This window comes from Sorex fumeus, unplaced genomic scaffold, assembly GCF_029834395.1.
Source record: "Sorex fumeus unplaced genomic scaffold, SorFum_2.1 ptg000047l, whole genome shotgun sequence".
Lineage (NCBI taxonomy): Eukaryota > Metazoa > Chordata > Mammalia > Eulipotyphla > Soricidae > Sorex > Sorex fumeus.
In genome coordinates, this window is record NW_026606104.1 from 2565258 (window position 1) to 2709436 (window position 144179).

General features: G+C 45.9%; 3 protein-coding genes across 4 annotated transcripts; 1 reads left to right on the plus strand and 2 right to left on the minus strand.

The window, feature by feature from the left end:
- The first annotated feature begins 3091 nt into the window (after nt 1-3091).
- PDZK1 (PDZ domain containing 1) lies at nt 3092-36753 on the plus strand. The gene is made up of 9 exons (XM_056123271.1): nt 3092-3292; nt 20851-21062; nt 21710-21962; nt 24080-24216; nt 24457-24652; nt 27193-27389; nt 33160-33384; nt 34345-34635; nt 35981-36753. The coding sequence occupies exons 2-9, from the start codon at nt 20853-20855 to the stop codon at nt 36032-36034; spliced, it is 1563 nt and encodes a 520-aa protein (XP_055979246.1). The 5' UTR covers nt 3092-3292; nt 20851-20852; the 3' UTR covers nt 36035-36753.
- A 648-nt stretch (nt 36754-37401) lies between these two features.
- On the minus strand, nt 37402-73398 carry GPR89A (G protein-coupled receptor 89A). Of its 2 annotated transcripts, XM_056123015.1 has the most exons (14): nt 73167-73398; nt 67693-67752; nt 66603-66706; nt 58860-58966; nt 58486-58587; nt 48441-48561; nt 47737-47817; nt 46726-46835; nt 44926-45014; nt 43430-43522; nt 40508-40603; nt 39295-39384; nt 38042-38107; nt 37402-37720 (listed from the first exon to the last, which is right to left on the minus strand). In XM_056123015.1, exons 1-14 carry the CDS (start codon nt 73206-73208, stop codon nt 37514-37516), a joined length of 1368 nt encoding a protein of 455 aa, XP_055978990.1. In that variant the 5' UTR covers nt 73209-73398; the 3' UTR covers nt 37402-37513. The 2 variants fall into 2 exon arrangements, with proteins under 2 accessions (XP_055978990.1, XP_055978991.1); XM_056123016.1 differs by lacking the exons at nt 66603-66706; nt 67693-67752; nt 73167-73398 and having other exon boundaries at nt 58879-58934.
- A 3985-nt stretch (nt 73399-77383) lies between these two features.
- GJA8 (gap junction protein alpha 8) lies at nt 77384-78541 on the minus strand. Its single transcript, XM_056122791.1, has one exon. It carries the CDS (start codon nt 78539-78541, stop codon nt 77384-77386), a length of 1158 nt encoding a protein of 385 aa, XP_055978766.1.
- Between the last annotated feature and the right edge of the window lie 65638 nt (nt 78542-144179).

Consider the following 144179-nt stretch of genomic DNA (forward strand, 5'->3'; position numbering starts at 1 on the left):
CCAGAGAGATGGTACAGCTGGGAAGGCGTTTGCCTTGCATGCAGCTCACCAGGGTTTGAACCTCTACATCCATATGGTTCCCTGAGGCCACCAGGATTAAGCCCTAAGCACCACTGGGTGTGGCCTCAAAACAAAGGGGAGGTGGAACCCCAAAAGAGCAGAAACAACCCCTCTGCCCAGGTTGGCAGAGTCCCACAGATAAAGCTCAGACATACCTGAGCTTACAATAAAAGATGTCGAAACCATTAGTAACAGATTGAGGATTGAATCAAGTGTCTGTTTGACGCCAACGCCCTTGCTCATAAGTCTCCACCTGCCCTTTCCACACGAATCTGCACCATAAACACTCCAGGGCAGGGTGGCCCAGGACTCAGGCTATTTTGGGTCAGAGAGTTGGAGGTGACTCAGGAAATCACACACTGCAATCTCCCCAGGCATGCCGGGCATCTCCCCAGAGGCAGAGGCAGGTGTTGGGTTCAAGACTCAAGGGTGTTCCTCAAGGGAACACAGACAACCACCCTAGAAAGAGACAGGCAGGTGCCCAGTGACACCCTCTGAGCCTGGCCATGCACCTGGCCTAGATGAACTCCAACTGTCTCACTCCAGCATGGGGCTGAGCGAGGGCTGGCAGTGATGGGCAAAGAGGCAGCCTTGGCGCATCGTCACTTTTCTTTCCCTTCTCAGTAAACACTAAGCTCTATATCAAGCCTGGAGAACCCGCTGCCCTACATGAATTTGTACAGACCCACCTAAGACCTGAAGCTTTTATCTGTTTGGGGCTTTCCCAGGGTTACACAGATGGGCCATGGGAAGCCAGGGACAGAGGTCAGGGTCCTGCACACTGGGGACATGTGGCTGCCCCTCTGACTGGTCTCTAGGCAAGAGATCCTTTTTTTTTTTTTTTTTGGGTTGGGGGTGTCGGTGCGGGTCTTAAGCAGTGCACAGGAGTCCCGGGAATTCTCAGGCAACTAAGTAGCAGGTAGGTGCTACTCAGGCCCTTGTAGTGATGGGTACATGGGTATATCTGACCCCCTCAGTTCCAGGGCTGTCCCCCGCAACGCCCTGGCTGCCTCTTTGCCCATCACTGCCAGCCCTCACTCAGTCCCATGGTGGTATACAGAAGACTGAAGGCATGTTGGATGATTCTAAGAGTCGCCCTCACTGCTGGGCTGTCTCCCAGCCCTGCTGTGAGAGTGTTTTAAATCCAAATGGGAGTGAGGAAGAATCTTGTTCCACTGGGAAAGTGTTTGGCCATTAAAAAAAAGGTGTGTGTGTGTGGGGGGGAGCGGTGAGAAGTTGCTTAGTACTATTTAATTTTGAGCTCACCCACCTTTGGGTGTCAAAGGCTTTAGGCTTTCCAGTGTGAAGGCTTGTGTTTATCTGTTTCATCTGTGTGGGGTCCAATTCTGTTGCTTGGGGACTAGGTGGTGTTTCCACTATGGGGGCTTTTCCTTTCTTTCCTGGTCTATTATGGCCTTTTATTTTCTTTCTTTTATGGCATCTCTGCCATAAAATGCTGTTATCCAAACATTTTAAAGTTTCAGGAACAAATGCTACTGCTGTAGGGCATTTAACAATGAAAGTTTTATTTATTTCTATATTTTTTAGCTTTGGAGCCACTCCTGGCAGTGCTCAGGGAACCATATGCAGGGCCAAGGATCAAACCTGTACGATGGCTCCAGCCCCAACAACAAGGGTTTGCTTTACATGCAGTGTAATTCACCCATTTTAGGTAGTTTGACAAATTGTGATCATTGTAGACAATTTCCTAGTCACTCCTAGAATAATTCCTTCACTGTTAGACTTGATTGTAGGCATAACATGGACCCATCAGGGCTCTAGGGACAGGCCTGGCCTGGGCATGAAGGGATAGCAGTGTCTCCCAGAGCGAGGGGGGCTGTCAGCTTTGACGTGTGGGTGTGAAGCACGAAGACCTCAGTATCTTCGGGAACCCTGGCGGTGCCTGGCCAGGTGAGCCATTCTGACTTACAGCACAAAGCACTGCAGCACTGTCCTCTCACTGTTCATGATTTGCTTGAGCGGGCGGGCACCAGTAACGTCTCTATTGTGAGACTTGTTACTGTTTTTGGCATATCAAATACTCCACAGGGAGCTTGCCAGGCTTTACTGTGCGGGTGGGATGCTCTCAGTAGCTTGCCAGGCTCTCTGAGAGGGACGGAGGAATCGAACCCGGAGCCGGGGGGGGGGGTCGGGGGGGCGGTCCCCTCATGCAAGGCAAATGCCCTACCTGCTGTGCTATCACTCCAGCCCTGCACAAATAAACGCCTGAAAATGAGAACATGGACTGACAGATGAGGGTGTAGGGTGAAGCTGATTCACCCAACACCTGAGTCTTGAACTGCCCAGTGGCTCTCCTCCACTTCCCAGGGCCCGTGAGGGGCTGCCAAGGTGGAGCATGAGCTATGCAGGTGTGAGACATCCCCCACCCCCCCCGCCCCCGCCCACCGGGCCTCACAGCCCAAAGGGCTGCATGCTCAGAGGTCTCCCACCACCCTGCCCCACTGCCTGCAGCGCCTCCCGTCAGGTTTTGCCCTGGGCTGCCCAGGTCAGTGTGTCCAGAGTTTCGTGGGATGGAGGGGGCAGGTGAGCAGTGGGGCTGGACAGCAGCCTGGCCCCAGGCTTCCCTCGTGCTAAACTATCTCTAAACAAGTCTTTGGGTTTACAGGATTGTGAATGTCAGTGTGCTCTGCTTGTGTGGGTATTGCAGACAGGGTGGCTGCCCGTGTCCAAGCTGCCCAGGGGCTGTGGCGGGGCTGCCACCCACCTGGACTCTCCTGAGAGGCTCTGCACAGGGGAGGGGATGGGGGTGGGTGGACCTCAGAGCCCAGAGACAGGGACCCTGGGAGAGATAAAAGTCCCTGAGGAGAGGCTCCCTGAGGGGTCCCCCCAGGTCCTCGGGGTGCTGTGGCCTGTTCTGGGAACCCCTCCAAGTGGAGGATGCTTGGCCACTGCCCCGGGCTGGGTCTCAGCCCTGCAGGAGCCCGAGCTGGGGCTGAGTGTGAGCAGGGGAGAGGCGGGGGCGGCCAGGCACCTCCCCCAGTGTCCTCCCGCCTTGCCCCGCAGCCCTGCGGGAGGCAGGTGGGCCGGAGTCTCTGTTCAGCCCCAGCCGCGGCGGCACGCAGGACAGAGGTCACTTGAACCCAGACCGCACATCCCTGGTAAATACATCAGCTTTTAAATCAATCTTGGTTCAAAGTCCAGCGAGTTCCGAGGCAAGAGCTCAGTGCAGAGCGAATTCCGCGACCCACAGCTGCTCCTGCTCCAGATCCAGGTAGGAACCAGCGGGGCCGTCCTGCTGGCGGAACCTGCTTCCCCCCCACCCCCTTTTTCCTTCTCCCCCCCCCCCCCCCAAGGAGCTGGGTCTTGGGAGTGGGGGTCAGGGGGTGCCTCTGTTCAGGCAGGAATCTCTCCCCCACCCACGGCTTTCCCCAGGGGGCTTTGATGAGAGTCAGGGGGTGATTTCAGGTCAAAAAGAGACTCCTGCGGCAGGCCACAGCGTCTGGCTTTAGGGACTGGCTCCTGGAAGCAGCCCGGGACAGTCCAGCTTCAGCAACTGTCCCCCCCGGGTCCGGCAGGATCTGGGCATTTCCAGGCTGGCTGCAGCAGAAAGCCCGATTCTCCAGATGCTGCCCTTAGGCGGGCTTTCCTGCTTTGGGTCAGAAAACCCTTTTCTTGTGTTTTTTATTCCTTCCAGCACTTTCCGCCAACGCTTTGGGTCTGTGCAGGTGGGCTTGGGAGGCTATGGCTTCTCCTAGCTGAGGAGCCCCCTGGGCTGTGGTGTGACTCTCACCAAGCACAGAGGTTTCCAGACACATTGGGCTACCGCCCCCTTTCCAGAGAAAAAACTTGCTCAGTGGCCTCCCTGGAAATCCATTTTATTTATGCAGACTTCACCAAAAGCTAACCACCCCACACCCCTCGCTGACTGTTCCGGGCGCTCACAGGGGAATCACCCACTTTGGGAAGCAGAGACCGTGGGTGCCGAGATCCTGGCCCCTGAAAACACTTTCCTCCCATTCCTGTCCCTGTAGCCCTTTCACCTGTGTCCAGAAGTCTGGAGGTGGGGGTGGGGCAATTGTCTGAGCCCCAGGACTCCTCTGTTCTTTCTTGCAGCAAATAACTCGGGGACTTCGAGTCTTTGTGTTAGGACTAAGGCAGTCATCCTTGTCTTTGGCTCTGTATGTTCTCTGCACCAGGAACAGGGAAATTGCTTGGGATGCTGCACCCTTGCCAGCCCAGTCCCATCCGGAGGCCGGGACACGGAGGACAGTAGCCCAGATGATCCAGGCTTTGGCCGTCTGTCAGTGACAGGCAGTCAGGAAGTCTGCAGTCAGACATGAGCTGGCTTTTACTTAATCGGCTAGTAGAGCTTCCTGCCTCTTCTTAAGGCTGTGCTGAAGAGGAGGTGTTGGAGAATAAGCCCAACTAGGACCACTTTTCAAAGGGGTGTGTCCAGAGTTTCGTGGGATGGAGGGGGCAGGTGAGCGGTGGGGCTGGACAGCAGCCTGGCCCCAGGCTTCCCTCGTGCTAAACTATCTCTAAACAAGTCTTTGGGTTTACAGGATTGTGAATGTCTTATTCAAGCTCTAAAAGCAGGACAGATCCCGGGGCTTGGAAACGGGATTTGTCCTTGAGACTGAGTTTAAATGTCCCCCAACCCCTGAAGGACATTAAAAGAGCTCCTCCCCCCCCCTTCCTTTGCCACTGTTGCACATCAGCTGTAGCCTTTATCTCCAGAAAGCATCTTGTTGGCTTCTATTTATCACCTGGCTCTTGTGTCACCTGCTGTAATCCCAGTTCTTAGCCTGGCTCAGAGGAAGGGCTGCACGGGAGCTGGCAGGGCGGCGAATGTGCTGCAGGAATGAACTGCAGCTTGTAAGCAGATCTTAAGATCATAAGGGCTGGAGAACTACCAGGCTGTCTCAGTCAGCTGAGGCTCTGGGTCCATCTCTCGGCTCATCTTGGTTGAAAGCTTTTTACACTGGTTGCCTAGGGACCTGCTGAGAGCAGCAAGCTGCAGCCACATGCTTGCCTTTCCTGGGTCCCTCACCAAGGCCTGCCTGTTGGTGCTGGTCTGTGTCGGCTGGGGATCGTGACTTAAGGGGGCTGGGACTGGAATCAGGAGCTCCAGAGCTGACAGCCTCACGTCGGAGCCCCTACTCCCTCAGAGACAAGTGCATGTAACAGGTCCTCGTGGTCAGGCTGTGGGATTGGATGGGGAAGGAGGCAGCATCCGAAGGGCAGGGCCTAGGGATGGAGGGACCCTCTCCCCCACAGTGACCAGAGGGTGCATCCAGCCTCTTGCAACAGAAACACAGAAGCATCTCTGAATGCACTGCTGCACTGGACGCCCAACACTCCGCCCTGCTCTCTGGGCTCCTCCTCCTCCTCCTCCTCCTCCTCCTTTCCCAACTTAGCAGAGATTCATTGGTTGGGAGATGGGGTAGGCTATAGGTGGAACCTAGACTCAACTAGAGCCAGTTGCTTATCAATTAGTGGTTGGAGGAAGGGGTAGGAGAAGTCAATTGTAAAATCATTTTCATTTTTTAAATTTTTGGGGCCACACACAATGATCCTCAGGGACTGCTCCCGGCTCTGTGCTCAGGGGTCACTTCTGGTGGTGCTCTGAGGAAAAACGGGATGGGGGCAGGGTGTTGCTCAGCTACATGCAAGGCAAGTGCCTTAACCCTTGTCCTGGAAGAAGTTTATTTGATAGTGACGGGGGCTAGGCCTCTGGTTTGGGGTACAATGCGGTATGACTGCATAGTGAGATGTGATGCTGTACTTCCAAAACTTATATGGTCTTTGTGACCCAGTAACATTGTATCATTGTATCAGGACAGAGAAGTAGAACAGGAGGGAAGTAGTTTGCCTTGGATGTGGCTGTGGTGGCCACAATCCTGATTCAATTCCTGGAATCACATGTGGTTCTCCGAGTACTGCCAAGTGTGGTCCACAAATGAACCAAACAAAAATGTATTAAAAAGTATTTTAGGGGCTGGAGTGATAGCACAGCGGGTAGGCATTTGCCTTGCACGCGGCCAACCCGGGTTCGATTCCCAGCATCCCATATGGTACCCTGAGCACTGCCAGGAGTGATTCCTGAGTGCAAAGCCAGGAGTAATCCCTGAGCATTGCCAGGTGTGACCCAAAAAGCCAAAAAAAAAATTTTTTTTTTAAATGGGGGGGGGGAATCCGAAATAAGCCAAATAGCTGTGAGAATCCAACTTAACTTTCTGGGCACCCTACCCCCCCCCCCCTTTGAAATTACAATTAACAGTAAATGAATGGGCCAGAGCAATAGACAGTGGATAGGGCACTTGCCTTACATGCAGCTGACTGTGGTTCAATCCCTGGCATCCTGTATGGTCCCCCAAGTCCACCAATAGTAATTCTGAGCACAGAGTTCGGAATAACTCCTGAGCATGGCTGGATGTGACCCCTCTCTACCACCAAAAAAGAAAATCCCAAACAGACAAACTAAAAGAGAAAACCAAAAGAGAAAGACAGGCTTCCTCCTCAAGTCCGTGTTCCCCCTCGTACACGTTTCTTGCTTGCTTATCTCTGTTTCTTTGCTCACCTATTTCCACTCTGGAGGAGACTGTTCTTTTGAACACATATTTCCTCATTTTCTCTCCTCTCACATATTTTTAAGCAAGTTTTGTTCCATAAAAACAAAACTTTTTACTTCACTAAAAAAGGGGAAAAAAAAGAGTAAATGAGAGCTGATAAAAGGTATTTAGACTGGTTCTTGGAACCTGGAAGGAGTTTGATCAGAATGTCTAATAAGATGAAATGTCAATGTTTCTCAAATATTCTAGCGCTGCTAAAGGTAGTTGAGTCTTTCCCCACTGTCCTGGCAGCAGCTTGGGGCAGGGCCCTGTCTGACTGGGGCTGAACTCTGGAATCTGCACACGGCAGCAGCCCTAGCAGGTTTGAATTATATAAAGCTGCTTGACACCCTTTGAGTGTGGTGGTCAAGGAAGGCTTTATACGTAACCTTACATTTGAACTGAGCCTTGAGAAAAGGTAGGTCTTGTAGTCATTCATTTGGAAAAGCTGTTTGCTCAGTACTTACTTGAATGAGTAATCAGGCTGAGCATGTGGCATGAGCAAAGGGCAGGCTGGTGTGTGTGTGTGTGTGTGTGTGTGTGTGTGTCCACGGATGAGCCAGCTGGGTCTTTCAGAGGAGTGGAAGGGAAAGTTATGCTGAGCCTCAAAGGCTAAGCCAGGAGTCTGGACTTCCAATTTTTTAAAGAATGCGTTGATTCAATTTGTTGTTTATTGCTGTTCAGGGAAAACGTTTGTAGTAGAGTTGGTTTCAGGGATTTTCTTCACCACCACCAAGGTGGCCAAGACCCCGGACCCCACTCCCCCATTTTGGTGGCCCCTCTGCTCTGCCTCCTCCCTGCTTGCATGGGAATCTTGATTTTGATTTCAAAGGCCAAGAGTTTGTCCTGTTTGGATACGGTCCATGGCCTTACTATGCTTCTCCCTTTACTATAGATAAGTGAGATCATTTGGGCTTCTTCCTTCTCCCTCTTAGTTCACTGGACCTGAGGTGCTCCAGTTCCATCCAAGTGCAGCAAATCTCATGATTTCATCCTTTTTTATGGCTGCTTGATATTCTAGGGTGTGTAGTCACCAGAACTGCTTTACCTGTTCACCATTGTGAACATTTGGGTTGTTTCTATATCCTGGATATTGTGCTCAGCACTGCAGTGAACTGGGGTGTGCATAGATCTGTTTGAGTAGTTGATGGTTTTGTGTTCTTGGGTAGATGCCAAGAAGTGGGACCTTGTGGGTTTTTTTTTTTCTAAAAAGAAAAAAAAATAACCTCCAGTGGAGTTCATGCCCAATTCAATCAGCTTAATCAATGACTGAATAGCAGTACTCCTACATTATTAAAAGAAAAAATATATATATATCCTCCTAACCTTTGTAATTAGTTCTTGTTCATTTATTTTTGGACCACATCTGGCTGTGCTCAGGGCTTTAGGGCTTTCTCATGGCTCTGTGCTTAGGAATCAATCCTGGCAGTGCTCTGGGTATCATATGGGAGGAATGCTGGGAATTGAAACCAGGTTGGCCATGTATAAAGCAAGTGCCTACCTGCTGTACTCTTGTTTTGTCCCATTCTTTGTTTTTAAAGATGTCTCTATACTCCTTTTTTTTCCTTTCCCTTTTTTTCTTTCCTCCCTTCTTTTTTCTTTTTTGCGTTTTGGGTCACACCTGGCGATGCTCAGGGGTTATTCCTGGCTCTGCTTTCAGGAATTACTCCTGGCAGTGCTCGGGGACCATATGGGATGCTGGGAATTGAACCTGTGTTGGCCGCGTGCAAGGCAAATGCCCTACCCACTGGGCTATCTCTCTAACCCTTCCTTCCTTCCTTCCTTCCTTCCTTCCTTCCTTTCTTTCTTTCTTTCTTTCTTTCTTTCTTTCTTTCTTTCTTTCCATTGAATCACAGTGAGATACACATTTACAAAGTTGATCATGATTGGGTTTCAGTCATATAATGTTCCAACACCCATCCCTTCACCAGTGTACTTTTCCCACCACCAATGTCTCCAGTTTCCCTCCTGCTCCCACCCCCCCCCCCCACTCTATGGAAGGCACCCCTCTCTCTCTCTCTCTCTCTCTCTCTCTCTCTCTCTCTGTCTTTTTCTTTCTCTCTCCATATTCTTTTCCACACAGGTTGAATATAAGTTTCTATGAGTGCTTTGTAGATTATTAAATCTTAGCCCTTTGTCTTATGTTCTGTGTGTAAACACATTTTCTCCCATTCAGTGGGGTGTCTGTTGGGTGTGTTTGTTCTGCCATGCAAAACTTTTCATTCTGATTCTTGGTGAATCAAGATGTAGACCTACATGAGAACAAGATAGAACAGTTTCTCTGGCAGTGACAGCAGGTGGTGGAGAACTGCGTTAAGTCCAGAGGAAACAAGAGGGTGGAGAGGCCATTCAGAGGGCCTTGTAGGACAAGACTTAGAAGACAAGGTCTTACAAAACTGCCTCAGGAAAATCTGTGTCCCACCGTCCCTCCTCCCTTCCCCTACTCCTCACACTTTGGGAATGCAGGAACTGTTTCCACAGGGCATCTACTCTTTCCATCTTCCAGTTTACAAAAATGTCAGATAAACAAGATTAGAAATCCTAGAACTTCAGTCCAGAGTCCTGCAGTATAGGTCAAAGTATCACTCCGGAGGACTGGGGTGAGGGTAGGGGGGACATTGAGTGTGTGGGAGGGGCAGATTGTATTTAGCACCAGTGAACTTGATAAGCAGATTTCTGTCCCTATCATCAGTGAGCAAGAAGAATTACTCACCAGATCCATGATCACATTCCTCTACTTCATATCTCTCTCTCCCTCCCTTTCTCTCTCCCTCCCTCTCTCTTTCCCCCTCTCTTCCTCTTCCCCTCTTTCCCTTTCCCCTCCTCTCCTTCTCTTTCTCTCTGAGTGCTTGAATTTTCACAGGTCTTGCTTTTTCAAAGGCAAATTCCAGGTGGCCTTAGATATATTATATGCAGCAAAGATACAAAATCTGGTGTCTTCCCCAATCAAAGCATTGAGAAAGGGTGACATTGAATGTCTTTATCTGTTCCATGCTTGAAACATCAGTCAGTACATGAGCAGATAAAATCAAATTTCTTTGTGCTGTTGGAAGCAGCTGGAGCTGGAGCAGGTTCTGAAAGAAGGCAAATGGGCTGCCACAGGGCAAGGAGCTGCGCCAGGCATCTGGCTGTGAGGGATGCTCAGCCTCTCTACAACTGCTGACTCAACATCACCAGGATCCACCAAATGAATTTTTCCACAGAAGCCTACATCATGTTTGCCTCCCTCACTGCACAGATGTGTGCACAGGTCAAGGGATTTCTCCAAAAGGCGCACTGGGAGGATATGCCTGCTGGGATTTCTGGAAACAGTGCTCTCTGCAGGCTGAAGTTTTCAGAGAGTGCCAAGGACCAGGGCAAAACAAGGAGCATTTATGGGCCAGAGTGATAGTATAGTGGGTGAGGCACTTGCCTTCCTTGCTTGAGGAGGACCTGGGTTTGATACCCGAATACCAATAGTCCCCCAAGCACCGCCAGAAGTAATTCCTGAGTGCAGAGACAGGAGTAACCCCTGAGTATCGCTGGGTGTGACCCACCAACCAACAAACAAACAAACAACAAACAAAAACGCAGGGAGCATTCAGGGTGAGCATTTCCAAGCGCCCCTTCTCTCACTTCCTTCTTGCTGCCTTGAAATGCATCATTTGCTCTGTGGTTCCATCCTGGGTTTACAGTCAAATATCCTTATTCTGCAGTTAGTAGGATTAAACATTATTTCTCCCGCTGCCCTGCAGAGCTTTTGCTGTTTTCAGCTTTCTTCAGGTTACATAAGGACCTGGTGGGGAGAGGTGATGTTCTCTTGAACTCAGACCCTGACTGTGTCTGTGGTTCCTAGTGTGAGATAAGATGGTGTTGGGTCCAGAGTACTCATAACTAATTGTAGGTCACAGTATTTATAGAACCAGCTTACAGAGTCCTGGACTTTGGGAGTCAGAAATCTGCCAGGAATCACCTGCAGATAACGGCCACTTCTGTTTCTCCACCTCCCAGTGGAATGTGGTTTATCTTACATTCTTTCCCTAATCTTTTGGGGATTCAATGATACTATCTGGGGTGGGAGCCTATTCATTTGTTCCTCCCCTGGTTGCCAGGAGCCATACTGAGGCCAGACAGTCCCGTCAAGCCCTTGTTTGCTTAAGGCATCCTCTCTGCCCTTGTCTTTCCCTTGGGTTCCTTGATTGCTCTGTATCCTGCTTACATGTATGAGAGAGATTCTCTGATTGCCATGTTGGCATTTTCTGGACAGCTTACAGTGGGACTGGGAACTTCTGGAAAAGATCCCTGGAATCTTAAACCTTCAGGCCTAAGATTAGACCCAATATACGGTTTTGGTTTCCTTTTGGGTAATTTTTTTTGCCTCTCCAAACTTTTGGGATAGCTGTTGATTTAGGAAAGTCTGTGTTCATCGTTAGAACTTTATTTCCTGGGGAACAAGTTCTCCAGCCTTCCGTGGTGGATGTTACTAACTGAGCAGCGGTGGTCTGGAGTGGGCAGGAAGAATTCCTGAGCCCAGAATCAAGGTGACTGCCTGGTCCTGGGGGCATCATCCAGCCCATTCTTATCTGTGGAAATACTCTTACAGAAAAGGGATTCCCAGGCTGATGCTGCCAGTCCTCTGTGTAAAAGCCTGAGGGGCACCCTGGCCCCCAGACCGAGCCGCATGGCCTCTGCAACTCCCTCCTGCTGGAATTCATCTCTGCTCCGACCAGACCCAGCATTTCCCCACAGAAACTCTTGGCATCCACAGTGGTCTCAGAAATAGTCTCTCCCAGAGAGATAGGACAGAGGGGAGGGCACTTGCCTTGCGTATGGCCAACCCTGTTTCGATGTCTGCCCAGCATCACTGATGGTCCCCATAGCCCTCCAGGAGTGATCCTTGAGCACAAAACCAGGAGTCATCCCTGAGCATGGCTGGGCGTGAGCCCCGAACAAAACGGTCCCATGTCTGTACCCACAGTCTGCTTTAATTTCTCCTATGTGGCACTTACATTCTGCCCCCCGGGCAGCACTTCTGTTCCCTTTTGACTCTCAGTGGTGCTTAGGAGCTGCTAGGTTGGCAGCCAGAGGCTCTGGGTGGCCCACGCCATGGTAGGGATGGAACTCAGGGTCTTTCCCATACTAGGCCTGTGCTCCATTCAGCGAGCCACCTCTGAGCCCAACAGCTAACTTTGTACTAACAATTTCCCCTCACCCCTGTTGAACAATGATGTCTCGTGAGAACGGCAGTGTTGCCTCACTTGATCCCATGGACCACTTAGCAGGAGTGGCTGATACACGTGAGGCAAACTTGTCAGAGTGGAAAATGAAATTCAACTTGGGCAAACGTCTTTTTGATGTTTGGTAGACAGTTGAAGACCTCTGCTCATGGTTCCTAAACAGTTTTCTCCAGCTCCACGTGCTCATTGAACTGGATTATTTGGGGGTGGTGGGGGAGAAGTAGGGAGGATCAAGAGGTGGTGAAGCAGAGCCCAGGCTTAGGCAGGGGCTCCCAGGACGAACAGTGGTTCCTGATGCCTGCAAGGGCCTCACCCAGAAGGGTTCTTTGGGTTCTACCCAAAGATGGGGAGGAAGAGGAATAGCCTTGGTCTCTATCTAAAGTGGTTAAATTTTGGCATGGAAATAACTCCTGAGACATAATTCATATGACAAAAACCCATGGGTGCTGTTAAAGGATGTTAGATTTGGGGGTGGAGTGGGGTTGGTCCACCCCAGTGAGCTCAGGGAATGAACCAGGATCAACCATGTGTAGGGCCTTTCCCCCTGCTCCATCTCTTTGGCCCGTTTTCTAAGTTTGCTTGACTCAGAACTAAAACCTTGTGAGGTTTTCACAGGCCCAGATGTTTGGTGGCCCCAGGCTCCTCCAGGGCTGGGAAGGCCCTGGGTGGGTGGAGCTGAGTCCTCAGCAAGGCTGCTCCAGGGCCTCTCCTGAACACGCTGCCACCTTGGTTTCTCAGGTCGGGTAAAGCTGAGCTGAGAGCAATTGTTAATAGTTCAGCCAACCTTGACATTCTTCTCTGACCTGGGAGGGCCTTATCCCAAGGCGCAGAGGGAGGAGAGGAGGAGCAAAGGGTGGTTTGAGCACAGACATCTGTCTCCTGTGTGGGCTGCCCGTCTTCAGACTCAGCCTTACAGTGCTTGTGAGAATTAAGGGCATCTGCATGCTATACCAGACAAGAGTGTGCAGACAGTGACGGGATTCACTGCAGGTTTCCCGGGCTGCTCCACTGACTCACAGTTTCTGCTCATTGTTCAAGTTCATTAAGATGAAACCAAGCGTGGCCTGCGTGCACGAGGGGGCGGCCCTGTGGCTGAGGAGATGAAGGGAGAACCTATCATTTTTGCCAGTTCCTTCCTTAGAGGAGTTATCATTTCTTCGCCTGCCTCAGAAGAAGCTCTCCATCCGCCTGCATATATTTTGTCTGATCTACAGGAACTTCAGAATTCCTTTTAAAAAAGGAATATTTGGGAAACTCCCTCCCATGGCTGCTTCTGAAGAGTGAATGTTGGAGAACCCCATGTTTACTTGTTTGTTGGGGGCCACACCCCATGGTGCTGAGGGCTCTTCCTGGCTCTGTGTTTGGGGGTCATTCCAGGAACATTTTGTTTTGGGAATTGCTTTATAGTCTTGTCAGTTTTCCAATAACTTTAAGACTCAAATACTTTTCAGGATGGTTTTTAGTGGCTTAAAGAGTCCTTGTCACTTAAGGGCTGGAAAGATAGTACAGTGGGTAGGGTTGCACACAGCTGACCCGGTTCGATCCCTAGCATTCTATATGCTCCCCCAACACTGCGAGGAGTAACTGAGTGCAGAGTCAGGAGTAATCTCTGAGCATTGTTGAGTGTGGCCCCAAAACCAAAGAAAGGGAAAAAAGATGTTTGCACTTCAAAGGTTTATGGTCCTTTATGCCCAGAACAATTTTTTTTTTCTTGGAGTGGGGAGGTTTGGCTCACACCTGGTAGTGTTGGTAGTGCTCAGAGCTAACTCCTGCCTCCAGACACAGGGATCACTCCTGGTGCGGCTTGGGGGACCCCATGTGGTGCTGAAGGTCGAACCCAGGTTGGCCACATGCAAGGCAAGCAAGTGCCTAAATCCCTGTGCTCTGTCTGACCCTGCCCGTGGCATCTCCCGACCAGATCTTTCCACATGAGCAACCCTTTTGATTGGCTGGGTGAGGTGCATACTCGCTTCAGAAAGCTGCTGACGGGACCACAGGAGTGGAGTCTCCTCAACTCTAGTCTTACTTAGGGAGGTCCTGCAGCTTCCACCCTGCTCAGTGGCTCACTCCGACATGTATAGCGGGAACCCTCAGCCCTCCCCACTGCTGGCACTCAGGCCTGGTGGGTGGCAGCCTGGGTTTGGAAGAGCCCCGGGTCCTCCTGGCTCTGCCCTGACTATGGAAGCCAGCCCAGAGTTTCAGCTCCTTCTGCTGTCCACATCCAGAGGCCCTGCTGACCCTTCATTGTTGCCAGGTCCTGAGCCCCACGCTTCTAAAAGGTGCCTACCCTGTGTATTTGTTCGCCATGGGCTTCTCATTCTCTTTTCCTGGTAGTGCTATGATTCTTTTCGAAGAATGTGTGGGGTGAAGGTATGATTAATAATTAAGGTTGATTAATACAAAACCTCTCCGGCTCCCACCCCGAGTTCTTCCTGACCTCCAGCCAGCACTTTGTTCTCTTTCCAACAAGCAACTTGGGTGCCAAGAATCGACTTTCCCATCCAGAGCCCAGGAGTGGTGACTGCTTTTTTTTTTCTTTTTTTTTTTTCATTTCCTGTATTTCACTTCAGCTATTTGAACCAGGGAATGAGGCCTGCTGGAGATTTAATGGGCTCATTGTGAACTACTGAACTACTGATACGGTATTAGTTGTATTCTGAAGGCATCTGACCTTTGCACTTTCTCAGGGAGCTGGGGTGAGGGCTGGGTGAGGCAGGAAGTGACTTTCTCTAATGCAGAGACCCCCACAGTAGTCCTCAGGTCCCAAAGCCCCAGTGGACCTGGCATGGTGCAGCATCAGAGGGACACGCCCTTCTTCATCCATCACTGTGTGGACGAGGCAGACCCAGGAACAGAGCTGGACCAGAGCCCAGCCTTGGGGACATTTGGTTAAATCATCTCAGCACGATGGTGAGGGAGACTGTTTCAGGGCCCCAAGTTAGTTTTCTTTATTGGGTGCAGAAGTTGGTGACTGTTGCCCTGCGTTGGCGTGGGCGTCTGCCTTGACCCATCCATGGGGAGCTGAGGGAGGACATGTGGGGTTCTCAGGGACAAACACCTTCTGCCAGCATTCATCCCCCTGGGGAGTGGCTGACTTGGTCAGCAGCAGATGTGCAGAGAAGCCCTGACTCAGTGCTGAGTGGGTCTAACCAGCCAACAGCACAAACCCAAACCTGCTTGAGATTTCACTCAGAAACAGTGTGTGTCTTTCTGAATAGGTTGATCTTTGGAGGCTCAATTGAAACATGGGAAAACTTGACCTCTTTTCTTCCCCAGAGACCTACTGTCTGGTTGTTTCCCTTTCAAACCTGGAGCTGCAGAAAAAGATTCATTATTCTGTGGCTGACACCACAGTGGGCAAAATTCCCTGAATTTGAGGAATGAATATCTTAGAAATGATTGGATAGGGGCCGGAGTGATAATGGAGTGGGTAGAGCATTTGTCTTGCATATGGCAGACCATGGTTTAATCTGTGGCATCCCATAGGGTCCCCTGAGCATTGCTGGGAGTGATCCCTGAGCACAGAGTCAAGAGTGATCTCTGAGCACAGTTGGATGTGACCCCAAAACAAACAAACAAAAAATGATAGGATAAGGAGGGAGAGATCGCACAGGGATTAAGGCATTTGTTTGTTTTGCACAGAGCCAACCCTGGTTTGAATTCCCCTGAATGTGCACATCAGGAGTAAAGAGCCCTGAGCAGAGCCAAGTGTGACCCCCAAACAAAAGGGAATAACAACAACAAACAAAAAAGAGAAACTATCAGCTGTTGCTCATGGGCCCAGGATACGCTCAAATGCTGGAGCACATGCCCTGTATGTGTGAGGCCCAGAATTCAATCCCCAGATGCACTGCATTTTAGGGTCCTAATGAGCCCATAGGCCTGCCCCATCAACTCCCTCAGCATCGTGGAGAGGTCCCCAGCAAAAGAGATACAGATCACAAACAGTTCCATCTCTGGATGGAAGTGTAGCATTGGATGGCCTTTATTTTTATTTTAAAGATGTTTCATGTTGTGTAGGATTTTGATGAAGTTTCTCTATAATTACTCCCAAATTTCATAGGGTGTTTCCCTACCCCTGCCATCCCAGGGACCTTCAGTCCTGAGCAATTGAGAACTGGTAGGGGTCTGGAGGGAATTTTGAACATAGATGTGCCTTCACCTGGGAACCTGGGGCTGGTACTTGCAGGCTAGACAGTCAGCATAGATGGAAGCTTAACTCAGACCGTAGAGCTGGCATCAGCAGAACATGAGCATTCGTTGGGGTTTGGGTTGAATGTATGACCAGAGTAAGGCCTTGAATCAGCTTGAGGGGGCGGCCAAAAAATGAAGATGGGTTAAGAGAACTAAAACTAGAGAAAACAAATGTGATCATTTTCATTCCCACTTAAAATACAGATAGATGAAAACTTGTAGTATGTGAATGAGGAGAAAGTTGGCTGGGCATTAGAATGGGGGCAGGCTTGGGAAAGAAAGGGGTGTTTGCTGGGGAGCAACTGGTTAGTGGGAAGATGCTGAGTTTGCCAGTGCTCATTAGTAATCACCCAGGAATGGCAGCGTGGCCTCACACTGTTCCTTTCCAGAGGGGGACATGACTGAACAAGCTTGATGCCAGATTCTGTATTTTTAATATATATATATATATACATATATATATATATACATATATATATAGGTAAAGGTAAAGGCCCTCCCGTTGTTCATCGATTTGCTCAAGCGGGCCCAGTAACGTCTCCATTGGAGACTTTGTTGTTACTGTGTTTGGCATACCGAATACGTCACGGGGAGCTTGCCAGGCTCTGCCGTGCGGGCGAGATACTCTCGGCAGCTTGCCGGGCTCTCCGAGAGGGGCAGAGAAATCGAACTCGGGTCGACCATGTTGGCTGTGTGCAAGGCAAACGCCCTACCGCTGTGCTATCGCTCCAGCGATGTATATATTCTGTGTTTATAAAGGTAAAAGGCCCTCCCGTTGATCGTCGATTTGCTCGAGCGGGCCCAGTAACGTCTCCATTGGAGACTTTGTTGTTACTGTGTTTGGCATATCGAATACTCTCGGTAGCTTGCCGGGCTCTCCGAGAGGGGCGGAGGAATCGAACTCGGGTCGGCCATGTTGGCCGCTTGCAAGGCGAACGCCCTACCCGCTGTGCTATCGCTCCAGCCCTGTTAATAATGATTTCCCATGCACATAATTCCGACACCATATCCATCACCAGTGTACCCACCTTCCTCCCCCAGAACCCCAATACCCCTCCCTTTTCACCCTCTCCAACTCAATTGTATGGATCAGTTCTGCTGTTGTGTTGCCTTTGATTCTTTGTTGCTGCCTTGCTATGTGTCTTTAAGCATATGAGGGAAATTGTTCTGTGTGTATCCCTTTCCTTCTAACTGACTTCACTCTGCATAATATCCTCTAGTTCTGCATGATTTGTTCTTTCTTAGAGCTTCATAGCATTTCATTGTGCATATATATCACAACATTTTGTTTTTTGGCTTTTTGGGTCACACCTGGTGATGATCAGGGGTTAGTCCTGGCCCTGTACTCAGGAATTACCCTTGGTGGTTCTCGAGGGAACATATGGGATGCTAGGGATCAAACCCGGGTCAGCCATGTGCAAGACAAATTCCCTACCTGCTGTACCATCACTTTGACCCCTTATACCACAACTTTTTGATTCATTCATCCATAGTTGAGCATTTGGGTTCTTTTCATATGTTGCCTATTGTACAAAGTACACAATAGACATAGATGTGCATATATTTTTTCAAATTAATATTTTTGTGTTTGGTGGATAGATGCCCCCCAAACCCACTGGTGTCACTGAGTTATCAGGGCATTCTATTCCTATTTCTTGGAGAGATCTCCATCTTGCTTTCCGTAGATGAAAATTCCACTGTTGCACCAGATGACCAACAGTGGATGAGGTTTCCTTTCTCACCAAAACCCTGCCAAAATGGCTGTTTTCAGACTTTCTGATATGTGCTAGTCTCACTGTCATGAGATGATATCTCAATGTTGTTTTGATTTGTATTTCCCTAATTATGAGTGGTGATGAGCACTGTTAAACATCTACTTGTTAAACATTTATATGTCTTCTTTGGGAAAGTTTAACTCCTGATTCTTTATGTGTGTGTGTGTGTGTGTGTGTGTGTGTGTGTGTGTGTGCATGCGCGCGCGGGAGGTGGGGGTGGGGGCTACACCCAGTGATGCTCAGGACTTACTCTTGGCTCTGTGCTCAGGGGTCACTATTAGCGGGCTTAGGGGACCATATGGGGTCCTGGGTATCGAACCTGGGTCATTCACATGCAAGACAAATACCCTACCGGCTATACTATCACTCAGACCCCTGACTCCTGATTCTTTTTTTTTTTCTTTTTGGGTCACACCCGGCATTGCACAGGGGTAATTCCTGATTCATGCATTCAGGAATTACTCCTGGAGGTGCTCAGGGGGACCATGTGGGATGCTGGGGATCGAACTCAGGTCGGCTGCATGCATGGCATGTGCTGTCGTTCCAGCCCCTGACTCCTGATTCTTAACAGCTTCTGGGTTCTATTTTTATTACATTGACGAAGACAATTATTTTCTCCCTTCCTTCCTTTTCTCCCCTCTCCCCTCCTCCCTCCCTCCCTCCCTCCCTCCCTTCCTTCCTTCCTTCCTTCCTTCCTTCCTTCCTTCCTTCCTCCCATTCTTCCTCTCCTCTTCCACTTTATCACCTCTTCCCTCCCTTTCCCTTTCACTCTTCCCCTTCCCTTCCTTTTTTTTTTCTTCTTTTTGGGTCACACCTGGTGATGCACAGGAGTTACTCCTGGCTCGTGCACTCAGGAATTACTCCTGGCAGTGCTCAGGGGACCATATGGGATGCTGGGAATCGAACCCAGGTTGGCCGTGTGCAAGGAAAATGCCTTACCCACTGTACTATTGCTCCAGCCCTCCTTCCCTTCCTTTTTCTCTTTTCTCTTTCCCTTTCTTTCCCTTTGTCCTCCCTCTCTCTGTTTAGGGGCCACACTCAGCTGTGAACCTACCTGGTTTGTTCTCTGGTCGTGGGTGAGCAGCTGTGGGTAAGGATCTGAGAGCTGGTGCCAGCCAGACAGTGTGGCCAGTGAATTTCAGCCTCCTGCACATGGGCCTGTGTTACCACCAGCTGCTGCTGCATTCTCCTGGGAAGGAAAAGGTCCTCGTGCCAAGAGGTGTGGGGACAGAGATATAATAATTTCTTGATGTGGCTCTCACACTGGTTCTGTTCTCTTCCTGTGTCCCCGACCTATTTCCTACAATGGCGCCACCATAGGCTGGGTGGACACAGGCGTCTCTCCAGGGCTGCCTAGAACCGCAGGGGTCCTGAAAACCATTTTTCTTGGTTTTTGTTTTGTTTTGTTTTTAAGGCCACTCCTGGCAGTGGCCTACTACGTAGGGCTTACTCCTGGCTCTGTGCTCAGAGGTCATTCCTGGCCAGGCTCAGGAACCAGATGTGGTGCCAGGGATCGACCCACTGCACAAGGCAAGTGCCTTAACCTCTGTACTATCTCCCCGGCCTTGAAAACCACTTTTTGTTGCACCTCCAAAGTAGCTGTGGCCAGCTCTGAGGTCTGTCTCCACTTAATTGTTTGTTTGTTCTGTTGACCACACCCAGTGGTGTTCAAGGGCTACTCCTGGCTTGGTGCTAGGGGATCATGTGGCGCTTGGAATCCCACTCTGGCTTCCTGTGTGCAAAGCCTGTTAGAAGCCCACTGAGCTTTCTCTCTTGCCCTTCACATTGTTTAGTCTTTCTTGTTCTGTGCACTTGCCCTCAGGAACAGTCTCAACGCTTCCCTCCACCTTCCTGTTCCCAAGACCCTTTGTAATTGTCTCCCCATTACTCTATTCTTCTTTCTCAGACCACTCACTACATGCTGCTGTTGGAGCAAAGCAGCGAGGCTCTCTCTCTCTCTCTTTCTCTCTCTCCCTCTCTCTCTCCTTCCTTCCTTCCTTCCTTCCTTCCTTCCTTCCTTCCTTCCTTTCTTTCTTTTTGCTGTTTGGGTCACACCTGGCGACGCACAGGGGTTACTCCTGGTTTTACACTCAGGAATTACTCCTAGAGGTGCTCGGGGGACCATATGGGATGTTGGGAATCGAACCCAGGGTGGCTGCATGCATGGAAAATGCCCTACCTGCTGTGCTATTGCTCCAGCCCCAGCAATGGGGCTTTCTTGTCCACATGTTTATCCCCAATGCCCAGACTTGTCCGGCTCTTCAAATATTTACGTAAAGCTTGTGTTTTCTTCATTTTCATAAAGTGTTAAATCATGTGTTTGGACCTAATTTCTTTAGGTCAGTGAATGAAGACAGATTTATTGATTTTTTGGGGGGGGTTTGTTTTGTTTTGGGGCCACACCCAGCAGTGTTCAGGGCTTACTCCTGGCTCTGTGCTCGTGAATTATTCCTGGTGGGCTTGGGAGACCACAGGTTGACCATGTGCAAGGCAAGTGCCCTATCCACTGTCCTAGTGCTCCAGCTCTGGATTTAGTTTTAGAGCTCTTGAGATCAAAGCATTGGTGCCCAGTGCTCAAGTTTGTCTTGGCACAGGGATGTGACTCAGCTGTAGAACACTTGCCGGCAGGTGTGAGGTGAGGGTTCAATCCCTGACACTGCTAAAATGATTTTTTCTTTTAAAACTTCATTCTGCATTACTGGAGGAATAGTATAGCATGTAAATCACTCACGTTGCACACAGAAGACCCAGCACCACAGACAATCCCCCAGGCCCCATCAGGAATGATCCCTGATTGCAGAGCTAGGAGTAAGCCCCAAGCATTGCTGGGTGTGGCCAAAATAAAAAATAAATAAAAATTCATCTTTGATAGATCTGGAAGTCACTAGCAAGTCCTGGCAGGGGGCCTCCTGTCCCCCATCCCACGCTACTCCCCACATAATCCTGGGTGAGGTTAGAAGGACAGAATCATAGAAGATGAAGCACCAATACTTTTTCTTTCCCACGCATTGATACAAGTGTTTTTCCTCACAGAAATGGCTTCCACTTTTAACCCCCGAGAATGCAAGCTGTCCAAAAAAGAAGGACAAAGCTATGGCTTCTTTCTGCGAATTGAGAAGGACATAGACGGCCACCTGGTCCGGCTGGTGGAGAAGGACAGCCCTGCAGAGAAGGCAGGCCTGCAGGATGGAGACAGGGTTCTCAGGATCAACGGCGTCTTTGTGGACAAGGAGGAGCACGTGCAGGTGACCAGGACACTGGCTGTCCTTGTTCCCACATCTGTCAGATCCCCACATCTTTACTGATCATTGTGTGGGACACAGGGAAGATTTTCTAGCTGCCAATCGTGAAGGAGCTGTACTTTCTGTACAGTATGACTACACTTTCTGCCAGAAAATAGAATTTTCTACAGTTATCCAAGAGCATCAGCATTGTCTCTAGATTTAATATGATTGCAGGTTTATGCCAGGCAATGCCATCTCGGTTGTTCTTGCTGAAACCTCATCGTAGCTCTCAACATGTACATTTTCCACTTCATAGATGGGGAGGTAGCTAAGATGTTTGTGCATGGAATTTGTGGGAAGGGCCAATCTTTGGCCTATTCAACCACCACATGGGAACTTTTCATTACCTGGAATGTCTCCAGAGACCCAGAGGACTGGTGATGTGTGAGAATTTCTCTCTAGGAAGAGCTGATCTTAATTGGCATCCTCTGGGCAAGCTTGGGCCAGATTCCAGATTCCAGCCTGAGTCTGACCTTTCCCTGGGCCAGAGAGGGCTTTGGAGGGCTGGGCCTGGTCCACACCAACTGGCGGATATCTGGAGCAGGGACCATCTTCCCTGGCCGTGGACAGTGGGTCATGGGTGGACATGATCTTCCTTTGTCTTCTAGGTTGTGGATCTGGTCCGCAAGAGTGGGAACTCCGTGACTTTCCTGGTTCTGGACGGCAGGTCCTATGAGAAAGCCGTAAAGGCGCAGGTGGACTTGAAGGAGCTGGAGTATGGCGAGAAGGAGCCGAGTGTGGTGGATGGTGAGAGGCCGGCCCCGGTGTTGAATGGAGCCGTGCAGACGTGGGCACAGCCTCGCCTCTGCTACCTGGTGAAGGCGGGGAGCAGCTATGGGTTCTCTCTCAAAACTGTTCAAGGTGAGCTGGGTGGGGGGCTTTGGCCACTCTCCTGAAGAAACAACTTACTGTTAATGGCCTAAAACATTAAAAAAATATATTTTTATATAAAGTGTATTTTATATTTATATAAAATACACACAATATTTCTATAAAACATATACAATATAATATAATTTATATATATTTTTTCTTTTTGAGGTCACATTGGTTTAGCCACAATGCAATATTTTCATCAGAGCATGGCTTTTGGCTGAGTTAGAGTTTGTGTTCTAAGTTCTGGAGAGAGACAGGAACTCTCCTCTCCTACAACATGTTGTGTTTTTTTTTTTTTAAATTAATTTGTCACTGAGTTATATAATATTATAGAATTTTAGTGGCAGAGATTTACACCTCTTTATGTGTTTTTGGTTTTGTTTGTTTGTTTTGAGGCCACACCTGACAGTGCTCAGGTCTTACTCCTGGCTCTGTACTCCTGCTGGGATTTGGGGACCATATGGGGTGCTGGGGATTGAACCCAGGTCAGCTGTTGGGAAGTGCAAGTACCCTACCACTGTATCTTTCTGGACAAAAAGAATTTTTTTCCCCTCCATAACTGTTATAGGACAAAGTAACAGAAGCACTGCTGTGTTTAAGAAAGTAGAGTTTAAGTTACTGTCATTCCTTACTATTATTCTCCATCAAGAAACCATCTTTTTTCTAGATAAAAAAATTAATATCTTGAAAGAATTTGCAGCATTAATTTTTCTGGGGGGGTGAGAGAATCCCAAGTGGTGCTGGGGGCCCCCCTCAGCGATGCTCAGCCCACTGAGCCTGGTTAATCTGAGGGCCTGATGGTATGAAGCTACTTGGGGCCACAGTGCCAGGATAACCCTTGGTACCCTGCGGTGCTGGGGATCACAAGGTTACACTCAGTCATGCTCAGGGGACCATCTGGTGATGGGGATCAAATTAGGATTGCTGCATGTGAGGAAAGTGCCTTCACTCCTGTGCTACAACTCAGGCCGCAGTATTGCTTCTGTGTGTGTATGTGTGTGTGTGTTTAAATCTCACTGATGGCATTCAACTCTGTGCTCTAGATCAGTCCTACCACTTCTTCTTTTTTTTTTTTTCTTTTTGGGTCACACCTGGCGATCACAGGGGTTACTTCTGGCTCTGCACTCTGCACTCAGGAGTTACTCCTGGTGGTGCTCGGGGGACAATATGTGATGCTGGGAATCGAACCTGGTTTGGCCATGTGCAAGGCAAATGCCCTACCTGCTGTGCTATCTCTCCAGCCCCAGTCCTACCACTTCTTGGGGAACAAAGCAGTACTTGGGTCGGTCATATGACCCCATGGTGGCCTTTCTTCAGATGCACCTAACTGCACCCCCCCAGTCACCCTACCCAGACTTATCATCTGTGTCTAAGGGTACTCAGCTCTTTCTCCTTGCATTCTGCTCTCCTTAGCGGACACAAGTGAGGTTTATTGACTCCACTGGTGTGTGCTAATCCATCAATATGAATTTAAGAGGACAGAATTAAGTGGATGTCTTCATTATCCAAATGCAAAGAGAACATGGCAGCATGATGCAGCTTGGCGTGGTTTGATATGTTCTGGTCCAAGAGGCCAGAGCTACCTGAAATTTTTTCCTTGTACTCAGTTGGGCTTAGAAACTCTATCAGAACTAGGGGCTAGAGTGGTGTTCATGCCCACTTCCGTCAGCTTAATCAGTGGTTGAATAAATAACAGTATACTCCTACTTAAAGAAAAAAAAAGAAGAAGAACTAGGGGCTGAAGAGATAGTACAGAGGAAGGCTGTACTATCTTTGCTTGTGGCCAACTTGGATTTATCCCTGACATCCCATATGGTCCTCTGAGGACCCAGCTGGAGTGATCCCTAAGCGCAGAGCCAGGAGTAAGCCCTGAGCACAGCAAAGTGTGGTCCTATTTATTCTCCCCCTACCCCCCCCCCCCACAAAAAACAGCAGAAATTCTATAAAGACTAACAAAGTACTGAGCATGGTTTCAGGCTTTGAGCTAGAGGCAATGCTTGGAATTCTAGATCAGAAGTCAAAGCTTCCCATGATCATGAAAAAACTCTTGTTGGATGTGTAATGGAGTTATAATGCTTGTCTTCATTCCTATTCCCTTTCAGGCAAAAAGGGAGTGTACATGACAGACATAGTACCCCAGGGTGTGGCCATGAAGGCTGGTGTCCTGGCCGATGATCATGTGCTTGAAGTGAACGGGGAAAATGTCGAAGCCAGCAGCCACGAGGAAGTGGTTGAAAAGGTATCTCCCAAAGGGACTTCACTTTGGTTTGGTTTTTGTTTGTTTATTTTGACTTCTGGGCCACATGGAAGTGCTTAGGACTTACCCTTGACTGTATTGAGTCACTCCTGGAGGTGCTTGGGGGTCTTTAGGTGGTGCCAGGGACTGAGCGGTCCTGATGCAAGGCGAGCATCTTCCCTATTGTACTGTCTCTATTATCCTCAACTCTGTATTTGAGGGTGACCTGTGGGTCTGTTGTAGGTGAAGAAGGCAGGAAGCCGGGTCATGTTCCTGCTGTTGGACAAGGAAACAGACCGGTGCCATAGTGAGCAGAAGATCCAGTTCAAGAGGGAAACAGCCAGCTTGAAGCTGCTGCCTCGGCAGCCCCGACTTGTGGAGATGAAGAAGGGAGCCAATGGCTATGGCTTCTACCTGAGGGCAGGCCCAGACCAGAAGGGTAAGATACAAGCAGAGTAGGAAGCTAAGCAGTGAGGTTACCTCCTGCATCAGGCCTCATCCCGTGGGCCCTCCAACTCCCACCATAAGGGGCACAGTAAGAAACTAGAAGACGTGATGAAGTCAATTTCCATGACACATGGAGGTCTATGATGGATAACCCAATTTCCAGAGGCAGAATTTGGGTTCTGGGCCAGAGTATGCTGGCTATTTGGCTTTTTGGGAGACAATAACTCTAATGTGTAACCTTGGTTATTTTCATGATGTAAGTATGTCTGACCTTAAACTACCAGTATGATAGTAAGTATGATAGCAAGTCTATCAAATGCAAATATGAAGTGTTGTATAGAACTGGCTCTCCTTAGCTGTGTGATGGGCCAGCTCCAGCACAATGCAGGTGAGAGGAAAAATGTGGGTCAGATTCTGGACTTCAAACAAAATGAGGTAACTTCTGATTCCCTCAAAGAGTTAAAGCCCTCCACGGGAAAATGAGTACATGACACGTTGTGGGCTTGGACCATGCAGATTATTCTTCACCTAGAAGTGGTATCTTACCTAGAAGTGGTATCTTATCTTTTCATTTTGTGTGTTCATCAGCTGTGTGGTAGATTTTATGTGAAAATCTCCTTTTGGGCATTTGAAAATATCAAGTGAATCTAATTCTTCATCCAGGATCCTCCCATTTAGTACAGAGATAAGACAAATGCCATAACTGGAGGTAAAAGGTGAGAGATTCCCTAACACAGGCATGAAGTACTATGAAACTTCCCTAAGAAGGAGCAGGAAGACTTCATACGAGAAGTGAGTCTTGAGTTCAGACTTCGCAGTAGGAATAGAATTGGGAAAGATCACTGGAACAAGAAGGCCCATTTCAGGGAGGCAGGAGTTGTGTCACAAAGCAGGGAGTCAGGCAGTCTAGCTGACAATGAATAGATTTGGTGCTTGAAACCACCTTAGAGAGGGAGGCTGGAGAGAGATGATGAAGGGCCTTCTATCCCAGGTGAGGTGTTTGGACTCAGTTTGTACTTGGCAGGAAGTTAAAGGACCTTTGAGCAGTGTGCGTGAAAAGAAAAATCTCAAGTCTACAGTGTCTTGAGGCTTGATACTGAGAGAAAACTCAGTACTCAATGACTCTGTATAATTTTGCAAAAAGAATTGCTGAGATCAAGAGTTAGAGAAGAGATAGACTCTGCAGCCGAACAGTTCATTGTGGAGTAATGGATCAAAACCTGGACTCTTTTATTTCCAGGCCCATGCTCTGCTCTGCTTGGGGAGAGACTACATTAGGATGAATCTGAAGGCAGGCCAGTGTGAGAGAGGAACCCCAGGTCAGGGTTAGGGACAGGGTGAGGGCCTTACAAAGGCTTGCTGGATGTTTCCATAGGTTTCTAGGCAGGAGGTGAGTAGACAAACTGTGGTGATTGTTATTGTTGTTGTTTTTGGGTCACATCCAGTGATGCTCACTGATTACTCCTGGCTGTGTTTGGCGGACTGTATAGGATGCTGGGGGTTGAACCTAGATTGACTATGTGCAATGCAAGTTCCCTACCCACTATCTATCTCTCAGGCCTGATACAAACTGTATTGAGGGTAGAGGGAGAGGGTTTTGGGGCAGTCAGGCTGGAGACAGCCAGTAGTTAGCTAGAAAAGTGAAACTGGAGCTTTTTAAAACATCCTAAGGAACAAACTAAAACTAAAACAGAAAACCTAATTATATGAAAGGACTAGGGAGGTGATGCCTGGCCTGTAGGAGGGCTGGGCTCCAAATCTAGCATCCCGGGTGACCCCTGATACCTCCAGGTGTGGTCCACAAAATGAAACAAAGCATGAAAGAGCAGAAGGCATAAAAAAAGAGAGTTGACGTTAGGCAGAAGATAGTCAGACACAGCCTAGCCTCTCAGTGGATACACACAAATGCAGTCACACTTGAACATACTCACCTGCTTGTAAAATGCTAGCATGGTTTCTGAAGGTCTAAATTCTTGGGTTTTGCTCTTCATTCTTTACCACCCTGCCTGTTTTTGGGGGGGCCTTCTCGAACACTCCTGGTGATACTCCACATGGCTGTGGACCAGTGATGCAGGGCTTGACTGGACTGTGGGCCACCAGGGCTAACTTGGTGGATTGGAGATGTGGTGGTGGTGGGGGGTTTAACTCAAGCCCTAAATCATGCAAGGCATGTGCTTCACCCCTTTGAGCTATCTTCCCCCCAACTGTTTTTTTTGTGGCTTAGCTCCAGCATAATGTGTATGAAGCTAAGTTTGTAGCTGCTTTCCTGGACCCTGCCAGCCTATAATGCTCACCATGCTGCTGTTAAACATGCTTCATAACATGTGATTGACGAAAGGGGTTCTTTCGGGATCCCTTGCTTGTGAACAGCTGGATTTGTTCCTGGAGTGAGTTTGGAGCAGGAAAGGAGGCTCAATAGGGGCCAGTGGCAGGGATGGGAATTGTATTTTCCTTTCTGCTTCCTTGGGGCCTTGGGCTCTAGCAGAAATTCCATTTGTGTGTATGTGTGTGTGTGTTTCTGGGGATGGGTAGGTGAAATCATCAAAGACATCGATGCAGGAAGCCCTGCTGAGGAAGCCGGCTTGAAGAGCAATGATCTGCTGGTGGCTGTCAATGGGGAGTCTGTGGAATCCCTCGACCATGACAGTGTGGTGGAGATGATCAGGAAGGGCGGAGACCAGACATCACTGCTGGTGATGGACAAAGAGACTGAGAGCATGTTTCGACTGGTAAGTGGCCAAGGGGCATCATCATCAGCTGGGAGTTGAACCAGGGTGTAGCCTCCTGCAAGGCAAGTGCCTCCCCGCCTATACCATCTCTTCTGCCTCTGAATTTTGTTTTTGGACCAATGCCCAGCAGTGTTCAGGGACTACTCCCAACTCTGTGCTCAGGGGTTGCTCTTAGTAGTACTTGGGGGACCATGTGGTGTTGGGGATTAGACCCGGGATTGGTGACTTAACCTCTGTGGTATCTTTCCAGTCCCTTGATCAGATGATTAGAGCTTTCTGAAAAGCATCTGTTTTGTTGCATTGGCACAAAGATGAACAAAGATGTTTTATATGGCACACAAGGATTCAAAAGTGTGTAGCTGACACAGAAGGAGGAATATTAGACCCTTAGCCACCCCTTTTGAAAATTGGCTTATAATGTTGTATTAGTTTCAGTTGTACAACATAATGCTTTGACATTTGTATATATTGGGAAATAACACATCTACTTAACATCAGCCATGCTGCATAGTTACTTTTGTTTTGAGCGGGGGAACACCCAGTGCTGCTTGGGGTTTATTTATGGCTCTGTGCTCAGGGATGACTCTTGATGTGTCTCAAGGGGACCATATGGAGTTCAAAACAAGTTCCCTATCCACTGTACTACCTTTCTAGCCCCCTGTGATGAGAACTTTTAAGAGCTACTTGTGGAGCCAGATCAGTGACAGATTTTTTAAAAAGGTATTCATATTTATTTATTTATTTATTTATTTATACTTGTGGAGCCAGATCAGTGACAGATTTTTTTAAAAGATATTCATATTTATTTATTTATTTATTTATTTATGTGGCACAGCTGGCAATGCACAGGGGTTTCTCCTGGCTCTGCACTGTGCTATTGCTCCAGCCCCAGAACAGTGACAGATTTTATTATTATTTTTATTTATTTTTTTTGGGGGGGGGCGGGGTCACACCCGGCAATGCGCAGGGGTTACTTCTGGCTCTGCACTCAGGAATTACTCCTGGCGGTGCTCAGGGGACCATATGGAATGCTGGGAATTGAACCCGGGTCGGCCGCGTGCAAGGCAAATGCCTTACCTGCTGTGCTATCGCTCCAGCCCCCAGTGACAGATTTTAAGAAAAAGAAAGGAAAGTAAGTGCCCTGGGAGATGCTTAGAGCCCAAGGAGTGGGTAGCAGCTCCGCCTAAGAGGCCATGTGGGTTCCTATTGGACCGTTTTTCTGAGTTCTCACAATTTTCATTCTGCTGGGTTACCTCCTGTTGGGAGAGCCCTGCAGCCAGGTAGTTCCCTCCTCAGGAAGAATGACCCTCTGAAGGGAGTACCTTACTGGAGGCATTTTTGGGCTGTAGATTTCAAGGCTTCTTTGGTTCTGGACAGTTTCTATATCTGGGTCAGCACTGCGGGATCCCCTCTGATTGCGTAAGCCTCTGGTTGCCTGGCTGTCTGCCTACTTGAGCAGATGTGTTAATTGACTTGCTGTGGTAATCATTTCACAATGTATTGCCAATGTACCCAGTGAAGCATCACATTGTCAGCTTTACCTAAAACTGGAAACGTATGAAACCAATGTAGACAAAGATGGAGGAAGAAGCAGTCCCACATGGTGGAGACTTGCATCTCCTCCTCTCAATGAGGGCTTGAACAGCCAGAAAAGATAAGAACGTGAACAACCCAGTAACCAGCTATGCTGCACTGCCCAGCAACAGGACACATGTCCTTCTCATGTCCATGGAACATTCTCCAGGACTGAACACAGGCTAGGCCAGAAATCAAATCATAATTGCTAAAAGAAGGAAGCAACCCATGTACACAACAGTTTTATAGATGAACACGCGCACACACATCTATGCTAAAACAACCTCTCAGATTCCTGACAGAGTGTTGGAAAGGCTGTTACATGTCAGAGGAATAGACTTATTTTGGGGGTTTGAATGGCACAGCTTGGACACAGAGACTTAGCTTATGGCACAAAGACAGCTGAAACTGCCTGAAACAGGAGCACTTGAGCTTTCTGCATCTGGTGAAACAGGTCAAGAAGTCAGAGGTTTCTGCTCTGCCTTCTATAAAGAGTAATTCTGGCTTCAAGACTTTCCAGCTCCTCCAACTTATGTCCAAATGATTATATCTATGTAAATAAATATGTATGTATACATGGGCTGGAGTGATAGCACAGCGAGCAGGGAGTTTGCCTTGCAAGCAGCCAATACGGCCGACCCGAGTTCGATTCCTCCGCCCCTCTCAGAGAGCCCAGCAAGCTACTGAGAGTATCTCGTCTGCACGGCAAAGCCTGGCAAGCTACCCGTGATGTATTCAATACGCCAAACACAGTAACAATTGTCACAATGGAGATATTACTGGGCCCGGTCGAGCAAATTGATGAACAACAGGAGGACAGTGACAGTGATGTATACATATATGCACGTCTTTGCAGTGTTCAAGGTTTACTCCTGGCTCTGTGCTCAGTAATCACTTCTGGCAGGGCTGGGGGACCATATGAGTTACTGGGGATTGAATCTGAGTCTGCTGCCTGCAAGGCAAGCACCATACCTGGGGAACTGTTGCTCTGGTTCCAGATTTAACTATCACTGTCACTGTCCTGTCACTGTCCTCCCATTGTTCATCGATTTGCTTGAGCGGGCCCAGTAACATCTCCATTGTGACAATTGTTACTGTGTTTGGCATATCGAATACGTCACGGGTAGCTTTCCAGGCTTTGCCGTGCGGGCGAGATACTCTCAGTAGCTTGCTGGGCTCTCCGAGAGGGGTGGAGGAATCGAACTCGGGTCAGCCATGTTGGATGCTTGCAAGGCAAACGCCCTATCCGCTGTGCTATCGCTCCAGTCCAGATTTAACTATATTTTAATATTTTGATTAACATAAAATGTTCACCTTAAAAATGTCTTCCCTAAATATTTGCCCTCCCTTTCGTCCAGCAAAGTTGCACAGAGGAGGGGGGATCTCTGCAGCTGCATGCAAGGCTTGTACTATCTCTCTACCTCCAAATTTATACATATTTTTTTAAATGTAGGAGTACTGCTATTTATTCAGCCACTGATTAGCTGATTGAATTGTGAATGAACTCCACCTTACTTTCTTTTTCATTTTTTATAATTTTATTTATTGAATCACCATGAGAGCAGTTACAAAGCTTTTGGGTCTAAGTCTCGGTCATACAATGAAACACTCGTACCTTCACCAGTGCCCATTCTCCACCACCAAAAACCCCAGTATACCCCCATCCCACACCCTCCCCCTACCTGTGGGGCAGATGATTTCCACATTACTCTCTCTCTACTTTGATCACATTCAGTATTTTGACACCAGACCCACCATTATTATTTGAGATTTTACCCCAACACTAGGATCTGCTGAAAAGGCAACAGTGGACAATTTGTGTTCTATTGCTGGGTATGAATAACATATGATGTCGCATGGTTGCAGTGGGGCCATGTGATTTTGAAATTCTGAAATTTTAACACTTAAATCTGGAGGGATTTCTGCCAAAAGCCACTGGGTTTCGAGATTTGCTCCTGAGTCTCTGGGATCATGGCGGTTGAGCAGCTTGATCAGGAGTCAGAGAGGCCATTCGTGGGCGATGACTTGGGGTCTCATTGGGGTGGGGAGAACAGGACCGGCTCCACCCCCATCCTGTGAGGCCCTGCGTGTCTCATCACTTGGGGCCCAAACCTGACTGTCCAGTGGCCCCTGAAGGATGGCGGCCACTGGGCCGCCAGAGGGAACAGGCCAAGGCACAAAACCTATTCCCACCTGGGTTGGCCCAGCACCAGAGAGGCCATGCCTTCAAGTATATAGGTGAGCCGGAGGTGGTTTGTTGGTGTGTTTCCCACAAACTTGGCCGTTTACTTATTTGGTAAACTTTGCCCCAAGTTTTTGGGGTCTGGCCAAAGGCACAGCAGCAATTTTGGGGTATCTGGAAGTCTGAAGGCGCCATCAGGCTGCTAATGCACTTGCCTCACAGGTACAGATAGACCTGCTGGCGGCACCATACCCCCAAATTTATAAAAGCGAGAAATGTGGACCATTTTCAAGTCAGTGCAAGTCTTAAGTGAGCCAGACAGATGAATAGAAGGTTCTTAGTTGGTGATGCTTCCATTCAGGAAGACGTGGTGCTGACTCTGGTTTTAGCAGTCAGGCTACTGAAGGGCATACTCTGGGGCAGAGCACTCATCAGGCTCACCTTCAACCATTTGAGTTTCCACTCATCACTAACAAAAGGCCTGCACATTTGTCAGCAACAATTAATAGATGATCTAGGATCTTGCCTATATACACCAAATTGTTCTTTTTTTTTTTTTTGGCTTTTTGGGTCACACCTGGCAATGCACAGGGTTTACTCCTGGCTCTGTACTCAGGAATTACCCCTGGCGGTGCTCAGGGAGCCATATGGGACTCTGGGAATCGAACCCGGGTTGGCTGCGTGCAAGGCAAATGCCCTACCCACTGTGCTATTGCTCCAGCCCCCACCAAATTGCTTTTTTGGGGGAAGTCTTTGGGGCCACACCCGGCAGTAATCTGGTTTTGTATTTAGGGGTCACTCCTGACAGGGCTTGGGGGGCCATATAGGATGCCAGCGATTGAACCTGGGTTGGCCATGTGCAAGGCAAATGCTCTACTTGCTGTACTATCTCCACCACCCCAAACTACTATTAATTAAAACCATCATCAGTTAATTTATTGATTCTTTCTTTAAAAAAACACACCAAAACAAACCCAATACAATGTTTCCTGTTCCATCTCTCTTTTTTATTCAATGCCATCATTGTGTGTCTCCATCATTGTGAATGGTCTGGGAGTTGAGATTGTCTCAAGTACTTAAAGATGACAAAGCCTGAACAAGTGTCAGTAAATGACTAGTAAAAACAACTCAGTCCTCCAGACCCCATGACTGCTGGTGGGAGAGGAGAATAAAGTAGTGAAGGGTCACAATGAACTTTTGTAACCTTACGTGACTATGGATGGCCAACTATATTCTCCTTCTCCTCCTCAATTAGTTACTATAAAAAGTCTTTTGTTTCAGATAGGGATTAAAAAAAACCCTTTTTCCTAGAGGAATTGTTTCTCTACTGTGTTTAAGGAGCTCAGAAGACAACATTTTAAATATTGTGGGAAGGACCAGAGAAACTTACTTTGCCTGAGAGTGGGCGATTCATGTCTCCCCACAACTGGGAGCTAGCCTCTGGCGTGGAATGAGTTGCTCATGATCATGGAGTCAAAGTAAACTAGCAATCCTTTTAGATTTACTTTTGGATCTTTCACAACATTCTGTATTACTTTTATTACATACTATATGCATTTCCTTTCGTGTTTCTACACATTACTCCATGACCAAGTTCCATCTTCATGTTTCTCTGGGAGTAATGTTACAACTCCAAATCAGAGGTAGCACTGCACTGTAGCACTGTCCTCCCGTTGTTCATTGATTTGTTCAAGCAGGCACCAGTAACGTCTCCATTGTGAGACCTGTTGTTACTGTTTTTGGCGTATCGAATATGCCACGGGGAGCTTGCTAGGTTCTGCCGTGTGGGCGGGATACTCTCGGTAGCTTGCCGGGCTCTCTGAGAGGGGTGGACGAATCAAACCCAGGTTGGCTGCGTGCAAGGCAAATGCCCTACCCGCTGTGCTATCACTCCAGCCCAAATCAGAGGTAGGAGGGTAGAATATGTGTTTATGACCCTGTAAACAAAATAGTGGACTTACCAAAGTATAATACTCACACTTACAATTGATTTTCCCCCTTTATTTTCAAAAGGCTAACTTCTCTCCATTTCTCTACTATCAAAGTCAAGAACTGCCAAATGGTTCTGCTAAGAAGGCACCAGCTCCTACTCCTGCTCCTCTGGCCGTCTCGAGTCCAGATACTACAGAGGAAGTAGGAGACTACAAGCCCAAACTCTGCAGGCTGACTAAAGGGGACAGTGGTTATGGCTTCCACTTGAATGCGATTCGGGGGAAGCCAGGCTCATTCGTCAGAGAGGTATGGTGATGTTGTTTCAGCAGCCCAGTGATGTTTGGGAGATCAGTTTCTCCCACCCACTTAGTGAAAAGCTTCCACTGAAGGCTTAGACAGGTAGTCTCATGTGGGTTCCAGTCAAGTAGCTATCATAATCCTGTACCCTTTATGGTAACTACTAGCACATTCTATATTCACGTCTTTTGTCACTCCACCCAGTAGCCTCTTAAAACATTTAATTATGTTTTCTTGGATAATACTGGCTGGGACTGGGAGCTATTCCTGTGGGCATTCAGGGGACCATGTGGTACCAGGGATCAACACAAACCTCCCACAAGTGAGTTGTGCTCCAGCCTTTTAAGCCATCTCCTCCTTACCTCCCCTTCTCCCCCCACCCCATTATCTCTTTATATACTTTCAAATCACATAGAATAAGTTGCTGTGACTTCAGTCGACCGTCATCATTCATCTGTGCTTGCTTCTGTGCAACTGGCATAATGCCCTGCCCAAGAGGGTGGAAGTGAGAAGACTATGGCTCTCAGACTGGGAAAGAAAAAGGAAGACCCAGAGATCTAGGGTCTCCATGCACATGCTTTCAGTGTGGTATTCGGCCACTGCAAAGTGCTCATTTCAGTGGGAAAGCAGCACCATTCAGAAAAGGGGATCTTAAAGCATCTTTTTTTTTTTGGCCACACCCGTCAATGTTCAGGGGTTACTCCTGGCTGCACTCAGGAATTACTCCTGGAGGTGCTTGGGAGGCCCTATGGGATGCTGGGGATCAACCCTGGGTCTGCTGCATGGAAGGCAAGTACCCTACCCTCTATACTTTCGCTCTGGCCCTTGAGTACCTTTCGTAGGTGCTGCAAGGACAAAGAATGACATGCGAAAGAGTAAATCTTCCAGGTCCACCACTATACTCTGCAGGGAAGCCAGTGTGCCATTCCCTTGTGTTTGGACATGCTAACTCAGAAACTCCATCCATAGGTCCAGAAGGGCAGCCCTGCAGAGCAGGCTGGGCTGGAGGATGAGGATGTCATCGTTGAAGTGAATGATGTCAATGTGGAGGATGAGCTTTATGAGAAGGTGGTGGAGCGAATCCAGAGCAGCGGGAAGAGTGTCACGTTCCTAGTGTGTGGGAAGAAGGCCTACAGTTATTTCAAGGCCAAGAAAATCCCTGTGGTTTCCTCCATGGCTGAGCCACTGGATGCCCTCCCGGATACCACTGAAGAAATTCAGGAAAAATCAGAGTGTGACTCACACACAGCAAGAGAAAGAGTGAGTGGTGATATTTTTTTCAAGTGAACTTTATTATACAGGGGAGTTCAGTCAAGTTTCCAGTAAGTGCCCCTTGTCTGGTATTATACCCAAGTATATGCCCAATACCTAACATTGATTTTGAACTCTGAACATAGTGAAACCCAACCCTATTGCTGTCAGAGAACCTAAATGTATGCTGGTTTTGGGCTCAGGAGTGACCACCCTTGGTGGTGCTCAGGGGACCACATGTGGTTTCGGGAACTGAACAAGGGTTGACTGTGTGAAAGGCAAACATCTTGCCTCTTGGTGCAAATCTCTGGCATAAAAAATACTGATACTGTTTTTTTGGCCACACCGAATGGTGTTCAGGGATTACTCCTGGCAAGGCTCAGATGACCATATGGGATGTCAGGGATTGAACCCAGGTCCGCCATGTGCAAGGCAAGTGCCTTACCCGCTGTACTATCTCTCTCTAGCTAAAGTCCCAAATACTGATTTTTTAAAAGAATATAATGATTGTATACCTGTAGTAATACTGTCCAGGCTGCTATAACCAAATATCATCTGGATGGCTTATAAATAACCATTTATTTCTCATTATTTTGGAAGCTCTGGAATCCAGTAGTACTATGTCAACAGATTTATTGCCCAGTGAAGGCTCAATCTGGGTAGTAGATTCCCAACTTCTTGCTGTGTCCCCTGTCATGGAAGGGGCTAGTGAGCTCTGGGAGACAATATGAAAAAATCCGCCCACTGACCTCATAGCTTTTTAAGGGCCCTTGCCTCCTGAGACCATCACCGTGGGAATGAGAATTCCCATGTGAATCTGGGGGAGATATACACACAGCACACATGTTGACTGCACGGGTGACCTTGTGTGCTGAACTGTTCAACACACAAAAATGTCTAATTATTTAAAAATCCTGTATCTGCTTAAGAAGTCAATTACAGTTCTATGTGAGCTTTAGAGGAAAGATGTGTATCTGGGCTGGAGTGATAGCACAGCGGGGAGGGCATTTGCCCAGCATGCAGCTGATCTGGGTCCAATTCCTTCCATCCCATATGGTCTTCCAAGCACCACTGGGAGTGATTCCTGAATGCAGAGCCAGGAGCAACTACTGAGCATCACCAGGTGTGACCCAAAAAGGAAAAGAAAAAAAAAAGATATGTATCTATGCATGTATAGACATCTAAGAGACAGCTAAATTATATAGCATATCTTAGAGGATTTGTCAAAACAGGAGTTGCAACAAAGTCCAGTATAGAATTCATGACACCTGGTGCATGTCCACACAGTAAACAGACCACCCATTCCCTGTTGCTTACACCACCACTTACAGACCCTTTGTTTTCTTTTGCACAGGCGCACAGTACAGCCTCCAACTCGTCCTCTGGTTCTGAAGACACAGCAATGTGATGGGCACAGAGAAGGGCTCTGGCCGAAGGCTGTTTCTGGGCATTTCCCCGAGATCCTCTCACCTCTCAGGCCCCAGTGGCCGTGCATGCCACGTCTCTGAGCACTGCGTCTCTGGCAGCCTCTGGCCGCAGCGCACTATTGGCGCTTTCAGGAATGCCTACCACAGATGGCTGATTCGTGGTCGCTTAGGAAAAGCTAACGCAGGAGCCAGATTCTTTTTTCCTTTTCTCTCTCAAGCTTCAACTTAACCCCACTTCTTTGCATAATGATCCCTCTTCAATTTTACAGGCTCCTTGAGCACCAGAGACGAATTCATAAATCCACATATGAGTTGCTGATTCAAGTATCTGAGTATAATGTCTACTAAAATTACGCTTTTGTAAGAATGTGATTGCTAAAATAAAATACCAGTTAAAAATGTAATCTGAGTCACCTTGGGACATCCTTGTTGACTGGCAGAATCTTAAAAACGCCTTTGGTTTTGGTAAACTTTTTAATGCCTTACCCTTCATTTTGCCTCTAGAAACCCAAGCCACAATCACATGCAGAATAAGATGTTAATAATAATAAAAGAGTTCCTGATAATAAAATGCAGTATTTTCTTAAACTGCATCTGAGTGTTTTACAAACTTCCCAATATCTTCCTCTTTGTTGATGAAGAAATGGAATCCCTTGAGGAACATCCGCGACTAAGACACGCAGTGTTTTGCCACAACAAGAGGGCAACAGAAAGGCGTTACCATGGACTGAGAGTGTCTCTTTCAGATAATACTAATGGGAGACCAAGAGACACAACACATCTGAATCTCTTCAGATTGTTTCAGTTGTGCACTGTCTCGTCCCCAGAGGACAGACAGTACTTAGTTATTCTAATAGGACAGGGAACAGGGAGCCAGGGCTGGGGGGGGGGGGGGGGGGGGGGCGGGGGGCAACTCCTGCTCCATCTCTCTCTCCCTCTCTCCCTCTCTCTCACACACACACACACACACACACACACACACACACACACACACAAAGCCGAACTGCGACCCAAAGAACAAACCTAAGGCCAATGCAGTACATTCTCTGACTTTAATGTCAGTCTCTTGGGAAAGTGGTGCTCCCTGGGGACCCGGACTTCAACTTAAGTGCTGTGCCGGGCCCAGCTACCTCCGAATCCCCCCACCCACAGTTCCAGTGTATTTTCCCCTTGCTTTTCAGCTCTTGTCACCCCTCTTCTTCCATGCAGTATTAGCCTCAAGTGCATATGGGAGGCCCTGGCCAAGGACCAGCTCTCCCGGGGCCTAGCAGACACTACTCATGACCGCAGCAGAGGGCAGAAGCTGGAGGTAGAATATGCTGCTGTTGCATTTCTTTTTCTTTAAAAAAAAAAAAAAAGAGGAACTGTTCCCCTCTCTCCCCCAACTTCTATCCAAGCTGTGATGCTGCCAGCCCACAGTGAAAGGAGAGAGCGAGGGACGAAGAGTTGTCCTGGTCAGCTCAAGGCATCATGTGCTTCTCGGGCGCCTGCTTGTGCGCCAGGTAGAGGAACAGGATGCTGGAGAGTGCGCTGACCAGGAAGATCACATCAAACCAGCGATGGTAGAAGTTGAACTGCAGCTCCCCGAGGACTTCAGTGATGATGATGCGGTACTCCAGAGGCATGCTCATCCGGATCAGCAGCAAGGAAGACACAAAGTACATCCCCTGTGGGCCAAATGATCCGGAAGGCACAGGTCAAAGGAAACCATGAACACATTTTGAAGAATACAGCTCTGGGGCCTGAGAGAGTCTTGTGGGAAGGCACTGGCCTTGCCTGAAGCTGACCCTGGTGTGACCCTCCTCAGATTACCTACAGACTCCTCTGAGCACTGCCAGGACTGATCCAAGCACAGAGCCAGGAGGAAGTCTGAGCAGTGCTGGGTATGGCCCTGGGTATCAGCCTCACACCCCCCTGCCCCGCCCACCCCAACCACCTAATTCTGGCATTTTACCACCATAAACATAAAGTCATTTCATTAAACTTACCATTATTTGTGCTAGTAGCAGGACAATGACATTGGAGGATTTACTGCTGGAGATGGCGTAAAAGAACTGCCAAGAGAGAAGGAGTGATGAGTCATGAGATGCTGTTCATAGGGGGCTGTGCCAAGAACACACACTCGCCTGGCTAATTCAAAGTGTCTTTTCCATGCCATAACCCCTCACAAAAAGCTATCGACAGGGGCTCAAAGGGTCTACTGAGCAATTTTCCTGCTGAGAGTGGGGGTTCAAATACTGCCTTCTAATAATGAGGATCCTACCACCACCCAACTTTTCAGAAACTATGTGACACACAGGATTTTAATGACACTTTAATGAAGTGTTATTAACACTTAAACATCATCCCAGGCTACTCCAAGCCCTGGCAAATAGTCACAATCACTCTTAAGACTGGAGAGAGAGTATAGTGGGTAGGGCATTTGTCTTGCATGTGGCAGACCCAGATTCAACCCCAGGCACCCATATGGTCCCCCAAGGCTGCTGGGAGCGATTCTTGAGAGCAGAGCCAGGAGTAGCTCCTGAGCACTGCTGGATGTGGCCCCCAAACCAAAACCAATCACCCGTGAGTGATTCCAGTCAAGCTCATGGCTCCTTGAGGCTGGTGTGAACTTACAGTGGGCAGGGCACTTGCTTTGTATGCATGAGACCCAGATTCAATCCCCAGCACCTCATATGGCCCCTCGAGGCCCACCAGGAGTGATCCCTGAACACAAAGCCAAGAGCAGGTGTGCCCCAAAATCAAAACCAAAGAACACTGAAGTCTGAAATCGGACCTTCTTCTGGAGAGGACCCAACTGTCACCTCTCTGTAGCCCTCCTCTGTGGACTGGATGACAGCTGCAACTCTGTTCCCTGCCCCAACTTCCAGAGCACCCTCACAAGGGACTCCTCCAGCCTCAACTGCGGATCTCATCCAGACCCCCTACAAATAGCTCTCAGTCCCCACCCGCTCACACCCAATCCAGTACTCTTCAGAGGCCACTGACCTCTCACTGCAGAAAATGAGTCCTGTCTCATGCTGCAACATCTCTGGTAAACATGCTGATCTGACTGGTTTGTGATGGAAACATGGCAACTAATTTATGTATTGACTAAACTTCAAAAAAATACTGCTGTGTATCTTCTAAATATTTGTGACTGCTGTCTATGATCTCGGGAGACAGACATGGTCAGTCAGTCAAATTATCTCAGGGGATGGTCTAGCTGGCACGTACTTGTGAGCACTGTGCTACAACCTACCTTAGTCAGGGTGATCAGTAAGCCTCTAATAGAGGTGACGATGATGATTCCAACGAGGATGAAGGAGATATGCTGTGACCAAAACTTCACCTGCCACCAGAATAGGAAAAATTAGAAAGAAATCTGTGAGATTTCTCTTCAGAGATGTGACAGCACAGTAGAGGAACTGTAGTCCCTCATGTGACTGGGCGGGAGCTCCAGAAGGAGCAATCTACTGAACACACAAAGAACACTGAGAACACAAACTTGTCTTTCACCAAAGTGTAGTCAACAGTATTGGCCCTAAGTACATGTCAGGAAAAATACAGTTTTACGAATTAAGTCATTGAACTAAATTCAGGCAAGAGTATACTTAAAGAGGGTCAACAAAGTACGTAGAAGGATGATGAAAAACTTGGGGCACATGTCACAGGGACAACCTTTAGCTCAAAGTCCATGTTACTTATTATTATCTATTTATTCAGCCCTGATAGCACAGTGGCAAGGCGCTTACCTTGCACGCAGCCGACCCGGGCCGACTTCGATTCGACTCCTCTGCCCCTCTTGGAGAGCCCAGCAAGCTACTGAGAGTATTGCAAGCTAACCGTGACGTATTTGATATGCCAAAAACAGTAACAAGTCTCACAATGGAGACGTTACTTGTGCCGACTCGAGCAAATCGATGAACAATGAGAGGACAGTACTATTTATTTATTTTTGCTTATTGGATCACACCCAGTGTTGCACAGGGGTTACTCCTAGCTCATGCACTCAGGAAATACTCCTGGCGGTGCTCAGGGGACCATACGGGATGCTGGGAATCGAACTCAGGTCAGCTGCGTGCAAGGCAAACTCCCTACCTGCTCTGCTATCACTCCAGCCCCTATTATTATTATTATTATTTTTACAATAGAATGACATTAACTACTAGCTCATTTCTAACAGGAGTCAGACATGAAGGTGTGTGTGAGTCGCAACAAGAATCAGAGAGAAGTATCTGAACCTTGGGGAAATGCAGGGGAGGAGCTGGAGGAACCCTCAGCACCCCTGCCCTGAAGCTCCAGCTGCTGCTTAGGGCATTCATTACGCCCTTTACATTCTGCTCCAGCAGAGAGTGGGAAGAATGAAAGCAGAACCAAGTACCTTCAGGAAGGATTCACAATCTCAGTTATTACAACTGTCACAGAAAAGACAGAAATAAACTTGACAAACCAGATCTTCAGACAACTCTTACATCAAATTGTATCCCCAGGTAATTCACAGTGATTTCAATGCCTCTGGTGACAGGATCAGTCTTCCCAACTCGGTCAAAAACAATATTGATGGTCGCCTGCAGAGACAAACATCTTTATATTAGAGCATCTTAAATGTCACTGTATCACTGTCCTCCCGTTGTTCATCGATTTGCTCGAGCGGGCCCAGTAACTTTCTCCATTGGAGACTTTGTTGTTACTGTGTTTGGCATATCGAATACATCACAGGTAGCTTGCCAGGCTCTGCCGTGCGGGTGAGATACTCTTGGTAGCTTGCCGGGCTCTCCAAGAGGGGTGGAGGAATCGAACTCGGGTCGGCCATGTTGGCTGCGTGCAAGGCAAACGCCCTACCGCAGTGCTATCACTCCAGTCCCTTAAATGTCAGTATTTAAAAAAATAATGAGGAAATAATGAATTAATCACTATTAATGATAATTAATCTTACATGTATCTTACGGATAGGGGTTCCTAAAAATGCAGTTCTACTTTTAGACCAGGCCATATGTGAGAAAATACCTTTTGATTTACCTTTTGAAATACCTTTCACATGTACGCAAATACAAGATTCTACCTTTTCTTTCCTGTAAAGAATCCGGGGGAGGGACTGGAGAGATAGTAGAGCATGTAGGGCACTTGCCTTGCATACACTGACCTGGGTTTGATCCCCGGCATCACATATGGTCCCCTGAGCAGTGCCAGTAGTAATTTCTGAGTGCAGACTCAGGAGCAAGTAAGCCCTGAGCATCTCTGGGTGTGGCCCCCAAACAAACAAAAATCCAAGGGAGGGGCCCAGAAAGACAGCACAGGAGGTAGGGCACTTGCTTGCATGTGACGAACCCTAGTTCAATCCTAGACACCTCAGAAAGTCCGCCAAGTGCTGTTAGGAGTGATCCTTGAGCACAGAGCCAGAAGTAAGTCCTGAGCATCACTGGTGTGGCCCTGAAACTATTCCTCACCCGCCACAATGAATTTAGGGGGAAAAGATTATGGCACATTTACCCAACTTTGAGGAGCCAGAGAGGTGACACTTAGTAGATGGAATCAGAGTCAGAGAACTAAGGTCATTCCCTGGTGTGACTTTTTGAAATGCATTAAGAATAACTGCTAAAATAACAGGAGCATTACAGTTCACAGGTCTGTAAAAGGGATGAATCAGATGAGGAAATGCATCTGTTCCATAGCCCTGTAGAGATGCTGATCTGCTGCCAGTTTCCACCAAAGGTGCCAGAAAAAAGTGTCCTTGTGGTTTCTACCTGTATGATGTGGCAGTGTGGACTGAATGGCAGAATACAGGAGAAAAACATACACAAAAGAAAACAGTTGATGAAAAATTCAAAAGGCAGAAGAAAAAGGGCAAAAAGAACAGCAAGAAGATAAGAAAAATAGCAATAGGAGAGCTGGAGGGTTTGGGACTTTGGCACAGTGGTACCACCAGGACTTCCGGGGTGGGGGGGGAGTTGGGGGCCACATGGGCTGGGGAGTGAAGTTGGGCTCCTCATGGAAGGCAGCACTGTCCTCTGATCCAAATCCCGGAACCCTCAAATGGCCACTTTAAAGCTAAACAAATCAATAAGTCACTTTCATTTGTTCCAAATGGTCTAAACCTGGGGTGGGTGAATTTGAAATAGACTATAGCAGTCAAAAGTTTAGAAAGTACAGGATGGTGCGGGGGCTAAGATGCATGTCTTGTGGGTGGCCAATCCTGGCTCCATCTCTGGCACCCCAGAGATCCCCCAACACAGCTGAGCGTGGGCCTTTTAGCCCCCGCCCCCTCATCTCCACCCTCATCCCCGCTCTGGTGCATTTTATAATTCCAGGCCCTGTGACAGAGCAGCTGCCTTGAAGGCAAGAGGGCTCGAGTCTGACCCCTGGCACCAGCACACCCCCCACCCTCAATCTCCAGAATGAAGGCAAGGAGACAAGGAAATCCAGCTATCACATTAAGAAGAACAAAATGCAAAAAAAAAAAAAAAAAGATTGCTTGAAGATTGCATCTCAGACAGATCTTTTAGTCTTTCAGTAGCTTAGCTAGCTGGACACCTTGTTTTCACGCGTCCTCTCCCACAGAATAACCAACACTTGAAAGTCATCTGAGTGGGTACTGACAGTAATACAGTAACCTGAGAACCACAAAAGAGAATCATAGTAGCATTCCCTCGGCCACCCAATTGGCCAAAATGGGCTGACAGAGTGACTCTTGGTGTGAAAACAGTGGGAAAGTGACCAAACCAGAAAGTCAAACCAGCCTTTTCTATAACCACAATGAAGTCCATGAGTAGCTGCTGATGAGTCAAGATGAATAATGCACGTAGAGTGGATGTGAGGATGAAAGGAATGAAAACTCTAAGCAGAGAAGATGAGCTCATCTACAGAAATAGATCCTAGAACTTATTTTGGATTTTCTTTTTTTAAGGTTTAGAGACTACTGTTCATTTTGTGCTGGGTTTTTGGGCCACCCCCAGTGGTGAAAGGGATTATTCCCAGCTTTGTTGTTCCTGGGGATGCCCCAGGGACCTTGTCAAGCAGGAACTGAATAGGCAGGTGCCCTGAGCCTGTGCTTTGCAGCCCGGCTAGCTGCAGGGGGTAGAAAGGACAGATGACTGAGAGAAAGGTACGGGCTGAGGTGAGAGGCAGTGAAGCATTTACAGGAAATATGGAAAACCACGTGAAGAGGTAAGGTAAGGAATTTTCACATTCATTTAATATAGGCATGATCTTTCTAGTGATTTCTGACAGGAAGAACATGTAATCCCCTTTTCTAGCAGAAAGGACAAAGACTGGAGTTCAGGTGACTCAACTGGGAGTGGAATTTAGCTCAATGTCTCAATATCCAACCCACTCTCCTCTCTTTGCCCTTACTAGAAAAACAGGTCAACCATGACAGTTACAATGAACATACTTACCATGAAAATTTTCCAAACACAGTAGATTGAGAAAAAGTAACCCAGAAAATTAAAATATTTCCCTTTGAAGGTTTTGGAATATTCTATTCTCTCCTGAAAAAAATAAAACACAAAATCTAGTTAGTCCCAGTAAATATAAACTTACATTAAAAATGGCGCTTAGGAATTATTCCTGGTGTTGTTCAGGGAACATATGGGCTGCTGGGATCAAATCCCGTTGGCCTGGTGCAAGGCAAGTGCCCTACCTGCTGTACTATAGGGCTCTGGCCCCCAAAGTAGTACCTTTAGAAATGGTAAGTAGGGGTACCAAAGAGATAGTTCAGGGGTTAAGGCACCTGCCTTGCATGTGGCCCACCCTGGTTCAATTCTGGGCACCACACGGTCCCCTGAACCCTGCCAAGAGTGATTGAGCTAGGTGTGATCCCAACACCAACAAATAAAATGCTAGGTAGGTGTCTACATACCTACAGGGCGTTTGCCTTGCACGCAGCCAACATGGCCGACCCGAGTTCGATTCCTCTGCCCCTCTCGGAGAGCCCGGCAAGCTACAGAGAGTATCTCACCCACACGGCAGAGCCTGGCAAGCTTCCCGTGACATACTCGATATGCCAGACACAGTAACAACAAAGTCTCCAATGGAGACGTTACTGGGCCCGCTCGAGCAAATCGATGAACAACGGGAGGGCCTTTACCTTTTTTTACCTTTTGGCCACACCTGGAGGTGAGCAGGGCTTCTCCCAGATCTGTGCTCAGGGATCAGTCCTGGTGGTGCTTGGGGGAACCATATGAGGTTCCAGGGATCAAACCCAGGCAGGTCATATGCAAGGCAAGTGCCCTACCTGCCGTGTCTCACTTTGGCCCCATTCCACATTTTTTTTTAAAAACTTGTAAGAGGATAAAAAGCAACGAGAGGGGGTTGGAGCGATAGTATAGTGGGCAGGGTGTTTGCCTTACACGCAGCCGATATGGGTTCAATCCCTGGCATCCCATATGGTCCCCCAAGCACTGCCAGGAGTAATTTCTGAGTGCAGAGCCAGGAGCCAGGAGTAACCTCTGAGTTTCACTGGGTGTGAACCAAAAAAAAAAAAGGCAACGAGAGGAGTTGCCATCTGTTATACTTTAGTTTAATTTTTAATTTTAAATTATTTTACCGTTGAGGGAGCATTCTGCCAGTGTTTGGGGGTATAGCTGTGTTCAGTGGTGCTGGGGCGGTGGTGGCAGACTAAAGGCAGGCATGAACTTGGGCCTCATTCCCAGAAGCTGAGTCTCTTCTAACTGGTCTACCGATTTCAATTGTTCCTATGACCACGGGTTTTCCATAACACATTTTCTAATGGTAGGAGCACTGTCCTAAAGATTTAGCCTTATCACCAATGCTTCACCACTGGTACTGATGCAAGAGATGCTGCTTAGCCACAGAAAATACTAAACAATGGTTTAATCTTCTCTCTTTAATCAGACTGGTAAACCCACACTTCCGCTTCCTTGCTCTGTACCTTGGTAGCATAGAGATCAGCAGTTTCCAGAAAAAGCTGCCTGCTTAGTTCTTCCAATGCATCCACTTCCTGCTGAATAAGCGTCAGATCTGGCAGAAAATGGGCATCAAGGTTTAAATCATGTAGAAGTTTCAAGAAATAGCAATGAAGAAGGCAAATGTACTTGGTTTTTCCAACAGAGAATCTTAGGAAACGCCTGTTCTTTCAAGTTCCTGTTTCCTTAGGCAGGCACGTAGCTCAGAATGCCTTCCCTAACTTCTGACACAGTGTATAAGGCATCTCTACACAACACTGACCAGACTTAGTTTCTTACTTAACCAGGTGGCTTTGAAAGCTGGGCCCACCCGATGGTGCTCAGGGCGTCCTCCTTACTCTGCACTCAAGGATGACTCTTGCTGGGCACCAGGGGACTCTATAGGATGCTGGGAATTGAAGCCTGGTCAGCCATGTGCAAGGCAAGCGTCCTACCCACTGTACTATTTCTCTCCAGCCCAAGCTTTATAGATTTCTAAGCAGTTAAATGAGTATAGACACCCTCTTCTGGAGGGTCTGCCTCTCCCCTGACAGATGCGAAGCGTTCCAAATGAAGATCTGCTGTGTACAGCAGACTTTGCACTCAACCTCAGCCTCGGAAACAAGCAAAAAATTTCCTGATTAAAGCAATCTAAATTCCTCCTTTCTTCTTCCTGTAGAAAGGTTACTCTTTCTGCTGTCCGGTACTTTTTTTGTGAGCTACACCCAGTGGTTGCTCTGTTCTCAGGGGACCCTGTGTGGCCTTGGGGATGGGAAGCAGAGAGAACAATGTCACAGCCGCACGGCCAGTGCCTTATCCCGTGGCCAGCACCTCTGGCCTCTTCTGTCCAACTGTGCATTTGATACCCCAGACTTCAGCAAGAAGAGAACGGATTCTTTTCCTCTGAGTGAAGCCAGGGGGAACTTGCTTCTCCTCAGGCCAGAGAAGGAAGCAAGAGGTGACTGCACTCCTGGACCCCTCAACTTCAACTTAATGCTCTGGTGGCCACAAAGAGATTAGCTCACTCACTCCGGAACCAAGTTTAATACTGTCTTCAGCTGAGCCAAGAATAACCCATGAACCCAGTCTTCTCAACTTTCTACATCAAGAGTTCTTTAAACCAACTGGCTCAAAATTGGCTTAGAAATACTGTAGATTTTTGAAAGGGGCTTGCAAGTCATTATGGAGCCATTTTGTTCAGTGGTGCTTTGGGAGTGGGGGAACTTCTCAAGCAGATGCTCAGGAGACCTAGGGGTTTCTCCTGGTAATGCTGAACCCTAGTCTGACTGAACGCATCTGAAGTTCTCCACCACAAGAGCCACTCTGGGCAGAGCAGTGCTGGGGGTCTCCAGGGCCAGCCCGGAACTATGCGACCTGGGGATTGACTGAGGGGTTCCTCATGCCAGGCTCCCACGGTCCTCTGGATTTCTCCCTGGTGGGTAGTGGGTTTTCAGAGGTGGAAAAGTAATAGTGTAGTGGAAAGAACTAAAATGAGACCAGAGCTCCGGTCCAGTTTTTGCCTCAAAGCCTCAAGTGACTGAACTTCTCTGGTCCATTCTCTCTTCTGTGCAGTGAAAAGTGCTGGAACTGAGGCTCTGGGGCTACAAGACAATGATGTTACGCTGCTCCCTGGTGATGGAGACACAGCCTCACACATTTTCTACACTGGCTTGTTCACCTGGAATAGGATGCATTAGGTGACCTTCAGGAGATAGGAGGCAATGTTACTTTCCTCTGCCCTTGGCCCAGAGGGGAGGAAAAGCCTCACACAGAGGCATAAAGGATACTCTCGCTTCCTGGAGTTGAAGTGGTGACGCTTTTTATCATGCCCCAGAATCCTGAAGGCTTGTTCTGCACCTCCCCCTTCTGGAACATAGTTCTCCGTGTCATGGCCATCCTGAAAGAAATAAATAAACCATGAAACTCAGCATAAACCCCATGGTCCTCTCATCTCCTCCTTTTTTTTTTTTTTCTTTTTGGATCACACCCGGCGATGCTCAGGGGTTACTCCTGGCTCATGCACTCAGGAATCACTCCTGGCAGTGCTCGGGGGACCATATGGGATGCTGGGAATTGAACCCGTATCGGCCATGTTGGCTGCGTGCAAGGTAAACGCCCTACCCGCTGTGCTATTGCTCCAGCCCCCACCATCTCCTCCTTTTTAATGACATTTTTTGGTTTGTTTTTTGGGTCACATCTAGCAGTGCTCCGGAGTGGCCAATGGCTCTGTACTCGGGTCACTCCTGGCAAGACTGGGGGAAACATATGCAGTGCCGGAGATTTGAACTGGAGTTGGCATGTACAAGGCAACTGCTTTTGCATCTGTACTACCATTATGACCTCACTGTATTTTAAAAACCTGCATGACATTCACTTATGTTAAAAAAACAAACAAACAAAAGAAAACAAAAACTATGGGGGCCGGTGCGATAGTATAGCAGGCACATGCCTTGTGCATAGCTGACCCAGGTTTGGTCCCCTGTATCCCAGATGGTTCCCTGAACACCACCAGGAGTTATTTCCTGATGCAGGAATAAACCCTGAGCATCTCTGGGTGTGGTCCCCCCTTCAAACAAAACCAAAAAACAAACTAGGGATTGATAGAAACAAAATATGAAAAAAAAAAAAAAAAGACAAAGTTTGTAAAAATGCAGGGCAGGAGACTATTTTGGGGGGTGGGGGTGGGCCACACCCTCGGGTGCACAGGGGCTAACCCTGACTCTGGCTGTGTTCTGGAGAGTGCCATCCCCTTCTCCCAGCTCTGGCCCTGAGGGTGAGTTAATGTGCAGATACCTTACCTTTTCTTCTTGCTTATGATCATGTCAATGGTCTGGAGCAGTCGCCGTTCCAGGGCAAGAATATCTGTGTCGGTCACATTCCTAGGGTAAGAACAAACAGAACAGTGACTCTGGGGGTCAGAGCCTTGTACTTAATATAGCGCAGTTGGAGAGACACAAGGGCCCCAATTGTTGTCCACTTAAGAGCGTGTGAAAGTGGCTATGCTCAGGAAGGTGGGCTTTGCCATCTGATTTTAGGAGATGAAGTGGGGGGCAGAGCTGAGACTTCTGGGGTGTCAGGGGTGGCGGCTAGCTCCCTGATAGTCTTTTTTTGCTTTTCTCCAGTTGATGCTCAGAAGACCTGAGTAAACACATTTTAACTGAGATTTTGATTCTACTGCTCTACTTTGGGAGACACTGATTTCTGAGGTTGGAATGAGTACATGGTGTCCACCAGAAAAATGCTTTCAAAAGCTGAGGTATGGAGGGAGTGGGGAAGGGCAGATTAAAATTGCCCTTTAAAAACCAAATGTAAGATAAATAAAAAGGGCAAGCAACATAAATGGCAAAGGTTTACTCAGAAAGAGTTCTAGGTCAGTGCCCACAAGAACCCAAGAAAATAAAATCAGTATCTTTATTATCTAAGAAACGGCGGGGGCGCAAAATGACCAATATTAAAGAAGTAACGGGGAGAGAGGGGAGCAGGGAGAGAAGGGGGCAGTCACCTGAGGAAGTAGGACATGTACGTGTACGGGCAGTTGACAGCACCGAATCCAGAGAGGAGCGCCATGAGGGTTACCCCGATCACACCGACCCGGCTGATGAGCTGCTCTATGGACAAGATCCCTGTGAACATCAAAGGCCAACATGTGAACAGATCATTCAGAGGCAGCACTGGAGGCGCAGAGCGCTGGGGGCTCAGTCACCCCGCCACAAAGCCCTTGGGAGGCAGAGTCAGTCCCGCTCCAGGGCGGGGCTCAGTAACGGGCACTTTAACACGGTCATGACTTCTCTTTTTCTATCTTTTCAAGCTCCCATTCTATTTTTTTTTTTTAATGTTTGGTACTGGCCTTTTAAAAATTTAATTTATTTTACAATTTTAAAAAATTTTATTTATTGGCTTTTGGGGTCACACCCAGTGATGCTCAGGGGACCATATGGGATGCCGGTGATCAAACCCAGGTTGGCTGGGTGTTGGAATATAGCTCCAAATACTTTAGGCCTAACACTGGTTTGCCCTTTCCCCCTTGCCACAAGGTTCACTGAGTCACACCCATCACAATGCCCCAAGTCACTTCCATTCTTTTGTTATCTGTAACCCCTTCTTTATGCTCTCTTCCCCAACCAGTTAATCATCTTTTCCCTTAATCAGAATCTGTTAATTTGTAAGGTCGGATCCTTCTAGGACACTGAACTTGGTATTGTAAGTTAATATTGCCTTTCTCCTCTCCTTATGTCTTTTGAATAGTTTACTTTAATGCAATGTCCTTTTTGTATAGATACAGGAAGACAGTTAATATTATGCTTTGTAATTTAGGATTTAATTGGCTTTGAATATTATTCATTCCCGGGCATCTGCTTTCTCAATTTAAGCCTCAGTTGCCCTCACTTCCTAGCACCCCCAAAAGCAGGGTCCCAACGAGGGACTGGAGGGAACTAGGGCAAGCGGTAAGCTATGCGCTACCCTGGCATCAAGATGGGCCAGGCCAAAGTGCCACGATTCTTAACTATAAGTTAGGAGTCTGATCATAGACAAATGCTGTCACGATCCAAAAGTAATGCTGAGACTAGGACCCTGCTAGGGATAGGAAAGACTATCTGGCCTGAGCACTGTAGTCTGAGATCGAGATGGCCCTAGGAGAGCAATTCTATAAGCTTAAACATTTCTTAATGTGTCCATACAAAATGATTTATATGATGTATGCTTATATGTTTGTTAGACAAGGAGAGGAGAAACACACCCAGGGGATTCCGTTCTAGGGTGAGTCAATCTGCTAAATGAATCTGTCCAAGAAGTGGATTTCCCCGAACCCTACCCCTATAGATTGTGACCACACCTATGTGTGATTGTTACCCCAACCTGTTGGGGCTGAACTGAACTGTCAGGGTGAGCCCATGTAGACTGCGCTGCACAAGGGGCAGGAACATAGGGACCCATGAAAAATGGGCAAGATTTCTTGTGTGTCCTGACTAGTTTGGATGAGGCTGAACATTTTTCCCCTTCAAACTGACTTCAGTAAATAATTTCAGGATATTGTAAGGGGCAGTTTTCCTTTTCTCACAGAAACCTGGCTGGTCTTTGACATGCATATCTCAGGTGCTAGCCAGGCCTTATCTTTGGGATGTAGATTCCAGGATCTAGCCAGACTAGTCTTTGGGATGCAAATTTCAGTGCTTATAGCCCAAGACAGGTTTCAGTTTTGGTTTTGTATCTTCTTTCTGGTGGCCAAAATTACTGGCCTGCAGATGCAAAGAAACAATGTATGTTTTGCTGCCTCAAAGTTCCTTCTGTAACTCCTTTTGATGACTTCACTGCATTGTGCCCTTTAGAGGTACCATTGATGTAGGCAGGTAGACAGGGAGGGCCCCCTCCTGAGGCAACGACAAAAGCCAGCCCTACAGAAAATAGGAAAACAGGAACTAAGGCTTGATAAGACCCTCACCTGGCTCCAGCAACAGACCCAAAGAAGCTCCTCTAGGAATAAAAGGCCAGAAAAGGAATTTCAAAGAAGACCTTCACCACTCCCATCCTCCCTGGTAACCTCCTTAGCAACGGACATTTACCTGGGAAGAAGCCCCACGTGGGGGCTGGCTGGAGAAACCCTATAAAGGCCACTTTGAACAAAGGAAGTGCGCACATATGCTGCCTGAGTCCATGTGCTGCTTGCGCCCACGTGGCCGAGCACATGTGGTTCCCGAGCACGTGTGTCGCCCGCATCTCCCCTCTTGAGATGTGTACTTTAATGCTTTCGTGTCTAACTTTACTCTCTCCTTCCCTCTCCCTCCCTCCATACCTAAAAATCCTCCAAGTAAAATCTATTTACTTCACTGCTTGTCTACTCCTGAAATTCCTTTCTGCGAGGCGAGACAAGAACCCAGCAACCCTGGGTCCCGAGTGGCAGAGGCGGATGGGGAGAAAGTGACTGCTTTCTCCTCCCCGCTTCACATAAGTCACCCGTGGGGCCCACCAACATCACCATGATCAACAAAAGGAGATTTCGGGGCTCTCCACCGGGGTCACAGGTCTGAGAAAACCTGGGTCCTCCATGACATAAATTTCTTTCGAGTTCTTGTCTCAGCGCCTCCGGCTGAACGAACTTTCATGGCAACACCAACCCCTCATGCTGGGGGATATAATGAGACTGTAAGAGTGGGCTGGGGGAGGCAGAGGAGGGACAGGAGTGAATAGAGAGGATTGGAATAAACTATGACTAAGACCAACCAGCCTGACCCTCATTTCCTTCCTTTGCCTGCCCATCACTATTGACCTCCCTGGAGTGGGGGAAATGGCCTGAGACTAGGCCTGAGACTACTGAAAGTGGATGGCGGGAGAGATAGACTGCTGCTTTTTGTGTTCACACTGGGTACAAAGAAAACGCCCTTCCTGCTGAACTATTGCTCTGGCCCCCTAATTTTATCTTTTTAATTGAATCACTGTGAGATAGTTAGAAAGCTTTTATCCCATTCTATTTTTAGTTTGCTATTTTAACCTGAAAGAAAAGCTTTTTCTTCCCGTTTGCCTTGCACGCGGCCAACCTGGGTTCGATTCTTCTGTCTCTCTAGGAAAGCCCAGCAAGCTACCGAGAGTATCCCGCCTGCACAGTATCCCGCCTGCACGGCAGAGCCCGGAAAGCTACCTTTGGCGTATTTGATATGCCAAAAACAGTAACAACAAGTCTCACAATGGAGACGTTACTGGTGCCCACTCGAGCAAATCATTGAACAATGGGAGGACAGTGCTACAGTTGTTAAAAAGCTTTTCTGCATTTTTTGCAACCCCAAGATATATTCCCACGCCGACTGGTTCAACCCTTTTGGAAAACAGTATGGACGATTCTCAAAAAATTAGAAATTGAGCTCCCATTTGACCCAGCAATACCACTCCTGGGAATATATCCTGGAGAGGCAAAAAAGTACAGTCGAAATGACATCTGCACTTTTATGTTCATTGCTGCACTGTTCACAATAGTCAAAATCTGGAAAAAACCCGAGTGCCTGAGAACAGATGACTGGTTAAAAAAACTTTGGAACATCTATACAATGGAGTGTAGCTGTTAGAAAAGATGAAGTCACGAAATTTACATACAAGTGGTACTACATGGAAAGTATCACGCTAAGTGAAATGAGTCAGAAAGAGAGGGACAGACATAGAAAGAATGCATTCATCTGGGGAATATAAAGTAACAAAATAGGAGACTAACACCCAAGAATAGTCCAGATAAGTACCAGGAGGTTCACTCCATGGCTTGGAGGCCAGCCGCACATGCTAGGGGTAATGTCAGCTCAGATAGAGAAGGGAGCACCAAGCAAAGGGTGTTGGGAGGATCTTCCCAGGATGGGAGTAGTAGACTATAGCTCAAAGTAGACTATAGACTGAACACGATTGCCACTCAATGCCTCTTTTGCAAACCTCAGCACCCAAAAGGAGAGAGAGAACAAAAGGGAATGCCTTGCCAGAGGTGGGGTGGGATGGGGGGTATGGGGGTGGGTTGGAGGGATACTGGGATCATTAGTAGTGGAGAATGGGTACTGGTGGAGGGATAGGTACTCAATTATTGTATAACTGAAACCCAAGCACAAAAATTTATAAGTCTACAACTGTACCTCATGGTGTTTCACTAATAAAAATTAAAAACACACACACACACACACAAAATTTAAAAAAAGATATATTCCCAGAAGTGTACTGCTGGGTCATATGCAGAAGTGTACTGCAAGCTCAATTTCTAGTTTTTTGAGGAATCTCCCTATAGTTTTCCAAAAAGGCTGGACCAGTTGGCATTGCCACTAACAATGAATGAGAGTCCCTTTCTCCCCACATCCACGCCAGCACTGGCTGTTCTTGTTCTTTTTGATGTATTTGAGTCTCTGGTGTGAGATGATATCTCACTGTTGTTGCCATTTTTACTTTTTTTTTTTTTTTTAAATTGAATCACTGTGGGACTGACGCTTACAAAGCTATTCGTGATTAGGTTTCAGTCATACAGTGTTCCAACACTCATCCCTCCATCAGTGTACATTTTCTGGCACCAATGTCCCCAGTTTCTCTCCAATTCTCCCCGCCTGCCTCTATGGCAGTCACTTTTCTACTCTCTCTCTCTCTCTCTCTCTCTCCCCACCCCCCATCATGACTTTTCTTTTGATTGCAAAATTCAGCAATATTTACAGTCCTTGTTTTATTGATTTTTGATGACTTCTTTGGGGGTGGGGTGGGGGAGTGGGGTCTTTGGTCACACCTGGCGATGCTCAGGGACCAGGGATAACTCTTGGCTCTGTGCTCAGGAATTATGCCTGGTGAGGCTCAGGGGACATACTGGATGCCAGGGATCAAACATGGGTTCGCCATGTGCAAGGGAAGGGCCGTACCTAGTGTACTATAGCTCCAGCCCTAAAGTAAAGCTTATTTTTACCCCAGGCAGGGCTAGGGGTTGAACCCAGGGCCTCGCACATGCTCACACATGCAAGGCAAGTGCTCTATTGCTGAGCTTCAACCTAGGCCCCCAGAATTCTTTCACTTCCCTTTACACATCTTTTGTCTGATCTCACTGGTTTCCTAGGCTCCATCGCATGGTCTTTAGCGGATGCTACTGAATGACCTAGGACAACCTCCAGGAGGAATGGTATATCCATGCTTTTCCCCAGACCCTGACTTATGTCTATTGTCAACTCTCTAGTAAACATCCTTGGGCTGTGTATTAGCAACACAAATTTAATATAACCCAAGCTGAAATGATCTTTCTTCCCTGTTACCTTTCTTGGAGAATGACATCACCACACACCTGGTCACAAAGAAACTCTACCAAGTCTCTCTCTGTCCTGTCTTTGGAAAACAACAAGCTCCTCTGTACTTCACGATGGCTCTGTACTTTCTCACCAGTGTCACTTGGTGTTGCCCTTCAGATGGCAGCTTAAAGACCACTACCTCCAGCCGCCTGTATCACACAGAATACCCTTCTCTGAATTTTTTCTCTTAATCTGCTCGCTCCTGGATGACAATAATCACGACTGGCAATTATTTGTTGATACATTTATCTATAGGGCCAGAGTGATAGCACAGCAGGTAGGGCGTTTGCCTTGCACGTGGCTGACCCGGGTTCGATTCCTCCGTCCCTTTCGGAGAGCCCAGCAAGCTATTGACAGCATCATGCCCGCACAGCAGAGCCTGGCTAGCTTTCCGTGGCATATTCGATATGCCAAGAACAGTAACAAGTCTCATAATGGAGACGTTACTGGTGCCCACTCAAGAAAATTGATGATCAACGGGAGGACAATGCTATAGTGCTACATTTATCTATGAACTCTTCAATCCTTCCTGTCAGAATAAGCTTTAGGAGGGCAGAAACCAACAGCATGTAATATAAATGAGGTGCTTATCTCTATGGAGAAGAAACCATGTCTTTGACACATGAAAGGAGCGATAGCACAGTGGGGAGGGCGTCTGCCCTGTATAAAACTGACCTGGGTTCGATCCCCGGCATCTCATTTGATCCCCAAGCGCCACCAGGAGTGATTCCTGACCACAGAGCCAAGGTGACCCCTTAACATGGCTGGGTGTGGCCCCCCAAAAAAATTAAAGAAAAAAAAAAACCTAAAATAAAACTAAAAAAAAAAAATCCCAGGGTTTAACACTGATTATTATGCAACAACAACAACAACAAATGGGGAAAATGTCCCTCCTACTTTAAGGCAGTGCACCTTAAACTTTTTGGCTTAAAGTACTTACAGATACTGTCAACTTAATCTGAGCACTTCTATGAATGTAAATCTCCAAAAAACATTTTTTTTTCCACCTAACATGAAAAGTTCCACAGCTTTAGGTGATCTGGCTCTGGCTTAGACAGACCCTTTCCAGCTTAACGTGCTTTCTATGTTGCTTCCATCTTTCCTATTATGGCTCAGCTCCCGATTCACCTGCGGTCTGGCTGTGGCCAAAGGGTACTTTCACAGATGATACTCTCTTTGCTGTAGGTGATCGGTCGGAGAGTTTTGAGTGGGTTGAGGGGGAGGTGGGTGTGCCTCACAGTGCTAAGCTATGCACTGTCAGGACAGCTCTGGAGAAGCTCCAAGAAGATGATGCAAGCCTGAACCTTTCCTCCCAGTCACCTGTCCTGGAGGGTCAAGAAAACTGGATGTCAGAGCTGTCAAACCAACTCCAAGCCCATACTTACTGGCGTGCAAGGAAAACAGAAATGAACACTGCCTCCCTTGCTTCACCCCTCCTCACTTTGCTCTGCAGGGTTGAGGGGCAGAGCCTGGACCAAGTACCATGGAGAGGCACAGGCGAGAGGCTTGTCCTCACTCCCGCAAGGTAGCTCTGAGCATCCCCAGGAAGGCAGTGGAGTTGACCCCAGGCATGGGGGAGTGCTCGAGGGCAGTCCTGGGGCCTCTGCTGGGCCGGCTCTTAGCAGCACCAACACATATAATAGTGCTACTGCCCTTGCTACTGGGTCTCTCTCTTCCAAATCTTTCCAGTGACAGGGAGAGGGGCCTGACATGAAACTCCTAAATCCCCATCCAAGATGCTCTGTTCTCCGACTCTTCCACCACCCTGAAAAGACTGAATTCATTTCTCATAGAGCCCAGATATAGGCAATAACCACTTGTGAGGTTACATGTTAGGCACTAGGGATACAAAGAGACCCTTTTTGAGCTCAAGTGGCTTACAGGCAGGGAAGGAAGGGAGGGAGAGAAGGAGGGAACGAAGAAGGAAGAGAAGAAGGAAGAAAGGGAGAGAGGGAGGGAGGGAGGAAGGAAGGAAGAGAGGGAGAGAGGGAGGAAGGGAGGGAAGGAAGGAATGAAAGAGGGAAGGAGGGAAGGAAGAAGGGAGGGAGGGAAGGATGAAAGGAAGGAAAGAGGGAAGGAGGGAAGGTGTGAAGGAAGGTGGGAAGGAGGGAGGGAAGTAAGGAAGGAAGGAAAGGAGGAAGGAAGGAGAGGGAAGGAGGGAAGGAAGAAGGGAGGGAGGGAAGGATGAAAGGAAGGATGAAAGGAAGGAAAGAGGGAAGGAGGGAAGGTGTGAAGGAAGGTGGGAAGGAGGGAGGGAAGTAAGGGAGGAAGGAAGGAAGGAAAGGAGGAAGGAAGGGTGGGAGGGAAGGGAGGAAGGAAGGGAGGAAGGAAGGGAGGGAGGGAGAGAGGGAGAGAGGGAAGGAAGGGAGGAAGGAATAAAACAAACCAAATTGGATGGAAAATATAAATATACCAAGGTGGGAGCAATTATTTTTTCCTAATCATACCCAGGAACATTTATTTAGAGGAGCTGCCAGGGGTTCAGTATTGAATGAACAGGCAGTTTGCAGGCAGATCAGGGTAAAGACTGAACAGCAGAACCCAGATAGTGAGCAATACTCTGGCCACAGAAGGCCTTGCATGTGATGCTGAGGGTCTGAATGTTTGGGGCAGGCTGATGTTTCCTAATTTTTCTGATCTTCATAGTATCTGAAACTTGAGAACTGCTATTTTTTAATTAGGAATACATTTGTTTTTCATTAATTTTGCTTGTTTGCTTTGGCTCATACCCAGTGGTACTCAAGGGTTGTTCTTGGTTCAGAGCTCAGAGGTGGCTCCCGGCAGTGCTCAGGGGACCATGAGGTGCTGAGGAGCAAACCCAGGGCTACAGCATGCAAAGTGAGAACTCCAACCCGCACACTGGAGTTACTTAGTGTGTTGTAGAAAACTCACGCATTTTCCCCGACTGACTCTCCTGCAGGAGAGTCTCCCCACCTCTTTCTCCCAAATGCCCTGCGCTAGGGAAGGGCTAGACATGAGGGACAGCCGATCAGAGACCATGATTTCTCACGCTCATTCCAGCATGTCTTGTCCTGCAGAATCTGCAGGGACAAAGTGTCCTCGGATATCCCTGAAGCTAAGGTTCAGAATGTCACTGTACTGGTGTCAAATTCACATGCCCACGAGACCTCAAGTTCAGACGTGAACAAAGTTTGGCTGGGGACAGCCTGAGAGCAGCTGGTTCTAGGGGCTGCTTCCAGATTGGAGCTCCTGAGTGGCAGGTGACAATTCCAGTGACTTTTCTTTCTCTGGTTTGGTGCTGTGATACAGCGGGGGGTGTTTCTCACCATAGAAACTCTAAGCTTGATCTCTTTTCTCATAAATTCTAATTTGGGGCTGGAGAGATAGTTCAGGGGTAAAAGTGCTTGCCTTACACGGTCGCTGACCTGGGTTCAATTCCTGGTATTCCATAGGATCCCCTGAGCCTGCCAGGAGTAATCCCTGAGCACAGAGCCAGGAATAAGCCACCCAAACACCCAAATCCCACCCAAACACAAAAACAAAAAAAAAGTTCTAATGCCCTGCAATCTATCCCTTTCTGCTCTAAATTGTTAAGAATAGATTCTGTTTTCTATTTTAAGAACTCAGAGGGGCTGGAGAGATAGTACACTTGGGTAAGGTGCTTGCCTTGCAAGAGCCCTACCTGAGTTAGATCCCTGGCATCCCATTTGTTCCCTCAAGCCCGCCAGGAGTAATTCCTAAGTGCAGAGCCAGGAGTCACCACTAAGCATAGCTGGTATAACCCCCAAACTAAAAAGCAAAACAACTCTGACATAGTAGGATAGTGAGACAAATATTTCTTTTAGAAGTTCCAGTGTTTTATGGCTGGGCTATATTCCTAGAAAGGTTTTCTTTACTAATTGGGAGTGTCTAATCATCACTCTTTCCCTAAACACATACATTCTCTAAGTACCATCTTTGAGCATGGCTCAGAGATTCCTTTGGAAATCTGATAAAGGTTTATGGATTCAATGAAAGTTTGTTGGCCGCCTTGCACGTGGCTGACTGGGGTTCGAATCCCAGCATCTCATATGGTCCCCCAAGTGCCGGGAATAATTCCTGAGTGTATGAGCCAGGAGTAATCCCTGTGCATCGCTGGGTGTGACCCAAAAAACACTGTAGCACTATCATCCTGCTGTTCATTGATTCGCTTGAGCAGGTGCCGGTAACGTCTCCATTGTGAGATTGTTGTTACTGTTTTTGGCATATCGAATACACCATGGGGAGCTTGCCAGGCTTTGCTGTGTGGGTGGGATACTCTCAGTAGTAGCTTGCTGGGCTCTCCGAGAACCAAAAAAGCAAATAAATAAATAAATAAATAAAAAGGAAAAAGTTTATGGATTCTCCCATTTCCGAACACACATACAAATGTATTTCCATAATTCTCCATACAATATCCAGAACTTAAACTGAGGTTATTCACTACTATGGTGAAAAATTCCTGCAATAAAATGATAAAATTTTGCTTCCAAACCATTAAGTTGATACTTTCTATTTTTTTTTTTTTTTGGCTTTTTGGGTCACACCCAACAATGCTCAAGGGTTACTCCTGGCTCTGCACTCAAGAATCACCCCTGGTGGTGCTTGGGGGACCATATTGAATGCTGGGAACCAAATCCGGGTCAGCCACATGCAAGGCAAACGTCTTACCCACTGTACTATCTCTCTGGCCCCAAGCTAATACATTCAAGATGAAGAGAAATTCAGTTCAATTTTCAAAATTACTAAGCGAAAGTCTGCCTCCCATCCTACCAAATACATACTCACCATGTTTTGGACTGAGAATAGGAAATGGATCTCCTAGTTTCCAGAAGAAATACATAAAGGTCAGCCATAAGAGACAGGAAAAAAGCAGCCGCCGTTTGTGCACTAAGAAAGAAAAGACAAGTCTGTAAGGGTAAATCCATTGTTAGATCTCCTTAAAGGCTTGGGAAAAGCGAATCATTGGAAGAGATCAACTGAACCAAGGGCAACGTGAGAGTACACACTGCAGAAACAAAAATAAAGTGGCGTCAATGGAGTCTTCCACTCAGTATTTATTTCATGCTGACCTCTTCAGATGCCAACTATCAACCCACAGCAGCAATATCCAAGAAAATCCTTCTCATCTATGCGCTGATATGAGGGGGCAAAATACTCACATAGTCGAATGTTGCTTACAATAAAAAAGCCAATGTAAAAAGGCACCATGAACACGAGGATCAGCAGGATGACACACAGGTTCATTTTCCAATGAAAATAACGGGAGCTGAAATGAATATCAAAGAAATCAGTGGGGACTGGGTAGAAAGCAGCTTTTTGTTTTTGGGTCACTCACAGTGATGCTGAGTGGTTATTCCTGGCTCTGTGCTCAGGGGACCATAAGGGATGCTGGGGATTGAATTGGATTGGCCGTGTGCAAGGCAAACTCCCTACCTGCTATAATATCGCTATGGCCCAAGAGCAGCAGCTTTCATCTTTCATTCTTTTTAGTCTTTCAAAAGATCTTGTTCTTTGAACTTAACAGCAACCACACCTCAAACAATTAGTCAATGAAATTGTGACTATCTAGGCTGCTGCAGAGATTAAGATCAAAATTCTGAGAAGTGTATATGATTATTTGGAATGCTGATACCAGTTGCATTCATAGGCAATATATATTAACATACACAGTCAGTGGTAGAATGGCTATTGCTTCACTTACCACTAAATATCTTATTCAAACAAAAGCACTTGTGCTGAAGATAGGACAGGGCTAAGGTGCTTGCTTGTGTGGAGTTGACCCTGGTGTGATCTCCCGCACCACATGGTCCCTGAGCGAGGTCCCCTGAGCACCCCTGCGAGTGATCCCAGAGCACAGAGACAGAAGTAGTTCCTAAGCACTGCCTAGTGTAGCCCCCAAACCCTACAAAGCCCTAAAAATGGATTAACAATCCCACAGCTGCCACCACATAAGCTCATTCATTGGCCTACTGTTATAGACTCATGATTAAATCTCAAAAGAGAAGTAAGCCAAGTCACAAAACCTCATGGATACAGTGGTTTCTGGCTGAAAACTCTGGGGTGCCTTCAGGAGTGGGGGTAGACTGAGTCCCTGCCCTGCGCCAGCAGCTGCATCCACAGAGTAGCCACCAAGCCAATGGCCCAACTCCACTGCTTCATGACTAATCTCTGCAGATGTGCCAAACGGCCCCAAATTCTAGATATGCCCGTTTTTTGGACTAAGAACTCTGGGGTTGTCTGAGAGTGCAGGCAGCTTCCCCCCAGTACTTCCAAAAGCCACAATAGTCACACCCACACCCCACAACTGCTGCCATGAAAACTCATAGCCCAGATACCTATTCTGGAGTCTCTAAAGAGTGTGGCTACATTTGAGGCCACACGACACCTCCAAACTCTACAATTCTGACATCCCAGTAGGAGCACACCAAATTAGATGGGAAAGTAACAGATGCCAGCTGAGCTCAATAAACAATAACACAGGAGGCTCAATGAGCAATGAACAGCTTAGTAAACCCTCAGACAGGACTCAATAACCCCATGGTGAGATATAACAATTTCTACAAATTTTCTTTTACTGAATTTTTTTTTTTTTTTGCTTTTTAGATCACACCCTGCGATGCACAGGGGTTACTCCTGGCGGTGCTCAGGGGACCATATGGGATGCTGGGAATTGAACCCGGGTTAGCTGCATGCAAGACAAATGCCCTGCCTGCTGTGCTATCTCTCCAGCCCCTACTGAAATTTTTTTTAATAATTTAATTAGCCATTTAGTTGTAACAAGCAATATAAAATTACTTTGTGCCTGTGAAGGGGGCAGGCTTGGAGGGTGGTTGGGGACCACTAAAATGGATAGTGGAGGGAAGGTCACAGTGGTGGTGGATTTAGTAAATAAAGACCCAGAAATACTTCTTTGGTATTATACTCAATTAAGCAAATGATTTATAGGACTACTTTCATTACTACATAGCACTGTAGCACTGCTGTTCATTGTTTTGCTTGAGTGGGCACCAGTAATATCTCCATTTGTCCCTGTTGCGTGCTAGTGTAGACCAATGGTGTCTGCTGGCTCCAGGAACACAAAGTGAGACTTGTTGTTACTGTTGTGTACTGGGCCCGCTCGAGCAAACTGATGAACAACGGGAGGACCGTGACTGTGACCGTGACCGTTTTTGGCATATCAAATACGCCACGGGTAGCTTGCCAGGCTCTGTCGTGTGGGCGGGGTACTATCGGTAGCTTGCTGGGCTCTCAGAGAAGGACAGAGGAATTAAACCCACCAAGGCAAATGCCCTACCCACTGTAATATTGCTCTAGCCCCAGGTGTGACTCATAAAGAAAAAAAAAAAAGAGAGGAACTTGCTATCCAAATGTATATAATAATAAATGCAAACTCTAACCTTTCCACATGAAACGAAGAAAATTTTAGCACACACATACCATTACTACATATCAAATACAATTTACTGATTGATTAAAGTGCACCTTTTAACTTTCATAACAATTCTCTCTATAGAATTCATCCATTGAAAGTGTCTACAGTTAAGTGGATTTACTGTACTCATGACGTTGTGTAACCATCGCCATCATCAATTCAGTAACATTCTCAGCTCGCCAACAATGCCTGAACCTCTCAGCAGTCACTCCTTTTCCTCCCAAACTCTCAGGTCCTATGCGACCACCAATAGGCTTTGTCTTTAGAAATGTGTCAATTCCGGACACACACAGAAATGGAATCACATCATATACTGCCTTACCAGTGATGCTGAGAGCCACCCAGACCACATCTGGTGTTAAAGAGCAACGCATGACCAGGAACAGAACCCGGGCTTAGCCCATAGCAGGCACATGCTCCAACAGTTGAACTGTGTGGTCATTTTTCATTGGCATTTTTGACTTGACATAATGTTTTCAAGGTTCATGCATGTTGTAACATGAATCAATTTTCCATTCCTTTTTATGACTACTGATTCTCTCTATACATGCTGCATTTTGTTTATAAATTCATGAGTGGATGGATATTTGCATCCGTAGCTAATAGCAAATTCATTAATCTTAGTTATCATAAATAGCTAAATTCCACAAAAGTATACAAATCCCTAAGTACATAGGTTTTGATTTTTCTTTAGGAATACCTTTAGGAGTGGAATTTTGGGCTCATGTAATTTCTAGAGGTAATTTTTTGAGAACTGCTATGGCTGCATCATTTCCACCCTCTCCAGCAGTTTATAAGGTCCCACGCTTTCTGCTCTCATCAACACTTTGCTTTTCCTTTCTGATTACAGTCACACGAGGGGTGTCAAATAGTATTGTGGTTTTGATTTTTTATTTGCTCAATGCTAATCATGCAAAGCATATTTTCACGTGCTTATTGGCCACTTGCATGCCTTAACTGGAGACAGGGCTAGTGAAATCTTTTATCAGTTTTTTATTTGGTGGGGAGATGTTAAGGGGGTCAGGGTATACCCTGCAGTGCACAAGGCTTAATCCTGGCTTTGTTTTCAGGGATCACTCCTGGTGGGGCTTGATAGCTGATAAGTGGTTAGTTCTGAGGATCAAATGAAGGTTGTCTGTGTGCAAGGCAAATATCTCACCGCCTTTGTTATCTATCAAGTTCCTATCCATTTTTCAATGATATTTTTACGTAATCGGTTTAAGATTCCTTATATATTCTAGATAAAATAAGATGCTTTATGCAGTCTTACCCCTTATGAGATATGTAATTTATAAAAATGCTTTTCTACTCCTGGGAGATCTATGCACTCTCTTGATGGTATCCTTTGAAACAATATATTTTATTACTTTTCTTTTCTTTTTTTTGGGTAGAAGCTATACTTAGCAGTTTGCGGGGGCCATGTGGTGTTAGGGATGAAATTCACACATATGAGAAATGTACTTTACCACCTGACCTATTCCTTGGCCTTGCGTTTATTAATTGATCTTCCTTAATTAAGACCTTCCTTATTTCAAAAAGGTCAAAAGGTCAAGTGTGTATGAAGATACATCAAACAGAAGTTGAAATAAGCTATAAGGAAATATGGAAAAAAGGAAAATACGATAAAAGATAGATAAGTACCAGGTAGGCCTGATGTCTATTATGAAAATGCATATTATGGCATTCTAGAAAATTGCAATGGGTGAATCATAGATTAAGATTTAGGTTTTCTAATGGACAAAGTGAAACAATTTTTTTTTTGGCCACACTGTTGGTGTCCAGGGATCAAATTGGGATCAGTCACAACTGGGGTTGCCAACATGCGAGGTTAAGTGCCTTGTCTCTGTACTATAACTCTGGCAACTGAAGAAGCAGTTTTCTTCTGTAGCATTAAAGCTTGATGCTTTCATAGAGAGCTTCAAAACTCATGCTTTCCTAAAAATTGTATAAGCTCTCAATACCCTACTATTGATCACTTTTTTCTTTAGAGTAGATTATTTTCTACTATAAAGACTCTGATATAGTAGTACTGAAAGCATTCTGCCCGCACGGCAGAGTCTGGAAAACTCCCCATGGCATACTCAATATGCTAAAAACCAGTAACAATGATGGGTCTCATTCTCCTGACCCTGAAAGAGCCTTGAATATGGCACTTTCTAAAATCTCAAGGGCTAGGACGAAGGAGACGTTACTGGTGTTTGCTCAAGGAAATCAATGAACAAAAGGATGATCGTGATTCATGATTCGTGATAGTAGGATAGTGAAATGAAATGATAGAAATGAATCAGTCAGAGAAATCATGTCTGTAAGAACAAGCTCAATTGCTTAAAGGAAGCATAATTTTATTCATTAATTACTACTGAATTATCGCTAAGATTCTAATAACATTTTTCTGAAGATTTCATAAAAAATGTGAGGGCAATGACATTATCCTTAGCAACATTTTTCCAAAAATAGGGAAGCAAACCACAACACCCCCCCCCCCCCCCAAAAAAAAACAACCCTACAAATTCAGTGAGTCTCAGGGGGCCATTTTTCACTTTTCCCCTAGTGGTATAGATGGCAGTAACTGTAAAACCATCAATACCATTTAAATATATTGATATCTTTTTGTGTGCCTGAACTAACTTCAGGAACAAGTAAGAGGCACATTTTCTAGGCATCTGTACTTGTTAGTTAAGCTTCTGAGAGGGGCAGTCAGGCAGTAGGTTTGAAATAACAAGTGTGATTACAAGTGCCATATATGTTGCCAATTAAGAGCAAACCACTTAAAGCCAGACAGCTAGTACAAGGGGCAGGGCACTTATCTTGCACGTGGTAAACCCCAGCTTGATCCCTGGCACCAAATAAGGTCACCTGAGCACCACCAGGAGTGCATAGAGCCAAGAGTAAGCCTCGAGCCCTGCCAGTTGTGCCCCAAAATCAAAAGCAAAAATCAGACGGAAATATCATAAAAGTGACTAAAAGTTATCTGAGGATTAAGGCATTTCTCATGAGAAAATTTAGGATTCTAAACTCAGGATTCTTATGTATTTGAGAGAGAAGGTCATATCACTTCTGCTCAGAAGTCAGGTCAGACGATATTCTTTCTCAGAGTCAAGATTCTCCCTTTAAAGCTATTCTGAATACATTCAATGTACAGACATAGGGGTACATGATTCATATTTCTGCTGCATAATAGTGCCGAATATTAACATGAAAAAATAGGTGTGACTGAAGACCTATCTCAGCTTACACAAATCCAGTCGCCACCAAAGTATCCAAACAACATAGCTGTAGGTTTACACCATGAACTAGTGAAGGAAGAGGCATCACAGTAACTGAGTGATGTGTCTTGCTATGTGGCATCACTAATCACAACTGAGTTCAAAGTCAAGGAACATCAATTCCCCAAACCAACAGCGTTGGTTTCAGACTACCTGAGCTATAATCCTGCCTACATTCCACAGACTGGGGGCAGTACCAAGGATGCCTGTTTCCGTAAGTTACATTTCTCTGGAACACAGTCACCCCATTTGTCTAGTGCCCACAGTAGCTTTCATCTTGACAACAGCAGAGATGAGTAGGTGAGACAGGGAAGGCATAGCTCACACAGTCCAAAATATTCATTGTTGATCCTTCACGGAAAAAAAAAAAGTCCATCGACCTGCACCTATCCAGCAATCAAACTTTTAGGTTGTGATAATAAAAGTTAATAACTGGCATGCTTTCTCACTTGCCTAATCCTATTTTTTTTGGGGGGGGGGTCACACCCAGCGATGCTCAGGGGCTACTCCTGGCTCTGCACTCAGGAATTACTTCTGGCAGTGCTTGGGGGAGCATATGGGATGCTGGGGATTGAACCTGGGTCGGCCGTGTGCAAGGCAAACGCTCTACCCATTACACTATCGCTCTGGCCCCATCCTCCCTATTTTGAAGAGTCATAGGTCTCTCTCTCTCTCTCTCTCTCTCTCTCTCTCTCTCTCTCTCTCTCTCTCTCTGTCCCTCTCTCTTTCTCTCTCTCTCTCCAAGCTTTTTGCGTTATACCCAGAGAAGCACAGGGGTTATTCCTGGCTCTGCACTCAGGAATTACTCCTGGCAGTGCTTGAGGGACCATATGGGATGCTGGGAATTGAATCTGGGTCAACCGTGTGCAAGGTGAATGCCCTACCCACTGCGCTACACTCCAATCCCAGGACTGTCTCTTAAACTCAAATGTTTGGATTATTAAAGAACAAATTTAAAAGTAGAACATAATGTTGTTTTACATTACTAGTGCTTAATATTATCTATCAAAAATTCGTGGTTTTTACAGGCGGAAGAGATAGCATAGAGGTAAAGTGCTTGCCTCGTCTGTGGCTGACCCAGGTTTGATCCTGGCAACCATGTACATGGTTTCCAAGCCCCCCAAAACCAAAACATACAAAACTAAAACCCCCCCCCCAAAAAAAACCCTGTAAGTTCAGCCTGATTATCAACAAAAGGAATTTGTGACTAGTTTATGTCTCTAGGGTCACATCTCTTAGTGGTTATAACTCTTAACTCAATAATGATTCCTGACTAGAGTCAAATCCCACTTTCTTTTAAAAAAACGAAATTTGGTTTGCTTGTTTGTGGCCATATCGGGTGGTAAACCCCATGTACCGCTCATTCAGGAATTTCTCCTGGTGGGGCTTGGGAGATCCTATGTGGTGTCAGGGATTGAGCTGGGTAAGCTATGGCAAGGCAGGCACCTTTCCTGTTGTGCTATAGCTCTGGCCCCACACTTTGTTTCTGAAAGGTTTTTCCATGCAGCAACTCAAAAAAAGCACAACAAAGTCTGAGAGAATAGCTAATGTACTCTACATAAACACTGGCTGCATAAAAACTTAAGCTGTGGTAATACGCGGGGGATGCTCTGAGTTGACTGTTTATGAAGTTAGCGTGTGTTGGAGAGGGAGGGGAAAAACCGCTTTGCAGAAGTGCTTGAAAGAAGAACTTCTCGAACTCTCTACATTTCTGACCACTTTTCACCTAAGCAGTGCTACACAGGCGAGTGCAGCCAGAAACACCTTGGGCTCATCACGTTTGATAGTGAATCATTTTTTTATCATGCTGCACGTGAAGCTTTTCACTGTTGCCAAATTTCTTGCAACCCCACCCTTCAGTGATGTGACCCCTGAGGGTCCCAGCTCTCTATGTCAGGAGCAAGGCTTTAACATTGCCTGGAATAATGGGAAGGGGTATTAGCTGGATATGATCATCGAACAGCTGAGAAAAATAAAACTGCTAGGAACAAAGTCTGGGACCAAGGCCCTCAGAGCTTCGATCACACAGTACTGCAGAAAGTAATACGACACTTTGCTGGGTATTTGGGGCCTATAATGGCTGTGATGATGACAGTTAAGACTAAGCAAATGACATGGTGAACTTTATTCAGCTAAGGGATCCAGGACTGTCTTGGAAAGTGGCAGTTCTCTTCAAGAGGAGAACCAACACCAACCTCACTCACCTGCTATTCAGTACGCCTAAGATCTCAAAGATGATGAGCTCAAACATGGTGCAAGAAAATGCGAAAGTGACAGAGAAGATCACCTGCACGACATATTGACGGACCTGCCAAAAGTCAGAGAGACCAAAAGTCACATCCTGTTTCAAACACTGAACCAATAATCTTCTGGCTAGATGCCAATGAACTAATTTGGAAGGAATCCTCAGGAGCAGCAATGGTAATTAGCCTGGTGCTAACGAAACAGATAAAAGTTGGTAATGCTTCTGAACCACGGATCATTATTACGACCACCTGCCTGTAGACGGAGAATCGAAGGCATCAGAAGATGAAGTCATAGGGTCAGAAATAGCACTTAAAAGTTCTTAGTGTACACAGATGGGGAAAAGAAAAGTAACAAAAATCACTTATATAGACTAATGTTCAAAGGTTTCCTTCAATATTCTGCAAATTTTAGATGAGTTCTGAAACCCTTTAGTCAAGGCTTGAGATAGGAATCAAACTAGCCTTCAGACATTGATAGTGATTAGGATGTAGGGCCGGCAACGGACATTAAAGGTCAGCTACTGAAATGAACTGGAACATTTCTGAGACATTATAAATTAAATTCTCTCCCGAAGAATAACTATCTCTGTTGTTGATATATACACTAATATGACTAAAGTCGACATTTATTGCTTCTGGACTCTGTATGAGTTGCTTCTTTTCTCTCTTGCTCTCTCTTTTTAAAATCAATTATGCCTAATTGTATATTCTCCAATTTAAGAATTATATAGTACTTATTTGGCAAATTTTCCTATCTTGGAAGCAAACATAATCTATTTATTTTTTGTTTCGTGGACTGGAACCTGGACTGTCTACACGTGTGGCAAATGTCTTATCCCCTGTGATCTTTAGTGAGGACATTTTTCTTCATTTTGTTCTTCATTTTCAGATAATCAAAAACAGGGGTCAGAGAAATAGTACAATGGGTAGACACTTGCTTTGAACATGGCTGACCCAGGTTTGTTGATCCCTGGCCCCTAATTCCCATGCCCTCAGAATACAATTGAAATCATACAGTATTAGCATAACACAGATGACTGCTTCTTACCTCGTAATCTTTAAATAGTTGGCGCATAAAGAAAAGCCATCCAAATCCAAAGAATAGTATCTGGAAGGGAAAGGAGACAGAATGTCAATATGCATAATCTTTTGAGAAATGCTAATAAGAGAGTTAATTCATTTTTTGGCAATCAGCTAATAAGAGAGTTAATTCATTTCAGAGACCGAAGATGAGATTCACTCATATTGTAAGGGCAAAACTGACGCCATGACAGGAGGCACAAATCAGCAAAATCAGCTAGGCTTTACGTTCAGTTGCAGGAACTAAAACAGTTTCAGTTTCCCAGCAATGAAATAATGTGTAACTAGCCAACCTGAAGCCCCCTGGAATGTTCCTGGGCCCAGTAAGTGGGCACGTGGGATCAATCAGTCACAATGTGCCAGAAACCATAGAGAATGTACCCAGCAACCACAAGCCTATCACAGTCCAACACATACCCTAGACTTTTGCCCATACACCTTTGTTCAGTAACTAAGATTTTTCTGAAACAATAAGGCATGTACTGCTTATATAATCAAACCCTATATAAACTGCTTGCACTTGAAGGTGACGGTCGGGTTGCTATCAAGAGACCACTCTGTGGGTGAGATAGTTATCAGAGTATACTGGAATAAAACTCCTACTGCTTTTGCATTATTGAGTTAGTGTCTCTCTCTCACCGCTTGGGAACCCATAATCCCAGGCTTAACAATATAAGATCTACTTACTAACGTCTTCAACAGTGGAAGCAGATGTTGAAATGCTCTTTTATTTTTGAAATTATCCATGCTGAAGAATGTGCTTCAAGCCAGACAAAAATTAAAGCCGTGGGGTTGGAGTACTAGTACAATGGGTAGGGTATTTGTCTTGTACGTGGCTGATTTGGGTTCAATCCTAGGATGATTCTACCCCATACGGTCTCTGAGCACTGTCAGAAGTGATCCCTGAGTGCAGAACCAGAAGGAACCCCTAAGCACCACCAAATGTGGCCCAAACTGCTCCCCCCACCAAATAAATAAAGCTGTATAGTTTCTCTAAATTATAGAATCATTTTATGAGCTGTGAAATTAGCAAAAAAAAAAAAATTGTCAGGAACAAGGTATCAAACTGCCAAATTTCTCCAGATAGATCCTATAACCAGGTTTAAAACTTTGTGGCCTTTATGGAATGGGGGCAGCAGAATCCCTTCCAGCGAGGCCAGCAGCTGCCACACCTGACCTCCTTGGCCAGATGAACGGGCCCAGTTCCACTGCTCCAGGACACCTATCCAAATTTCACAGTACTTACAGCCCAGCAGAAGCAGCAAATATGATGGGAAAGTTGAGTAGAAGCCCACCACTCAATGAGAAAAACAGTAACACAGAAGCTCAAGCAGCATCAACCAGCTCAGTAAATCTTCAGACAACGACATTAGGAACACCGCTGTGAGATATAACAGTCTTCACAAACTGACTTTTATTGATCTACCTTCTGATAATACAATTTGCTATTTTATTGCAACCAGGAACACAAATCAAATTTGTTGTGTGCCTTGGGAGGTGGGGACATTGATGGAGGGAAGGTCACACTGGTTGTGGGATTGGTGTTGGAGCATTACATGCCTGAAACAACTGTATTTCTTATGAACAACTGTGTAAATTACAGTGTTAGAATTAAAAAAAAAGAAAAATTAATTAGTGAAATTTGCTTCTTACAGATAAGCAGCAAGCTTATCCTGTCTCCAAGCATTTGTTTTTTCCCTTTTGGAGTTGAGGGGGAGTTAGGCCATACCCAGTAGTGCTCAGGGCTTATTCCTGGCCGGTTTCAGGGCCTTCATGTGGTGCCAGGAATCAAACTGTGTTTGGCTGTGTGAAAGGCGGTGTCTTCACCACTCTATTCTTTCCTTCATCCCTGTTTTAATAAGCATCTGAAAAAACTAAACATACCAACTTCATGGGAAAGGAATTAAAAAAGAAAGGCAGTAGAAGAAAGACTGATATTTTGTTTTCCTTCACTGAACTTTCCCTACCATCTTGGCTTCTGCCTCTGTGTAAAGCCAAGACACCACTGCAGGGAGCCACTTTGCCAGTTTTGGTCAAGTTGGCTTCAGAGATAGAGACCACATGACTGTCACTCTGTGTTCTAAGGCGGTATATTTTTTTTTACCAGTAAACAGAACCTTCTCTCTATACAATTCCTATATTGTTTCAGAAACTATCATCAGCTACTTGTTCCACTACTTTCATACTTTCCCCTCTCTGTTGCTCTCCTCAGAGCCCCCTTTGTATTTCAGGCAGGTGACATTGCTGTTTTTCTTTTCTTTTATGTTTTGTTTTGGGGCCATATCCAGTGATGCTCAGGGTTAACTCTGGGCTCTGTGGTCAGGGATCACTGCTGGTGGGGCTTAGGGGCCCATGTATAGTGGTAATCAAACCTGGGAAATTATGAAGGAAATTGAGCAGTAGCAGATTAAAATCAAGGGCAAAATCATTCAGCAAGCTGCAAATGCCCATAAATGTGTGGTATCTGTGACCCGCAGAGCTGTGAGGCACCACGGTAGCCTCCAGACTCTTGAATTCATAGTTGACACAGTACAGCAGTGGTTGAAGAGACTTTTATACACAGACAAAGAATTAAGAGGGGATGAGAAAGTAGTGTGGATTTATGAATTCAGAATGAATAGAAAGGAGAAAATATCTCTAGACAATCCTCTGGCTATTACAAATCATTACTAGTAGGCGCACTGCACTCAGAGTTCAGAGGTCACGTTTATGTACCTTATGTTAAGGCAAGGCTGAAGGTCAGCATTTAGGACTAATTGTGCTGTGCATAGTGGACATGAATGATTCTGTATCATCGAGATAATTACCCTGAAATGGGACTTTAGACAAAAAAAGGAAAAGCTGCCTGAGGAAGGGGAAAGGGAAGGAAAAGAGATAACTACCTTTCATAGCTTATTATGTCCTTTCACATAGAAAAAAAAAAGTTTAAACACATCTTTACAAGGTTAATATGAAAAAAAAAACAAGAATTCAAAATAAGAGGATTCTAGTACAAGATTTATGAGTTACCACAATACCAACATTCCAGTAGGAGCACACTGGGATTAGATTAGATTAGATGGCAATGTAATGTAGAAGCCAACTAACCTAGACTAACAAAATCATTTATACTGAGGATTTAACTAGCAACAACTGCTTAGTAAACTGTGAGACAAGGATTTAATGTCCCCATGGTGAGTTACAAAAATTTTCACAAATTTTCTTTTACTGAAATATTTTCTGATCAGTCCATTAGCCATTTAGTGGTAACAAGCAATATAAAATAAATTATTGTGGGGCTGCTCTGGGGGCAGGCTTGAGGGGTGGTTTGGAAAATGGTGACAATGATGGAGGGAAGGTGACAGTGGTGGTGGGATTAGTGTTGGAATATTGAATCTTGTAAAAAATAATCATGATTTTTAATTCTTTTTTTTTCTTTTGCTTTTAGGGTCAGACCTGGCAATGCTCAGGGGTTACTCCTGGCTCTGCACTCAGGAATTAGCTCTGGCAGTGCTCAGGGGACCATATGGGATGCTGGGGATCGAACCAAGGTCGGCCACATACAAGGCAAACATCTTACCCATTATACTATACCTCTGGCTCCTCGTCACGATTTTTAAATATGTAAAATCATAGTGTTTAGATAGAGTGGAAAAAAGATTTATGGCAAAATTACAGAGGATGTAAAATGCATGCAAATGCAAAAACTGTCCAATGTTGTGCAAATAAAATTCAAGGTGCACATTTTAATAATTAAAAATAGTATTTTATTTATTTTAGTTTTTGGGGCAATACCTGACAATGATCTGGGCTTACTTCTGATTCTGTGCTCAGGGATCACTCCCGGTGGGCTCCAGGAACCATATGGGGTGTTGGGGATAGAACCTGGGTCAGTCACTTCAAGGCAAAAGCTCTTTCCACTGTACTATTTCTTCAGGCCTAAAACAGAGTATTTTGGGGCCAGAGCATTTAGTACAGTGGGTAGGGCATTTGCTTTGCACGCGGCCGACCTGAGTTCAATCCCTGGCAATCCATATGGTCCCCCAAGCACTGCCGGGAGTTAATTCCTGACTAAAGAGCCAAAAGTAACCCCTGAGCTTTGCTGGGTGTGACCCCAAAAGCAAAAAAAAAAAAAAGGTACTTAAAGACCATTCAGAGTCTTGATCTTGGGACACAGCTGACTTGGGGACCGATAATTCTTTTGACTATAGCAAGCTGTAAAGGTGACTTAGATATCTGCTCTTATAAATATGATACTGACACTGAAAAACTAGCTATAAAAGGATATGGCTACAAGGCATTGACAGGAAAGGGTACTTTCCTTGGATCACTTCTTTACTCTTTCATTCATTTAACAAATATTTACACGCTTGGCACCGAAAACGTGCCAGGTCTTTGGGAGAGAACGAGGATATACACAGCGTATCTATTGCACAAAGCTTGGAAATTGCTTTCAAGGAACTTTATTATCTGTATGGAGATAAGCAAGGAATTAAAAATGAACGTGATGGTGCTCTTGCAGGAAGTGGGCAAAGGGCATTCTAGAACACCTGGTCCTGTGTGGGCAGTCGTCCCTGATGTGTATGCCGAGACTTATGGTTAAGTGGGAGTTAGCCGGGAAAAATGGTGGAATATGGGGAGAGATCTAGGAAGAGACGAGTAAGTCATCGGGCGTGACAAAACAAGAAAATAGAAAAAGGAATCACAATTCAAAGCTTCTGCGACCCTGGGATGTGGCTCAGTGGTAGGGGCCTTGCAGACTGCTAAGAGTTTTATCCCTGGAAGCTCCAGTGTCACAAATGCCCACGATCTTCCGCCCACTGCACCTCCTTGACGTGGGAACAGAGGCTGCAAGGGAAAGGGAAGCGCACATGTGCCCCCCCCCACACACACACTCACTCTCTCTCTTCACTTTAAAGTCCCTAAAGGCTCTACTTCTGTCACTTGCCGTTAGGAAAAAAAAAAAGTAGTAATAATTTTAAAGAATTACATCAAATTGTCAGATACATGAGGAAGGGCGGGGAGATCGGTAAATACGTGCTCGGTGGTGCAAATGCTTGAGGACTCCCCCCAGGAAAGAGGTTAAGAGGCGAGGTGCGCGTTCACGCCTCAGACCCTTCCCTAGGTATCTCCCTGGGGACACCCACAAGCTCCCTCCTTCTCCCCTAGAGCCCGGAAGCGACCCGGAAGCAGCCCCGCCCACGTGGCCCCTGGGCCCGCCCCGTCCCATCGGCGCAAGCGCAGTAGGCGCCGGGAGCCGCGAGCCTCCGGCGTTCGCGTCAGCCGTGCAGGTCTTAAGCCCTGGAGGAGTCGCGGAGGCCGCTCCCAGCGCCGAGGCTCCTACGAGCCCACCCGGGAGGGGAGCGCACCACGGGAGAACGCAGCTGGCAGCAGGGACACTGCCGCGGTCAGGGAGGGCGCAGGGACCTGGACGTGTACCCGGGGCAGGACGCGGCGGCTCACCTGGGACGTGATCATGATGCTGGAATCGATGAGGAAACTCATGACGAAGTGTAGGGAGGCCTTGTGCCGCCGCCACGTCCCGCAGCCGAGGGCACGCCGGGGCCATAGGCCCGCTCACATAGGCGGCCTTCGCCCGGGGGCCGCCACTGCCACCGCGGCGCCACAGAGCGACGCCATCAGCCTGCGCCCCCACCGACCAATCAGCTACTGCGCTGGGAGCTACCCGCGGCGGGGTGGGCGGGGCATGCGCTAGGCCTTGGTGGAGCCGTCCTGGGGGCGGGGCTTTGGAGCCAGATGAAATTCTGACCTGGACACACCGAGGCAAGGAATATCATGCAAGGAAGCGTTGCCATTTCTGAGACCCGGGGAGGTGGGGCCTGAGCTCCCATTTTTAGTGACAATTCCTTTTTGTAATGATGGTAGCTAAAATAGGATGAATGAGGGTAATTGTCATAAGTAAATCCCAAAGTTAGGCGTTGTGTGTTAAATGTAAAAATATATACCTGGTGGGGCTGGAGTGATAGTGTTAGGGCGTTAGCCTTGAACGCGGTCGACCCAGGTTCGATTCCCAGCATCCCATATGGTCCCTTGAGCACTGCCAGGAGTAATTCCTGAGTGCAAAGCCAGAAGTAACCCTGTGCATTGCCGAGTGTGACCCAAGAAAGCCAAATACATACATATGCATATATATACACACACACACACACACACATATATATATATATATATATATATATATATATATATATATGCCAACCTCAATTTAAAGTTGAGGGCAGACTGTAAAGGCAGGTGAGGCTTTGGTGAATAGACTTGTAACCAAGTAAAGGGCGGAGCGATAGCACAGCGGTAGGGCGTTTGCCTTGCACGCAGCCTACATGGCCGACCTGAGTTCGATTCCTCCTCCCCTCTCGGAGAGCCCAGCAAGCTACCGAGAGTATCGCGCCCCCACAGCAGAGCCTATGACGTATTCGATATGCCAAACACAGTAACAACAAAGTCTCCAATGGAGACGTTACTGGGCCCGCTCGAGCAAATCGATGAACAACGGGAGGGCCTTTACTATTTACTTTAACCAAGTAAAATTTGGATGTGCAAATAAAACTCAGAAGCTCGTTGTGCTTAGGTATCCTCGAGTCTGTATCTGGTGTGTTTGCATTATACTTTAAAGAGTCACACCTTGGCGCATTCTCAGAAGTAGGCCACCAGATGAGAACAATGAAAGGAACTGAAGAGAGAAGGCTATCTTGTAAAAGACTGGGTGGGTTTATAAGGGCCCAGGAGATACTTTTAGGAAAATGGTAGATTTAATTCAACACAAGGAATAATTCTGCAAAAGTTTGGAGATGGGTTAACTTAAGACATGCCACCTCTCCCGCTTTCTTGTAGCCCCTCAAACCATTCTTTCATCCATTGGTGAAAGCTCAGTGTTCTTCTGGGAGCTTCTTATGTCCTAGCTAGTTCTAGTTTGTGTAGTGTCTATTTGTCACAAACTGGCTCCAGCAAGGGAGTCAGCGGTGCAGGAGGGTGGGAGACAGCCTGCAAATGAGACATGGAAGGGGCCCTTTTCCAGGTGCTTGAAGCTCAGACTGCACAATGAGAGCCTAATGCATACATTCATTCCACAAAAGGGAAGGTCTATCTCTTAGAACTAATGCCAGCTGTGTGAAGCAACCAGAACTACCTAACAGATGCCCAGTGACCTGATTCAGAATGCCCTGTCTGCTGTGGGAGTCTGAAACTAGAAGACTATGGGCCTTGCTGCATGCATCAGGGAAACAGGTTGATCCTGTTTACACAGTGTGAGAGTGCAGAATGCTGGGAGAGTAAACGATTGACTTCGGTGTCTTGCTGGGGTGCTAGTGCACCTCGGGAGTTCAGTGAACCTGGCATAACTGAGGAGGGTATACAATCTTGCAAGTCCCTGGCCAGTGCAAAGCTTTCAGGAATCTTCCTGCCTTCACTCCTGTGTTCAAGGACAAGCTGGGCAACCCAATGAACTGTTAGACCCTGCTTTGAATTGCAGAGGGTGTCTTGAAGTCAGCCACATGCAGTTGATGTGCAGGTGGTTCTTTCAAGGCAGATCCCTACCCTGGAGATGCTGGCCCTTATCCCAGAATGTCCTGTCCACTCACATATCTCTCAGCTACTGTCTCCCAGTCTTCTGCAGAAGCCTCTGTCCCCTTCCACTGAGATCTGCTGCTACCTCCATTGCTGCCATTCCCCTGGTGTCCTTACTGAGCTCCACTGGTGTTGCAGTTCCCAGTCTTTGATTTCAGATCTACCAGCCATTGTTGAGGGTTCATCTAGACAATCATGGAGCAGGCTTTGTAGAGGTTACTTATAGCATGATGATGGATCTCTGCCTCTTGACTAATTTTTTCTTGTTTACTGCCCCTTTTCTTTCTCTTTTGGGTTTTGGGGCCATACTCAGGTGCTCAGGGCTTACTCCTGGGTCTGCACCCAGGGATCACTTCTGGGAGGCTCAAGGGACCTATAGTGTGCTGGGGATAAAACCTGGGTCAGCTGTGTGCAGGGCAAGTGCCCTACCTGCTGTACCATCTCCATCCACTAATAGTAACTGTTAGTATTTCCTCTCTCACCTTCCAGGACTACAAACACCCTGGCAGCTAACTCTGTTCCCACCCCCTCACCCCCATTCTCTAATTTATGTGAAGATTGAAACCAGAAGTTGGCACTGATACTGAATTCCTACCACTGCTTTCCTACTCATCCCTGTAGCAGCCTCCCATGATAGTGGCTGGATAACTACTGTGTGGGTTTTTTAAAAAAAAACTTTTAAATTTTAGACCTCATAATTTATACTGTTAAATTACTGTATAGTTTTATTATATAGTTTTATGCAACAATGTTCACCCTCCACCATATCCCTTAATCTTTTTTTTGCCTCTTGACTTTTTCAGCTTTTTTGATTCACATGCAATTGGGAATCTTTCGAAAGGTATGCTATCACCATTTCCATGATGTTCCTCTGCTTCCCTTCACATATGGCCATCAGCCTCCCTGGCTGTGTACTTTCACTGGAATCTTGAATAGCTCTCTCTGGTCAAGAAGCCCTGGCTTAGTTCCTCCCTCCCTCCTTCCCTCCCTCCCTCCTCCACTCCCCTCCTCTTCCTTCTTCCTTCCTTCCATCTTTCCCTCCCTCCCTCCCTCCCTCCCTCCCTCCCTCCCTGTAACATAATGGGGCCATGATCAGGAGGGCAGATTCTAGGCCATGCACTGACCAAGAGTACAGAAAAATAAAGGTACTTCTTTGTTTCAGAAAGACCCCCCCATCCCATCCCCCGCCCCCCTGCACCAAACTGTGACCAGACCTCAAGCTTTCCTAGTGCCCACAGAGAGTGTTTGGGGTCTTGTCTTCCTCTGATAGTGCCAGGGCAGTATCCCCACCTATAAAAGGAGTGATAAGAACAACTTTAAAACACGAGCTACAGTGGCCCAGAGGAAAGGTTGGGGCAATGCTGTGTCTCCCAGGGCTGGTGACTAAAATGAAACATGCCCAAATGTGTGAAAAGAGGCAAAGGAACCACAGAGATGAGTCGGGATCATAATCTAATTCCACAGAACAGCTGGGCTCACGAGTTAAAGCTGACCCTGCATAATGGGTGCTCTGAGGGCTTGTCTGCTTGTCTGCTGTTTGGCCCAGTGCTTTTAACATGATGCATTTCAAATTTAGTTAGCAACCTGAAACATACTGGGTTCTCTGAAAAGTCTGGATTCCATTTTCAACAATCAGATGGCCAGGCATCACTGCCTGGAAGTGTCACAAGCCCTGAGCCCCAATCTCTCAGGCATTGAACAGCCTCCCAGCACCACAGAGAACACCCAGTGTGCATTCAGTAGGCAGTTGAACTGGGGACCACCTTCCCCCACCTTTCCTATTGTATCTGGTGACATGTCTGCCAGGGTAGTACTGATATGAGAGGGGCTGTCTAAGATGGGTGGAGCCAAGAGGTTACCCCAGTCCTGATCAGAATTCCATAGAGACCTGGGATCTCCCAGGGCTGTTGGGAAAGGGAAGGGCAGGCTGGGAACTGAGGGATTCCATCTTAGAGCCCTGAGATCTGGGGGGCGGCAGCTTCTAAGATCTGCAGTGAACACGTGTCTCATTGGGGCTGGGGTGAAGGGGACCCAGTATAGTCTGTCTCATCTTGCCCTTTGTGGGCGGAGGTTCCCTCCTTTCAGCACTGGCACACTTATACGGTGAGGTCATCGGGTCTGGCCCTGCTGGTGGGGCTTGGCCTGCTTAGGTCCCCGGGGGCCTCCCCCTGTCTCAACTCAGAACTCAGCGAAGGTGGTGGCTTTGTAGCCTGCAGTTCTTCATCCTCACTCTCGGTCCCAGCCTCAGGGCTCTCCACCTCCCCCACCTCTGGTGCAACCAGGCTCTCTGACCCTTCCCCAGGCCCCTCCTCTGCTCTCCTGGCTCCCTGGAGCTCTGCCTGCTCTTCCCTGTCCTCCTGCAAAGGCAGCGTCTCCTGGCAAGCCTGGGACAGGTCCCCAAGGGCAGCTGGGCCCACCTTGTCCTCCAACTGAGCACAAGGTGCGGGTGAAAGTGGACTGGCCTCCACTGTCCCCACCTCGGTCAGGGGAAAGTAGTGGGACACGATTTTCTCCTCTTCCAGGAACCGGTAACCCTTGGCTTTCTGGACAGAGGAGATGGCCACGGAGTGCAGAGACTTCTCAGGGGCGGCCCCGGGGGACTGTGGCACTGGCCTCTTGAAGGCTCCCCAGACTCTCTTCAGGGCCAGATGGCCCAGCTCTGTGACATTGAGGAGGAGGGACACGGAGGCCACTGACAGCATGAAGAGGACGAAGATGGTTTTCTCCGTGGGCCGGGACACGAAGCAGTCTACCACGTTGGGACAGGGCCACTGGCTGCAGCGATAGAGGGCCAGGACACGGAAGCCATAGAGCAAGTAGTGGCCCACCACGAAGGCCACCTCAAAGAGGGTCTTGAAGATGACGTGGCAGACGTAGGTCCTCAGCAGGGTCCCCTCCAGCCGCAGCCTCGGGGCTCCTCTGCTGCTCTGGCCCTGATGCTTTTGCTGGGCACGGAGCAGGTGCAACGCGTGCCCCACGAGCACCAGCGATGGTGCCGACACGAAGATGATCTGCAGGACCCACAGGCGCACGTGGGAGATGGGGAAGGCAGCGTCGTAGCACACGTTCTCGCAGCCTGGTTGCTGCGTGTTGCACACGAAGTCGGCCTGCTCGTCACCCCATACCAACTCGGCTGCCGTGCCCAGGATAAGGATGCGGAAGACGAAGAGCACACTGAGCCACACCCGGCCCACGACCGTTGAGTGCTCGTTCACCTCCTCCAGGAGGTTCCCCAGGAAGCTCCAGTCTCCCATCTCTCGGCCACCTGCAGGAGGGAGGAGACAGAGGTTGAGCGCCCCAGTGCAATTCCAACTGCACCCCAGCACCCCAGGCCTTTGCTCCTTTTTGGGTTGCTGGAACTGGCACCCTGCATTGGTGTCTCTGGAGAACCGTCTCCTTGGACACTGAGACCAGGCCCCCTGAGACAGTCTGCTTCTGCCTGGGTCCTCCCTCAGGCTGTATGTGCCAGGCCCCAGCCATTCTTCCGCTGCCCTAGGGACTTCCTGTCCTGCCTCCTGCTTGCCCCCCCCCCCCCCCCCCAAAGAATCTGAAAGGGTAAGGTGAAAGGGTAAGGGAGTGATGTGTGCTTGATTCCTCGAAGTCCAGCCAAATAACCCTCCTCTAGAAGAGCAAATGGGGGCTAGAGTGATAGCACAGCGGGTAGGGCATTTGCCTTGCACGTGGCCGACCTGGGTTCGATTCCCAGCATCCCATATGGTCCCTTGAGCACTGTCAGGAGTGATTCCTGAGTGCAAAGCCAGGTGTGACCCAAAAAGAAAAAAAAAAAGAGGAGCAGATGGCCACATGGATTTCAATAACGATGGAGAAAAGGCTTCTGAAGGCATAATGCTAAAAGTATGTCACCTACATGCAGCCAAGATTCTCATAAGGATGAAATCACCCTCAACTTAGTTTTGACTAAACCCGGCTATCTAATGAGTCTTGAAGAAGAAGGGCAGTGGAAGGAAACAGATACTTATCGGTCATCTGCTTTGCGACAGGCCTTTGACCTTCTATTACATTTAATCTGATCTGACTCCTCCCCCACTTTATAAGTTGTGGGGGGACCCTCTATTATTTGCTGCTACACACTCCAGGTCTGGCACAGAGCCCAGTGCACAGTGAGAGCCTGCAATGTGTTTGTTGACTAATGTGATTCCAACATGAAAAAACAGGCTCAGAGAAGCGAAATAAATCGTCTAAAGCCAGACAGCTAAATAGCAGCACTTCTGTCTGGCCGCTGCCACAGGCCAGTCTCCTGCTCGTGCCACTGAGATGAACTGCCTGCCCCAGAGCCACACTGCCCCCGACTCCAGTTTGAATAGACGCTTCATTTTCTCTAGTTTGATCTCGGAAATCTTCCTTAACAATGTTACTTAATAACTTGACAATGTGAGACTGGTATTTTAAAATTGTTATTGCCCAAGGAATGAAGAGAGTGTTCTGGGAAGGAATCGTGTCACAGAGAGAGGAAGTTCTACTTCTACACTGGAGTTGGGCAGAAGTCCAGAACAAAAGGCTTTAGGTCTGCACATGTACTATTTTGAGCATAGCTCAGCATTGGTCTGTAGGGAAAAATTCCCAGCCATGAAACTGGCTGGTAGGTAATGCCCTGAGTCACGACAACAGTGAATGGAGATGGGATTGAACAGGGCTGGCACATGCAAATGGGCCATTTCCTCAACCTGAGCTTCAAGGGACAAATTGATCAAGACGTCCACCTCAGGGCTGGAACAATAGTTCAGTGGGTAAGACAATTGCCTTGCCTATGGCTGGCAGCCCATATGGTTCCCCAAGCCCCTGTAGGAGTGATCCTTCAGCACAGAGCCAGAAGTAAGCCCTGAGCACCCTGAGTCGGTGTGGTCCCTTTCCGCATCCCTCAAACAAAAGAGATTTCTGCCTCAGTCTGACCCCACTTGTTTCTCCAGTCTGACATCTCTAGAGCTGTGGCATTGAAGTTGCCCCGTTAAGGAGAGTGTGGCTTGGAGCCTGGCCAGACAGTACTGGGTGGCAGACCCTCCTCGCAGGCCTGAGCAATGCCCAATCTATGTTCTGCAGCTTGCTGGAGGCTGGGAGGCGTGGCTGCTCTTGGAGACCCCCAAACTCCCCGTTATATCGAATATCCAACTGCAGCTCTTCTCCTCAGGACAGCAGAGCAGCTGGGGCATCTTCAGTGAAAACTTGGGTGCTGGCAAGAGTTTCTTTCAGGAATGGGGAATTGGGAGGGGGGAGATTACAGACCACTGATTCTCTGTTCAGAACCCCAGTCAGACTTACGCTTTAAACATTTTCTCAAGCTCTGGCAGGGAAAAGGTGGGAGACATCACAGTTAGATAAAGAACCCAAGCAAAGATTTTGTGGGTGGTGTGGCCAGGAAAATCCACATTTCTGGTCAATGTTTCAACCTAGCAAACATGTTAAAATGGTCTTTGTATCACTTCCAATAAAAGCAAACATGGTCTTTGTATCACTTCCAATAAAAGCAAACCTGGCTTTTATGTACTTAAAAATATTTTTAGTTTTATTGTTTTTGTAAGTTTTATGTAGTTTCAACTCTCATACTGCTGCTGTCTTATCCTCTGTTGTTCTGTGAGCTCAGCTTTTGCAATCTTACTTGTGCCAATGTATTGTCCTTTTGGATTTTAGTGTCTGTGTCCCTTATGTACCCACATGAATGTCAATAGGAGCACATGGTCTTAGGATGATGTGACCACCAGTGCCACTGCCCGAGTTAAGTGAAAGTCTCTCAGAAGGCAGGGAATCTTTTGTCTTCACCCTTCAAGAACTATCACGACACAGGCAACACCTTCACAGGTGAGCACTCCAGTGGATGGGCAAACCCAGCAGATAGGATCGGTGGTAATAATTTCAAATCTGAGAATTTTAGTCCCTGAGTATACGTGATAATAGTACTACTGATAATCTAGAGAACTCCCTTTGTATTGTTTGTCACAGCTTTCTAAGAAATAGTATCTTTGGATAAGCTATAGATATGCCTTCAGACTCCATGACAGGCTGTTTCATTAGGAGCAACCTGGAGGAGGGCCGTCGAGGCCCCTCCCTGCCCCAACGAAGCCAGCCCTGGCAGTTGAAAACCTCCAGAACTCAACTGCTGCCATGCTCGTGGCCAGTCTCCACATGCTCCACATGCTTGGGTGAGCCTCACCATGAGTGAATCTATTCCTGGACTGTGCAAATGTGACATCTCATACTTTACATCACTGATATACCAAGAGTAGCACACCACATTTGATGGGGTTTAAAGTAGAAGGCAACCAATCTTAAGGAGAAATATATATATATATATATATATATATATATATATATATGTGGTCACGGTCCTCCCATTGTTCATCGATTTGCTCGAGCGGGCCCAGTAACATCTCCATCATGAGACTTGTTGTTACTGTGTTTGGCATATTGAATACATCACGGGTTGCCAGGCTCTGCTGTGCAGGCCAGATACTCTCGGTAGCTTGCCGGGCTCTCTCTCTCTATATACATACATATATATACATACATACATACATACACACACACACACATACACACATATATATATATAGGCTCAACCTTTAACAACATGTAACTTATCTCTTATACAAGGGATTAATGGCTCCTGCATGAAATACAACAATATTCACTCACTTATCTCTAAGAAAGCTTTTTTGGATCATTTTTAGCGGATTTTTTATAAAAAGCAACACAAAATAAATTACTTCGGTTCTGCTTTGGGGGCAGGGTTTGGGGTTTGGGATGGAAATATTCAAAATATGGTGGTGGGAAGGTGTAATGGTGGTGGGATTGGTGTTCAAAAATGTAATCAATTATTGTGAACATCTTTATATAAAAATAGTATCTTTGATTTAAAGACTAGCTGTTTTGTATGAACTACATTGTTCTGTATGAGATCAAAGATAAACTGGAAGACCAATTTTTTTTTCTTGGGTGGGACCCACTCCCATCAATGCTCAGGAATCATCCTGGTGGTGCTCAGGGGATCCCATATGGTGCCTGGGATTGAACACATGGCAGCTGCATGAGGAGCAAGAGCTCTACCTGCTGTGCTAACTCTCCAGCTCCACGCCAATGATTTTTGATCCAAATTCATAACATGTGAAGACCCTCCATTAGGAATTTCCATACTCAAGCCAGGTACAGCTTTGTTCTAAGTCTGCCCTGCAATGCTAGCATTGTTGGTGCATTTTAAAAAAAGTCTATTAATTTTCTTTTAATAATGTGTGGAGGAAAATTGTAACTTAGGACAAAATCTTTCCAGTTCCATGATGTTGAGATAGGGCTGCTAGACTATTATGCAGAGAAGCTTTAGGTGTGTTAAGACAATGTGTCTTAGGCTGCTTCTAAGAAAAAATTTTTTTCATTTTTGTTTTGGGGTCATTCCTGATCGTGCTCAGGGCTTGCTCCTGACTCTGTGCTCAAGGATCACTCCTGGCAGGGCTCAAGGGACATTATATGTTGCTGGGTATAGAACCATTGCATGGGTGGGCTACATGCAATGCAGATGCCCTACCTACTTACTATTTATTGCCCCAAAAATAGTTTAGAGGGAACTGCATGAGAGTATCTCCATGCAAATTACTTTTCTGGAGCAGGGAGAAACAGAAACCAAAGGAAGATTATTTCCCTACTCCTTTCATAAAGGTGAAGTCTCTGTTCTATTTTGCTTGATTTTTTTTTTTTCTATTGCTTTTGGGTCACACCCAGCGGTCAGGGTTTACTCCTGGCTCTGCACTCAGGAATTACTCCTGGCATTGCTTGGGGGACCATATGGGATGCTGGAGATAGAACCTGGGTTGGCCGCGTGCAAGGCAAACACCCTACCCGCTGTACTATTACTCTGGCCCTATTCTCTTCTGCTTGTAAAAAATTAGTTAACTGATCTATTCTAGATGGAAACTAAACAAGTGACATTCAAACCTCACCCACAGGGCACCCTAGAGAACCATGCTATTGATAGTGATTAAAGCAACACTTCACGTGTGGGTGACCCTTATCTATTTATAAATGCTGCTCTTACACCTGTCTGATTTCAGTTCTTGTAATAGCCTGTGAACTAGGCCTGTGGTTTTCAGACTTGTATTTCAGACTCATTGTACAAGGAGAACATCAAATCAGGGACTACCAACATAGCAATGCCTTATTTTGCCAAGCAAGGATATTTAAAAAGAAATGTATTAAACCACCAACTGTGGTTGTGGTCTGCTCTTTGCCATCATTCTGTGAAAGGGAAGTTTTAATAGAAATTAAAACTAGAACATAATTTAGGCATCATAAAAGACCTTTAGGAGGAACACTTTTAACTTGGTGAAACTGTTATTGCTTCAACCTATTGTACCATCATCAAATATTCATCACAGGCTACTGAAACATTTATTTGGACCCCTACTGACAGGTCCACAGGGGAATTGGAGAATTAGTGAAGTAGTGTTATCAACGAGCAGAGAGGGAGCCAGTTTGGGGCGTTAGTCAATTTCCAAATTCCAGAGTAGTGAGGGGAGTGCGTGGTGAGCCTTGGACTACTGGCCTAGCCCAGAGCAATCTCTGGCACAATATCACCATGTCTGGCTTTGAAGAGGTAGAACATCATGAATATATCCACACCATAACAAGTTACCCCAAGGCCTAGAAAGACACCAGTCCTGTGGGAATGTGCTTCCCCTTGCATGTCTAAAGCAGCCATTCACCAGCAGCTCTCACGGAGAGGCCAGAGAAACTGCTTGCCAAAATTTTCTGGTCCTTACTAGACTCGTGCTACATTGAGTGTTTGACCCAAAAATGCTTTGGGGGAAGCTTCTCCTACCCGCCCCCCCCATTCATAATAGTTAGAATTAGTTTGAGTGCAAAAGATCCGACCTCTAATCCATCTCCAATACCTGACTTCGGTCACTGTGGATTCCTGGAGCATGCACATTTGTCCTGATACTGGGGCCCCATAAGAAGTGAGGTGGTAGTTAGCACATGGGATCCACTGCTTCCTACCTTCATCACACACCCTTTCTGACAGCCTTTTGCCTGCTGAGTCTCTGCCAACTCTTAGCCTCATCTTAGAACTGGTCTCCAAAGTCCAGCCCTCCCCACCCATGAGCAAACATCAGCAGTCACCTTCTTCCTTTGGAAAAAGCCCAGACACGGCTTGAGAGTAGGCTGGGAAAGGACGGGAAGCACAAAATCCTCTTCGCTGCCGGGGAAGACTTGCCAGCAGGAGCAGCGTCCCTCGAAGAGCCTCTGTCCTTCCTCTCCAGGGGCCCAGCAGCAGAATGACAACTTTGAACTTTCCCCCCTGAGTCCCTGTCCCATCTCTGCCCTCCCTCCCCCTGCACCACCGAGCAGCTTGACAGGATTGGCCCTGATGGCTGCGTCTGACTGTCCAGCAGAATTTTAAGCTCCCGTCCAGACAGCTTTCATGAAGGGAGTGATGTCTGGGAAACAATAGGAGTGGGAGTGCTGGGCTCTGGCAGAGGAGGGGGAGCTCACATGGAGCTTTGCAGCCTCAGATGGAGCTTTGCAACCTCTGAAGGACCACTCTCCAACAGGAAATCTCTGGTCTCTCCTCAGAGAGCCTGAGCATTGCGTCCAGCATCCTCCAGAATTCAGACTATTTTTTTTTCCTTTTTGGGTCACACTTGGCAATGCTCAGGAGTTACTCCTGGCTCTGCACTCAGGAATTATTCCTGGAGGTTCTCAGGGAACCCTATGGGATGCTGGGAATGGAACCCGGGTTGTCTGTGTGCAAGGCAAATGCCCTCCCTGCTGTACTATCACTCTGGACCCCAGAAGCTCCCTCTTTAAAAAGGAACTTTAATATTCCAAAGAATTGGGGGGCCCGTTGCTAGGGTGAGGACTCCCGTTCCCCCTTCACTCTCATTGCACTCAGAGTTCCAAGCAGTTTTTTGTTTTTGTTTTTTTGTGCCACACCTGGCAATACTCAGGGGTTACTTCTGGCTCTGCACTCAGGGATCACTCCTGATAATACGCAGGGGACCATATAGAATGTTGGGGATTGAACCAGGACTGGTTGCATGCCAGGCAAGAGCCCTACCCTCTGTGCTATCACTCCAGCCACTCCAAGCAGTTTTGAGATGCTACAGCATCATGGGGGTCATGGTGTTTCAGCTCAGTTCTGTTTTTTTTTTTTTCCTGCATTTCCTCAGCATACTGCTCAGGTGAAATTGAGTATGGCTCTCTAGAAGGGCAGGCCACTTTGGGAGAGCCACTCAGTGGGTTTTGGGTGAGTGTTACACCTTGGAGGTCCGGCAAAGAGGAAGGCCCAGATCTCAGTCCCAGAGCAAGTAGTCCAGGCAGGAAGACTGACAATGCTCAGTGGGTTAGATTTCGAAGGCAACAAGTGCTCCTCCCAATGAAGAGAGAGTGTGGGGGGGGCGGGGGGCAGGCATTGGAGAAGGCCAGTGGAGAGGGTGGTGCTGAGGCAGATCTCTTTCAACCTGGGGTTTGAGCAGATCTCAGAGGAGAGCAAGGGAGTAGGGAAGGAGGGACACAATGCCCGAGGTCACACCACGGTCAACCCATAGCCACAAGGGCTGAAGCAGAGCAGGGAGGGTCAAAGCTGTGGGAAGGATAAAATTTGCTTCCTGTTGTGTGTCTCTGTGTGACCCACTTGTGTCTTTACAACTGTGATGTGGAGGCTGGAGAGATGATGCAGGCAGGGCGCTTGCTTTGCACACAACTAACTCAGGTTCAATCCCCAGTGCTCCATGTGGTCCCTAACTCCGCCAGGAGTGATGTCTAAGTGAAGAGCCAGGAGGAAGCCCAGAGCCCAGCTGTGTGTGGCTCAAAAACAAAACCCAACCGCCCAAACAAAAACTCCAAACAAAACAAAACAAAGCTCAGACGCTACCAAGACCAAGAAGTGAGCTACAACCCCAAGCATTTGCCAGCACGCACTAGCCCCTCCCTCTTGCCATGGCTGTGTACATGACCCCCACAAAAACGGGCCCTGCTTATCTCTCAAGGAGCCAGTGCTCAGTGGGGGTCTGGTCTCCAGGCTGGGGTGGGATGGGGTGGTGTCTACTTCTTCTTTTTTTTTTTTTTTGGCTTTTTGGGTCACACCCAGCGATGCTCAGGGGTTACTCCTGGCTCTGCACTCAGGAGTTACTCCTGGCATTCTCGGGGGACTAAATGGGATGCCAAGGATCGAACCCAGGTTGGTTGTGTGCAAGGCAAATGCCTTTCCTGCTGTGCTATCACTCCGGCTCCGGGTTGTGTCCACTTGGGAAAGGATTTCCTGAACAGATGAGCGGGCAGGACAAAGCAGCTCATACATGAGAGCAAATGGTGCCAGTGTCTGAGCAGGACCCCTGGCTGGGCCTTTCCAACAATGCTGATGCTCCAAAGTCTACTCTTGCAGAAGCTTCCTGTTCTGCCTGCAGCGGGACCCTTGTTGGGGCTAAGCCCCAGATCTTGTCACTTCCTGCTCGCTCTGTGGTTCTCCAGACTGTTTGACTTTGCTTGGTAGAGAGGAGAATTGGCTGCAGAGACTGGTTGCTGGCCATGGGCTGCAATGAAGGAGAGTTCTGGCTTTCAGGTATTTGGGGAGATCCAGAAAGAATGTCCCAGAAAGAGGCATAGGCAGAGGCTGAAGCAAGCTCAAGTTCACCGGCTAGGAGACACTCTGGCTGCTAGCAGGTCCCTAACAGTGACACGGCTAGTGACATCTTCGGGGAACTTGTTAGGAAGGAGAGTTCTCAAGACTGGCTGAGACCGGGAGTCCGAGACCTTGAAACTGTGTGTGTTCAAGTCTTACAGGTATTTCATGACACATTATCTTACAAACTGCACTGGATGAGTTTAAACTCTACAGCTTGATCTGACTTCATAAGTTGAATTCACACTAAATTCAGTTAACCATAGCCTCTCATATATACACACACACATAGCAAAGCCAGAGAATGACAATTTTTTTCCTTGTGATGGGAACTCGTATAACCTATTCTCTTAGCAATTTCAGATACTCTCTCTGTAGTATTAAATATAGTTATCATGTTGCACATGGATCATGGAGTAGTTTATGATTTTATGACTGAAGTTAGCATCTTTGGGCCACCTCCAGACATTCATCCATCTCCTTTTACCTCCCTAACCTCCTCCTCTCAATTCTGGTATCCACGGATTTGATCTCTTGTCCTTTGAATCTGATGTTTTTCTTATTCTACATATAAGTGAGATCATACAGTATTTGTTTTTGTTGGAATTACTTATTTTGCTTAGTATAAAGCCTTCAAGTTCCACACATGTTGCAAATGACTGGATTTACTTATTTTTTATGGATAAATAATATTCCTGTCTCTCTCTCTTTGTGTGTGTGTGTGTGTATGCATGTGTGTGTGTATGTGCATTTATATACTTTAACCCATTCATCTGTCAGTGGATACTGACTGTTTGCACATCTTGGCTGTGTAGACATGGCAGGGAAGTGTGGGATGAAGCTATCTCTCCTGTACTATGTTGTTGCTTTTAGATAAACACTTGAAGTGGAATGGCTGGGTAGAACGGTAGTTCTAACTTTTTTTCAGGTGACACTAAGTGGTGCTCAGGGGTTACTCTTGGCTCTGTGCTCAGCGATCACTCCTAGTGGTGCTTAGGAGACCACATGGGATGACGGGGATGAAACCTGGGTCAGCCAGGTAAAGTGCAAAGCAAGTACCCTACCATCTGTACTATTACCCTGGCTCCTAGTTTTATTTTTAAATTTTATAGGGCGTTTGCTTTGCACACGGCTGACCCGGGTTCAATTCTTCTGCCCCTCTCAGAGAGCCTGGCAAGCTACTGAGAGTATCCCACCCGCAAGGCAAAGCCTGGCAAGCTCCCCATGGGGTTTTCGATATGCCAGACAAAAACAGTAACAACAAGTCTCACAATTTGTTGTGAGATGTTACTGGTGCCCACTTGAGCAAATCGATGAGCAACAGGAGGATAGTGCTACAGTGCTATTTATTTATTGGCCGCATCTGGTGATGCTCAGGGGTTACTTCTTGCTCTGCACTCAGAAATTACTCTGTCGGTGTTCGGGGGGCCATATCGCATGCCAGGGATCAAACCTGGATTGGTTGTGGTGCAAGGCAAGCACTCAACCTGCTCTACCATCATTCCAGCTCAGGCCTCAAGTTTTAATTTTCTGATGGACTTATCATTCTCTATGGTGGCTATACCAATTTCTATTCTGTCCATCAGAGCCCCAGGATTCCCTTTGCTTCACTTCCTTGGCAGCATCTGGAATAACTTGTCTTTTGGGCATCAAACAGGTCTGAGTTTATAGCTCGTTGTGGCTTGGATTGCCTTTCCCTGATGATCAGTGATGCTGAGAACCTTTTCACCTACCTGCTGACCATTCCTAGATCATCTCTGGGAAAAAAGTCTCTTCATATCCTTTGTCCCCAGAAAACTGTTGGTAATAAGTCCTTTAGGAGATTCTGTTGCATGCCGAGATTTAGAGCAACTTCTCAATGTAGTCCTAACTCTCGGGACTGCTCACTCTTGCCCAGTGTCCAGAACTTTTGTTCTTATATCTCTTCCCTACATGCGTGCACTCCACTGCCTATGCAATATTTTAAGTTTTTGAAATTTTGGGCACTGTGGTTCACAAACGGTGATCAGTAGGATTTCATACATGGCCTATTCCAGCACAGCACCCTTCACCTGGGTGTCCTCTTTCCTCTACCACTGTCCCAGGGAACACAACAGTTCTTTGGGTCTATCCAGAAAGCCAAAGTCTTTATGGAGTTCCCTGAATTCTCTGAGAGAGTATTGGCCAGCCCACCACTGTTTATAGTATTTACATATCATAAACCCCAAGGGGAGGCGGTATTGTGCATCCAGCTGCTGTATGTCATAACGGAGGGGCCTGAACTCTTCGCTCTGTTTCTGTGAGGCTCAGGGAGGTCATGGAATTTGGTCGTGATCGTGGTCATGGAGAGAAAAGCAGGGCCAGGAACGGAGCCAGAGTTGCTAGGTTCCAAAGCCCATGTTTGCTCCTGCTACTTCTCTTGTTGCTTTCAGTTCTGGGATTCAGTTTTTAGAGTACACAGGGACTCTGACTTTTGTGTTCATCAGGGAAACTTTTGAAATGTTTGAAATGCTTCTGTTGGTCTGAAAAATCAACACAGTGGAAAATGTTTTCTATAGATGCATTCATTTTGCCCATGTTCATATATTCATTCACACGTGTCTGTTTAAAAACGATCTCTCTCCTTCCTTTGCTCTTGTTGTCAGCATCAATAGCAGTCTTTAAAATGAGGGAGAGAAAAAGAGAGTAGAGATTCCTGCCATAAAGGCAGGCTGGGGTGGGTGTGGGGTGGTTTGGGGGTGGGTGGGAGGGAAACTGGGAACAATGGTGCTGGGAAATTACACTGGTGGAGGGATAGGTGTTGGAACACTATATGACTGAAGTCCAGTCATGAATAGCTTTGTAATGCTCTATCTCATGGTGATTCAATAAAATAAGAAAATTAATATTGAAAACAAAACTAAACAAAACAATTGCAGTTTTTGATGCTGACCTGAATCTGGATGCTGCGTGGCTGACACAGCTTGTGGACAGGAGCCTGGGCAGAGTGGCAGGCCTGAGCAGCAGGAAGGCAGGCCAAACAGGGGCTGACCCTGTTTGTACCCCGTTGAAGCTGATTTGAGTCTATAGTTAGAGCCCACGTGTGGGTGGAGATGGATAATGTGATCATTATTTTTTCTTCACAGGTGTGTTTTCTACCCTTTTATAGGGAGGGGATTTTTCTTTATTTCTTTCGGTTTTTTTTTTTTTTTTTGTGTTTGACAAAGAAAACACCTGTAATCTGGACCCTGAATTCCCAAAGTCAATTTCTTCCCAAGCCTTTCTTCGGTTTCTTTGTGGGTGACAGTATATCTGACCAGATTCACCGCTGCAGCAGAAGCAAAACTTCATTGTCTGAGTTTGTTCCTGAATCACCAAAACTCCAGTTTTCCGTTCTTGACAAAGGGATAATGCCAGCCTCCCACGAATCATCAACCACGGTGCCCAGCCCAGACCCCCAAGCAAATGATGTTTGTTTACCATCTATTTCTCGACTGATTCCTCGGTTACTGTGCTTTAAGGCGGACACAGTGGCAAACATCCTTGCTGTGTTGCTGTGAGGGTTTATTTAACACAGAGAATCAAACTCGTAAGTGGCTCTTAGGGCAGCCTCTTGGAGTCCCGGGATCATGCTGCATATAGCCACTAGGTGGCGCCAGCATCACGTTCAGTGGCGGAGGATGCTGTTCAAGTGAGCAGATTCCCTCACTTTGCTTCCCTCTCTCCCAGGAATCAAGCACAGCAAGGACCAGCACAGATGCGACAAAACAGCTTTTAGACAAAACAGCTTTTAACGTCGCTGTGAATCACACTACTGATAGAGACCGCCCCTGAGGAATGGGTGGAAGAGAGTGTGATTTTTCCAGGAGCACATGTCAGCATGTCTTTTTCATACTTAACCCCCTTGGGAGCATACAGTTACACTGATCTCTGAGTTTTTAAAATTTTTTTGGAGGCAGGTGGTAGGGATAGCACACCTGGCAGTTCTCAGAGCTTACTCCTGCATCTATACTCTGGGATCGCTCCTGACAGGACTCAGGGCACCATAAGGGATGCCAAGGCTCAAACCCAGGTCTGCTGCATGCAAGGTCAGTGCCCCATGGCTGTGCCATCTCTCTGGCCCATTGATGTGTTTCTTTTTGGTGGGTGGACATCCCACATGGTGATCACGGGCCACTACAAGCGATGCTTGGCTAGTGGGTCAGTATGAGGGTCTCTGTCTGGGACCACCAGGTTCTTGGGGGGGCCTCCCAGCTGCAGTCAGTGATTGGAGGGAGGAGCATATGGTGAGGGTCTCAGAGCTGGCTGGGTGCTTCTTGATGACTCTATCCTACAGTTTAGCTCTGAGGTAAGCATTAGTCTGGAACTGAGCAAATCAACTAAGTGGCTCTGGCTGTGGTGATGGGCGCCTAGTTCTGCCTCTCAATTTTCACACTGGGAAGCCCTGCAGGAGAAAGGGGGCATCTGCTGCCCGCAGCCTGCTAGGGATCTGACTCGTCTCCTTGCCAGGGACTCGCAGTCAGACTCTGTGTACATGACCCCCCTTATCTCACCAGTCTCAGCTTATCTGTCTCTGGCCCCCAAGCCTGCTGGGTGAGAAGAGAAAAGACCTAAGTTGGGGGGTCTTCGCCCGGTCAGGCCCTCTGATCCTTTCAGGAGACCCCAGGACAGGGTTACTCTGGCTGGCAGGGCGGAGCTCAGGCCACCTTGGTTCACTTCCTTGCAGGCAGGGAGGTGATGCTCTCTTAGCTCCCAATGTGGGTCCCCATGGGGTGGTGGTGGAGGGGCACTGGACTAGAGTATTTTTGGGAAAAAAATATTGACTGCATTTCCCCTCCAAGTGGGTCCCTGGGTCTGCAAACAATGCCTCTTCAGGCTGCTGGGAATGCCGTCATCCAGCGCAGCTGAAATCTGTATCTATGGAAACGGGCTGGTTCCTCTGCTCCTCTCACTCCTGGCTTCTGTGCTGGCCAGGATGAGGTGAGCCTTCAGACTCTGCTTCCTGACGGCAGGTGCTTCTGTCTGCCCTGCCCAGACCCTCCAATTAAATGTCCCTCCTACTTCTTGCCAGAGGCTGCAGGGCTGGAATAAGGCTGACCCAGGGTGGTAAAGTGCAGTAAAGGCAGTGACAGTCGCAGAAACAGGGCATAGGGAGGCTGCACCCAGGGGCAACAGGTAGCCGCCCAGCCCGAGTCCCAGTTCCCTCCTGGTCTGAGCTCCAGGACCTGCCATTAGCCCAGCCAAAAAAGTCTATCTTTTTTATTTTTTAAATTTCTTCGGTTTTTGGGGTCACACCTGACGATGCACAGGGGTTACGCCTGGCTTTGCACTCAGGAATTACTCCTGGTGGTGCTCAGGGGACCATATGGGATGCTGGGAATTGAACCTGGGTAGGTTCAATTGGCAAACACCCTCCTCGCTGTACTATTGCTCCAGTCCCAAGAAAGTCTTTCTTTCTTTCTTTCTTTCTTTCTTTCTTTCTTTCTTTCTTTCTTTCTTTCTTTCAATTTTATTAGTGAAACACCATGAGGTACAGTTGTAGACTTACAAACTTTTGTGCTTGGGTTTCAATTATACAATGATCAAGTACCCATCCCTCCACCAGAGCCCATTTTCCACCACCACAGATCCTAGTATTCCTCCCACCCCCCATCCCCCATCCCCCCCGCCCCACCCTGCCTCTGTGGCAGGGCACTCCCCCTTGTTCTCTCTCTCTTCTTTTGGGTGCTGTGGTTTGCAAAAGAGGCATTGAGTGGCAATCATGTTCAGTCTATAGTCTACTTTCAGCATGCATCTCCCATCCTGGGAGGATCTTCCCAACACCCTTTATTTGGTGCTCCCTTCTATAGCTGAGCTGCCTAAGAAAGTCTTTCTTAACCTCCTTCCACCCACCCAAGTTTGGCTACAATTTCCTCTCCTTTGCCTAAAAAATAAACCATGATTCCTCAGGGGGCAACATGTTTTGGTGGAGATGTTTTGGTTTCAGAGATTCTTTCAGAAAATGGTTCGAATTCAGTCTGCTTCAAGTTGGCAGAACAGACAGAAACGGAGATGAAGACCTCAGTACTATGCATTCTCAGTCTCAACCACTGGACCTTCTGGGCCACCCTCTTCCTTCAGGGGCACCTGATTTAGACCCCAGAGGCTCTGAGCTGGTCCGTGCAGGGGACTGGCTGGAAGGGTAGTGTGTCAGGGCACTAGTGTTGAGGAAGGAAGGCATGTAAGAAAGATCAGAGGAATCTAGGAGATGGTTCTGTTCTGAGAGTGTGCCCTGGTGGTGAGGTGCAGGAAAGCTTAAGGAACACGAAGATGGTCCATTTAGGGGGCACTGGGGTGGGAAACGTTGCTGGCTCCTGTTCAGAGAGTTGCCAGGGAGCACTGTTGACTGTCTTCCTAAGCACGAAGATTGACTTTGCACCACGGAGGACCAATGGGGGCACTGTTGACTGTATTCTGGGTCTAGATCTGGCCTTTGCACCACTAGGCGCTGCACGAGCTCCTCCAGAACCCTAGAGATTGCCCTTGTGCCATGGGTGCCACTTTCTTATGGAACAACAGGTATTACTTTTGTACCACGAGAAGCCACTAGGGGTCACTGTTGACTGTCACTGGAACCGGAGACCGCTCTCATGCCACCAGGGAGCGCTGACGGCTCTCTTTTGCTCCCTCCCAGATGTGGAGGACATCTTTAGGGAGGGTGGGCTGCTTTCAGTTCTGCAGTGGAATCAAGTGAATTCTTTGTATTACAACAGAATAGATGGGTAGTGACAGGAGCTGAGAGAATCATCACAAAGGGTCAAGATCTGGGCCTTAATTAGGGACACTGTTTGCTGTTTCGCTAGGTGGGCCTTTAGGAATTCCTCTAGCATCCTTGACCTTGAAGGGGACTTTACCTAGGGTACCCCACAAGGGATCCACCCATTATCTCCTTCCTTTTCTTTCTCTTGGCTTGGCCCCTCATCCCTGAAATATTTGCCTTGTCTCTGTTGGCGCTCATACCCCAAGCTGCCAAATGGCAGTGTCTCAAGAGTCTCTGCTTTGTTCCTCTCCCCTCATTTGCACTGTTCCCGGACCCCCCACCCCCACCCCCGCATCTTTAGTTTAGATCGTTCATGATCTTGATGAAGAAGTCTGACCATCTGGTAGGTGGGCGGCCACGCGGTCTTTTGACATCCCGTGGAATCCAATCAGTAACAGCTCTAGTCCAACGGTCGTCTTTAAATCTCATTACGTGACCAGCCCATCTGATTTTCGACACCTTGGCAAATGAGACAGCGTCCCTGATTCTTGATCGTCGACGGAGGTCGGAACTCCGGATTTTTTCTCTCATTTGATTGAAACGTGATATTCCAAGCATAGCTCTTTCTATTCTTCTTTGGGAGACCTGAATAGCGTTCTCATCCTGTTTGCATAGGGCCCAGGTCTCTGAGGCGTATGTTAATGCAGGAAGAACAGTGGAATCAAAGAGATGTGCCCAGAGCCGGAGGTTCTTCGTCCTTTTAGCTATTTCTTCGACGTTCTTGAAGGCGTTCCAAGCTGCTCTCTTCCTCCTGCGCAGCTTGGGTGCCAGGTCATTTGTCATGTTGACTTCTCGACCTAGGTACACATAGCTGTTGCATTCGGAGATGGTCGTTCCGTTGAGAGCGAATGGGGCGTCAGGAACGAGGCTGTTTCTCATAAACATTGTCTTCGTAAGATTCAGCTGTAGTCCTGCCTTTCCACACTCACGGTCAAAGTCGGCCAGCATTTGTGCCGCTTGGTTGATGTTTGGTGTTATTAAAACAATGTCATCAGCAAAGTGGAGGTGGTGTAGTTGCCGACCATCTATCTTCACTCCCATTCCTTCCCATTCCAGTCGTCGCATGATGTTCTGGAGGGTGGCACTGAAGAGTTTCGGTGAAATGGTATCACCCTGCCGCACCCCTCTCTTGACATCAACGATCACTTCTTTGTAGAATGGTGAGATCCTGGTAGTGAATCCACAATACAGCTCACTGAGGATCCTGATGTATTGGGCTTGAATGCCCTGATTGGCTAGGGCTTCAATGACCGCTTCTGTCTCAACAGAATCAAAGGCCTTCTTTAAATCAATGAACGTTAAACAGAGCGGCATCTTGAACTCCCGAGAAACCTCAATGAGTTTGGTTATTGTGTGGATATGGTCGATGGTGCTGAATCCTTTGCGGAACCCAGCTTGCTCGCATGGTTGTCCTTCATCTAGTGTTCTGCCAATCCTATTTAGGATGACTCGAGTGAACAACTTGTAGATGACAGACAATAGGCAGATCAGGCGATAGTTGCCAATGTCATGGATGTCTCCCTTCTTGTACAGTAGTACAGTCCTGTTGGTTTTCCATTCGGACGGAACCTTGCATTCAGACAGGTAGCGAGTGAAGAGCCGAGCCAGTGTATTGATGAGTACTGACGGCAGGTTCTTCAGGTGTTCAGGTCTGACCTTGTCTGAGCCGGGTGCTGTTCGTTTCTTTACTGACGAAATGGCGTGTCGGATTTTGGAAGGGAGAACATTAGGAACGACATATCCATCCTGTGGAATTTGGTATGTCGGCAGGTGGACATGGCTATCAAAGAGATTTGAATAGAAGTCATGGATAATCTTCTCCATTGCTGTTCTGGAAGATGTGATAGATCCATCTGGACGTCGGAGGGCAGTCATCTTGGTCTTGTAGTTGGCGAAGGACAAGCGGGCGTTAAGAATACTTTTCCTGGCTTCTGCCGCATCTACCAGCACTTCTGCTCTTCTCTCTTTGAGGTCTTCCTTGATCGCATCTCTGCACTGCTTTGCGACACTACTTCCACTACCCAGCCGCCACCACACTCCAGGACGTTTTCTGGACCTGCGCGGCTGCAAAGCGGCTGCGCGACACATTATAAGACACTAAATTGCCGTACCATATTTGATAGGGTTCAAATATGATAACACCTACGAGGGTGATTAGAGGTCTCCCCAAAAGCCTCTATCCCTCTCGGAAAGGCTGGCAAGCTATCAAGAGTATTCCGCCCGCACGGCAGAGCCTCACAAGCTATCCGTTGTGTATTCGATATGCCAAAACCAGTAATTACAATGGGTCTCATTCACCTGACCCTGAAGGCTTCACCAATATGGTAGCATTGAGAAGGTTGAAAAAGGAGAGGCCGATAAAATCTCAAGGACGAACTAGGCTGCCACAAGGAAGGAATACAAAAATGATCATCTGTACTTTCAATGCACGTATGCTAGTATCAGATGCATCTATCGAGGACCTGATGGTACAAGCGTGAAAGATCAAGTATGACATCATTGGTCTGACTGAGACAAGAAGGCACCAATCTCATCATGCTGTTTTCGACAGTGGAGAAGAATTGTTCCTAGGAACATGCGATAAAAGAGGTGTCGGAGGTGTCAGTGTCCTTGTCAACGCAAACTTGGCCATGAGCATTGATTCATTCGAATGCCTAACAACCCGAATCGGATGTTTACATTTGAATAGATGTGGCTCACTGCCGGCAGTTTCTATCTTCGTTGTCTACGCACTAACATCTGATTATGATGAAGCAGAAATCAAGAAGTTCTACATGGAGCTGGAGAAGTTCTATAAAGAAGACCACACCTTCTACAAGATCATTGTGGGTGATTTTAATGCCAAGATAGGACCGAGAAGATCAGCTGAAGAACTTCACATCAGGACCCATGGCCTAGAATGGAACGAACAGGGCGAGAGACTATCTGAGTTCATCATATCGACCAAGACCATCCATGGTAACTCACAGTTCCAGAAGGCAGAATCTAAACATTGGACATGGGAGTCTCCCGGTGGACGATTCCACAACGAAATAGACCACGTCATATTCAATCGACGGTTTTGCCTGACCAATGTCGCTGTTGTCTCAACATTCCAAACGGGATCGGACCACCGTCTCCTTTGTGCAAAATTCTACTTCACAGAGTGGGGAGAAAGGGCTGCAAAGTTTAAAAAGAGAACTCCCAGAACGACCACCAACTGGGAGCTCTTTGGCACTATTGCGGCAACATTGGAAGATGCCATTGTTGACAACATTGACGAGGAATACGATTAACTGCTTCAGCACCTCCATGATTGTGCGAGGAACGCCGAGAGAGATAGCCACAAAAAATCGCCTGTCTTCAAAAACTCTTGAGCTTAGTCACCAGCGTGGTTTGGCGCATGCCTCAGGCAACTGCAAGCGAATGTCCAAGCTCGCAAAGCAGTGCAGAGATGCGATCAAGGAGAGAAGACCTTGGAGATGAGAGGTATCAAAGATTGCTGATCTAGGGCCGAGGGCAGCAGAGAACCAATATAAGCATGAAGGCTGAGTGAATTAAACCTACCTACCTGCATGTAAGAAATGACCTCGTTGCAGGAAGCTTGTGTGGCTGAGTAGGGTTAGTAGAATTCTGGAGGCCTTAGAAGGTGGCTGGGCAGGGCCTCCCTATGGGTTTTGTCCTTTAAAAGCCTGCTGGTCCATCAAAGATCATTGCCACACTTCTTTATCTGAGCTCCCTTTTCCCCTAGTATGTGTGGTTGGCCTCCAAGTCATGGAGTAAAATTCCGAAGCACAAAAATGTGTAAGTCTGCAACTGTGCCTCACGATGTCTCACTATTAAAAATTTTTTTAATAAAAAAAAAAGATCATTGCCACAGTCCCATTCTCAAGACCCCAGGCGCTTTCTCAGGAGTTTATGCCTGTGTCTGCCTGTCCACAAACCCAGAGAGCTGAGAATCCAGAGGATTTTCCCCACTAGTCCAAGAAACACATTTTTGTGTCCTTGTAAAGGCTGAGTGGAAGCTGTGTTCTTGCATGGAAGGCTTTCTAGTTCAAGTTCATTGTTGGTTTGCTCAACATGGCTTGGTCTTGGCTTTCTAACTCTGATATCAGGCAGCCTGGCTGGGCACCCACTGCTTACTGATATATTAGCAAATTAACTCTTTTAAGTCTCAGTTTTATCATCTGTAGATAGGGATGATGGCTCTGGGGATTTCACAAGATAATCTATGCAAAGTACTTGGCCCAATGCCTGGTACATACACGGTCAGTGTCATTATCTTGAAAGGCCATGGAGCGCCCTTGCTAAGCCAGCTGGCTCAAATCTGGACTCTGCCACTTACTAGCTGGGTGATTATCAGGCAGATCATTTCATCTTTCTCTGCCTCTTAAATATCAAATGCAGTTAAAAAAGAAATAAAACGCAGTTTAATAATAGCACCTCCATTAAGGGGATCTTGTTAGGATTGCATAACCCTTGCCTGTAGAACCCTGAAAATGGTTTTTGTTTCCGTAGAACTTCTGCCCTAAAGAAGGCCAGTTATCAGTGCCATTGGAACAGTAGGTTACATTATCTAGAAGTTTCGACTTTTGGCTTAGGAATCTATGATGTGTGCTTTAGGATAATTTTTAATATTTTATTTATTTTATTTTTTATTTTCTTCATGTCAAAATGAGTTGATTTATGCACATACACATACACATATATAGCTTATACAAGTAGTGAAGACTTTGTCCAGGTACACTGAACGTGGCTGAAGGAAGATTTTTCCGAGATGCAAAAGATGACACAGAATTTTGAAGAAGTCATTTTGAGGTGCTGGCATGACACTTTTCCATCGGGAGGTTTCCACGTCCTTGATGTTTATATATCAACATGGAAAGACTTTGTCACGTCAGTTTAATTTGCAGTCAGTTAATTGTCACATCAGTTTAATTTGAAGGCTGAGAGGCAGGTGAAGGAGACAGTTCCCTCCCCAAAGCTTGCAATGGCAGAATATACACCCTGGCTTCCACCACTGATGCATTTAAAAACAAAAATCACTCAAGGTAGCTTTTGGGCAGTGCCAGGGAGGACAGAGAGTGCCACCACCTCAGTGTGCTTGTCATGTCATCCAGCTGTGCTGGCAGTCATAGGTACATGGTCACTGAGGCTGAGCAGTGCCAGAAGCAAAGGGATAAAGCACACATCAGGACTCTGTCACCTGTCCTGGGGGACTTCCTTTTTAGTCTCCAACAAGAAACTTTTAAGAAAAGAAGGGGGGGAAATCTGTGGGTAGGAATCAGAAAAGAGCAATTGAATGCATCTGGAAAATGCAAAAATTCCCTAAGATGGTCCACATCTGTATTATGAATTTTAGGAGACTTGTGAAGTCATGAACACTTGGATAAGAGTCTCTAAATGGATCATACTCTTCTAAGGAGAAGAATCTTGACAAATAGAAAGATCAGGGTGAGGACAATGAACCACCAATCTTGGCAAAAAAAGGGAGAAGAACTAATCTGGAGGAACAACTGATTAAGCTTGACAACTGTTTAAGTAAAACTGATGGGATGGAATTGGGAAGAACATACCCTGCTGGCTTCTTAAGGGGATGATGATTCATTAGCAGTGAGAATTAGGGTTGTCTGTATTCTTTGGTAATCAGTGGTACAGTAAACCAAAGTCTCTGCAAGGATATTTACTTCTGGCTTTGGAAGATATCTTGATGTTTGTTTGGCATCAGATTAATTTCCCAACTAAACCTGTTAGCTTGATTAAGAGTATTTTATTAGAGAGTTATGAACATATGAGTACTAGGCCATCTTTTTATTTAATAAATATTATCAAGTATATGCTCTGCGCCAGGCCCATACAGAACTGTACTATTTACATATGGTCTCATCTTCTTGAGGAGAGACATGGAATAACTAAGGTACAAAAGTAATTCTTTAACATTGCTACAAAGAGTGCAAAATAGTCGTATTATCAAGAGCTGGCCTTCCCAGAGGGTTTGAAATATGAAAGTCCTTTGAAATTTGATAATAAAAAGCTGGAACAATTCCCCCCCCCCCCCCCATTACCTCCTTCCAGCCACCTCTGTACATCATTTGGGTTCATCCTTGTGGAAATGAGATTGCTCCTGCCTCCAGTTTGGATAGATGTTTGTGCTGAAACATTTGCTCTTGAAGGATAACAACTTCCTTCTCCAAATTCTACATCCTAAGTGGTAAAGGCCCCAGAAGCAGGTGGGAATAAGTTGAGAAACAATAGTCAATAGTAGGGCAGAGTTTTTATCAGTCCAGTTCTACTCATTGTTCATCCAGTTTTGTTGCAAATAGTGACCAAAAGAAAACAGATTACAGCACCATCTTGATGAAAAGTCTGAGTAGGGAGGTGCTACTGTTCAGCACTTATAGACTCAGGGGTTCACCCAGGGTGCCTCCCATGAACTGCTTCTAGCCTCAGAGTTAGATGTGCATTGCCCTGCAGGCCAGTGCTCTTGTGGGAAATAAAAACACAATACAGCTGACACTGACATCTCTATTCTAAGAAATGGGATTGATCCATGATACAAGACACCTATGTACGTTGACAGATATCATTTCATTTCATCATCAGGTAAACCCTAAAAGAACCTCTTTGATTCCCATTTTGCATATGAGATTGGACGCAAGTGATGGAATTTAGATTTGTTTGAATTTTAAAATCTGTTATTTTTCCCATTGGGCTGGAGCAATAGCACAGCGGGTAGGGCATTTGCCTTGTACACAGTCAACATGGCCGACCCGGGTTTGATTCCTCCACTCCTCTGGGAGTACCTGGCAAGCTACCGAGTGTATCTTGCCCGCCCGGCAGAGCCTGGCAAGCTCCCTGTGACATATTCGATATGCCAAACACAGTAACAAGTCTCACTATGGAGACGTTACTGGGCCCGCTCGAGAAAATCGATGAACAATGGGAGGACCGTGACCGTGATTTTTCCCATTACATGCTACTGTTCCTTTGAAGGCTGTGAATCTGAGGTAGAAGACAGAGCTTAACTATTGACAACTATTTACTCTCTCTTGATAAAGAAATAGCTGATGCAGGGGAGGACAGAATCTACTACTGAGTTTTAAACTGGGGATTATTGGAAGTAGATCTTAGATCCTCTTAAATCCAGCCTGTTTTATTGGGTGGATCATAAAATGAAAGGTTAGAAAATAAGATATTGACCATGAGAAGAAGTTGGAAGACGCTGTCATATCTTCATGCGTCTATTAAGGCAAGATATCTAGTACTATCAGGGAAGAGAGGCCTTGGATCAAAGAAATAGACACATAACCAAAAATATTAAAAAGTGCAAAGGAAACAAGAGCAAGTTGATCACAGATCATAGCTCATGGCCAAGCTGGTGTTATTTCTATTTAGAGAGACACCAAAGTCCTCTCCTAGTCCCTTTCTCTTCGCTATGGAAATCCAAAACTCTGGAGCTCCCGTATGCTCACCCCTATATAATTTTTTCTCCCTGTATATAATTAGATCTAACCTTTGAAGGAAGAGGGCCCTGGCAGATAGCACTCATGGTTTATGCATAATCCCAATCCTTTCATGTTCCTTACTGTAAATTTTTGCTTGTAAATTGCCTTTCTGAAGCCCTATTGTAACCATTCCTGGGTTCCACTGAGGGTGGGAAATTTATAACTAGACCAGTCCGGCTGCAGTTTGGCTGATTACGAAAGTAGGAGAAGAGGCAGCTGAAGAACCGTGCAGAGGGAGCTGGGGGAGAGCAGCGGGAAGGGCAGTGTCTGGGGGCTCCCTGTCTCCTCCCTCCTTCATCTCACACTGTCTGCAAAAAGCAAAGCCTGCACGGGCATTTCCACTGCGCCTGCTCCTGCAGCTTTACAAAACACGCAACTACCAATCGTTTGATTTTTGTCTGTTGCTATTTATTCTATTCTTGGAAATAAAAAGGCTTTGGTCCCAAAGAGATCTTTTTTTCTCCCTCATGTTAGTTTTAAGTTTAATGATTTTCATAATCTCTTTAAAATGGACTTTCCCCCCCCTCTATTAGCCCAGTCAAATGGAGTTTATATAGATACTGCTTAGGAGTTAATTAGCTTAGTTTAACAATGGACTTAATGTGGCTCTAAGTTTAACTTAAGAACAACTGAAATAATAACAAAAATATAACACTGAATAAAACAATTGGAAGAAAATTGTAGTGTGATAGTGGATGGTGGCTGACCTACTTATAATATTTATTTCAATACACTTATCTGTTTGGGTTGACAGAGATCTAAGTTCCATCATTCTGAGTTTGTGTGTATGTGTGTGTGTGGGGGGGTTGGGGGCCACACCTTGTGGTGCTCAGAGCTTACTCCTGACTCTGTGCTCAGAAATCACTCCCGGCGGGGCTTGGGGACCTTATGGGGTATAAGCAATGGAACAGGGTCAGCTATGTGCAAGGCAAGTGCCTATACCTTGATGTTAACTCTGTGGGTTCACATTAATTAGTTTTTGTTTTGGGGCCATATTCAGCAGTGTTAAGTGCTTACTCCTGACTCTGCACTCAAGATTACCGATGGTGGAGCTTGGGGGACCATCTGAGGTATCTGCTGGTGTCTGCAGGGTCTGCTGCATGCAAGGCAAGTGCCCTACTTGCTGTACTCTATTCCCTTGATCGAACATTTTTAAAAAATGATTTTTTTATAGTTTAGAAAATTATAATAGTATTAAAATTTATTGTATTAATATACAATTTTGCTGCTTTCCTTCCCCATCCCCAACCCCCCACCAAAATGCTTACCATCAGCTTCCATTATCTTTATGCCCTTCTAGTTTCTCCTTCTCCCCCCCACCCCTTTGGTTTTCTTTTTCTTTTTTCTTTTTTGGATCACACCCGGAGATGCTCAGGGGTTACTCCTGGCTCTGCTCTCAGAAATCACTTCTGGTGGTGCTCAGGGGACCGTATGGGATCGAACCCGGATCAGTGTGCGCATAGCAAACACCCTACCTGCTGTATTTTCATTCTGGCCCTCTTTCTCCCCGCCCGCCCTTTTTCTTTTTTTTTTTTGGTAATTGGTTCTGTATTCCAGTGTCAAGGGTTTGTCACTGTTCAGTACCCTGTTCTTATTTTGACTCTCTTTATTCCACAGACAAGTGAGATTATCCTTTATTTGTCCTTTATCCTCTGTGGAGTTATTTTGCTTTGCATGGTACCCTCCAATTCCATCTAAGTTGCAGAAAACGGCATGATTTCACCTTTTACAATTGCATAGTATTACACTATACATATGTAACACAAACTCTTGATAGATTTATCTGTAGTTGGACATTTGGAATGTTTCATATCCTGCTATTATACTAAGCACTGCAAAAACAAAAAAAAAACATTAAAATCCATCATTCTTGACAATCTGTTTGAAGTCTAAAAGTGCTTACAAAGAAGATGGTCACTCACTCTGATCTCTTGAAAAATCACTAAAAAAGGAAACAAGAATTACCCACTTATCTGGTTGGGATAATCTCAGCTGATCCATAACACTATAAAGGAATTTATTAAATTTATTGATGCAAATGGATTAATTTTATTGGCACCCCCAATAAAATGTATCTATGAAGGCATATAAATTACATTTCATATGAATACAATTTTATTCATCCTTGCTTAAGTATAAATAAACTCAAACTCTCACTACTAATGAAATAAGGACTCAGGTTAATAAAATACCTGGGGTCAGTCACATGGATAGCCCATGGTAATTCCCATTCAAATCTAGCATCAGGCTGTGTTTGGGTAACTTCTGTAGTTAATCTGTTTAAGTTTAGATATTATGGGGCTTGGAATTTCCAGGGAAAAAAGAAGATATTCTAGAAAACTTGTGGCTTGCAGTGTTTGCTGGCCCAATATCAGTCAGTGAGCCCAAAGAGGCCTAGTATTCGTTTTCCACTTCAGAAGGTTCCGACAGGTTGGTGGCCAAGTAGAATGCCAGAGTTTCCTCCTCTCCTTACTTTCACCAAGTTAGTAGTAAAATGAAATACAGGCCCTGACAAAGGACCATTTACAGGAGCAGGCCCTCACAGGGAGGGGGTGGGATGCAGAGGGGAGAACAGCTGTCACTGAGATGGCCCAGGTATCTCTGTCACTGAGATGGCCCAGGTATCTCAAGGACAGGTGTTCTGAGGTGAGGGAGGCTGTGAAGATTTCACTGGCCAGTGCAAAGCTAGGAGAGGTTCCCCAAAATAGTAGTGGGGATCTAGGGGGCAGAGTTGCATGCTCAGAGCTGGGAGAGCAGATGGACATAGTGACATAGTGACTCATGCATGACAGCCACGGTGAGTCAGGGATCAGAACTGAAAAGGGAGATTTTTTTTTTGCATTTTTGGGGTCACATCCAGCGATGCTCAGGGGTCACTTCTGGCTCTACACTCAGGAATTACTCCTGGCGGTGCTTGGGGGACCATATGGGATGCTGGGGATTGAACCTGGGTTGGCCGCATGCAAGGCAAACGCCCTACCCACTGTGCTATCGCTCCGGCCCTGAAGGGGGAGATATCTTGATCCTTTTGCTACCTTCTGCTACCAGGGCTGCCAGGGCCACTGGGCAGTTCCTGTGGCTGCCAGTGTGGCGCTGTCCCAGAATGGAGACTGACACTTTGTCCCTGACCCCCGGGAACAGGGGTCAGAGAACAACTGAAGTTTGAACCTGGCAGGGGAGGGCGGGGGGGGGGGGGGAGAATGTGAACTTGTTGGGAAGAGAATGAACTCACCTGTGGCCATCTGGGCGAGGCTCTTCTCAGAGTCCCCGTTCTCAGGGCAGCTCAGGCCTTCTCTGGTGCTTCTGCTGCCTGACCCTGCCCAGGAAACTGGAACAGGAAGGAGCTTGGCAGGGAGGCATTTCTGAAAACTTGACATCACCTCTAAACCTTGAGACTCACCCTGGCATGACTATGACGGGACTGAGGCCAAGACTCACAGCTTGGAGATGGCGCTCCTCCCACCTGCACCCTGTGGAAGAGTAGGGGCAGCACCCACAGACCAGGAGGGATACCTTACAGCCTTGAGGCCCTGGGGAGCCCCGGAGGCACGTGGAACTGGTCTGGGGAGAGGGCGCTGTACCCCTCGCCTCCAAGCCTAGACACTCGAAGTCTCATGGAGATTTGAATTCCTGGTGTCCACTACCAATGACCTCTCTACTGCTCTGGCTTCTGATGTTAAGACTGCACAAATGTTATTTATTTACTTTTAATGAATCACCATGAGATACAGTTACAGACTTACAAACTTTCGTGCTTATGTTTCAGTCATACAATGATAGAGTACCCATCCTTCCACCAGTGCCCATTCTCCACCACCAATGTTCCCAGTATCCCTCCCACCACCCTCATCCTGCTCCCTTTCCCCCTCCATCTCTGTGGTGGGTGGATTCCCTTTTACTTTCTCTCTCTTCTTTAGGGTGTTGTGGTCTGCAACGCAGGTATTAAGTATCCATCATGTTCGGTCTATAGTCTACTTTTGGTACACATCTCCCTTCCTGAGTGGGTCCTCTAATTATCCTTTACTTGGTGATCCCTTCTATATCTGAGCTGCTTTTTCCCCCAGAGTGTGAGGCCGACTTCCAAGCCGTGGAGCAATCCTCCTGGTCCTTATCTCTAATATTCTTGGGTGTTAGTCTCCCATTTTGTTACTTTAAAGACTGCACAAATCTTAAAATGTGTTAAAATTTACTCCCTGCTCTTCTTTGTACAGTTCAGTGAAGTGATTATTGAACAACTACGGTTATTAAAATGAATTTCATTTGTGTGAGCTAAAGGATTGATTTAATTATTACTAGGTTTCTGTGTATTTCCTCTTCATGAGTCCTCCCCAGAGTTCCTGTTTTCCAGAGTAGCAATTACTCAACCTTTTTTTTTTCCCTCTTCATAGCTTTATTTTGCTATATCCTTATTCGGCATACCAAATCTCAGTATTCTCCAAGGTCTTCATTGCCTTCATTAGTTGGGAAACAATAAAGCAGACCAAAGTATAATAAGAAATATTTCAAGATATTTAGCCTGCAAGCTGAACGTAGTGGTCCTATTTCAGTGTTCGTCAATTCAATTTTTGTTCAGAAGACTATAGTCAAAGTGTTGTAAAATAAATAAATAAAGAGAGAAAATCTTCAAAGCATATTATTCAGGGAACAAAGAAACAAATCAGAGCTGACTAGTCATAAGAAACAATGGAGGCGAAAAGAAAATGAAGGACCTATTGAGCCAGTGGGAAGGAAAACAAAAATCTGTCAACCCAGAATTCTATATTCTGTGACAATATCCTTAAAATATTAGATAAAACAAGCAGTTCCAGATAAATAAAAGCTAAAATTTTGTTGCCAGCAGAGCAAATCTACAAAATGTATTAAAGAATAGTTAGAGATTAGACTGGTGGAAAATGATGCCAGATAATAAATCTGATATACAGACGTGAATGAAAAACATAATAATGTATAAATATTGAATTCTTTTTTGTTTTCCTCTTTTTAAAAAAAATCAGTGACCACTGAAGATAAAATTTACATAAATATATTTTGGGGTATATAATATAGATAGATGCATAACCTCTGACAACAATAGTTCAAGGGAGAGGTACTTGGATATATAGTGCTGAAAGATTCTTATATTTTATGTGAAATGATGCAATATTAATTCTAAGTAGGCTATGCAATACAAGTTAAGAATGCAAGTGACAATACTTAGGCAACTAGTCACTGTCACTGTCACTGTCCTCCCATTGTTCATCGATTTGCTCGAATGGGCACCAATAATGTCTCACAACAAATTGTGAGACTTGTTACTGTGTTTGGCATATAGAATACGTCATGGGTAGCTTGCCAGGCTTTGCTGTGCCGGGGAGATACTCTTGGTAGCTTGCCGGGCTCTCCGAGAGAGACAGAGGAATCAAACCTGGGTCAGACTCGTGCAAGGCAGATGCCCTACCCGCTGTGCTATCACTCTAGCCCAAAGCAACTAGTAAGAAAAAAAAATCCACCTTAATTTGGATTTTTAAGGTGGAGGGATGGGTACTCGATCATTGTATAACTGAAACCCAAGCACAAAAAATTGTAAGTCTATAACTATACCTTATGATGATTCACTAATAAAAATTAAAAAAACCCCATATTTAAAAAATAAAAAACAAACAAACAAAAGAGATATAGCTGGGAAGCTAATAGGGGAATTAAATGGAATAACAAAAAACTTCTATTAATTTAAAGAAAAAAATAAAAGGCAGGAAAGGATAATTAAGAAGGGAAAAACTCCACATGGGACAAAAAGAAGAGAAAGAACAAGATGATATATCGGTTCAAAAGACCCCAACAATTACATTAACGAATATGAAGAGATTTTTTTCAGGTGGGATAAAAAAATTAAGATTCAAGCATATGATCTAAGAGAAGACAGTTTAAATGTATCTTCTCTCAAGCAAACAAAAATCTCAAAAAGAAAACACAAAGGGTGGGGAAAATATCTACAATTAAATGGTAGATGTGTACAACTCGATGTGGCTCTAGTAATAATAGCAGACTTAAGTCAAGGGGTATTTTTTGGTGAGGAAATTTCTCTGACTGTGTTTGAAAGCCAAGGAGCCACTCCAGGTGATACACAGTCCAGCTTGGTTGGTGCTTGGCCTGGCAGTGCTGGGCTGGGGGGCATGACATGCTGGGAGCAGAACTTGGGGCTCTTTAAGTTTCTAAGATGCACTCTCTCGCCCACACGGTAAAGCCTGGCAAGCTGCCCATGACATATTTGATATGTCAAACACAGTAACAGTGTCTCACAACGGAGACGTTACTGGTGCCTGCTTGAGCAAATCGATGAACAATGGGAGGATAGTGCTACAGTGCTACAGTGATACTTTCCAGTCAGTTGAGCTATTTCCCCAGCTCCCAAGGGGTAATTCTTGCCATAAGTTGTATTAATTGAGTATTCCACCCTCTAATAGCAGAATAAATATGTTTTTAAGTGCCCAGAGATCATTCAACAAGTTAGTTCATATGTTGGGTCATAAAAGCACTCTCAATAGTTTCAAAAGTATCATACAGAATATTCTTTTTAACTAAGATAAAATTAAGTTAGTGAATTACATAAGTATCCCGCACCCACACCCAGGGCCCTCCCGGCCTCCGGCTCTCTGGCAGGTGCTGGCTTTTGTCCTGTGCTGTCCCATGTCGCCCATCAGTCTTGCAGGATTTCTCTGCCCCTCTCAGAGAGCCTGGCAAGCTACTGAGAGTATCTCGCCCACACAGCAAAGCCTGGCAAGCTAACAATGACGTATTTGGTATGCCAAACACAGTATCAAGAAGTTTCACAAAGGAGACGTTACTGGACCCGCTCGAGCAAATTGATGAACAACAGGAGGACAGTGCTACAGTGCTATCACATAATTGGAAATCAAGCAACACATTTAAAATTATGTCTCAAGAAGACACAAAAGAAATTGGAAAATAATCCAAGAGATATTAGAGAGGTTAAGACACTTGCCTTGCAGCCTATAGGTGCAGGTTCAAATCACCAGCACCATATATGGTCCTTGAGCATTGCAGAGGTCACCATGAGCAGAGCCACGAACAGCCCCTCACAAGTGGTCATTCTGAAAGAGATATAAAGTTGAAAGTAAATATTTAGTGTTTGCCATAGATGCAGGGGTGGGGCTTCTGGGTGTGATCCCCTGGGTCACCAGAGATTGGTGGTAGCAGGCAGAGGATCTCTGTTTCTGGGTCCTGTTGAGCCTGGGGTCCAAGGTCAAAAAGTTCCACTTACCTGGTTCTGTGGGACTTCACTCATGCATGAGGCTCCTTGGCCTGAGAGTCTGGAAAGCGGCCTAGAGTGTGGCGGCGGCTGTGTAGTGGAGGTAGTGGATAAATACCTCATTGACTAGCCTTCACTAACTCCAATACCTCCACTACCCAGCCGCCGCCACGCTCCAGGCTGCTTTCCAGACTGCGAGGTTGCAAAGTGGCCGTGCGACACATCATAAGACACTTACTACCCATCTTCCAAGATTACCGCACCATATTTGATGGGGATCAAATATGGTTTGAACCTGGGAACACCTGCAAAGGCAATTAGAGACCACCCCCAAAGCTTCTATCTCTCTCGGAGAGCCTGGCAAGCTACCGGAGTGTCCTGCCCGCACAGCAGAGCCTGGCAAGCTATCCATGGCGTATTCAATATGCCAAAAATAGTAAATACAATGGGTTTCATTCCCCTAACCCTGAAAGAGCCCCCAATACAGAAGAATTAAGAAGGATAAGGAAGGAGTGGCTGATAAAATCTCAGGGCTGCACTAGGCTGCCAAAACAAAGAAGGACCAAAATGACTGTACTTTCAATGCACCTATGCTGGCATCGGATGCATCCATCAAACACCTGATGGTGCAAGCATGGAAGATCATCATTGGTCTGACCAAGACAAGAAGGCATCGATTACATCACGCCATTTTCGACACTGAAGAATTGTTCCTCAGAACATGCAACAAAAGAGGCATCGGTGGTGTTGAGGTGTCCTTGTCAACACAAACTTGGCCATGAGCATTGATTCATTCGAATGCCTAACATCCCAAATTGGATGATTACACTTTAATAGATGTGGCTCACTGCTGGCAGTTTCCATCTTCGTTGTCTATGCACCAACATTCAATTACAATGAAGAGGAAATTGAGAATTTCTACATGGAGCTGGAAAACTTCTATAAAGAAGACCACACCTTCTACAAGATCATTGTCAGTGATTTTAATGCCAAGATAGGACCAAGAAGATCAGCTGAAGAACTCCACATCAGGACCCATGGCCTAGAATGGAGCAAACAGGGTGAGAGACTGTCTGAGTTCATCATGTCGACCAAGACCATCCATGGTAATTCACAGTTCCAGAAGGCTGAATCTAAATGTTGGACATGGGAGTCTCCTAGTGGACAGTTCCACAACGAAATAGACTGCATATATTCAATCGATGGTTTTACTTGACCAATATTGCTGTTGTCCCAAAATTCCAAATGGGATCGGACCACTGTCTCCTTCATGCAAAATTCTACTTCACAGAGCAGGAAGAAAGGACTGCAAAGTTTAAGAAGAGAATTCCCAGAAAGACCACCAACTGGGACCTCGTTGTCACTGTTGCGGCAACATGGGAAGAAGCCATTGTTGACAACGTTGATGAAGAATATGATTGACTTGTTCAGCACCTTCACGTTCGTGCGAGGAATGCCGAGAGAGAGGAAGTTACAAAAAGACGCCTGTCTTTGAAAACTTTTGAGCTCATTCGCCAACGTGGCTTAGTGCAAGCCTCAGGCAACAGCAAATGAACGTCTGAGCTTGAAAAGCAGTTCAGAAAAGCGATCAAGGAAGACCTCAAAGAGAGAAGAGCAGCAGTGCTGGCCATGTGGCAGAAGTCGGGAAAAGCATCTGCAATGCCTACCTGTCCTTCACCAACTACAAGGCCAAGATGACTGCCCTCTGACGTCCTGGTGGATCTATCACATCTTCCAGAAGGGAAATGGAGAAAATTATCCATGACTTCTACTTGGATCTCTTCAATAGCCACGTCCACCTGCCCACATGTCAAATTCCGCAGGATGTATATGTCGTTCTCAATGTTCTCCCTTCCGAAATCTGACACGCCATTTTGTCAGTAAAGAAGCGAACAGCACCTGGCCCAGACAAGGTCAGACCCGATCACCTGAAGAACCTGCCACCAATACTCATCAATACACTGGATCGGCTCTTCACATGCTACCTGTCTGAATGCAAGGTTCCATCCCAATGGAAAACCAGCAGAACTGTTCTACTGTACAAGAAGGGAGACATCCACAACATTGGCAACTATAGCCTGATCTGCCGGTTGTCCATAGTCTACAAGCTGTTCACTCAAGTCATCCTGAATAGCATTGGCAGAACACTAGATGAAGGACAACCATGCGAGCAAGCCAGGTTCTGAAAAGGATTCAGCACAATCGAACATATCCACATGGTAACCAAGCTCACTGAGGTTTCTTGGGAGTTCCAGATGCCGCTCTGCCTAATGTTCATTGATTTAAAGAAGGCTTTTGATTCTGTTGAGATGGAAGCGGTCATCGAAGCCCTAGCCAAACAGGGTGTTCAAACTCAATACATCAGGATCCTCTGTGAGCTATATTACGGATTCACTACCAGGATCTCACCATTCTACAAAGAAGTGATCATCAACGTCAAGAGAGCAGTTCAGCAGGGTGATACCATTTCACCGAAACTCTTCAGTCCCACCCTCGAGAACATCATGAGATGACTGGAATGGGAAAGAATGGGAGTGAAGATAGATGGTTTGCAACTACACCATCCCCGCTTCACTGATGATATCATTCTAATAACACCAAACATTAGCCAAGTTGCACAAATGCTGGCTGACTTCGACCGTGAGAGTGGCAAGGTCGACTGCAGCTGAATCTCACAAAGACAATGTTTATGAGAAATGGACTCGTTCCTGACATTCCATTTGCTCTCAATGGAATGAACATCCCTAAATGCAGCAGTTATGTTTACCTAGGTCGAGAAGTCAACATGACGAATGACCTGGCACCTGAGTTGCGCAGGAGGAAGAGAGTGGCTTGGAATGTCTTCAAGAGCTCAAAGAAATAGCTAAGAGGATGAAGAACCTCTGTCTCCGGGCACATCTCTTTGACTCCACTGTTCTTCCTGCATTAACATACGTTCAGAGACCTGGGCCCCACAAAAACAGCATGAGAACGCTATTCGAGTCTCCCAAAGAGGAATTAAAAGAGCTATGCTTGGAGTATCACACTTCACTCAAGTGAGAGAAAGAATCCGAAGTTCCAACCTCCGTCCAGATAGAGAATCAGGGACGCTATCTCGTTTGCCAAGGTGTCGACAATCAGATGGGCTGGACATGTAATGTGATTTGGAGAGGACCACTGGACTAGAGCTGTTACCGACTGGATTCCATGGGACATCAAAAGATCACATGGCCACCTACCTACGAGGTAGTCAGACTTCTTCATCAAGACCCTGAAGGAACGGTTTGAGGCTCTTCATGTTCCTGGAGCAAGCAGATGCCATTGGGCTACACAAGCTCGAGACAGGGATGAATGGAGACGTTACTGGTGCCCCCTCGAGCAAATCAACGAGTAATGGGATGTCAAGTGATCAAGTGATAGTTGCAGGCTGGGATGGGAGTGGGGGGGTGGGAGTGAAACTTTCCACACTGATCGGGGAAGTTGACACTGTGGAAGAAACTCAATCATGAATAACTTTGTAACTCTGAAATTCACTGTGATTCAATAAAGAAAAAAACCCCCAAAGAATAGCCCCTCATAAAATTGAGAGTGGCTCAAATTCCCCTCCTAAATTTGAAAAATATTCTAAAGGAAATGAAATAAAATGATGTGAGACATCTGAAGACATGCTTGAAGAGAAACGTTAAATTTTGTTTTTAAATTTTGTTTTTACAGAAGTAGTAAAGGAGGCAAGGTAACTTGCCTTTCATATAGGTAACCCTTTTTTCCCCTTCTTTTGTTTTTGCTTTTTGGGTCAAACCTGGCGATGCACAAGGGTTATTCCTGACTCTTCACTCAGGAATTATTCCTGGAGGTGCTCAGGGGACCATATGGGATGCTAAGAATTGAATCCGGGTGGGCCGCATGCAAGGCAAACATCTTAGCTGCTATACCATTGTTCTAGTCCCCAGCTAACCTTTTTTGGCTTGATGCCTGGACCATCTAGGGGATCCTGAGCATGGCCAAGAGTGATCCATTGCCTTGTGTGACCCTATCGTCCCCTAGCTAAATGGTCAATGATTTATACTTCCTCGTTAAGGAACCAGAAAAACAGACCAATGTAACAGCATAGAGAATTCTTAAAGAGACTTGTATGTCACTTTTTACTTTTTTTTTTAGCCTTTTGACTTTTTGGGTCACACCCAACGATGATCAGGGGTTATTCCTGGCTCTGCACTCAGGAATTACTTCTGGCGGTGCTTGGGAGACCATATGGGATGTTACGAATCAAACTCTGGTTGGTTGCATACAAAGCAAATGCCCTACCCGTTGTACTATTGTTTTGGCCCCTCATTTATTTTTGAAGTAAAATATTTTTGTTTAGAAAAAAAAAAGAGAGGTGAAGAGCCCATAAGAAGTGAGAGAGAATAGCTCTGGACCCTGGGGGAACTCTTTCCCTTTACCAGGTACCTCCCCAACCCGGAACCACAGTGAAGAGCCTATGAGAAGTGAGAGGGAACCATGCTAGGATGTCAAGGCAGGCAATCTATGACTCATCCTACACATACAAAAACACCCTAACTTAGTCTTCTAACCACACAAAACACACAGAGGTAACTACCCAAACGGCAAAGGTCACAATGATAAATAAAGCAACACAGAAATCCACCAGACTTAGTGAGTGAAGAAGCTATCCCAGATGAGCCACCGAATAATAACAAGCTATAAAACCTCTCTGATAGGGATTTTTGGCACAGCGGTAGGGCGTTTGCCTTGCACGCAGCCAACATGGCTGACCCGAGTTCGATTCCTCCGCTCCTCTCGGAGAGCCCGGCAAGCTACCGAGAGTATCTTGCCCACACGGCAGAGCCTGGCAAGCTCCCCGTGACGTATTCGATATGCCAAACACAGTAACAACAAAGTCTCCAATGGAGACGTTACTGGGCCCACTTGAGCAAATCGATGAACAATGGGAGGGCCTTTACCTTTACCTTTGTAAAGGATGCATAAGGAGCTGAAAGAAACAATGTAACACACTGCCAATAAAGTACAGGAGGATGCTGGGACTGCCCTGGCTCCCAGGTAACCTCTGATTCCGGAAGTCATGCCCACAACCCGACCCCCAGCACCAACTTTACAGCACACAGCCACAGAGAAGAAAGGTTATGCAGGAACTAGGACTTTCACTCCAAACTGCGCGGCCACTTATGCGGCCGCACGACTTCTCCTTATATATAAAGTGATCAATGGAAAGTAAGTTATCCTACGTTTCTCCCTGAAAATCAGGCTTAACTCTTTTACAAACCATAACACTCAATAGGAAAGAGAGAACAAAAGGGAATGCCCTGGGGCTGGAGTAATAGCACAGCGGGTAGGGCGTTTGCCTTGCATGCAGCCGACCCGGTTCGATTCCCAGCATCCCATATGGTCCCCTGAGCACCGCCAGGAGTAATTCCTGAGTGCAGAGCCAGGGGTAACTCCTGAGCATCGCCGAGTGAGACCCAAAAAAACAAACAAAAAAAACCAAAAAAATAAAAATAAAAGGGAATGCCCTGCCACAGAGGCAGGGTGGGCAGGGGGGGATGGGGGGGTGGGAGGGTTACTGGGATCCGTGGTGGTGGGAAATGATTACTGGTGGAGGGATGGGTATTCAAAATAAATAAATAAATTTTTAAAAAATTACAGGAGGATATGAGTGTAGAAGTGAGGAAGATGCAAATGAAAATACAAGCAGAAATGACAGACCTGAAAAAACTGGTAGGTGAAATGAAAAACTCAACCAGAAGGTCTCACCAGCAGAGTAACAGCTGCTGAGACTAGGATCAGTGAGCTCCAAGACATGGTAGAGAAGGTCTCCAGGCTATAGCAGAATATGGAAAAGGCCCTCAAAATAAATCAACAGATGACAAGAGAAAATCGGGATGATGACAATAGGAACAACATAAGAATCATTGGCATACCATTGGAGCAGGAAGAAAACCCTGATGAAGAAGCAATCATCAAAGATTTCATTGTTGAGAAGTTTCCAGAGATGAAAAAGTGCATGAACCCAAATCCAGGAGGTCCTAAGCATACCAGTTTAAAAAATCCAAATAAAAATACCCCTAATCACATCCTAATCAGAATGACTAAGACCATAGATAGAGATAGAATACTGAAAGCAGAAATATCGTAGAAGGAAATTGCTTATAACAGAGCATCCCTAAGATTCACAGCATACTTATCTCATGAAACCATTCAGGCCTGAAGGCAGTGGTGGGGTATAGTGAACATAAACAAAGTCAATGAAATGAATGGCTCACCAAGAATATATTACCCAGTCAACTTTCATTCAGATTTAAAGGAACAATACACGTAACCTCACCGATAAAGAACAACTTAGGAACTTCATAGACACAAAACAATCGTTACAAGAACTAAGTGGGCTGCTTTAAGATAAGACAAGTCCCACAAGTACACAAAACTCCTAGATAAATATGGCACAAATCCCTCTCACAATAATCTCTTTCGATGTTAATGGCCTAAATGCACCAATCAAGAGGCACAGAGTGGCAGGATGAATTAGAAAATTGGTTCCAACATTCTGCTGCCTACAAGAAATACATCTGAACAATCAAAGCAAACACAAGTTGAAAGTCAGAGGTTGGAAAACAATTCTTCAAGCACACAACCCCCTCAAAAAAAGCTGAGGTGGCTATAGTAGCATCAGACTACATAGACTTCAGTCTGAAGAAAGTTATAAGAGACAGTGAAGGGTCACTTCTTAATGATGAAGAGATTGGTACATCAGAAAGAACTCACACTTCTAAATGTATATGCACCTAATGAGAGACCAGCAAAATAATTGAAACAACTACTAAAGTAAAGTAAAGGCCCTCCCGTTGATCATCGATTTGCTCGAGCAGGCCCAGTAACGTCTCCATTGGAGACTTTGTTGTTACTGTGTCTGGCATATCGAATACTCTCGGTAGCTTGCCGGGCTCTCCAAGAGGGGCAGAGGAATCGAACTCGGGTCGGCCATGTTGGCTGCGTGCAAGGCAGACGCCCTACCCGCTGTGCTATCGCTCCAGCCCTACTAAACAACTTGAAAAAAGACATTGATAACAACACAATAGTAGTTGGAGACTTCAGTTCCGCTTTGTGACCTCTTGATAGATCAACCAGACTAAAGCTCAGCAAGGAGGTACCTTTTTTGAGGGAAGAAATGGAAGAGAGGGGGTTAGTGGATATATACAGAACTTTTCATTCCCCCCAAAGCTGACTGCACATTCTTCTCCAGTGCACATGAGACATTCTTCGTGACAGACCACATGCTGGGCTGCAAAATATACCTCCATAAAATTATGAGGCTAGAAATCATATCTATTATCTTTTCAGACCGTGATGCACTGAAAATAGAAGCGAATCATACACAGAAACGGAGAATCAAATCAAACACCTGGAAATTAAGCAGCTCTCTACTGAATGAACAACCAGTAGGTTGGAGAGGAAATCAAAAGATTCCAGGAAACAAATGAGAATGAGGACACGAGCTACCAGAACTTGTGGGACACAGCAAAAGCAATGTTAAGAGGAAAGCTTATAGCTGTGCAAGCATTCATGAGGAAGGAAGAAAGGCACATATTTGTGCCACACAAATAACTTAACCTCACAGCTTAAGATCTTGGAAAATGACCAACAAAAGTATCCCAAACCAGGTAGGAGGAAGGAAATAATAAAACTTACAGCAGAAATAAATGAGCTGGAATCCCAAAAACAGTCCAAAAGATCAACGAAACCAAAAGTTGGTTCTTTGCGAAAATAAACAAGATCGATAAACCACTAGCCAGACTCACAAAGAAACACACAGAAAGAAACCTAATAATCCGCATCAGAATTGCAAAAGGGACATCACAATAGAAACTGCAGAAATTCATCGAATCATTAGAGATTACTTTGAAAATCTTTATGGCATGAAGAAACGGATAAATTCCTGCATTCTTATAACCTCCCAAAGCTAAATCAAGATCTGGTATACCTGAACAGACCTATCACCATCAAGGAAATTGAAATGGTAATCAAAAATCTTCCTGAAAACAAAAGCATAGGTACAGATGAATTCTTTCAAAGCTCTAAAGATTACCTACTATCAATCCTTTTCAAGTTTTCCCAGGAAATTGAAGGAAGAGAAACACTCCCAAACAGTTTCTATGAGGCAAATATCACCCTGATACCAAAAGCTGACAGAGACACCACAAAAAAAGAAAATTATAGACCGATATCCCTAATGTTAATAGTTAGATTTATACAAACCATAAAAAAGATGTTTTTTTTTAAACTTGGGACAAAAGACCTTTCTTTCTTTCTTTCTTTCTTTCTTTCTTTCTTTCTTTCTTTCTTTCTTTCTTTCTTTCTCCCTCCCTCTTTCTTTCTTCCTCCCTCCCTCCCTCTTTCTTTCTTCCTCCCTCCCTCTTTCTTTCTTTCTTTCTTTCTTTCTTTCTTTCTTTCTTTCTTTCTTTCTTTCTTTCTTTCTAATGTAGGAGTACTGCTATTTGTTCAGCCATTGATGAAGCTGATTGGATTGGGCATGAACGCCACATTACTTTTTTATTTTATTGTATCACCGTGAGATAGAGTTACAAAGCTTTCATGTTTGAAACATTCTCCACCACCAATGTCCCAAGTGTCACTCCTTCACATACATACACATTGCAGTCCTCACCCTGCCTCTATGGCAGATAATTTCCCCAATACTCTCTTTCTAATTTGGAACATTATTTTGCTCGAGTTTTCCCACCACCATTCAAGCCTACCTGCCAGGGGCAGACACTAGATAATATATTTTCCATAGCTCATTTCGAATATCACAAGAGCTCAGGCGGCCGCGATTGTAAATGTATATGTTGGGTTCCAGAGACATCTCTGTATGGCACTGATCCATTTTGGGATTCAATTGGAAGGCTCTGGGCCAGGGCTGTTGGTGTGCTAAGATGGCGTCCGGAGACAAATTGTGGGTGTGGCAGCCAGTCTTCTGGGCAGGTGGTAACCCGGGGAGGTTACAGCCCAGGTCCTCTGCCTCCATGCGGCCTGGAGATTTATTCCTGAACCCACATACCTGGACCTTACTTTGAAAGCTCTGGGTCACCGGGATTCCATCTGGAGTAGGTGGGGAGACCGTACCTGTTCCATATAGGGTATCCCAGTGATATTGGCTCGGTATGGGGCTTGGAGAGATCTCCAGCACTGTGGTGTCTTTGAGACTTGCTGCTGTGTCTCTGGGCCAGGGCTGTTGGTGCACTAAGATGGTGCCTGGAGGCTAATTGTGGGCATAACAGCCAGTCTTCTGGGTGGGTGGGGACCTGGGAAGGGACAGCCCAGGTCCTCTGCTGCCATGCAGCCTAGAGATGTAGTCCTGGAACCCACATACCTGGACCTTGCTTGTGGAAGTTCTTGGTTTCTGGGATTCTGTCTGGGGTATGTGGGGAGACTGCACTTGCTCCATCTGGGTGCCCTGGTGATATTGGCTTGGTACGGGGTCCAGAGAGATCTCCGGTGCTGTGGTGTCATCTGGGATGGGACAGAAGACATTTCTTAAAACAACAACAACAACAATAACCCTCGAAAGTACTAACCCAAAGCAAAAAAAAATCTATAAATAGGACTTATCCACATTAAATAGGATTTATTAACATTAAAAACTTGTACTCATTCCTGCTTCCCCCTGGCGGCTCAGTGGCCATCATCCTCCAGAGGCCACTGGACAGCAAGGTTTGGGCCCGCAGTGACAAGACATTTTGGGACTCACGGGATGGGGGTGAAGCTGGTCTTGTCCTCCCCGTACCAACGAGACTCCAAGTCATCGCCCACAAATGGCCTCTCTGGCTCCTGATCAAGCTGCTTAACAGCCATGATCCCAGAGACTCAGAAACAAATCTCAAAACCCAGCGGCTTTTGGCAGAAATGCGTCCAGACCACACGGTAGGTTACTGTCACCGGGCCACCCCAGGGGGGAAAGGGTGCTGTCCCTCTGCCTGCTCCCCCTTGGCGGCTCGGTGGCCGCCATCCTCCAGAGGCCATTGGACAGTTAGGCTTGGGCCCTCAGTGACGAGACATTTTGGGCCTCACGGGATGGGGGTGGGTGGAACCTGTCCTGTCCTCCCCATCCCAACGAGACCCTAAGTCATCGCCCACAAATGGCCTTTCTGACTCCTGATCAAGCTGCTTAATGGTCATGATACCAGAGACTCAGGAGCAAATCTCAGAATCAAGCAGGTTTTAGCAGAAATCCCTCCAGATTTAAGTGTTAAAATTTCAGAATTTCAAAATCACGCAGACACTACTGTAGCCATGCGACATCATATGTTATTCATAACCAGCAATAGAAAACAAATTGTCTACTGTTGCCTTTTCAGCAGATCTGAGTGTTGGGGTAAAGGTAAGGTAAAAGGTAAAGGTAAAGGCCCTCCCGTTGATCGTCGATTTGCTCGAGCGGGCCCAGTAACGTCTCCATTGGAGACTTTGTTGTTACTGTGTCTGGCATATCGAATACTCTCGGTAGCTTGCCGGGCTCTCTGAGAGGGGTGGAGGAATCGAACTTGGGTCGGCCATGTTGGCCGCGTGTAAGGCGAACGCCCTACCCACTGTGCTATCGCTCCATCTCAAATAATAATGGTGGGTCTGGTGTCAAAATATTGAATGTGATCGAAGTAGAGAGAGAGTAATGTGGAAATCATCTGCCCCACAGGTAGGGGGAGAGTGTGGGATGGGGGTATACTGGGGTTGTTGGGGGTGGAGAATGGGCACTGGTGAAGGTACGGGTGTTTCGTTGTATGACCGAGACTTAGACCTGAAAGCTTTGTAAGTGCTCTCACAGTGATTCAATAAATAAAATTATAAAAAATGAAAAAAAAAGTAAGGTGGAATTTATGCCCAATTCAATCAGCTAATCAGTGGCTGAATAAATAGCAGTATTTATACATAAAAAAAACCTTGAACTCACTAAAAGATACTTCATAAAAAGACTAGTTACAGTTTCATAGTTTAGGAACAATGAATTTGTAAGATATGCATCAAAAAGAGTTTATATGGACATGTAGAAAGGTAGAATGCATAATTTCATTTGTATAAAGTATAGTATATAAAGTAAATAAATCACAAAATGATCACCCAACAAACAGAAAGAGAAAATGACTTGGGTAGACAGCTCACAAAAATAGGTAAGTGACTAATATGCACATGAAGATATATGCTTAGCATCAGTAGTCTTTTTAAATTTAAATTTATTTTTATGAAGTTGTTCATAATATTTTATTACATTTAATATCTGAACACCAATCCCACCATCATTACACCTTTCTACCACCATCTTTCGAATGTTTCCATCCTGAACCCCAAACCCTGCCCCTACACAGTAATTTATTTTGTGTTGTTTGTTATGAATAATCTGCTAAAAATGATGCAATAAAGATTTTCTTAGAGGAAAGTGGTTGTACTTCACTCAGGAACCATTGACTCCTTCTATAAGAGATTAGTAACATGGTATTAAAGATTGAGCCTTGTGAACTTATATATATCTGTATAAATATATTTCTCCCTAAGATTGGTTGCCTTCTATTTTAAACCCCATCAAATGTGGTGTGCTACTCTTGGTATATCAGTGGTGTAAAGTATGAGATATCGCAGCTTCGCGGTCCAGGAATAGATTTATTCATGGGTGAGCTTGTCCAAGTGGCCGTAAACATGGCAGTGGTTGAGTTCTGCAGGTTTTCAGCTGCCAGGACTGGCTCCTTGGGTTGGGGAGGGGCCTCATCCACCCCACTCTGGGTTACCCAGAATAAAACAGTGCGGGGTCTGGAGGCATGTGTATGGCATGTAGTCTTTATGGAAATGCAAATAAAAATCACAATGAAATATCAGTATCTGACCATCAGAATGGCTAAAATTAAAAAGATACCAAACATTACCAAGAACGTAGAGCAATCTGAACTAACACACATTGACAGTGGGAATGTCAAATGGTGAATCTACATAAGAATAATGTTTGAACTCAGAGATTTATCTTGTAGGTATCAACCCAAGAGAAAGAAGATTATTTTGTCAAAAAAGACTTATGTAAGAAAGCAGTCATCAACAGGAAAATGAATAAACAAATTGTGGTATGGAATTCTCTCTGACCAAAAACAAACAAACAAACAAACAAACAAAACCCCCAAAAACCAAACCAAAAAACAAACAAACAAAAAAACCCCAAAAGAAACATCATAAATAAATTTCAAAAGCATTATTCTTAAAAAAGGCACAGAGGACCAGGATTATATGATTTTATTTATATGAAAAACTAGAAAAGGCAAAATTTTGGTGATGAGTATAGGTTCCAAGATTGCTAAGGGACAGGAAATGGGGAAATGGGGGTGGGGAGGGGAATGACTTTCAAAAAGCTGGAGGAACATTCTAGGTAATTGAAATACTCTATATCTTGATTGTCATGATAATTATTATGTGACTACAAGCCCTTGTGAGAATGTATCATGTTATGTGCTTTTAGTTAAATTTTAGTATGATTTATACTTCTGTAAATTAGGTATTTTGAAAATATAACATTATGGAGATGGGCATTATTATTCTGACTTAATTTAACTTTTATTTGAGGCATCATGATATCATTATTTTAAAGATGGAAAAGTGAGATCAGAGCAGTGATATTAACTTGCCTTTTAGGTTACCTGAGAAGCAAGTAGGTGAATGGGGTAGGTGTGGGGCTGGCCATAAGCTCCTGGGAAGTCATAAAACTGAGATGTGGTTCAAAGAAGTGACTCTGTCCCTAGCCCTAAAGGAACATAAAGGCAAAGCTTTTGGATTTTGTGAAAACAGGAACTGAGGCTTGATAAGACTCTAACTGGCGCCAGCAGTGATCCAGAGAAAGCTGAGTCTGCCCACCCCCGCCAACCCCACCAGAGAGAAGTTCCAGAAGGAGAGAAAAGTTGTGACAGGACATGAAAGCAGACACCAAAAGCTCCCAGCAATGAACTCTTATCTCATAGAAAGACCCTCATGGGGGCAATTTAGGAGAAGAACTTTAATACCAACACTGCAAAGTCAAGAGGGGGCGCCTCCCTATTTGGGGGGGGTCACCCACATCTTCACCTGAGGTGTTCATTCTTGCTCTTTCCTCTGGAGAAACCCATGTTCTCTCTCTCTCTCTCTCTCTCTCTCTCTCTCTCTCTCTCTCTCCCCTTCTCTCAACCCCTCCCTCCCTCCCTCCCCCTCTGTCTCCCACCCTCCCTTCTCTCTCTCTCTCTCTTACTCTCTTTCTCCTCTCCTCTCTCATCTTTGGGGCACACTCAGTGGTGCTCAGGCCTTACTCCTGCTTCTGCACTCAGGAATCACTCCTGGTGGGCTTGGGGGACTGTATGATATGTGGTACTGGAGATCAAATCCAGGTTGGCTACATGCAAGGCAAGCACACTAACTCACTGTACTCTCTCCAGGCCCTCATTTTCTCTCTTTAATATGCTACTGTCTCTAGTTCCTTCTTCATAATTTCTAAATAAAACTGTTTGGATTCACTATTTGTCTCTGCTTGGAATTATTTTCTGCAAGGGAAGGCGGGACCTGAAAAGCCTGGGTAAGGGTTAGGACTGACTTTCCATTTCTGCAAAGGGCAATTTTTTGCTCCAGCCTGGGTTCTACGGCTCCCTGAGAAATTGGGTGTAGGAACCATTTCCCACATTGGGCAGAACAAGTGGAACCTTGTTATGGTTTGCTGGTCTTACAGGGTTGGTGAGATGTGAGGTATGTGTCAAGCAGGCGCTCAGAGCAGGGGCTCAGAGCAGATGCTCCTCAGTCCTAGATGTCCCAAGAATGTTCCCAGGTGATGGGTGCGGGGATGCGGGGAGAGGGGAGCAGTAGACACTCATTCCAAGTCTGCCACCACTCTTCTCCCCACTTCACAGATGTTCCCCAGAGCACTTGCATATCACCTTGCAAGTGACCTTGCAAATAAGTGGTAGTGTCAGAGTGGGACTTTCTATATATCTACAATCTACCAAAGATTATGGTCTTTCTCTACATGAAGAATTTAGAAATGATTGTGTGTGTGTGTGTGTGTGTGTGTGTGCCTGCACACACATGCAGTGTGGGGGCAGTAGGGAAGAAAAAGTGTGTGTGCCAAAGAATGACCCGGGGTTTGTGGGCTTTTTGGCCCAGAGTCCTGCTGGCTGCTGGGAAGGCCAGCTCTACCTGCAGCCCAGGGAAGCCTGACCTTGCCTTTCACCCAACATTTGTTCCTAGCTCTGTCTTCAGGAGGACATCCGTGGGGACTATTCCTGTTTCCCTGCCTTGCAAGCCCTGACTTCCTGAACATGATATGATTGTTTCTCTGGGCACAGTGCAAAGGTACCAGTGGGGAACGGAAGTATCTCATGCCTCAGTGATTTTTTTTTCCAAGGCAAAAAAGAAAAGGCTATTGAACTTGGAAACGCTGAATCTGAAGTCCTCTCTTCCTGGTGTGGAGCTGGGACATTGTACCAGCCTATCAATAAACTGGGGGTCAGACACCCAATATGGGAATGACCAGACTCCCATCTATCAGCCTAGCACAGTCAATCTCACAGTTACTTCTCACTGTCGGGGAGCTATATTCATGCAGTTCCCAGGGGGAACCCTGGGACATGGAAGTTGGGGTATTTACCCTCCATCTTCTCCCCTGTCCACGATGTCCACCTCTTTAATACTTTAATATTTTATTTCTTTACTGATATATCACTTACTCCACAATATTTTTTTAAATAAAAACTTATTTTATTTGGAGGTTTTGAGGAAGGGGAAGGAGGGAAAGAGAGAGAGAACGAGAGAGAGAGAAGGAGGGAGGGAGGGAGAGAGAGAGTAATGTACTCAAGTGATAACAAGGGCTTCTCCAAAGGTGAGAGCCTCCCCTCCCCCCACATCACAGCATTAGATAGGAAATCATGAGAGTACACATCTCAAGAGGGGAGATATGTACAGGCGACACATGTGCTCAAGCACTACATGTGCTTGGCCATGTGGATATAAGCAGCACATGGGCTTAGGCAGCATATGCATCTCAACAAATGTTTCTTCAGTAACTATTATGTGTCAGTGACTTCCCTAAATATTGAAAAAAGAACAGTGTTTAAGGCACCTACCCTATCACTGACTGAAAGAAAATACACTCCACGGTATGTGGAATATACATGCCTGTGTGCCTATGTAGGGATGGAAAGGCAGAAAATACAGAGAAAGAAAAATGCAGCATAAACAAGCATATTACAAGTTTCCTAGAAGTCTGAGTTTGGATTTATTTCATCTCTGAGCCTTTGACAATGCACATTTCAATGCACAGCACATAAAAGATGAACCATGGTTTTTAAATTAATAATGGTAGGGTAAATGAGAAGTCAGATCATAAAATGGAGAAAGAATGCCATCTCTGGAATTCTGCAGATCTGTATGTAATTTCCACCACCACCTCTGCCTGGCTGATATGATTTTGGGTAAGTCACATAACACTCTGGGGTTCTATGAGCTCATCAGAAAGATGAGGATAAAAGCAGATGTTGCCTGGGAATCTGGTGCGGATTAATGTTAATGATGAATGGGTGTGAGAATGTAAGGTACTTGGTGGACAGGGCACCACCAGTGGTTTCTGTGGTTCTCTGATGTGGTCAGCAATGAATCATGAAGGTTAAGAAAACAAGTTCATGCAAGTATGGAGGAAGGTGGGCCTGGCAGTGACTGAGTCTGCTGAGACATGGGAGGGACCTAACTGTGACTCAAATCCTGCACACCTGTGGGTCAATGAAAAGCAAGACAAGGCTGGACAAAGGCATCAGCAGCAGGAGGCTGGACGTGGACCTAGCCCTTATATGGGATGTAACAGAGAAGGTGATGGAAGCCGTGAGGGAGACCTGGCAGGGCTCCTGCGGGACCCAGTTCGGGACCAGCAAGGCTTATGTGTGGTGCTGCTATGTGCTGGCATTCACTGGCAGGCGCTGTCCCATGCTATTATGTGTTTTCATGTGCCTAGGGGTATGTGGATCCTCCATCTGACTGGGTGCGGGGTGCCTAGACTGGGAAAGCAGCAGAGTGAAAAGCAATTGTGGATGTTACGAACTGAGAGAAGAATCATCGTGATGAGCTTTAGAAACGCTTGACTAGGATCTGAGAGTTTGGAAGTGCAGTGGACTTCTCTCGCCAATGGATTCCATCAGGACATTCAAGGGCTGTTTCCCAAAGGTTCTTCCACGAGAGTCTGGTTCTGATGTCTTTTCTAGTTTGTCTCTTAGTACAAACTGTTTTTGCCTTTTAGTACCCTTGTGGTAGTTGGCTGAAAGTCAGATCTAATGTGTTTGGGGAGGAGAGAGAGAAGGAGCTCAGTCCCCCTAGTCCATCTCTCTCAGTTGATCTTGAGTGTGAGGCAAAGAGGAAGACTATGCTTACTATTCACTATTTTTTTTTTTTTTTTGTGGTTAAGGTCAGAATTCTCTTTAGTGTTTTTTTTTTTCTTTTTGGGTCACACCCGAAAATGCGCAGTGGCTACTCCTGGCTCATGCACTCAGGAATTACTCTGGCGGTACTGGGGGGACCATATGGGATGCTGGGAATAGAACCCAGGTTGGCACATGCAAGGCAAATGCCCTACCCGCTGTGCTACTGCTCCAGCCCCCGCTTTAGTGTTCTTGTTGGTTGACAGTCTTTTTAAAAGAAAGACTTTCTATCTAAGTTCTTGTTATTCTATGAAGGGAATTCTGGAACAATGAGATAATTAAACTCATTGGTAGTAACTCCTCAAGAATATCATTTCATTTGAACATTTTGAGAGAAGAGCCTGTTCCCAGCCCAGGTTTGTGTGGAATCTGCATGTTTTCTCTACATCTGTGTGACTTTTCTCTGGATTCTAGCATCATCTCACAAAGATGTTCACATTGTATAACTGGGTCACTGATGGGGTCCACTGACCAGGGAATTGTTACCCTGCACCCCATTAGGAGCAGTTTCTTTATTTTGGGGTGGGGGGAAGCAGGTATAGGAGCTTCAATGATGTTTAGAGGCCTTCAGGGATAAATCTGGCTACACGTTGGGAACTCTGTGTGATGCCAGGGACTGAGCAGGGGCCAGCAGCACACGAAACAAGCACCTTACCCCTGTCCCACTTCTCCCAGGAGCACATCCTGACCTGGATGTGGAAGTAAAACTCTGGCTTCCCTCTGAATCATCAAACTTATCTAGAGGTTTTCCTGCATTTTCATCTCCTCAGGTCCTGAGTCCAGGTCTTTTCTCAAATCCGTTCTTTCTTACCTGGCTTTTCCTGTCCCTGATTGACGTTTCTGTGTTCCCGCTTTCCTATTCCTACTATACGGGCTTGTTATTTCCTCTCTCTCCTTCACCCCCACAGTCCATGGACAGTTAGGAGGAGAGGAATCGAATTCATTTTTCCCATCCTCCTTGCCCTCCCCATCATCTCTCTTCCACCAGTCTTTTTTGCTTCTCCCAAGGGTATCATGTGCTCATGAGCTTTATTTAATTTCTTCGCTTTTATTCCCTTCATGCTCCAGCTCTGCGTGGGCGCTGCAGTTAGATTGGCATTTGCACTCCCTGTCTCTGGTCAGATCTTACAACCTACGTCACAGGGTCTATTAAATATGCCATAGGTCATAGATACCAATCTGCTACTAAAAAGCCTCTAAAATTTCTCACTAATCATTTCTTGTATGTTAATTATCTACATTTAAGTAGTGGACTCTAAACTTAGGTACTCAAAGCAGTGCACAGTTATCACCTAATATTGTTTTGTATGTATGACTTCACTGGGCTCTCCCAGTCAGAGTCTCTTATGGTACAGTTAGGAGTTTCAGAGGAACTCAAGTGGCAGAGCATAGACCCAGTGCTGAGTTTGATTCCAGCACAGCAGGGCTTGCCCCTGGCACTGGGGGGGTAGGGTGGGGGGTGGGATGACCCATTTCACAAAAAGACAGAGATCAAGGCATCATCCGGGCCGTTGAAATTTCAAAAAATTTTTGAGCTTCCACAGGTCACCTGTGTGGGAAGCAAGCACCTTTCTCCCTGTCCTGTCTCTTGGCCCTCAGCAGAAGAGCTTTTTCTTGAGGGGAGCACACATGGTGGTGCTCAGGGGTTACTTCTAATTTGATGCTCATGAATTACTCCTAGCAGAGCTCAGGAGGTCAAAGAGGATGCTGGGATCTAACCATATTGGCTGTGTGCAAGGCAAGCACCCTATCTGCTGAACTATCTCCACAGCCCCTGAAGAGTTTTTTAATTTGTTTTTGGGCCTAACCCAGTAGTTCTCAGGGCTTATTCCTGCCTCTGTATTCAGGGATCATTTGTGATGTACTTGGGGGACCATATGGGATACAGGGGAATAGAATCTTGTTAGGCCAAGTGCAAAGCAAGCACACTCTTCATTGTATTATCTCCCCAGGTCCTATATCTCAAGTTTTTTTCATTGAGGACAAGCTCTGTCTCCAAGCTTACCTGATCATCTGGGCTGTTCTTGGGATGCAGGTCATGGGACCAACTGTATGCTAACTGAGAACTATAGGTAACCTCACTAATTTCCTTGACAACTGAGCTGCACCTTTGGGGCAGCTCATAGCCTAAGTGAGCCTAAGTCTCAAAGTGAGCTTGGGAACCATGAAGAAGAGAGAAGAGAAGGAGCAGGATGGGAAGGGCTGTCTTTTATAATTTTTTTGTTTTTGATTTCGGAGAGCCCGGCAAGCTACCGAGAGTATCCGATTTGCCAGACACAGTAACAACAAAGTCTCCAATGGAGACGTTACTGGGCCCGCTCGAGCAAATCGACGATCAACAGGAGGGCCTTTACCTTTTACCTTTACCTTTGATTTTGGGTTGCACCTGGCAGGGCTCAGGGGACCACATGTAGTGCAGAGAATCGAATCTGGATCAACTATGTGCAAGGCAAATGCCCTATCTGCTATCCTATGGCTCCAGTCCTGTCTTTCATAATCTGATGGGGGAGTGGGGAGGAGGATGGACAGCGATTACACAAATAAGCTGTGAGTTATGAGCAAGGGGATGCTGGGACTTCTCTCTTAGAAGGGAGCATTACATGACACTCACCATAACCAAGCTGCCGGACCCTGTGCCAGGCTGTTTCGCTCGGGATGCCCCAGAGGAGGACAGGTGAGACCCCTTGACACCCCTAAGGTACCCAGCCCCGGCAGCTGAAAACCTTCAAAACTCAACCACCGCCAAGCTCATGGCTGCTCTACACACGCTTGGGCGGAGCCTCACCCAAAAGTGAACTTTTTCCTGGACTTCATAGGACACACCCTACCCATACTCCAAGAATACCACACCACATTTGATGATATTCAAAGTAGAAGGCAACCAACCTTAAAGGGAAATATTATATTATTTTATATTACATATTATATTATAATTATTTATATTATTTCAGTTCTGCCTTAGGGCAGGGATTGGGGTTCGAGATGGAAACACCTTAAATATGATGGTGGGAAGATATAATTGTGGTGGGACTGGTGTTTGAATATTAAATGTAATCAAATATTGTAACTACTTTGTAAAATAAAAAAATTTTTAAAAAGGGGGGTGTTGGGAGCAAGTTCTGAGGTTTCCCACAGTTCCTGACTCCTTGACCATTATGCCTGGTTTATGCCCTAGTTTCTGGCCCAGCTCATGTGCTGGCTGTGCCTGTAATTCCTTTAATTCATTTGACTTCTCTGTCTTAGGCCTCTTCTTTCACCAAATGCCCATTCTACATCCATGACTATGTATAAGCCTCAGGACACAATTAAAATGCCACCATCCCTGGCAGAACCTTTTCTGGTCAGCTCTAGACTGGCTTTCCACTTAGAAGTTTTGGGGAGCCCCCGGTGGGGGGATATATATGGAATGCTGCCACATTCTACTCTAGGACAACACTCAGAAGACGGAGTCCCTTGAGGGTAGGTTATCTCTTAGTCCATTTTAAAGTTGCTTTTCACCCCAGCTCAGTTGGTTGGCACCAGCATATGTTGAATGACAGACCTTCTTGAGACCAGAGGACGGAGGCTATGAGCATCTGGAATGCTGCAGAGGCAGAGGGAACCCCAACTTCCAACACAGACCTGTGGCTGCCTCGGAGCATAGCAGCTGCCTTGCTGTGACTTGAGGGATTCTTCAGGTCTGAGTCTTCAGGAACCAGAGCGGCTGATGTCTGATCTGCACACAGGAACTTGGGAAGACTAGAGTCACACTGTCTTATTCTTGTTATTCCATTTAAAGAAACTCTCTGAGGGAGCTTAGAATACCAATGAGAAATCAAAATGCCGGTGAACTAGTCTTTGTCTCATTTGTGAATTATGTTAATGTTTAATATTTAGAAAAGGCAGCTCAGATAGAGAAGGGAGCACCAAATAAAGGTGTTGGGAGGATCCTCCCAGGATGGGAGATGCATGCTGAAAGTAGATTATAGACTGAACATGATTGCCACTCAATGGAAACCACAGCACCCAAAAGGAGAGAGAGAACAAAAGGGAATGCTCTGCCACAGAGGCAGGGTGGGATGGGGAGGATGGGGGTTGGGATAGATACTGGGATCAGTGGTGGTGGAAAATGGGCACTGGTGGAGGGATGGGTACTCGATCATTGTATAATTGAAACCCCAGCACAAACATTTGTAAGTCTACAACTGTACCTCATCATGTTTCAAAAACATTAAATAATGTTAAATGTTTAAACATTATTAAAATAATAAAAATTAAAAAAATAAAGTGATTAAATGCGTCTTTTTAAAACAAAAGCCAAGAAGTCAAAATCCGTTTAATTAGATGAACATTTAGTAGTCAAAACAGTGAATGTAATTTAAGTGTAACTACAGTTTCCACCCCTTATAGCCTCTAATGAATACTGAATAGATATAAATATCTGTGCTAGAGTGTAGAAGAAGAGCAAAGAAAGTAAAAGGCCTGGTCATAACTTTCAAGATGTCACATTCTAGAGTTGGGTTTGAGGATGAGTGAGGTGGTGGGTGCAGGATAACTCAAGATGGTGAGCAACTCTATCCAGACAGACACATACATCATGTGTTTATTTTGGAGCTGTAGTTTAAAAAATAAAAAGCATTCATTGCAAAGGGGCAGACCGGAGAAAGTTTCTTAGAGTAGATATAAATAAAAAGAAGGTAGAATTATGAGTTCACGAAGCAAATCTTCGGGGGTATGGTGCTGCCAGCAGGCCAATCTGTACCTGTGAGGCGAGTGCATCAGCAGCCTGATGGCACAGTCAGACTTTCAGATACCCCAAAATTGCTGCTGTGCCTTTGGCCAGACCCCAAAAACTTGGGACAAAGTTTACCAAGAAAGTATATGGCCAAAAGTTAGGTATGTGGGAGACACACCCACAAAACACCTCCAGCTCAGCTATATAATTGGAGGCATGGCCTCTCTGGTTCCTGATCGAACTGCTTAATGGCCATGATCCCAGAGTCTCAGAAATGAATCTCGGAACCCAAAGGCTTTTGGCAGAAATGTGTCCTGTTCTTGCAGTAGGTTACTGGTGCTGGGCCACTCCAGGTGGGAATAGGTTTCGTGCCTTGGCCTGTTCGCCCTGGTGGACGGTGACCACCATCCTCCAGAGGCCAGTGGATAGTCAGGTTTGGGCCTGCAGTGACAAGACACACGGGGCCTCACCAGATGGGGGTGGAACCGGCCCTTTCCTCCCCATCCCAGCAAGACCCCGAGTTGCCACCTACAAACGGCCTCTGTGGCTTCTGATCAAGCTAATTAATGGCCATGATCCCAGAGACTCAGAAACAAATATTGAAACCCAGTGGCTTTTGGCAGAAATGCATCTGGACTGAATACAAGGTGGCCACCGCCTCAGAGCTTATTGGAAAGCCAGGTATGGGCCAGTGGTGATGGGACAACTGCAATCTCACGGAAAGTGGGGTGGTACTGGCTCATCCTTCGCGCCCTACCAAGGTCACGAGTTGCCCCCCACGAGAGGCTCTCTGGCACAGCCATAACACCAGACACATAGAAACCAATCTTGTAATTATCTGGGTCTTTGCAGAAATCCAAAATCATTATATGACTCCCATAACCAGCTATAGACAACAAAGTATTTCACAATGCCTTTTCAGCAATTCTGATTGTTGGTGGTGGGGGGGGGGGAATTCTAAACAGTAATGGTGCATGCATCTTTTGTTGAAATAATGAACGTAATCAATGTAGAGAAGAGTTAAGTGGAAATCATCTGCCTCACAGACATTGGGAGGGGTGGGAGGGGGGTATATTGGGGTTCTTGGTAGTGAAAAATGAGTACTGGTAGAGGGAGAGATGTTTGGTCATTGTATGACTGAGACTTAAATCTGAAGGCTTAATAACTTTTCCCACAGTGATTCAATAAATAAATATAAGAAGAAAAAATAAATAAAATTATGAAAAAAAGAAGCAAATCTTAAATCTGTACTTGGTCTCATTACTCACTGATTACTCAGGCACAAAGTAGACACTAGGAATACTCAGGTGGTGTGACAGGGTTGGAATGCAGTTAGAGTTAGCAATGTGCATGAACTGGCTCTTTTTTTTTTTTTGTTTTTGGTGGTGGTGGTGTGGAAGATGGTGGATACCAAGCAAAGCTCAGGAAGCCTGAAGTTCATTCCTGGTGGTCTTGATCCACTTGAATGGGTCAGTGGTCTGACCAGTAAACTTGATGCTAGTGCTTGGGGCTTACCAGGTCTAAACCTAGTGGTGATTAGAGAAACTTGAGGTGCTGCTGGGGATCATACTCGGAACCTCATGCATGTCAGGCAAGTCTTGAGTTACTTTTTTTCTTTTCTTTTTGGGCCACACATGGTGATGCTTAGGGGTTCCTCCTGGCTCTGCACTCAGGAATTACTCCTGGCAGTGCTCAGGTGACCATATGGAATGCTGGGGATGGAACTGGGGCTGGCCACTGGAGTTGGCAAGGCAAGCGCCCTACCCGCTGTGATATTGCTCCTGAGTGGTCTTTGTGACCCTCTGAACTTAGTCTGAATTAAATATACACCAGGGAATACTGAATTTGCAATCCCAGGATAAATCAGAGTCAATTTTTATCTGACATACTGGATTCACACAGGCTGAAAGTTATTCAACAAGATGCAAGGTTTTGCTCATATGTGAAATGTCAAAACAAGAACTGGGCAATATTCCGGTCTCCTCATTTGCGTGACTACGCAGTGAATTTTATAAACCAAAACAAAGGACTTGACATTTATCTTGCTTATACTCCATCCTGTGATGTTGGAGTGAGTACTTTGGAAGTCAACTCTGCCAAGTGTTGTGTTTTTTAGTCCAGCTTCTTTGGTGCTGGTCATTGATAAACATCTTCCTGTGTTTTCAACAGAATTATTGCTGAAATTGTTGTAGGAAAGAGGCCATGGCAGAGGAGAAGGGAATGAAACTAGCAAGTTGAGGGTCAGCTGCTTCCTAGCACCTGTGAAGGCTTGGCCTAGCAAGCCCTGCTGTGCACATGGACTGGATGCTGGATACCTGGAGTGGTTGGGGCCAGTGAAGATGACCACTCACAAGTGTTGCCTCTTGACCCTGTGATGATGCAAACCTCTCACCTGAGCACTCTAATTGCCTTCCTATTTCTGATCTCATTTGGGCTTCACTACACTGTCCCTAGGAAGATATTGCCACACTGATTTTCAGAGGCAGGGGAGAAAGTTGAGGCTCACACAACCAGAAGTTAAATAACTTCCCAAGGCTCACAGAGCAGGCAGAGGGACTGCTGGCTCCCAGATCCTCTCCCCGCACTTACACCTGTGACCAAACCAAAACCATTTTTATTGAATCACTGTGAGATACAGTTACAAAGATTTCATATATATATACATATATATATATGTATTTTGCTTTTTGGGTCATACCTGGTGATGCACAGGAGTTACTCCTGGTTCTGCACTCAGGAATTACCCCTGGAGGTGCTCAGGGGACCATATGGGATGCTAGAAATCGAACCCAGGTTGGCCACGTGCAAGGCAAATGCCCTACCCGCTGTGCTATTGCTCCAGCCCCCAAGCTTTCATATTTGAGTTTCAGTCATACAATGATCAAACACCCATCCTTCCACCAATGCACATTTTCCACCACCAATGTCCCCCACATTCCTTCCACTCCCCATCCCACCCCTCTCCCTGCCTCCATGGCAGACAATTTTCCCATACTCTCTCTCTACTTTGGGTTTACAATACAGATACTGAGAGGTTATCATGTTGACCGAACCGTTTTGAAATGTGTCTAATAATAGGCATTGTTGCTGAAAGGTAACACAACTTGTTCTTTGTTTCACTCTTCATATGTGCCGGGCTGACTGATTGCATGTCTTTCCACTGGGTTCTGCCCTGGGAAGGGCGGAACCAGGAAATCCTAGTCATGGGCACTACTTCTGGCCTGCATGTTGCCACTTAAGTGTGTGCTTAATGACTGAGTGCCAAACCAAGGAACAGTTAAACCCACATGTTATCTCTAGTACAAATTTTCATCATAACAGCTCTTGTCTTATTTAGCAGGGCTAGGGTTTAAAATGGCCCTGGGACTGGAGTGACAGTACAATGGGGAAGGTGTTTGCCTTGAATTTGGCTGACCTGGATTTGATCCCCAGCATCCCATAAGGTCCTTGAGCACTAAGTGCAGAGCCAGGAGTAACCCCTAAGCATTGTTAGGTGTAGTCCCAAAACCAAAACAAAAAATTACCCCTACCACTAGGCACTGAGCCAGTGCCTAGTGATGTAATACACTGGACATGGTTCTCTTCCTGAAGGACTTAGAAAGCTCTTTTTATCCTTGGTCATACCTCAAAAATATATATGGGTCCAAGCGCTATGATCAGCATCCCCACAAAAGTACAGATTTTTTTTAATCTTGCCCAGCACTGTCTAGATGTTTCCAGGAGCAGCTGTTAATAGAGTTGACGTTTCTTTCTATTCAGTTCGTTGCTGAGACAGCTAAATCTTGCTAAAGCTCTCAGGCCCCACAGCCGCTGCCGCTTTTCAAGGGTCTCCAACGCTTCCAGGATAATTCTTGGATTGTGGAAAAACAGCTGGTTATGTCCCGAAAGAATTAACTGTAACCAGTTTAGTCACTACAGGAGAGAAGACAGGAAATCTCATGCAAAGTCAGCAACATTTTCCATAACTTAATAGTTAGGAAATCTATTTCTGAGAGCACCCAGGTGACTGCTTGGTTCAGGAGGGTTCTGGGCCCAACAGGGATTTGTAGCCCAAAGAATGCGAGGGATTTGAGAGTCAGAACTGGGTGATTGTTACAGCCCAGGGCAAACAGTTTGAGACTGGGCATAATGATGGCCAGTGAAGCCAGAGGAGAAATGTGGAGAGAGAGAAAGAGAGAGAGCGAGAGTGAGCGAGTGAGAGAGAGAGAGAGAAAGGGAGGGAGGGAGGAAGGGAGGGAGGGACCTGGAGACTCAACTAGCTGGTGCTGTCTGCCAAGAGCCCCTTCTTCCTCCAGTATGCTATTGTCCACCAGCTTCTGGTCTCTGCTTCTATGTGTAGGACGTGGCCTGCAGTTGGGGAGAGCAGCCTGTCTGGGAATTCAGACTGGAGCCAATTGTTTCATCAGAAGATTTTATTATTTGATAGTTTGGGGGAAAATTGCCAAGTTCCAGAAAAATCCATAAGTACAGAAGAAGTAACCATTTTTCTCTGACTATTTTGAGAGATTGCCAACCTGATTTCCATTAGCAGAAAAACTTTGGTGTGTATTTCCCACAAATAAAGACATTCCTATACAAACCAACAATGCTACCAACAAAGTCAGAAAATTAACCTCATTGCCTCACTGATATCCTACACCATTACTTTGTGGAGTGTGACAATATATTATATAGGCAAGAAATCAGTTCAAAATCACATATTTCACATGTGTGTCTTGGTTAACTTTCTACTTTTATTTTAATTTGAGGTGTCAATTTACAATATTTTAATGATAGGATTGTGAAAGCAATGTTTCCAACCCCACATTCTTCATGAGAGTGTCCATTTTCCTTCACCATTTTCTCAGCCTGACCCCCAAATACCTTCCCAGTATTATTTAAGTTTAGTAGACCAGTTCTCAAGCTTTGTTGCCTTTGGGCATTTGTTGTTCCTTACTGTTTCTTTATATCACTATGTTTCTTTATATTCTTTATATATGAGAGAGATTATTCTGTATCTGTCCCTCTCCTTTTGACTTAAATTCACTCAGCACGATACTCTCTAGATCCTTTCATGTAGTGGCAAATTGCACGATTTGGTCTTTTCTTATAGCTAAATAGTGTTCCATTGGGTGGAGCGATAGCACAGCGGGTAGGGCGTTCGCCTTACAAGCGGCCAACATGGCCGACCCGAGTTCGATTCCTCCGCCCCTCTCAGAGAGCCTGGCAAGCTACCGAGAGTATTCGATATGCCAGACACAGTAACAACAAAGTCTCCAATGGAGACGTTACTGGGCCCGCTCGAGCAAATCGACGATCAACGGGAGGGCCTTTACTTTACTTTACTTGTGTACATATGCCATAGTTTCTTTATGCAGTCATCTGTTCTTAGACACTTGTGCTGTTTCCAGATTTTGGCTGTTGTGCATGGTGTTACAATGAACATGGGAGTGCAAATGTCTTCTCTCAATAGAGTTTTTGGGCCCTTGGAATATATGCTAAGAAGTGGAATTGTTGGGTTATATGGAAGCTCAAGTCTTAGGGTTTTTTTTTTTTTTTTAGATAGGGCTGGAGTGATAGCACAGTGGTAGGGTGTTTGCCTTGTGCATGGTTGGCCCGGCCGAGCTGGATTCGATTCCTCCACCCCTCTTGGAGAGCCTGGCAAGCTACCGAGAGTATCTCGCCCTCACGGTAGAGCCTGGCAAGCTACCCATGATGTATTAGATATGCCAAACACAGTAACCACAAGTCTCACAATGGAGACGTTACTGGAGCAAATCGATGAACAACGGGAGGATGATGAGACAGTGCTACAGTGCTACAGGGCTGGAGTGATAGCACAGTGGGTAGGGTGTTTGCCTTGCATGCAGCCCACTCGGCCAATCCGAGTTAGATTCCTCTGCCCCTCCTTGAGAGCCCGGCAAGCTACTGAGAGTATCTCGCCCAGAAAAGCTGGCAAGCTGCCCATGACGTATTCGATATGCCAAACACAGTAACAACAAGTCTCACAATGGAGACGTTACTGGAACTGCTCAGAGCAAATCGATGAACAACAGGAGGACAGTGATACAGTATGTATCTAAATTGTTTTCCAAAAAGGGCATTTCCATCAGCAGTGGATGAGGGTTATTTATCCTCCATATTTACACCGCTGCTGATTGTTTTCATTCTTTGTGATATGTGCTAGTCTCACTAGTGTGAAGTGATATATTACTGTGGTTTTAACTTACATTTTCCTGATGTTGCAGAGCATTTTTTTTATATGCCTATTGGATGTCTGTATGGATGTTCTTCGAGGAAGTATCTGCTCATCACTTCTCTCCATTTTTTGATGGTATCGATTGTATTATTTATTTCTTTTTGGTTAAGTTTTACAAGTGCTTTATATATTTTGGATACTTACCCTTTGTCAGGTGAGTGGTGTGGAAATAGTTTCTTTTAGTGGGGGTCTTTCTATTCTGTAGTTGTTTCTTTTTGCGGTGCAGAAATTTCTTAATTTAGTCCCATTTGTTTATTTTTGCTTCAGTTTGCTTGGTCAATGACATTAAATCATTGAGACGACTCTACATTGATATTTTGTTTGTTTGTTTTGGGGCCACATCCAGCGGTTCGCAGGGCTTACCCTGGCTCTGAAATCAGGAATTACTCCTAATGGTGCTTGGAGGACCATATGGAATGTTGGGGATTGAACCCGGGTTGGCCACATGCAAGGCAAGAGCCCTCTGCTCTTGTACTATTACTCTGGTCCCCTTGTACATAGGATGTTATGAAGCATTCTGTCTACATTTTTCTCAATATATTATATGGATTCAAGTCTGATATCAAGGTCTTTAATCCATTTTATATTGGATTTTGTGCATGATGTGAGATCTTTGGTTATCCTGAATTTGTTCTTCAATCTTTGTCACATGGTTGCCAGTTTTGAAAATGATAGGCCAGTTATTTTATAGAATAGCTCTTAAAGTAGGCTTGCTAATTTCTTCAGTGGATTCAAGGATGCAATTTTGGGAGTAATAACAGAAATGTTGCTGTGTTCTTTGCGGTGCATCTGAGTATGTGAGAAATGTTCTTGTTCCAGGGACGGATGCCATTAACTTCATTAACTTCATTTAACCTGCTTTGTTAAGAGGGTACTTGCCAGGCTTTTTTCAGTCTCGAGTTGCATCTTCATTTTGCAATTAAAAATACGTGATGTGAAAAAGATAAAAACCACCTATTTTATTCCTCAAGAAGCTTCCAATTAATTGATTTATTGTTTTATATTAGAAAGACTCATGATTTATTTAGTCAGTGAATATTTTGCTATATTTTGATGATAAAATGTCCCCAGTTTAAGCACTGGAAGCCTCTTCAGATGGTGTTTGTGTGATTTTTATATGAGCCGTTATTCTCAGAATAATTTCTTGCCTTTGGCCAAAAAGTATTATTTTATACTTTCCCTGCCCCAGCCTTGAACTCAGACGTTTCTCTAAGGAGTCCCTGTTCCTTACGTGCAGAATGGGGTTTAGAAGTCAGGCGCTAAACAACCCATGTACTTATTTCTACTAGGTTGTTGTTGCTCCAAAATCCTTTAAAACGACAGAGGTAAAGAATCTATATATGTTTTTAATAAACTATAAGAGTATGCATATATTTCATTTTATTATGTATTTGAGAAAGGGCTTATGCCAACTATTTTTTTAAAGTGAGTGTGGCCATTACATGACAAGTAAAAAAATTGTTTCAGTAGGGTCTGGAGATAGTATAGTAAGGTAATTGCTTACTAACCTGGGTTTGATCCCCAGTAGGAGAGATCCTTGAGCACTGCCAGGTGTGGCCCCCAAACCAAAACAAACAGAATTTGTGTCAGTATTACTCATAAGCAGGGTGTTGTAATTATGCCATAGTGACAGTTATGTGTTGAAGTAAAAAAATTTTGTATATGCATATAAATATATTGTATATACATATACACATAAACACACATATATACACATATACCTATACACACATACACATATACACATTTATACACATATAGACATATTTTATACATGTACACATATATACTCACACACATATGCACATATATAATCACACATTCACATATACAAACACACACATATATATATACATATTCACACACTCACATGTACACACTTATCTCTATAGTGTTTTTGTATTTGGTAATTTAGATTGCAATTGTCACTTCCAATTCCAAGGCAACATTTCAGAATTTATCTTAATTTTCTATTGTTCCTGATTTGTAGTTCCATTTCCTGATAGGGAGAAACTTGCATCCTACTCTAACATATTTACTTGATCAATACCTCTGGGTAAAGCCAGTTCTCCACCTCCATAGCCTGCCAAGAGGCACTCCTCAGTCTACTCTAGGGCTGGCTTTCTGCCTAAGGCTTGGAAGATGACCCCAAGGAAAGGGATTCCCCCAGGAAAGGGTTCCTATCAGTCTCAAGAAAGAGACTGATAAAACTCCTTAGCTGTGAACACATGCTATCTTTTGCAGAAAAGGAGAGATAAGTCTGAGAATAGGGAGCTTTAGAGAACTTGTTTCCACTCATTGAAATCTAATCAAGGAAATTTTACTATTTGCCTGGCTGAGGCTCAGTTCTCCCTCAACCCCTTCACCTTCCATCTTCCCCACTTTGAGCCAGGATGTCTGTAGTTACCATTCCGTGATTGTCCCTCCTTTGTGTATTGTTGGTGGCTGAGTTTGTCTCTTGAATTTCACAGATCCTTCAATGGAAAAGACTGTGTCCCCTGAGCTGTACTTAAAATATCACACCCAGGATTCTCACTGGTATCTGATTTAGATGATCTTTGGGTTTTGGATTGATGGTATAAATAGACAGTGAGGTTTGGTGAAATGGATATGATGCATGATGATCACAGGAGGCTGTACTCGTCAGTTGAGTTATTATAGCAAAGGAACCACTGACGAACTGGCTTAAATCGGAGAAACTTATTTTCTCACAATTTTGGAGGCTCAGAGTGCAATATTATAGGGTCTTCTGAAACCAAGTGTTGTTTTCTTATGAGGGTTTGTCCATGGCTGGTAGATGCCTCTTCTCTTTGTCTTCCCCTTGTCTTCCCTCTCTATGTACCTGTGCCCAGACTCTTCCTACTTCTAAGGACACCAGACATACTGGGTTAGGACTCTCCTCTAACACCTCCTTCCAACTTCCTTTTTTAAAGGCCCTCTCCCCAAAATTGTCATATTTGAGGTATGGGATGGAGTTGAACTGCAACAGGTGCATTTTTGGGATATAACTGCATCTTTAAAAGATGCAGTAATATATTTGGCGAGACAGAGAATGGACTGTTGTAGGAAGAATTCTAAGATTCCTGTCTCTCACCTCCACCACAAGGTCTATGCCCTCTCTAATACCCTTCCATGCGCATGAGTGAAACCTGCAACTCTGTTCAGACTATCTCTCTTGTGGTTTTATATTTCCTCAGGTTCCACCTAAGTAGACTGGAGAGGAGTGAGCTTCTCCTACGTTGAAGAGTAAGTGGTCAAACTGTAAGGTAGGGACTGGGGAATCCCAGCAATAGCCAGGATGCAGAGACCTCAATCCTACATCACCAGGAGCTGAACTCTGCCAACAACCTCACCAGCTGGAAAGGCCAGAGCTCCCCCACAAACTACCTGCGGCTCACATTCTGACTGTTGCCTTGTAAAATCCTGAGAGATGATGCAGCTATTGGCCTGTAGGAACAAGGTGAGACTACATCTACGTTGTTTGAAGATAAGTTTATGGTAATTTGCTACAGGGCACCCCACAAATATACTCTGTGAAATTTACCTTATTTATTATAGTATGCAAGTCTCTGTACTTGATATACTCTTACTCCTTAAAATCTAGCTAACTATGTATTTCTCATATACAATAGTTTTTACAATGATTTTTAAGTACTGGACTTCATTAAGTTCATACTTACTTCTTGGAACTCTTCAGAGCTTAATTTCACAGAAGCTTTCATGGAAGGAGTCTGTAGCTGAAGCCAGTTTGATGCCTCGTCTTCAGGATTCCCAGGTTTACATCTGGAGAAGGTGCCTCTTGATTCCATGCAGTGAATGAATGATCAATAAGAGTGGTAGGGACATGAATGAGTAAGTTCTGTAGAAGTCCAGGTGAGTGACAATACTAAGTTGAGTAGGTAATAGCAAATGATTTGGGGAGAAGGGTGTGCATTTGAGGAAACACTAGAAGTCACTCTCAATCTCAGTATCCTGAGATAGAGTTAATGTTAATGATGGTAATATTTTAGTATACTTTCTGTTTGTATTCCATTTTAAATATAATATATGTTTATGTAGATACGAAAGATCATATTTTGTAATATTGGGATGATATTATGTTTACATTTTACATATTGCATTATCCTTATTTTGTGATCCATTTTCTGAATCACTAAATATTACATTGAGATATTGTTTTTAATAAGAAATTTTCTTTTTTTCCATGACTTCCAGATCTGCATTAAACCATTAAACCATGTGAGTGGAAAATACCCAGAAGGACTCAGGAAGAATGATCTGGTGTGATGGAGGCTGAGGGAGGAAGCAATGTAGACGCTGCTAATTTGTGAGGATGGGAGTAGATGTTGGCAATGGAGAGCTCAAAGCTAGGAGGTATGTTTTGGGGTTTTGGGGAGTAGAACCTGGTCTTGATGGTCAGTCCCTGATTTTAGCATATCAGAACTCCTTCTACATTCGCTATGACTCACTGTCTCCAGTTACTGATTTTTAACCTAGGGAATCTTATACCAGTTAATATGTTTGTGATATTGAAATTACTTATGGAGTACATGAAGCGATCTGGGGTGGATAAGGGTGATTTTTGAAAAGATATTTTAGAAATAAAGCAAGAATCTGGGTGTCAGTGAAACAATGGAATGTTAATTTTTAAAAAATGAATTTATTAAAACAATAGATTTAGAATTGGAGCAATAGTACAGCAATAGGGCATTTGTCTTGCAAGCAGCAAACCCAGGTTCTTTGACATCCTTGAGCACTGCCAGGCATAATTCGTTTCTTTTTTTTCTTTTTTCTTTTTTTTTTCTTTTTGGGTCACACCCGGCGAAGCACAGGGTTACTCCTGGCTCTGCACTCAGGAATTACTCCTGGCGGTGCTCAGGGGACCATATAGGATGCTGGGAATCGAACCCGGGTTGGCTGCGTGCAAGGCAAATGCCCTACCCGCTGTGCTATCTCTCCAGCCCTGCCAGGCATAATTCTTGAGTGCAGAGCCAGGAGCAACCGCTGAGCATTGCTGGCGTGGCCCCCAAGCAGACGCAAATAAAAAAAAACCCCTCAAAAGAAAATAATAAAACAACATATTAGTCAACCCTAAGAGTCTACATGTATCACTCAGGTCATGCAACCTTTCCTGAAATCTTGCAATTCTTATAACTTACTGTCATTTTTCTGACTCTTTACATAGACCACAGTGCAGATGCACGCACATGCATGCACACACACACACACACACACACACACACACACACACACACACACACACATTCTGCTTTTCTCTCTGTTCCTCTCCCAAGTAAAGCAAGTGATTGAGTCCGTGCAGACTTATCTTTGGTTTCCTCTGACAATTTTCTCCGTGAGCATGGCATTCCACAGACTCCTATCTCCACTCTTCACTCCCCCCCTAGCAGGGACAAAGCAGAGTCTCTTTCCCACACACACTTGGAAAGTTGTCAAATAATTTAAGCCAAGGTGTTTGCTGATAACAAAGGTGCTGGGGTTGATAGGAAGGTGTTAGCTGACAGGTTTCACTCCCCAGAAATGTTTGCTTGATTGTAGGTAGGGGCTTTCTCTCAGAGGAGAAACTGTCTTTGGAACTGTGAGAAAGAGGTCTCATGTTGATCCAGATTTCTGGGTCTGAGATTTGGGGGTTGAGACTACCCATGGCTTAGTCTCAAACCATACTAGCCTTGATTGAAATTTTTTCTCTTCTGGGAAGGAGGCATTGATGGTGGGTTTGGTGTTGGAACATTATATGCCTGAAACAACTCTATTATGAGCAAATTCATAAATCAGTGTGTCTCAATAAAGATTTCTGAAAAGGACCGGTGGTGGGATGGGTTCTTGATCATTGTATAACTGAAACTCAAGCACAACAACTTGTAAGTCTACAACTGTACCTCATGGTGTTTCACCAATAAAACAAACAAACAAACAAACAAACAAACAAAAAAAGATTTCTGAAAAGGAAAAAAATTTTCTCGTCCCCTTGTGACCCATTTATGTCATACTCTGCTAGAAATACCAGAATGTCCCCAAACCCAGTTGGGGCACAATTGTGCCACTCGCTTTCTGCAGATCTTTGGGAACTGGGGGTCCGTGGGGTACAAGGGCAATGCTGACTCACAAGGATTGGTGTCCTGCTAGCAAAATAGTCAACTCTAAGCTTTTCTTAGCAAGCAAGAATAATCCTTATAATTTTCTACCATAAAAGTATGAAATTTAATTTTTCAAGTTTTTATTTAAAAAAAATTCCACAAAGCACTTGATATTAGCTATTTCATTGCAGAACTAATGACATTTTTTCCAACTCAAAACAATTTTAGGAGGTATTATTCATGTGTGGGGCTGGAGTGATAGCACAGTGGTAGGTCGTTCACCTTACAAGCGGCCAACATGGCCGCCCCGAGTTCGATTCCTCCGCCCCTCTCGGAGAGCCCGGCAAGCTACCGAGAGTATTCGATATGCCAGACACAGTAACAACAAAGTCTCCAATGGAGATGTTACTGGGCCCGCTTGAGCAAATCGACGATCAACGGGAGGGCCTTTACTTACTTACTTACTTATTCATGTGTTACACTTTGGAAATGGAGCTCAAAGAGAACAAACAACCTGCTCTAGACTCTCGTAGGTAGGTGGAAGGGCTGGAAGTGGAGAGGAGCTCAGTTTGACCCCTAAAATGGGGCTGTGAGCATTTTGTGCTGCTTGCCTGCCAGGGAGAACACATTTATTTCTCTATTTTTGGTGCAGATTTGAATATAGGGCTCTCTTTATCACCTCCTGTGGCGAGAAGAAGGTGAAATAATTGAATTCAATTCTTTCCACAGTGAGCACTAGGAGACAGGCTCTGCCACTCACCAGCCATCTGGTTTTGGTTGAACTGCAGATTCTCAGCTCTTCCCCTGGAAAGAGCCAAGTGAGTCCTTCCTTCTCTAGGGTGTGCTTGTGAAAGAGTCTTGTTCAGGGCTCTCTCCATACACCAGTGTCATTGTCATTAATGGGACCTGTGATTTGCTCGCTGGCTTCCTCTCTTCAGTGGATCTCTTTCATTGATTCAAGAATCTCTTTCTTACATATTTTCACTTAACTGGTTTCCACTTCTAATTGTCCATTTTCTTCAGCTCTCCCTTTCCTTGCTCTACAGAGCGATCTTTCCATTAGACTTTGCTGATTGGTCTGGGGACAGATGTTTTCCAGGCTCTCCATATTTTGATGAGGCTCTGCTCTTTTCCCCATCAAGACCTTTCCTGAGCCAGGTATGTTCAGAAAATTGCCAGGTTTCTGCTGCGTTGCTGCACTGAAAAATTTCCCCTGTCCACTAGTTCCTTCTTAACACTTTCAATAGTTAGTACAACCACAAATGGAATACAATGCAGCTGTTAGGAAAGATGAAATCATGAAATTTGCTCATAAGTGGATGGACACAGAGAGTATCATGCTAAGTGAAATGAGTGAGAAAGAGAGGGACAGATACAGAATGACTGCATTCATTTGTGAAATATAAAAATAACATGATATGTGACTAACACCCAAGAATAGTAGAGACAAGGGCCAGGAAGATTGCTTTACGGTTGGAAGCCTGCCTCATGAGCTGGGGGAGAAGACAGTTGGGATAGAGAAGGGATCACTAAGTCAATGATGGTTGGTGGCGTCACTCGGGATGGGAGATGTGTGCTAAAAGTAGATAAAGGACCAAACATGATGACCTCTCAGTATCTGTATTGCAAACCATAATGCCCAAAAGTAGAGAGAGAGTTAAAAGAAAATTGTCTGCCATAGAGGCAGGGGGTGGGATGGGTTGGAAGTGGTGAGAGGGATATTGGGGGTAGAAAATGTGCACTGGTGGAGGGATGGGTGTTAGATCATTGTATGACTGAGACTCAATTATGAAAGCTTTGTAACTACATATAATGGTGAGTTAATAAAAAAATAGTCAGTACAGCTTTGTTATAGTTCTTTCCCCAAGGAGGACAGTTGTTGGCACTGTCCTACCGATGGGAACAGCAACCCATGACACTGGAAGGAAGGTGTTGAGAGGGGTGGTGTCCACCAGGGGTGAATTGTCTGCAGCACGTGAGCTTCAAATATATGGAGCCATGTTCTCCTTTATTTTATTTATTTAAAAAAATTTTATTAGTGAAACACCATGAGGTACAGTTGTAGACTTACAAATTTTTGTGCTTGGGTTTCAGTTATACAATGATCGAGTACCCATCCCTCCACCAGTGCCCATTCTCCACCACCACTAATCCCAGTATCCCTCCCACCCCACCCCCCCATCCCACTCTGCCTTTGTGGCAGGTCACTCTCTTTTGTTCTCACTCTCTTTTTGGGTGCTGTGGTTTGCAAAAGAGGCATTGAGTGGAAATCATGTTCGGTCTATAGTCT

Excerpts from the sequence above, each read along its gene's own strand:
- GPR89A (XM_056123015.1), bottom strand. The coding sequence starts at position 73,208 with ATGAGTTTCCTCATCGATTCCAGCATCATGATCACGTCCCAG. Across the intron at positions 47,818-48,440 it reads TACATGTCCTACTTCCTCAG|GAATGTGACCGACACAGATA; the intron begins GTGACTGCCCCC and ends TTCTTACCCTAG. Across the intron at positions 37,721-38,041 it reads TGCTACTAGCACAAATAATG|GGGATGTACTTTGTGTCTTC; the intron begins GTAAGTTTAATG and ends TTTGGCCCACAG.
- GJA8 (XM_056122791.1), bottom strand. The coding sequence starts at position 78,541 with ATGGGAGACTGGAGCTTCCTGGGGAACCTCCTGGAGGAGGTGAACGAG.
- PDZK1 (XM_056123271.1), top strand. The coding sequence starts at position 20,853 with ATGGCTTCCACTTTTAACCCCCGAGAATGCAAGCTGTCCAAAAAAGAA. Across the intron at positions 21,963-24,079 it reads CTCTCTCAAAACTGTTCAAG|GCAAAAAGGGAGTGTACATG; the intron begins GTGAGCTGGGTG and ends ATTCCCTTTCAG. Across the intron at positions 27,390-33,159 it reads CTGAGAGCATGTTTCGACTG|GCTAACTTCTCTCCATTTCT; the intron begins GTAAGTGGCCAA and ends TATTTTCAAAAG.